Source organism: Megalops cyprinoides, chromosome 4 (genome assembly GCF_013368585.1).
Source record: "Megalops cyprinoides isolate fMegCyp1 chromosome 4, fMegCyp1.pri, whole genome shotgun sequence".
Lineage (NCBI taxonomy): Eukaryota > Metazoa > Chordata > Actinopteri > Elopiformes > Megalopidae > Megalops > Megalops cyprinoides.
In genome coordinates, this window is record NC_050586.1 from 15,755,837 (window position 1) to 15,898,257 (window position 142,421).

At 45.9% G+C, this 142,421-nt stretch overlaps 7 protein-coding genes across 13 annotated transcripts in view; 3 read left to right on the forward strand and 4 right to left on the reverse strand.

The window, feature by feature from the left end:
• Positions 1-856: 856 nt before the first annotated feature.
• Positions 857-18,724, reverse strand: LOC118776223 (RNA-binding protein EWS-like). Of its 5 annotated transcripts, none has more exons than XM_036526348.1 (18): positions 18,695-18,724; positions 13,996-14,032; positions 13,746-13,797; positions 12,964-13,093; positions 12,057-12,071; positions 10,947-11,142; positions 10,155-10,313; positions 9,301-9,602; positions 8,302-8,500; positions 6,081-6,118; positions 5,272-5,304; positions 5,054-5,169; positions 4,722-4,851; positions 3,669-3,785; positions 3,040-3,166; positions 2,861-2,958; positions 2,215-2,470; positions 857-1,261 (listed from the first exon to the last, which is right to left on the reverse strand). In XM_036526348.1, the coding sequence occupies exons 1-18, from the start codon at positions 18,708-18,710 to the stop codon at positions 1,222-1,224; spliced, it is 2,061 nt and encodes a 686-aa protein (XP_036382241.1). In that variant the 5' UTR covers positions 18,711-18,724; the 3' UTR covers positions 857-1,221. The 5 variants fall into 5 exon arrangements, with proteins under 5 accessions (XP_036382241.1, XP_036382238.1, XP_036382240.1 ...); XM_036526345.1 differs by having other exon boundaries at positions 9,286-9,602; XM_036526347.1 differs by lacking the exon at positions 12,057-12,071 and having other exon boundaries at positions 9,286-9,602.
• A 690-nt stretch (positions 18,725-19,414) lies between these two features.
• Positions 19,415-22,531, forward strand: rhbdd3 (rhomboid domain containing 3). The gene is made up of 5 exons (XM_036527989.1): positions 19,415-19,580; positions 19,793-20,182; positions 20,308-20,434; positions 21,033-21,296; positions 22,130-22,531. The coding sequence occupies exons 1-5, from the start codon at positions 19,418-19,420 to the stop codon at positions 22,296-22,298; spliced, it is 1,113 nt and encodes a 370-aa protein (XP_036383882.1). The 5' UTR covers positions 19,415-19,417; the 3' UTR covers positions 22,299-22,531.
• A 655-nt stretch (positions 22,532-23,186) lies between these two features.
• On the reverse strand, positions 23,187-85,205 carry emid1 (EMI domain containing 1). 3 transcript variants are annotated; one of them, XM_036527010.1, is made up of 17 exons: positions 84,361-85,205; positions 75,542-75,655; positions 74,942-75,045; positions 39,637-39,726; positions 39,218-39,279; positions 38,881-39,010; positions 36,843-36,887; positions 36,580-36,687; positions 33,526-33,654; positions 30,187-30,285; positions 29,904-29,956; positions 29,640-29,702; positions 29,505-29,549; positions 29,113-29,157; positions 28,888-28,899; positions 25,514-25,598; positions 23,187-24,663 (listed from the first exon to the last, which is right to left on the reverse strand). In XM_036527010.1, the coding sequence occupies exons 1-17, from the start codon at positions 84,543-84,545 to the stop codon at positions 24,527-24,529; spliced, it is 1,506 nt and encodes a 501-aa protein (XP_036382903.1). In that variant the 5' UTR covers positions 84,546-85,205; the 3' UTR covers positions 23,187-24,526. The 3 variants fall into 3 exon arrangements, 2 of the variants coding, with proteins under 2 accessions (XP_036382903.1, XP_036382904.1); XR_005004925.1 differs by having other exon boundaries at positions 24,595-24,663; positions 25,264-25,598; XM_036527011.1 differs by lacking the exon at positions 28,888-28,899.
• A 5,521-nt stretch (positions 85,206-90,726) lies between these two features.
• atp6v0a2b (ATPase H+ transporting V0 subunit a2b) lies at positions 90,727-107,352 on the reverse strand. Its single transcript, XM_036526401.1, has 20 exons — positions 106,327-107,352; positions 104,988-105,066; positions 103,985-104,082; positions 103,550-103,687; positions 102,197-102,294; positions 101,641-101,767; positions 101,391-101,473; positions 101,183-101,276; positions 99,760-99,972; positions 98,874-99,024; positions 98,475-98,614; positions 97,531-97,688; positions 97,312-97,402; positions 96,256-96,374; positions 95,367-95,577; positions 94,804-94,923; positions 94,206-94,325; positions 93,726-93,843; positions 92,855-93,026; positions 90,727-92,250 (listed from the first exon to the last, which is right to left on the reverse strand). The coding sequence occupies exons 1-20, from the start codon at positions 106,441-106,443 to the stop codon at positions 92,148-92,150; spliced, it is 2,550 nt and encodes an 849-aa protein (XP_036382294.1). The 5' UTR covers positions 106,444-107,352; the 3' UTR covers positions 90,727-92,147.
• An 835-nt stretch (positions 107,353-108,187) lies between these two features.
• On the reverse strand, positions 108,188-117,295 carry tctn2 (tectonic family member 2). The gene is made up of 18 exons (XM_036527795.1): positions 117,126-117,295; positions 116,756-116,869; positions 116,497-116,570; positions 116,198-116,390; positions 115,859-115,959; positions 115,257-115,456; positions 114,861-114,981; positions 114,503-114,659; positions 113,586-113,604; positions 112,836-112,984; positions 112,424-112,498; positions 112,050-112,148; positions 111,712-111,829; positions 110,713-110,816; positions 110,172-110,319; positions 109,515-109,658; positions 109,120-109,208; positions 108,188-108,743 (listed from the first exon to the last, which is right to left on the reverse strand). The coding sequence occupies exons 1-18, from the start codon at positions 117,220-117,222 to the stop codon at positions 108,622-108,624; spliced, it is 2,124 nt and encodes a 707-aa protein (XP_036383688.1). The 5' UTR covers positions 117,223-117,295; the 3' UTR covers positions 108,188-108,621.
• Positions 117,296-118,018: 723 nt separating this feature from the next.
• On the forward strand, positions 118,019-133,927 carry si:ch211-225b11.4 (thyroid adenoma-associated protein homolog). Its single transcript, XM_036527283.1, has 30 exons — positions 118,019-118,240; positions 118,469-118,649; positions 118,835-118,921; positions 119,165-119,341; positions 119,586-119,711; positions 119,826-119,946; positions 120,118-120,260; positions 120,469-120,553; positions 120,641-120,777; positions 120,871-121,068; positions 121,260-121,983; positions 122,609-122,761; positions 123,122-123,231; positions 123,339-123,499; positions 123,731-123,900; positions 124,239-124,415; positions 124,894-125,042; positions 126,357-126,494; positions 126,639-126,743; positions 126,841-127,041; positions 127,558-127,708; positions 128,314-128,563; positions 128,660-128,896; positions 128,990-129,194; positions 129,582-129,788; positions 130,879-131,117; positions 131,670-131,840; positions 132,414-132,680; positions 132,891-133,093; positions 133,525-133,927. The coding sequence occupies exons 1-30, from the start codon at positions 118,107-118,109 to the stop codon at positions 133,776-133,778; spliced, it is 5,661 nt and encodes a 1,886-aa protein (XP_036383176.1). The 5' UTR covers positions 118,019-118,106; the 3' UTR covers positions 133,779-133,927.
• A 6,462-nt stretch (positions 133,928-140,389) lies between these two features.
• pik3ip1 (phosphoinositide-3-kinase interacting protein 1) overlaps positions 140,390-142,421 on the forward strand; it is a 7,906-nt gene continuing 5,874 nt past the window's right edge. The window contains exons 1-3 of the mRNA XM_036527965.1: positions 140,390-140,728; positions 141,204-141,332; positions 142,069-142,185. Coding sequence (XP_036383858.1) covers positions 140,665-140,728; positions 141,204-141,332; positions 142,069-142,185 — 310 coding nt within the window. The 5' untranslated portion in view covers positions 140,390-140,664. The remainder of the gene's footprint in view (positions 140,729-141,203; positions 141,333-142,068; positions 142,186-142,421) is intronic.

Genomic DNA, 142,421 nt, shown 5'->3' on the forward strand with positions numbered 1-142,421 from the left:
AACAGGATGCCACCTGATGTTAATCCATCCAAACCGCATAACTTTTTAACATGCACTTTGATGAGCATTTGTGCAGACAGAAAAAATCCTGCATAACCAGTCCAACAAGTGCGTCAAATTAAGAGACCAAAGGAACCAAGCAATTAGTGGAACTTTCTATAAGGTCCTTGAACCTTAAATGTTTTTCAAATCATCCATGCCTCATGTGCAGGTAAAACAACTGCTCCACTATAACTACCACAGTTCTTTGGCAAGCTGCAGTTAGTGTTGATATCCCAAGTTACTGTGACATGCTGCCACCTAGTGGGCATGGGCAGGACACACAGGCTACAGTAGCCCCACAAAAGTATAACACAGCAACTGCAGACAAAGCTTTCAGCATTTTAAAAATCAAGCTATTCAGTCCATTTTTAATCATGAAACGATTTACCTGTATATTTCTACACGCCTCTACATTTAAAATGACCTTCAACATTGTCTCCACATTATTTAGGCCATCTGGTTTTAGTCCACAGCTGGACACACAGTAATTTTTACTGGCCAGAGTCAACAAGTCCAGATTTAACTTTGGAGGCCTGAGTCATTCAGGATTTGGTACTATAACTATTACTGGTACTGAATGATGGAAAATCTGAGATGATTACTTTTTTCCAGAGAGAAAATTACAGCCAGTATTTTTATAGCAATCTTACATCATTCCCACAACAGCAGTCTGTATGATTAGAGACCAGCAGATTTCCTTTGGTAGCAAAGAATTACCATGGCTCTATTAGGGGACACCAGGTGTTTTAGTGAAATCAATGACTTTTGGACAAAAAAAAAAAAAAAATTAAAGACACAGCAAATCCTTCCTTCCTGAAGTTTAGTTTTTATTTTCAACACTGTCCAGGTGAATGGAGTAAAGTATTGGGAAGAGGGAGCAATACAGTTAAAAAACAATATTTAATCATTTGTCACAAGGCTTAACAACACCTTCCACAACCAATCTGTACACCAAAGATCATGCGTGTGCAACATGTTCACTTGGGCTTCACCTGAACCAAAACATCAAATAAAGTACAAAATAAAAAATCCACTGAAAACTACTTCCCTAAACTGAATAATGAAAAGTATGCACCAAATATTCCCATTACCGTTTATAAATATGGAATTGAAATTTTAAAATATTCTTTAAAAAATAAATCCTGTCCTAAATGGGAATTTATGCAAACGTGCTGTACTTTAATAGGGTCTGTCTCGGCGTTCCTGGCGGTGGTCTCCCCTGTGGGTGAAAAGGGAAGAAAAAGAGGAAATGATTATCCTTCTGCCTGGTGCACAGAGCTCTGAAGACCAGTGTCTGTCTCTAAGCTTCTTTGAGCGCTCATACCATTTCGGAAGGATGTTAGGTAAATCAGATTGCTCATATTCTTATCCACAGCAGATCTGGCATCTCTCTACAAATGACTTGCATTAAGTACTGGGCTTCAGCTTTCCCTGCACTACATTGTTTGGACAGCTCACAAACACAGCTCACAACCACCAATAATGAACGGGCCACCAAGAATGAAATGCCAATAAACTTCAATGAGTCACTTCAGTTCAGGGTGTCTGCAGTGTTTTAGAGACTGCATGCACGGCAATGTGGGGTGGTAATAAAGCGTCTCACCTGCAAGTTAGCCAGTTTGGTTTAGATCTATATATACTTTTGGGGCTGAGAAACCAATCCTAAAAAATCCAGGGCAAGTAGGGCTGGCAGTATTCCATTGAAATGTTTTCTTAAATTTCTATGCTTTACATTGTTTTCCAGCTCTCGTATTGCAACATTCATCGTCATTTACACAATGGCACAGTCAGGTCCCTTTGATTGATGGTAGGGAAAAAAGACCCAAGCTCTGTTCACCAAAATGGTTGAATTGTCTCAAATGAATACTTAAAGGATCTGGATTTTTGGGGTGAGATGAGGGAAACTAAAAACCTGAAAATTCTAAAACAATGTTAACTTTCTTGTTGCCATTGGTGTTCTCTGCACATGTGAAGCTAAGCTACTAAATGTTCAGATACCAGGGGTTTTGTACAGGGCATCAGAACCAGCTAGAGTTCATTCTAAATTTACAAGTTTATTGATGATCTTTTTTTCCTTTGGGTGTCTGGAGTTTTGTGACATTGACTTTTTAAATTCAATGTTTACCAACATATCAAGTGCTGCCAAGGCTAAGCACGACGAACAAGACTCACTTCATCTCCATCATCTTGCCAGGGGGCCCCATGCCTCTCCTGGCTCCTCTGCCACCCATCTGGTCCATAGGAGGGCCTCCCCGGCTTCCTCCTCTGAATCCCCCTCTGTCCATCCCGCGGCCCCCTCGGAATCCGCCGCCGCGGTCACCTCCCCGCCCGCCGCGGAAGGCGCCTGGCCCCCCTGGGCCGCCGAGACCGCCGCGGTCCATCCCTCTGCCCCCACGCATGCCCGGGCCTCCCCTGCCACGGTCACCACCTGCAAGCACAGGCCTGTCAGAACAGGAAGCCCCCAGGCAGGTACACCTACTGGCTCACACAGCATAGGAATGCAAGGCATCTGCAGTTGGCACTTCTGTATTCAGGTAAACACCACCACCTTCAAACCCAGAATCAGGTGCTCTTTTAATTGCATCTTTTCATTGCACAACACGAATACATTCATATATAGTGGAACTGAATCTTATGCAACAAAAAGAGGTTTTCAAAAGGAGCCCTGCTCTGACCTTTCTAGAAAGGCCACACCCTGTTTACATTTAGTTTAGGGAGGTGACACACAGCCAGATTGAAATAAGCCTTCTCATATCCTAAAGATCCGTTCCACTCCGCTGAGAAAAAGGAATGCTGCAGTGATCTCTGAGGCAGTCACCTGATGGAGAGAACGGCGGGGGCCCAAATCCCTCCGGCTTGGGCGCTTTGCACTGGTTACACTCCATCCTCCAGGCGAAGTTCTGGTTACCGCAGCTCCTGTGGAACCAAATCAGTCCCCATCAGCACCAGTGTAGAGCCTAGCGTGGGGTGTGAGGGATGGTGGGGACAGACACTCACGGGTTGGGGCACTGCCAGTCTCCCGCCCTCTGCTGCATGTTGCCCCCTGAAGGCCCCCCTCTGCCGATTCCACGAGGGCCCCCCCTGGGGATGAAGCCTCCTCGCTCTCCTCCACGGCCCATCATACCTGTTAACGTGCGACAGTGGCGGCCATTTCAGAGACCAGGGCTGCATTTTAACCCAGTCAACATGTTCAATCCCCACCCCCTAACACCTGCTACCTCTAGATTTCTTGTGTAGTATTGTGATGCATTTTGATTCTGTGTTTTAGGGACTGTTGCACTGTAGTAAACTTGTGCAATCTGACAGAAGCCAAGTAAACTTGTGGTAGACCTCAAAGTCGCTCTGGATAAGAGCATCTGCTAAAAGCAAGTAATGTAATGTAACGTAACATGGCACGACAAGGGGAACATTAAGGTTTTGGCTCCCAATGAGTTAGGAGCAGACCAAACTACATGCTGAGTATACCTGCCAAACCTTGTATACATGCTCCTGTCAAACACATGATGGGTAACTCAAGCAAGTCCCTTTCACTGCTCCTCAATACCACTCCAAAGATGCTTATTTTGATGGGTACATGAATGGCAGGCAGTCCTCTCGAGCTGGTGTGAATGTGAGGAGATGCATACCCCCACGAGCCATCATGCCCCTGCCGTCCCGCATGGGCATGCCCCCGCGCATCATGCCCATCATGGGCTTACGGCGAGCCATGGACACCTTCAGCTTCTTCCCCTGGAAGTCCTTACCTGGGGAGGGAGGCCACATTATTTTTTATCTCAAATCTTAATGATACAAAGACAAACATCTAGGTGTTCAAAAAAGTCAACAAATGACAATTGGTTTTGACTGCCTATTTGCCGTTTCAATTTGTAGCATTTGTGCACCACCAGTCAAACTGGTGGCCAATGGCTAAACATTATGACTAATGTTCACTGGTAAGAGGGTTGCTCTCATTTCATGTTCTCATTGTTTTCGCTTTTCTTGTTCAGACATTGACATGGTTGTGAGGACAAAGTGCAAACCACAAATGAAACATTTTAATCAAAATGTAACTAACAATCAGAACTTCCCTGCTCACACTACAAACTGCCATATATAAAATTAGTTTGTTGCAGAATTCAAACAAAACAATTTTCAATCTCATTATGAAAACCACTGAAAACTGAGATTAAGAGATTAGTCTGACCAAAACACCAAGAGAACTAAGGTTGCTAGTAATTCATCTGTTCTTATAACCATGTGTATGGTTACTTTATACCTAAGATCACTGTGTCTCTTCAAAGTACACATGCCTTTATCAATACCCCTACCTCTCAGAAAAACAAGAGATGACACAAACAAAGAGAATATGCGGTTACCAAGTGGTTGCCACAAAAAAGGACAACCTTCTCACATCCTCATTTAACCACTGTGTCTCACCATTCACCACTCGGATGGTTCTGTATTCCTTAATTACCAACCAGTGCCCGGCACAGAGGCTCTGTTCTGGGGATACACTAGCTCAGACGCAAATCACTCAACATGTTAAACCAATCCGCTATTAATCCTCTCCAATCTCCTTCTGACTACCACATAAATACCAGCACGTGCTGGGTTCCAAAAGGAAAGAAAGCCAGTCAGTGTTTACAGATTTAACTGTCGAACAAATGAAACACAAACGTATCAGAGAGGGCAAGGCGTACCATCAAACCACTCGACTGCGGCTTTGGCACAGGGGGGCTCTTCATAGGACAGAGTGGCATCACCCTTGGGTTTCCCCGTCTCCTTGTCTGTGTAGATGTTGATGGCGGGCTGGCCTAGCCTTTTGTTCATCTGGGAAGCAAACGCAATTCTTTTACTCATCTGTTCATTTATTCCTTCACCTCACAGAACACAAGCCTAACGCTCTATCCCAGCTCTGACAGACGATGGCAATCGCCCGAGTGCCTTTCACAATGAAAACAACTGCAAGCTTATGCACAGTGTCTACCCATCAGGAGACACATGCGCATTTTAAATGCAAAGGTGTACCCACTCGAATTGTTCCGCAATGCTTGAAAAAGTCTGCAAGATCCTCTAGTGTCGCATTCTCAGTCAGGCCAGTGATGTAAATGGTGCTGTTTTCAGAGTCGTCCTGTTCTTCAGGGTGCACTGCGGACAGAAAGGCTGCATTACTATACAGGCAGGCGATGCGAGATGCAGTGTAAAGTGAACGCTGAACCCGCCACGCAGGTCGAAGTCTGTGCTGCTTACCCATTTCACGCTCCGGTCCGTCATTCATGGGTCCTGTTGTTCATCAAACGGGAGGGAGGGAAGAGCAGAGTCAGTGCTTTCTGCGTCAGCCTGATACCTCACTAATCTTAATGCTACAGAATATGTATGTTCACCCAGGCACACTTTGAAGACATTTCGAAAATAGAACCATTTGAAGCTGACATACTCCAGGGAATTTAAGTAGATGGTAAATGACTCAGTATAAAAGACCCAATTGAGTGTGCCATCAGAAAAAGTGGCGCCAAAACCACTGAAAACCCTAAAGGCTAGGGGTAGATGGTCAATGAGTTCTTAAAGAGACCCCATTACATAAGTGTCATTAGGAAAAAAGACCGCAACACCAGAGAAAACCCAGAGTACTAGGGGTAGATGGTAAATTATTTGTTTTAAAAAGGACCCCATTGAATGATTTGTGTCATAACCTCAGAAACTCAGAATACCAGAGTTTTAACTTTAAAACCATTCTTCAAAAGCCTGTACACATGAGACACTAAGTGATTTTGGGGGGGTCAAGCCAACTTTCCACTTTGAAATAGTGTACACTGCATTTTATTTTTTTACCTTGGTTGTGACTGATTTACTCAAGAATAAATACCCAGAGTGACTGTATGTTTTTACCATTCTCTTTGAAGTTTAACTGGAACCCCTTATTAGTACCCAACTTAATAGCCGGCAGTACACTTAAGACTATGAAATACTGTACACCAATGCAAGTGCATGAATACTCATAGAGGTTAATCTAGTGTATGGTCTTATTTTACTAGCCAGTGTAATACTCATTAACTTACCACCAGGCTTAATGAAGCCACCTCTGTCTCCAGCGATGCTGGGGAAATAAACGGAGATATGAAGGCGATTTCCCTTTAAAGAGCCACTTCCGTATCTCGAGCCCAGCCAGCTCGCTTGTTGGGGGGATGGGGGGGTGGACACAGTTCTGGCTACCTCTCTCAACAACCCCAAATGACAGTTCTTATACAGGGGATTGGGATCTTACACATGGAGGTGGTGACAGTATTATGACTTGGCCGTGGCTTTTTCCCTTTTCCTCATACAAGTCATTCTTCAAAACTGGGTGGTGGCTGGGCATTGTAGGATTTAAGTAAGGGGAGGGGTTTCAATCTTTATTACCTATAGGGGAAAAATCCCCAGCATTTCATACAACAGAAAAGGCAGGATTATTCCAGATGCATTTCTCCCACGACCTGCTGCTGACAGTGACACACTGTCCAATTTGTTTCATGCACATACAATGAAATGGTGATACTAACCAACCCAGCCCCCTTTACTGCTTTTAACAGAAGCAAGATGAAAGAGACAGTGTTCACTTAAAGAAATGCATCAGGTATAATCAATTACAAAGAAAGCTGAAACATTTCAGCTTTAAAAAATGAATACACACCAAGTACACGATTTTACAAAAAGATTTTTTGCTGAAGTTACACAATTCTAATACAAAAATACTATGTACCACATTACAATTTCCAAGAAGGTACAAAAGTTACATTGTTGTTCAAAAGAGATAGTTTTCACATTTCACACGACTTCTTTCCGTTTATATGTAGACATGATTCTCTGTTTAAGTCCCCACTGTTCATTATGCTGCCGGCTCAGTACTGAGTACAGGTACTTTTAAAGTATTGATGTGTTTACATGGCTCTCACTTTGTAACCTGTAGCATATAAATGCGACAAAGCATGTTAAAAAAGGTGTTCAGAAATAACGTCACAAAACATATGCAATCATTTCAAAACCACATTTGAATGTCCTTACCTGTGCAGAAATAAAGGTGAAAGCATAGCACTGATTTTTTTTTTTTTTTTTGCCCCGTGAAAGACCGTTTCTTAAAGTACATGAACCCCTTTTGCTAAAACCACCACCACTGGGAAGAAACTATTTCTACACTGTTGCAAATGACTCTCTTTCAGCAAGCCCAAATGCGGTCTGTTTTGGAGATGGTGAATGGTTGGCTGAACAACATGCTCGGGAGAGAAATTCAGTGCTGCATTTAGCTCAAATACAATGGTGTTTTAAGTGTGAAGTGACTATGCTTCCACCTTTTCAACAATGTATTCAACAACATTTCCCAAACTCGGGACAAAGGTGAACCCCTTGAGAAGGACCGTACAGACCTCACAATGCATCCTTTAAAAGTATTTTGTATTACTCATATCCCTACCTATTAAAATATGAAAGACACACTCATAAATATACCAACAATATGTGAAGGGTAAAACAGAATCTACCTTAGACCTTCAGGGGTTCCACCTGGTTTATTTTCCATTTCGCGAGGTATACAGAAATTCCTTCAACACATGCAGGATGCTACAGCAATTCTTGATAAAATTCCCCTGACCACAGAGCTGAGAGCATTCAGGATTCAGCTGACTTACCGTTCGCATGTTACCGTTACCATAGCTACAGAACTAAACCAGGTCTAAAAAGCTTTGTGCATGACACCAGCATGTTTAAGGGTGACAACAACGCTGATACATTTAAGATTTTTTTTTTTCCCCACCCCTGGAATAGGTATTCAGTCCTGACTGTATTGCCGATAGCATCCTACACACCGGGCTGGCAAAGACCTGGGGCAAACAAACACCACGTGGTACGGTGACTTGTGGAGTTTGCTCCTCATTCATCCGAACAGTCCTGAATTTAAAGCATGAATGAACACACCCACTATAGAATCAAGCGATCAAGTGCTGCTCAAATTGAAGGAATTCTCTCAGAAGATGCTTGCTCCAGCTCTTTGGCCAATTAAAACCCTTATTACCATCTTACCTTTGGCCATACTGCAGCAGGGCTGAAAGCACCACATTTTTATTAGGGAAGGCACTGGGCACTGACAATGGGAAAACGGGAGGGTATAATAAAAGGCACATTTCTGATTTTAGCTCAGAGAGCAGCCTTAAGGTTGGGGTCGCTTTCAGCCCTGTGCGACTTGGCCGCTGCACCTGTATGTGAGGGGAGAGAGGCAGGGTGAGCAGTGAGGAGAGGAGGAGCACTTACCCCATGCCTCCGCGACTCATGCCCCCGCGCACCATTCCTCCTCCGCGCATCATCCCGCCCCTGTCAAAGCCGCCCCTGCCTCGGCCCCGGCTGTCCAGCCCGCCCATGCCGCGGCTCTCCCCCGGGCCAGAGTAGCCGCCCGGCTCCGGGCCGGAGTAGCCGGCGCTCATGCTGCTGGGGCGTTCCTGCCTATAACCACCTGCAGGAGAGGAAGCGGCATGAGCAAAAGACAAGGCGGGGCCCTTTCCCATTACAGATGGACTCCGGTAAAACCTATACATCTCAATATTTAATAAAGGATAAAGCATCTAGTATACATGATCGGGAAACTTGTAAACAATTATAAATTCATTCATCTTTGCTGAAGAAAAGGAGAACTGTACGTCAGAGAAGAAATGGGGGTGGGGTATCAGAAGTGAGTGTGTGGAGATGGAGGGGAAAAAAATGCTCTCTTCTGTAATGGGTGTGACAGGGGAGAAAAAAAAAAAAAAAAAAAAAATCACCTATTGGACCTGTTCTAGCAAAAACAGATTGAAGCAATTATCAGCTAGTGGTTAGTCTTAAAATCTTCTGTTTTAACACACTGCTGCTTTGTTAGGTGTTTAAAAGACCATATCTGATATCTTTTTATTCAAAATACTATAATGACCAGCAATGTTTACCCTTGTCAGCAACCTTTGCATTTCAAGTTTTTTTTTTTTTTTTGAATGCAGTCAGTCCTGGCTGACATGACTTCCTTGGTCTACTTTGACTAAGAACCTGCACATTATTTCCAAACCAGCTAAGTTCTAATATTTTCACCAGAAAAATTAAATATCAAGAGTCTCTTGAAACCACTAGTCATCACCTATCACCAACAAAAGCCATTCATCTCTCTCATGGCACATAAAGGAGTACATATATCAAAAACAAGCATAAACTGGCAGATTGTGGTTGACATGCTATACAAGTAAGAGAAAGAAATATAAGAAGAATGAGATCTACCCTGATTGTACTGACTGGGCGGGTTGTAACTGCTCTGCTGGCCGTAGCTGCTGCCACCGCCGCCCTGCTGGCCGTACTGACTGGGAGGGGGCTGGCCGTAGGAGCTGGAGGGGGGAGGGTAGCTGGAGGGTGGGGGCTGCTGCTGCTGCTGCGGTGGCTGCTGCTGCTGCTGCTGGTAGCTCCCCTGCTGGCTGTAGGAGCTCTGCTGACTGTAACCGCCCTGCTGTCCCTGGTAGCCGCTCTGCTGCTGGGAGTAGCCTCCCGGCTGGGAGTAGCTGTTCTGGTCGTAGTTGGAGGGCTGGCTGCTGGTGCTGTAGCTGCAGCAATAAGACCAAATGAAGAAGGTTCAGAGGAGCCCGATACAGGGAACTAGCAGTCGAGGAGAGGGGAGGAAAAAAGGAAAATGTTAAGATGGAGGTTGTGGTTTCTTGAGATGTGCTTGAACCTGTTAGAGAGAATGCCTTAAGATCTCCTGTTGAAGACTTGGAAATGAGGGTTTCCACTTATTCAATTCAAATCGTACAGGAAAAACCAATCATGCACAAGGGACGGGTTAAGCTTTTTAAGCGAAGGGCCCTTCTGCTGTGAATGGATTACTTTGTTCTGTGAAGATCAGGGTTCATAGGAAACATGTGCTTTAACTGCAATCCCTCCTTCAGGCAAGTGCAGTGAACAGACACCAAGAAAAGGTCAAGCAGAACTGATTTCACAGACAAGGAGGGGAGGGGAAAAAAAGAAATGAAAATACGGAGCATTTGTCGTGTCTGGCCGGCCGTGAAGTTGTGAGTAGACCCTGATGTGAATGGCAGGCTGCTGTGGGTCTACCTTACCTGGAATACCAGGGGCTAAGCTTGCATGGCAATATTTACCTGGAAGTGGGGTAGGAAGCCTGGGCATTGCCTGACTGCAGTGGGTATGAGCCAGGCACCTGGGAGTACCCGTAATTATTCTGGCTGTAGCCCTGGCTATAGGCGGCTGGGTTACCCTGGGCAGGGGGGGTGTCCGGGGGCTTGGTCAGTTCCTGTGCTCTAAAAGTTAAATCGGCAGTCAGGTTACAGGCTCCTTCCACCAAGTAATAAATGAAATCAAGAGAAACGAAAGGATGTAAAGTCACTGATTAGAGAGACGCTGCATTACAGTTTACACAGGTGCCTTTCTGTGGCATCCCCCCCCCAAATTAACACTAAACGCAAAACACAGCTGCAAGTCAGGGAGATGTGCCTCTGGCCCAGAGCAGAGGGAAGCACTGCTGTTAGTGACAGCTACTCAGGTAGACATCAATCAACGCTTTCATTTCACAAAGGAGACACAGCGGTACGAGAGATGGTCTCCAAGGCTGGTGACAACCTGCCTAGACTTGTTGGGTAGGGTTTGGAGGAAGTATCATAAGGAGAAATCAGTCTCTAGCACAAAGCTACAAAAAAAGTGAGGATTCATGGTGGCACTGCCAAAAAAAATGCTCTTCAAACTCATGCCCACTTATGATGCAAGTTGAGACTAAAACCAATAAAAAAAGAAATGGATACATCCAATGAATTGAAACATTGGATTGTCTGAGGAACATGAAACCAAGCCTGGCATCCCTGGCTATGCCTCATGCAAGAGAAATGGTGAAACTTAGGGAGTAGATGGGCAGGTAAAGTGAGAGTATTGGAGCTTACCTGGGGGGTGCGGCCGAGGCAGGCTGCTGTCCATAGCCAGAGTAGGCTGGCTGGGCTCCATATCCAGGCTGAGCACCATAGGAGGCCTGGCTGGTGCTGGTGGCTGAAGCCGAAGCGTTGTCGTAGCTGCTGGCTCCGTAGCCCTGGGCAGGCTGGCTGTAACCCTGGGGGGCCGCAGGGGCAGCACTGTACCCCGCTGGTTAGACAGGAACCATGGGATCGAATATCAGAGTGGGGCCAAAAACCTCACAGGGTGCCAGTCAACCAGCACATGCCAATGCTTAAAAGTGGAGATGGTGGAAAGCATGGAGTGGACGTCTTTTCCCCTTTACAGTCCAAAAAGACATCTAACAAACTTAAGATAAATATTGCAGTTAAACTGCAAAGTACTGATCAAGTGAATCCATTACATCATTCTTCATCACTGCAAATCTAGTACTTGTGCGGTCACACAAGCTGACTCATTCCATCATGGTCTTTACCATGCAACAAAATACAAATTCTGTTACCTGCTTCAAGGCTGTGTTTTTAGGGAATGACAAAGACTGTGGTCAATACTATTAAACAGGAAGTCATATAAAGTGACCACAATACCACAAGGAAACTGGATGCATAAACAATTACATCATATTAATGTGGGCTTTGAAAAGGTAAAAAAGAGTTCTATATATGTACAACCAAACTCAACATCATTTATATAAATCAGTCACACTGGAAGAGTAGTTCAAGTCACTGTGTCACATGTCACATTGCAGTTGAGGCCTCTCTTCAAACTTTTGTACATTTTCTACCAAGCAGTCACATGACCCAATGACCCGCAGCTGCAATGACCGGACAGCCACTGCTGAAACATGGACTTGATTGCCAACCTCATATGTGGTATTGTTTCAAAGCGTAATAGCACAGAAAAGGCAAAAATGCACTTCCTAGTTAACTCAGGAAGACTGCTTTTTTTTTGGCCAGACCACAAAAAACACAGCCACAGGCAACTGGCCATTTTACCACTGAGGTCATCACAATGTAGTAGTTTGTTGGGTAAAATGTCAGGCACAAGTTTAAGATGCTGTGAAATGGAAAGAGGGGCATGCAGAAACACAATGTTGCCCAAACCTGTAGTGGTCCCTTCTGTATAGGGATGGCGGTAACAGAAGAGCAAGAGGGCAAATTAAAGTTCGACGTTCAAAAAACAAACTGCAACGGAAGTGTGTGATACAATTCTTTGGGGCAATAAGTCAGCATGTCACCTATTTGGCACAATTTTATACAGCAACTACACAGTCATTACAGGTATTGAGGTGGCAGTGGAAGCGCTGGGCTGACCACGAAAGGTATCGCTTAGCACGGCCTTCGAGATATTTGCAGCAAGCAAAGACTGATCACATTTATATGCCAGCCATAATTAAATTTTAGAATTCTGAAACTGAATATTTGAAATTAGGCATTTATATCCAAAAAACTTTCACTCAATTGTAGTTAGCAAGCAGATGGGTGTTTGGAATAAAATGAGTCAGCAGACATTGCAATGAAAACACTGGGACAGAAGTGCATTAAATTCCTATTCAAATTTCAAACAAGAGCAAAATGTTGATCTACCCCTATACTTGGAACAAAAGAATCACTAGCATCACTAGACAATAAATCCAAGATGGTCATCTCTATACAACAATATTTGCTGACATCAGCAATTCATCTTGGCTTGCTAGTCACATGCACCGTGAATATGCAATTCCATAGTTAATGTACACGTCAGTATGCATTGCAAATAAGTTAATAGGCATAGATTGAGAATAATGTATACATGGCTGATTCTCAAGTATTACAAGGAAAAATAATCCAACTTGTTTTCAGAATCAATGCACTCAAATATTGTTCTATTCTAGGGTTTCTTCAAAATAAGCCATTTAAATGTGAATGGTTAGAACATACATAATTCTTCAATATTCTGAATAACAGAACACACGTGTAAAGGTAAACATGGCCATTGCCTTGTCTTGAACCCACTGTTTGCGAGACTCACCGGCTGGTGGCTGTCCATAAGAGGACCCATACGCTGGCTGTGCATACCCGCCTGCAGACGACCCTGTCTGTGAGTAAGAGGAGTCAGCAGGCTGCCCATATGAGCCATAACCTTGCTGACCATATGGTTGCTGCAACAGAGTGAACACACTAAGATGTAAATCAAAATCAGAGCATATATATCCAATATCAAAAATGTAACCTCACAGCCACCATTCCTTCTCCCTTTGCACTTTAGTGATTCTGTCAGCATCACTGCACTCTTCACAGTGAATGAAACTGTTTGCAGTGAAATACAACAAATCCAGACACTAGAAAAAGGGGTGCAAGCTTTCAGAACAACTTGGCCCGGGTAAAGGCTAGCTGTGTCGTTAATCCAGTGGGTGATGTGCTTGCATGACACACAAACCCAGTCTGAAGTAACCCTGACCAAGATTAACAGAAATCTTTAACCATAATTGTCAACTGCATGGTAGTTAATGAAGGGGCTGCTCATTTTCATGAAAGGCTACAAAGAACTCCAGATGACTGCCTAAAACACCCCACCAGAATTTATCTGGATATGAAACACATGGTTTTCTGTCACTCTCATCTGTGTAAGGAAATAAAGCATCAACCCAGAGGGAGAGGCAGCATTCTGTCTGAATTCACTTCAGACATTAGGTCAATCTGAATTGCTAGTTCACACCGAAGCCACAATTTAAGGATTTAACAAATCAAAGTGTGATCAGCTTTAGTCACAGAGGTACGTCTTGGGCTAGGATGCTGCGTGGGACAACTCACCTGCGTAGTCTGTCCATAGGCTTGGGAAGGCTGGGCTGAATAGGAGCCATACCTATGGAGAAAAGGGCCACCTATTCACTGACGATCATCTCTAATCACTGTTTTAATTGCTACTGTAGTGGGATGCACATGTGACCTGATATATTTTAGCATTTAAATACAGCAAAACCCTCTTCTAGAAAATAATGTACAGAGATTATATTAGCTTTTACATGAACTCTAGAGAGTTGATGATGACTCCGTAACTTACCCTTGCTGGGCCCCAGCCTGGTTGTAGGAGCTATAATCTAAAAGAAAAGAAAAAAACAAATACTGCCACTTACTTATGAAGTAAGGATCTTAATGATTAGAGTTATGGTAGTATTCATGAAATTTTTAATTGTAATAAGGACATTAAGGTAATTGTTTTGAATTCAAGGCTGAGATGTATGTGTGTATGTGTGCATGTGTGTATGTAGATGGTGTGTCTCTCTATACATTCATATGTATGTGTGTATACTTTTTTTTTGGGGACTGATTTGTAGATAAGTAAATGGGCATGAGCATAGGGGTGAAAGTATGGAATTCTGTATTGAATTATATGTGTTAATGTATATATGTATCTGTATGTGTATAAATGTGTGTATGTATATGTATGTATATATGTGTACATACATATAAATAAATATGTATATTACTTAGGCATTTAAGTATATGATGCATACGTGTATGGTTATCCTTCGCTACGCCCTTTAAAGTATCAAGTATCAGTCAATCTTTTTGGATCCTTTTTTTTTTAATTTTCGTTTTCCGTTCTGTGCTCTTTTCTGTTTTGTATTACTGGTACTCTCTTATGATTTGATTATGACAAACATTATATAAAAAAGCAACATAACTGTTTGCGTGTGTGCTGAGACACTAGCTGATTTAGTCTCCATTAACTTAAATTTTCCTACAACAAACTGTTTCGCAACTGCAAAGAAGAGATAATTCATGTGGAACTTGATACTTAAGGTGGAGCCAAAGACTACACATTTTTATCTGACACACTGGTTCAAACAGTAGGGATTTAGTAGGGATTAATTTTCACTCTGCCAATTATCCAAATTCACAGGGGCATCATATGATTAAGGAGGAAAATTTTTTTGGAATAAGCACTGACTGCGTAATAGCATAATTCTACATGTAGGCAACTGAGCATTCCACCTTAATTATCCCCTCAGCATATGGCCAGAACTAAGCAGGAGATTATAAGATATCTCTGCTCAAGGGCAAAACTGGTAAATCTGAGAAGGGAACCACATGGAGTGAAAGTAATTAAATGAGCGTCAGCTCTCTAGGGTGATTAAACACATATATAATGGGTGTTTCAAATGGACCAACAACCAACCAATGTACAAGATAATGGATTCATATGAGATTTTGAACAAATGTATCTAAAAGTATATGACTCAGAACACAAATGTTACGGATGCCCTTCAAAATCTGGTTTTGTGAAAAGGAATTTGCATCACATCAACTGTACCCAAACTTCTGCAAGGTTGTAGTTTCCACTGCAACAAATTACCATTCTGTCATCTCTGGAATTGATCTAGATCATACCACAAAACACTGAATTTGGAGTGCTGTCTGGTGACATTCTTAAAAAAAAAAAATCTAGATTTAGCACTCATATGCATGTGTGAAATTCATAAGAGCAACTCTTAATGTCATTTGCAAACCACACCCAATGTACACTAGAACAAATACCGATGTCAGGTTTCTGCCTTCCTTGTCAACGTTTGTTGGCTGCCATCTGGACTCTTTCAACATGTTCAATTAGAATAATTATGAATAAAAAAAATATGCATATCACAAAGCAATAGAGCAGGGGTGGCCAACCCTCTCCTGGAGAGCCACATGTCCTGCATGTTTTAGATCTCTCCCTGCTCCAACACAGCTGATTCAAATGATCAACTCATTATGAACTCCTGAAGCTGCTGAATAACAAACTAAGGACATGTGGCTCTCCAGGAGAGGGTTGGCCACCCCTGCAATAGAGCTCACTAGTACAAGCAGACGAGAAATTTCTCTGCATACAGCAATACATACAACTGGCTACCAACATAGGCAGAAAAGAAGAAATCACTAGTTCTACCTAGCTAGCAAGCTGGCTATGAGGGGGAAAAACTACATAGCTAGCAATGCCATCTTACTATGTCCAGCCAGTGGCTGACAACAAGGGTGGCTCATGACCAGTGGAAAGCTTTACAAGGCTAGCAAAACTGCAGCACATGTTGTGTGCGTCTCACCAATTCCTGTAAAAACAATGTGTTCCATGTGTGCTAAGATATATGCATATCAATCAGATATCAAGGTTTATGACAAGTTAACTGGTGGCAGACTGCCTTCCAACCTGTTGAATGGCTATTGCATTTGTGATAGCAACTTGCTACTTAGCTCACAGAGCATCAGTTTTTCATCAGTCTACCATCCACCTGCATGGCTGTCTAACTGGTGTACACAATCCTGTCATCACTTCCTGTTGAAAAGTACTATCAGTCTAATTGGGCTGGCTATGAAAGCACTGCCCTAGCTTCTGTTGCCAAATAGGGTCACTGACTTAGCAGCAAACTGTTTAACGTGCAAATGCAATCCCGACCAGTGCTGAGCATCAAAAAGGGGGGCGAACATCCACTGCATGGGGGAGAAGCTATAGTTTCAATTAACAACTAAACACTCCTCAATTAAATCCGTAGAGCTATTCACCAAAGTGTGGCACTAGACAAAACTGATGGGAGACTGTTTCCAATGTTGCTGTCTGATCAACAGAAAACTAGCTCGCTTATGGTCTTCTAAATTTATCCTTCTGTGGAATCATGCATGACCTGGTAGTCAATTAACACCACCCTCCAATGAGAGACTAATGCCTGCATTAAGTACTTGCACTGAATTATTTACCTCTTCTGACTTGATGATTATTCCCACCCACACCTTATTTTTGGGGGCATAATTTGCTATATTTCTATTATGCTAACTGCACAAACATGCATGCTGTGCATGAAACCCTGAGGTTGAACTGAATTAAATGCAACAACTATATACATTAAACTTCTCCATTTCGCAGACTGACTCTCAAACATTTTTTTGGAGACAGAACAATTATTCAGGCCAATATCCATAGAACTCTGTGCACTTATGTGCTACTTTCAAAGGTAAGAACATTCACCAGACCAAGCCCTGGATTCTTGGAGCATTGGGCTCCACTTGGAAGCCATTAGCAGTACTCCACACACACTTAAGAGGCAAGTGCCATAATACCACAGAACCTACAGTATAGCAACAAAGTGCAGTCAGGGTTCTACAGCACTACAATACAGGAAAAACAAAGCAATCGCGTTACTTAGCAACAGATATTAGCTGTACTGGTGGTAGTGCCTACACAGGGCACAAGCCTATGTTCTCTGTATGTAACTATGCTACACAATACAGTTTTAAATCCAAGTAATCCTTGTAGAAACTGCTGCATTCCAACCACTGGCAGCTTTCAAAAGAAACAAAAGCACCATCCAGGGCCATTTCTAAAAAGGACATTTGGAATGCCACGTCTAGACGCAGGAAGCAACTGCATAAGAGAGAACAACGCGTTGCACATCCAGCGTATTGACCTCACCTGACAACCATCAATGACAATGCCAAGTCAAGGTCTGTGCAAATACGGACAAGCAACTGTTGGGTGCTGATGTCGAAAACACTTCGGTCCATCCATGTCATGTAGTTAGCAATGAACCACATACCTGATGCTTCAGTATTTTAATAAACGATAGTTAACAGTTTGACTGGCGTTAAATATATCTCCAGTAAAGCAACGTGTTGCAAATTGTTACGGCATTTATAAATCTTACTACGCAGGCTAACAACCAAACATTGCGCGCACATTCATACCTACGTATTTCCAAAACGACGAGCTGCCCAGTACGTGGAACAAAATAAAAAAAATCAGGAAAATGGATGGCAGCCCTCAAATGTTCACCTACCTAGCAAGCTGGTTGGTTCTAATCCTGGAGTTAACGGTATAACATACATGTAGTGAAACGCAACACGAATTCCACGCACATTCCCTAACGTTATTCTGCGTGGCAAGAGTTAACTTGGTGAGATAGCAATTCAATTCAGCTGCTGTAGTGCAAGTTTGGCTAGCTCGCTGATATTGGCCTTCTGCTCTGAATATACCGCTTACACCTTAACGTTTCACTTTACGATGCAAGCTATCCAGATGCTGTTGCTTAACAGTTAGCCATCTTACATTGCTACTCTGCTAGCAAGCCATCTGGCTAGCTGTTGTGTGGCTGGCTAATTATCTGGGTAGGCGCACAACCGCTATGGAGTTAACATGGTCAGCCAGTAAGCCTCGCTAATGGCTGGACGACTACTGCAACGTAACTCGGCCAGTGATTTTAGAAAGCCAACGTTATCGTACAACCAGTCACATATCAATTATGACAAGATTACTAGGAAGCTAGTCGACTATCCTAAATCTCATCCATACCGATTTATTGGTTGGAACACGTTGGTAGCTCACACGAAAGCGAGCGCATTAGCTAAGGTTAACAACGAAAAACACAAGAACGGAACGAACTAGCATGCTAGCTACATCCTTCCTGATAGCTAACCGTTATGTATTTAATCCTCATCTAACAGGGACAGTACTAGCTAACTGTGTGCAGCCACCATGAAATTATCATCGTAAAACAAACAAATTCATATAAAAACGGGAAAACGGTAAGTTAGCTAGCCACTTGCCCCCTCCCCCAATTCAAACACATTTTTGTGTTAAATCACACTAAACGGTAACATATCCAGAAGATGGAAGAACAGCACAAAGTGAAATACACTACGCACAAAATCAGGAAACCCTTTCTTTCGCATATGCGTATAACTGTGGGGAATTATGGCGAATTAAATAAAAGCGGCTGTCCGGCCGTCCTCACCAGCTGCTGACGCCATTTCGCGAGTCCTCAGTCTGCGACCTCAAAGAGCGCACGCGCAGACTTTGGAGTCGGGAACCTACCAACTGTTTCTATGTGAAAAAGATAGATATACCGATTACAGTATTTTGTTTCCTCAATTAAAAAAGTATTTTGCCTAAAATATCATTTGATTTTTTACAAATGTATCCGTACGATGAATTTATAGTGGTAAAAAAGTTTTATTTTCTCACGAATGTAGAATGAACTCTCCTTCGATGACGTAATCAAAAAACAGGAAGCGTCTAGAAGTGGTAACTATTGGGAAAAAGACGTTAAGATGATATTGACGGGCTGTAACAAATAGCTATCTGGTCCATAGAAAATAAATATTTACTAATTCGGATCTGCATTTCAAAGAAGTCAACCCGTAAAAAGGGAGTACATTTATTCATGATTGTATGCACATTTTGACTTCTGAATATATTCTAACCAGCTGGACATTTTTTTTGCTACAACGGAATGACGCTTGCTATCAAAGTTTGAAAGAATTTTGTATCGATCCCTTAAAGCGTTGGTTCCACTTTTGTTCACCTGAGACACTTACATCATACGCTTGCACCCACCAGGAGGAAGTTATTGAATTGGCGGTGTTAATTACGGACGAGTGGCAAGCTACCAAATTTACCGTCTTTGCAAGCGATTGTTGACATTCATCTATTCAACTATGAGAGTTCCATTTCGTAAATGCTCAACTTCCTAGTCTCAATGTGGTTTTGGCTAGGACCCAATCGTTCTGGGTTTCCACTTGGAACTACATTTTTATTAACCCTTATTCTGTCAGTGTGGCTCGGAGGCATCCAAGGCAGTCTCTGTCTTGGTCCGGATGGAGTTTTCCCAGGACTTCAAGGTGAGCGAGTAATTCACCTGGAGGCAAAGAAAAAAAAAATCCCTGAATTGAGCAGTATGAGTATTTATGATTGTTTTTACCGCACGTCATGGTGGGTAGGTAATATACTAGGAGTAACTCACCTGAATCTAATCGAAAGAAAACCAGAAACCACAGCAGGAAGTAGCTATTACAGTAATATAGGTTATGTTTCTCTATCCTCTCTCTCACAGTTTACCGCCTGGCACTTTACGCCCTTAGTCATGAGGAACTGCAATCCCTTGTTTGTAGCGCCGCCCTGCTGTTATGGCTTGGACTGCGCCAGGAGCAACACATGGGGACAGTGGCTTTCCTGGCCCTCTCCCTGCTCTCCACAGCTCTCCCGGTCCTGTTGTATATCTTCTTCCTCTCTCTGGGTGGAGAACAGCCCAGCCGGATTTGTGGTTACTCTGCCACCCACCTTGCTATGTTGACAGCTCAGTGTGGGCGCATAAAGCAGAGGCGACTCCTTCGTTGGGTACCTGTGTGGTCACTGCCTTGGTTGCTCTTGGTTGTTGACCTTGTTCTGTTACCCAACACATCCATCCTACTGCATGTGTGTGCCATCTGCGTGGGCCACTGCTGTATCCTTTTTTGACTTCTCTCATTTGAGAATAGCATTTAATCATTTACATTTCCTTTGATGCTGTTTTTTGTTACTAACATGCCATTTTGTGAGAAAGCTTTAAGCCCTAACATTTGGTCTCAGATAGCCCAGCTATGATCAGGAGGCTGCAGAAGGCAGAAAAGTTAGCAGTTTGGGGTGCCTTGCCAACATGGGCTTTCATTCCCTCCTCTTCCAGAGACTGGTTACCCACCAGCATCACCACACAGAGGTACAGACAGTGCTAAGAAGACAGGCAACACCAGAAATGGATGAAGCATAAATTGCACAGAATAGCACAAAGTCTCAGATTCATTATATCAGCTGCTACCAAGACGTCAGGTGTCAAGACACTAATTTGCACCTCACATGTGAGATACTTTCACGTTTGACATTTGATTGCAAGCCTTTAGCTCTCTCTTGTATTATCTAGGTGCAAAATGATTTTTGAAAAATTAATTTGGTTTAACAATGGCTAAACCTATTTTGTTACTGTTATGAGTCTGCTGTTGCTGTAAGATTACTTCCTTCCTAGACTGCAGTTATTACAGAACGTGTTTGCAAATCCACCTCCTCAGAAGAGGGCTGGTGGTGAAATGCCCTCAAGTCATATTAGCTCCAGTATGTACACAATAAGCAACAGAGTCACAGTCAGTATCTGTGCTGATATGTGAAAGTTCCTGTTGTCGTCTGAAGGAAACAGCAGGAGGGTACAGATTGTCAATAGCACTTTGACCAGAGACTCCAATGTGAAATCACTTCCCCTTGGTCTGTAATGAGGAGAATAGTCTGAGACGCAGGGTTTTGAATGCATTTCCTTTGTATTGCAGGGCGAGAGTATTTCCTGATTCTTCATCATCTGGTCGGACAGTGTCATCCCACAGGCCTCCCTGGGAGGACTCTCATCCTGTACCCCTACAGCCCTGGTCTCCCCCTGTGCATGATTGGCTGGTGGAGGGGGCTGTATCTGCCTCAGAAGTTCAACTATTGGACGAGGAACTGCTGAGGGCAGGGATATTGGCATCACTGCAGGATGTCTCAGAAGGACCAGGTGACAAAGTGGAGGTGCCTAAATCTTCAGTGTCTTCGTTACGGTGAGTAAGAGGCCTGGGGCCATGGTACTCCTGCCTTCAAGGGAACCATCTCCTTGTATTGGTTTAATAGCTTCTCATCTACTACTCTGTTTAACCTGCTGCACAATTAATCTTAATTACCTGCCAAGGTCAGTCGACTTTACATAAAATCTTTCTTCTGTATTGTGACTGTTTCAACTAAAACATTTTAGAAGATTATCTCCTAATAACAATGCAAGTGATAATTTTCTTTGCTGTCTGTGGGCCAAAAGTAATGGTTTCAAAAGTATGATGGGTAATATATGCAGCCTCAAAACAATAAGTTAGTGAAGGCTCAGATTAGTACATTGAGCAATCAAGGGTGAGATGTTATGTACCAAAATAACAAAAGATGCAATGAGGCAGATGGAGGTGCACATAACAAAAATAGGTCTTGCGATATGCAAAAGATATATCCAAATATAAAATAAAATATGGAAAAATTCAATATGGAGTTTGTATCATGTAACTCACTAATACCAGATTTGACACAATGACATCTCTCATTGCATTCCTGCAAACATTGATTGAATAAAAATAATTCAGCCATAAATTTAGACCTAGAATTTGAGTGTCTCTCGGCAGCCATTTTGTTTCACATAGTAAAACCATTTATGAATAACTGTAAAAGAAAAATGCCCAATAATTAAAACATGTCAATAAGTTGGATTGGTCCAGGTGGAGATCCCTTTTAAGTGCTTTACAAAAAATATATATAAATATTGTTGAAAATCCAGTATGGCTTTAGAGGTAGAGGTTCAGTGAATAGAGCATTTGCCCATTGGGAACAAGTGCATGTTTGTTTTCTCAAACAGGCTACAGCAGCTGGAGAAAATGGGATTTCCCACAGAGAAAGCAGTGGTAGCACTGGCAGCCACCGGGAAGCTAGATGGCGCCATCTCCCTGCTGATTGATGATAGGGTTGGAGAGGAGGCTGTGGTGACGTCCAAGGGGAAGAGCCCATCGCAACCACAGTGTACCTGAGCGCATTCCCAGACACTCTGGCTCCTCTGCCATTCCAGAAAACTGGGACCTGCCTCTTGTTAACACCATGGATGTGTTTGTGACTTGCTCAACACTGGAGCAGAATTCTGGCCGGGTGAACCCAGAAGGAGATGCTTAATGCGGGTCTGGAAGAATTCTGTGGCAGCACACTATGAAGGGTTGCTGTGTTGATCCAGTGGTGGCTCAAGACAAACAGAAGAGAGACATGGGCAACCCTTTAGTCTTATTTAAAGCTCTGATATCAAATGGTGAATGACATACACCTAGTGTTTATGAAACAATGTGCGCAGTCCTATGCCATTTATATTATTTTTATCTGTACCTGAAAATACATATTTGGAAAAGAACACATGTTTGTGCTGTCTAATTACATGAAAGGGCATACATTTAGAGTAACAGTAAGTTATTAAAGCTATTGTGTTTACCATACATGTCTTTCTGCTGTTTTAGACATATGACTCGGTTCAGAGAAGGAACTGGTGGCTGCATTTCAGTGTTATGTTGCCACTTCTAAACTGCTTACACAGTGTAACCTGTGACATCAGCTGCGGACAGTTGGCTGGACCACACAGCTCTTTTGTTTGTCTTTAGCATGATATCGCATGGTCAGAACTGAACACCTGCTGTATCATTCACATTATTATGAAGATTTAGCCTAATTTGAAGTAATTTTTTGTATCATTAGTTGAGAAGTTCATAATGTGGACGGTGATAAAAAAGAGACTTCTGATCATGTACAAAAAAACAAAAAACGGTTCTTTATTAACCAACAATCTGAAAGATCTGCAGAGCACGAGAACAAGACAGTTGCACACAATTTTAAAGAAGTAAAAACTAGAATACATGAGATGTTACATAAATCGCCTTTACAACAAGCAGAAACAGCTGCTAATGATTATCTTAAATAATTCACATAACAATACTTTTTAATACAAGAAAGAACAATCAAAAACATTTTACTTCTGGAGAGTACTCAGAATCTATAATATATGACTGTAATAGTGGTACGAAGTTACACCAAAGGAAATGTATTCAAGTTACATGTACAGTTTTCTACTCCTCATGGGTTGGCATTGGTTTATTTGAGGCTGGTGAAAAGAAAGATATCCCTGATGGAGCCAGGTTTTATACTGACATCCCGAAGCAATATGATTTTATTCACAGAAAGAGGGCCTGTCTGTCTGTCTGTGCATGTGAAACCTCTGAGTGCACAGTCCCCTTCCAGGCTGGCCCCATAGAGCGGGGTTATAATGATTCCCACACTGCAGGGACCACTGTGTAGACCTGGTTTGGAAAGATTGTGATTGGAAGCCACAGAAATGACTGCAGGACACTGTGCAAACACGGGTTTGCCACAGACAGGACAGAAAGAGGATGGAAGCACCCAAGCTTTTAGCCGTTTCTGCCCAATTGCAGAGGGTACGGTTTCGGGTAAGCATGCGGGACTCAGGCAAACTGCAGCATGCATGAGTTTCACATGAGAAAGCAGACCCCATCCCTCCAAACTGGGCAGGGAGTATGTGTCCCTTCCATTGCAGTCTAAAATGGGGGGGTATCAATAAAACAAAAGTAAAAAGCATGAAGGTCTTCTGTTATTTCCTGCAGACTCTCCATGTTCACTTTAATTAAATAAGCAATAATCTCTGAGATTCCCGACACTGCCGAGCCCCATTATGACCACTCCAAGCAGACTTTTTTTCTTGGTCATTTATTTTTTCCTTCTATCATTGAGTATTTTTGTTATGTCCCCTTATTGTCCTCAGACCGTTTACAGTTGAAAAGCACCATTTTTAGCAGTCATTTCATTTCCTTTTTTTTTTTTACACTTTTTTTTGTTTGTTTTCTGCCATTCCTACTCCTTCAGCTGTTCCTCTGGCGTTTTCACAGAGAAGCCCGTTATTGTGGCAGATGGTGGAGAGGTGAGCTGGGTGGATGAAGGGAGTGAGTGAGGAAGAAGGGGGTGACACTGGGGTTGAGCGGCGGAGGTGAGGTGTCTCCGGAGCACCAGTGTGTCTTCCCTGAGGTGTCCTCCTCTCGTGCTGTGGTGGGGGGCGGGTCACCACCTGGTGTCCGTCGCCAGGGGTGGGTGTAACAAATGGAGTCTGGATCAGCGGGTGGGTGTCAGGGAGGAGGGGGGTCAGGGTCCTGACCTTGGAAGATCCACCCCCCCGAGCATTTTCCCCTTTGAGCTCTGGTGGGCTCTGGGGCTACTTGCCCTGCTCCTTGGTGTCCTGGGAGAGCGGAAGGGGGATGACCCGGTGCGGAAGGACGCCTGCCCGCTTGTCCCGGTAGAAGCCAGGAGACGCAGTGCCAAATGGGCCGTCCCCTGACCCTAGGTCAGGCTCTGTTGGAGAAATAAGAGTTGGGGCTGTGCTGGAACTTCAACCCGAGAGAGGAACTGGGGAATAACGTGGAGTGTGCAGCAGACTGGGTCCAGGAGTCAGAACTCTCCCAGAACATACGTGACTGCAGAACCAATGTGCCCACTTGCAATCACACTTGCAAAATGCTGTAATGCCACTTGAGGCAACAACACATTCAGTGCAGAAAGCTGGGGTTTTTTTGCATGCCAGCCAAAAGTTAACCTGTCCTATAGCTTTAAGGTAATATAAGAAGTATGTGTTATTCACATTATTATTTGAAACATTTGTTACTTGGTGCAAACAATTCAATAAGAATGTGGTCAGTAATATAACTGAGATTTTACATGGCAAAGCATTGGCTCACAAGTTGGTGAGAAGCTGTGAGAAGCTGAGAAGGCTGTTGGAGGGCCCACTGGCCCCTGGGCCATAGACAAAGCACAGAAGAGCCAAGGACACCATCTTTACCACTTTGTACACGGGTTTGTTCAGCTCATACAACCAAAGGCTAAGGTCACCTCAGTTGACCCAGGAAGTAATGGCAAGGAAGGGCAGAGAGCAGGACCTGAGGAGAGTGGGGTTACCTGGCCAGATGATGGCTTCCAGCAGCGTCACCCTGCGAGCCAGAAGCTCCAGGTCAGCCTGCATGTCTCGGAACATCTGCAAGCTAACGTCCTATCAGAAATCGAGAACAGTGACAAGGGGGAGGGAGGAGCAGCATGCCCCTGGTCCTAGGGCCGCCAAGTGCCCTCCCCCCTGCCTGGGGAGTAGGGGGCGAAAAACCCCGCCCCGCCTGACCCCTGCCTAAACCTGCACGCTGCCCCCCCTACTCACCATGAATACCGATCATAGTCTCGAGGATTAAAACCCTCTCGGCTAAGATCTTCAGCGCCTCTCGGATTTGGTGTATCCCGTCCCCCTGTGAAAATAGATACAGCCGTCAAGGTATGGGGCACAGCCAAAGAAGCGCTCGCCAAGGTGCACCCTCTCTGTCTCCCCTCCGTTCTGGCAGTTAGAGGGTTAAAACCAGCCCGGGCCCCACCCTGACCCACCCGTTTCCCTCCCTCCCCCTCTGTCTCTCTCTGGCCATGCTGCAAGACCAGGCCGGGCAAACGGCATGCACATCACAGACCGCTCAAGGCTCAGGAGGAAACAACACTGAAATCAAATGCAATGTCACACCATCTGCATCCCCTCTCAAAGAGTAACGGTCTCATATCAGGGCAGGCAACTGGAGAGAATCAGGCTGGGCAGCTACACGACCAGCAGGCTTTTTGGTTTTACTGAGTTGGAGAATCCTTCACTTGTCTCCCAAAGCAGGTGTGAGATTTGCCAGATTCCATAACTATCATTTGTTGTTATGTAGTTATGCAACCTTGTGACAGAGGACTGTGAAGTTGTGTCTTTGTTTTCAAGATTGTGACATCATTAATGTTATATGTAAAATATATTAATTCTTGCATTATCTTATCTCTTCAGATTAGATAGAGGTCTTCAAACAGTGTGATTGTAGGATGCTGAGAGTGCTAGACTCCCAATAATAGGCCTTGCTCACGATAGCTGCTCAACTGTCTCTAACAAAGGGATGTGCACAAAACAAAGCCAATAATGTTGATCTGACATAAGTGTGTTCTCATTCTTTTCAGAAAGATCTGCTCTATTGAATTATTTAATATGGATACAAGCCTGTATTTGTATTGTGATCTTCAGCAGATCACATTTTGTGACTTAAGAATCTCTTCTAATTAAGTGGCTTTTTGCCTTTATGAACCATTCCCTTTGATTTCAAAGGACAAAATGAGTCAAATGTCACAGCGCAATAACCATTCAGACAATAAGACCAGTTAGAAAGGTGACCAGGGAGGTTAATGGTTAGAGAGCAGAAGGAGTCTGCTAATATTTGAGACTGTGGTGCGTGACATGGTTGACCACACTTTCAAACACCAGGGGCCGCTAATGTTCAATAAATGAATACATGGATACACTGTGCATCACCCCTGAGTCTCCTCCTAATGGAAGTTCAGACGATCACTGCAGGTGCAGCAGTTAATGTTAGGATTAGGATTCGAGTGGGAAGTAGGAACTGGGTTACAGATAAGGATTTGTGTTGAGAATCAGAACTTGGAGGAGACTAAGGAGAAAAGTAAGGGTTTCCTCAGTGGGATCTGTATCCCGTTTTTTTTTTCTTTTCTTTTTTTTTCACTAGCGGCTGCTGTTTCAAAGTGTAACCAGGGTATTTGCGGACCACTGAAAGATCCACAAGGTGTGTCCTGCAGACCAATAGCTGCCCACAGTGGCAGGAGCAGGGCTGGCTTTTCCCCATCCCCTGGAGAAGAAGACAGTATTATTCAAAAAAGAGGGTAGTGAGGGGTCAGTTACAGAGACAACAGAACAAGTGAGGCCAGTACAAAGCATTTAAGCTTCAAATCTGAGCAAAGATATCAGTAATAGATAAGCTCTATCTGTTTATTTTTAAATACATGCTATTCCACTATTGGCCAGCTGAATGGAACATTTCTTGATTTTAAATGATCAATTGGTCATTGACACTGTTATCTGAACTGGAATCTGCATCTGTAAAGTGCTGTAAAACTCGGTGTTTCACCTATTGTACAGTGAAACATGCTTGAGTTAATATGAATTTTGAATACAGACTAAACAGGCTCTCTTAGATCTTTTTTTGCTGTCAAGATTGCTTTCGCTTTTACATTTATGAGAGGAATGCTTTCAGTGCTTTATTTCTGCAATTCATTTAATTGAATGTCATCTACTGAAGTCTTATCTGCAGCCGTGAAATTATGAAAATCTGAAACAATGACAGGTTGTAAAAAACACCAAACTTTACAAAGCTTAGAGGAAAGTGAAAATCTTTTTTGAAATCAAACTGGCACTTGACCCAATTGTCTCTGTTACTGACATATACAGGCCCAGTTAATTACTATGCAAGCTACAGTGAGTCTGCAGCAAAAACATTCCAAGCAGCACAGTGGTTTATGATGGAACCATGCAGCCGTGCATTGTGGGACACTGGAGGATAGCTGTATCCATTCACATATGCACCCCTCCCCACCCAAGACCCCACCACCAACCTGCCACCACTGTCCCCACAATAAATACACATGAAGCATTTGGCATATAGGTTCCACACGAGTCAAAGGGGGATGGCCAACAGCAATGTGGAGCTCTATAATCTCATCTCTGACCATGGTTTATGATGTTTACTGACAATACCAAGTTCTTCCAATGGGTGGTGCCATTTCTGCTTATGTCAGTGGGAATTTAGCACTGGGTAAAGGCTACTTACATGCACCATCAAATAGGTCAAATATACAATTAAACAGCTACACATATTTAGTTATTTTGAAAATTGATAAACACCCACAGCCAAGTAAAAAATGTTTTTTTTTTTTGTATGTTTTTTACATGGAATTATTTTTGACCCCCACCTGTTATATTACAATCATCTACAGTATATATATGAATGTGTCTGAGTGAATGTGTATACAAGTAGGCGTATATGAATGTTTGTGGAAGTATATGCCAAGTGCAGAGGCTGGGAATGTGACTGTGAATGGTAGCCATGGAGACAGCTGCTTGCAGAGGGAGCCAGACAGCTTTAGGGTCAGACAGGACAGTGGTTTTTTAGGGCAGCAGTCAACAGCGGCCCTAAGGACCAACAATCATCACAACAAAAACATTGACACCAACAAGTATACAACAACATTCATACTTTTGGAATCTCAAATTCAGACATTACCACAAGACTGCAATTTCATGCAAGTACGAAACAATGATTCAGAGTATCATCAATGATTTTTTTATACAGCAAATTGCTTCAAAAAGCTGTCCAGACTCAGCAATTTCAGAGGACAATGCTGAGTTTCAAGGACAACAGACAGTGGTGGAGTTTCCAGAGGAGATTTTTGGCTGACCTTCAACTGTACCTTCAGAGATGCATCTTCATATTAATTTATGTAAGGCAAACAGGAGCCAAGATCCTATTTTCATCCACATAAGTCTGGAAAGTCTTTAGCCATTTAAATTTCCTATGGATGCTCCAATAATATTATCTGGACCTAGCCCTATCTTTCCAATGCAAAATGCTTCAATCACCAACATGAAAATTTTAAACACGATACAGGATGCTGGACATATGGACATGACAATAATCAGGCACTGTGGAGACATTAGCATTGAAGTTTCCTTACGTCCATTATTTTCTAGCGCATAAGAAAGAAGCGAAAGAAAAAACTCATGAATACAGACAAACTCATTGTATAATGAAGAGACAATTGGAGTGTACTCAGAGCTGACTGGGATTCCCCTCTTATGTTTTGGGGTGATGGGTCCCCCCTGCACTCCGTAGGTGTGTGATGTCATAAATCGTAGTTTTGACAGAAAAGGCGCCTGGGGCTCCGCTCAGGCAGGCTTACCGGCAGTCCTTTCTCCCCTGGCTCCCCTTTTGGTCCTGGTTCACCCTGGGAGACACAGAGTAGAGTGAGGCAACTGTACACTAAGCAGGCTGTAGCACACATGCACATTTTATAACGTACACAAACTGAATATTGACAGCACATCCAATGGTATTTTCAGGAACACTACAGTGTCTCTCTGTACGTGGAGTTTGAGGTGATATGTAATAAAATCAGACCTCGACTTACATTCATGCAAAATTTGAGATCCTTCTACATTTCGACAAAGTCAAATCCCTCATGATGCAATCAACCACAGTCCAGTTACAACCCAGGTGTTCGGTGATACAGTTGGTCTGGTTCCAGTGCAGACCTTGCCCAGACTCCTGAAGTGTCAGAGACGGTTAACTTACCGGCTCTCCTCTGAATCCCCTCTCTCCTGGATATCCCAGAGGACCCTGCAAAGTCAAAGTTGCGTTTAAGGGAACTGCTCAGGCGCTGGCACAGGGCTGCAGGGAGACTGTCTGTGATCAGCCGACGGTACTTACTCTCTCCCCTCGCTCCCCTTTGGGGCCCACTGGGCCCCGGATCCCAGGAGCTCCGGGTTTTCCCTGCAGACAGAGACACAGTCACACAGGGTGCTGTGGTTCCAGGGTGCACCGTGGCAAAGAACCGTCCTGTGGCTGTCATACCGCATTGCGCTTAACCCTCTGTTATAAAATGTCTTATGTCCAAATATGCAGACTCCCCTGTTCAGCCCACTTTCCCCTTCCCACTATACCCCCCACTTACCCCAACCTTCCCAAACTTACATTCAGTCCTGGTGGGCCAGGTGGTCCCACTGGGCCTGCGGGACCTGGTGGACCTGGATGACCAGAGACAAAATAATGAAGGCATGGTCTTAAATCTCCATTTTTGGTTCATTTTTCTTCCTGTGGACCCTGCAATAACTAATGATGAAAAGAAGGTACAGTCCATCAATCTGTCTAGCTTCAAAACTCATGTAAAGGGTTCCTCTACACCGAATAAGAATGAAAAACTGAATGCTGATAGATACCAGCAGAACTAGACAGAAAAACAGACGGACAGACTAACCGACAGGTCCGGGGGGTCCGGGGGGCCCCTGTGGCCCTTTCACAGGAACCCCTTGTGAGTCCAGGAAGGTGTTGGAAAGGAGGGGGTCTCTACCCTGACCTAATTGGGGAAGGAAACACACTAAGTCAGAACATTGTAATAGGAATAAGAAACTGCAACAAATGCGCACTACTCAATTTCACCACCAGATGACACCATTTTCAACAAAACATTCAGCTGACATTATATTCCACAGCTACAAAAAGTTCAAAATAATTAATTATACATTTTTGTCTACATTCCTCCCCTAAAGCGGATGTCGACCGGAATCAAAAAGATGGAACTCAAACAGAAATATCAGCCAAGAGCTACTTATATTAGAATATATACATTTCATATACAATATATACATTGTATATGAAATATACATTGAGCAACATCAAAAGATGAGAATATTGAATATTGATATAGAGTTACTCATTACTGTATGAACGGTGTTGTGTTTAAAGTTCCCCACTCCACTTTACATTCTTACTTTCATTTATATTTTTAAAGTGATCTACATTGCAGCACATTTCGTGCCTACTTTCGCACGGCTTTGTACTGTCTGTCGATAAAGCCCGTTTGATCTCAACGGCAAACGAGTGAGGGGTAGAGAGAGAGAGAGAGGGGAGAAAGGGGAAGTGCGCAGGGCTCGTTCGGGTTGGGCTGACAGGGAGCTCTGTCTAAAATATGACGCCCAGCTGATGGAGCGTCTCTGAGGGAAGAGGAGGGAGATAAAGCCTGTCAGCAGGACACATCCTCCAGCTGCCAAACTCCTCCTGATCCTTGCCCCATGCTGCTAACTATAGCCCTTGAGGAAAGATGACATTTAGCCGCTGTCTCTCTCTCTCTCTCCCTCTTTCTCTCAGCCTCTGGAACACTCTCCCTCCTTAACACTCACTCTCTCTTCTTTGCCATCTCTCTCCCCCTCTGTCTACAATACTCCCCCTCTCCAGATTACTCTCTGCAACAAAGGCTCTCTCTTTCTGCATCTGTGCTGTTGCAGTGTTATCTCTGCTGTACTCTCCCTCACACTCCATGGGACCCACAGTGTTGGAGCAGGATCCAGGATAGTGGCGGGGGTGCAGAACAAGAATAGGAGCAGGGGCAGGAGTAGGGGCATGGGGCAGGAACAGGAGCCATTTGGGACAGGGGCAGAGACTAGGGCCAGGGGTACAGGGCAGGAGTTGGGGCAGGGACAGGAGCCAGGGCAGGGGCAGGGGCTGGGGTGGGGACACAGGGTGGGAGTTTAGGCAGGAACAGAAGAGGAGGCCCAGGGGTAAAAGGGAAAAAACAGGATTTGGAGCAGGACACCGAGGTATGGGATGCGTTAACAGAGATCCTGGAACTTCCGAGATGCAGTGCCACTCCTGGTTGGGAGCTGGAGACTGACAGAACAGAGTAGTGAAGTGCACCAGCCTTCACAAGTGCTGCTTTGTTCACTCATAACGATTCACTTCCAGCAGACCCAAGCTGCAGTGTGGGCAGCTACAGCTCTGAGACAGAAATGCATTATTTTAGGGCCCACATTTTAATGTTCGGTCAATTGTTCCTGAATTCCACCCAAGTATGTCATTTATGTTTCTGGGGACACAGATGACAATCACCAACTCATTTACCATAAGTTACTTTTTAAACTCAAGAGCTATAAGTGGACTGTTGCATACAGGCACTCATGAGCATGCCCATTTCCAGACTCTACAACACTCACATTCCCACTTGCTGCCATTCTTAAAACTCCCACAGACAGTACATCCCCCCCCCCCCAAGAAAAAGGCCCACGTGTACAGGTTTGCCAGAGCTGGATTCCCAGCCGCCCCTCCTCGTCCTGTAACTCTTCCTCTCTGCAGGTGAGGTGGGGGGGGGGGGGGGGGGGGGGGGTCAACCCTGCCTCGCCACGGGAAACACTCATCCCCAGACGGGAAGGGCAATGTTTTCCACAGGAAGCTGGGTGCAGACCCCTAATTCAGCTGCATAACTTTCAAGTTGAAAGAGTTCAGGGTTTCTGAGTCAGGAGTTCAATGGCATCTCCTTCCCACACCCTGACCCCCCCGCCCCCGCCTGCCTGCACTCCCTCTCCCTGTCACCAAAACACCTGCAGGCGCTGTCTGCTTTCTCCTCTCAGAGGTGTCCACTCCTAGCCCAGACACCAAAAACCAAAGCCTACCCACTAAACCACCCCACCCCACCCCAATCCCCGCTCCCCAGGCCTGGATGAGCCCTCGCACCCCTCTGCAGCTGTTGGGGCTCGGCACATCTGGAAGCGTTTGAGTGACGTCAGCGGCCCTATCGACGGACAGGTCCTTTCCCAGCATGTGAAGTGTCAGTCTAGCCTTTGTTCCTCCACCAAGCATGAGACCTTCATCTCCCTCCATGCAGGAGGGAGAGGGGTGGGAATGATCCTCGCAAAGAAAAAAAATAATAAAATAAGCTGACTGAGAACATCAGATTTCTCCATTCCATTTCTCTTCCTGAGGCTCCTGGATTGAGTTCACGGTTAGAAAGGAGACCTGACTCTGTTCTACTTGCACAGCAGGGCTTATTGAGCCACCTCCTTACTCCGTGCGCACACAGATAAAAACATCGAACTGCCCTCAACAAAACCAGCACTGTAGTCGTCCCCCGCAGAGAAAAATATTCTTTTCAATTTTCTTTTCGGTGGAACAACATTTTTGCGGTAGTCGCACACAGTGGCGTGAGGGTTTTTAGTTACTTTATTAACACGGTGATGAGGATTCGTATTGATTTACTTTTCCTGCTTTACATAGTAACTGCTGTTCGCCAGCGGGGCTTCGGCCCACCCCTGCCAAAGCAGTGACATCAGGGAGACCACCCAGTTGACAGGCATGGTCCATAAGCCCTCAGGCCCATGTCCCTCCAAAGCCTTTGTCTGTGGGTCCATCCCAGGAGGTGCCCACTCATGACTCAGTGAGACATGAGGTCATTTCCTGCTCTTTGTCCCGGACCAAGAGACCACCTATTGTGAGGAGATGGTCTGACAGGGATGGACGCTCCCTCAGGATTAGCACCGCTGGGGATGGTCTCCTTTCTCGCAGTGTAAACATCTGCTGAGCTGCTGTTGCGCGGCACTGTAGAGAGGACCTTTCTTCATGGGGGGGCAGGCAGGTGACGAGTCATGACCTGAGGCTTAATTACTGGCTTTTCTTGTGCAACTATATAGACCCAATAAATGGATACGAGTACGTTTTCATACTTGGGCTTGGACAGAGGAAATACACACATCGACCATGACAGATCATGGTTGCCAGATATGTTTTACTATGGATGTACAATGACATCCATGGCTGGCTGTCCTACCTCGGTCTGGAGGCAATCCAAAGTCTGGAATACGGGCACTGGCGGGGGCTGGGGGTCCTGGGGGCCCGGGGGGGCCAGGAAGGCCTGGTAGACCTCTCTCCCCTGGGAGACCTGGCGGACCCTGGGGTCCTGTAGGAGATAATCAACAAGTCACAAATTACACCAATGCTAATAGGTTACATATTACAATCCTTGATTGGACACCATGATCTGGAACAGTAATTAAAACAAGCACAACGAAGATATATGTGATGCTATTTAACAATGACACAATTCTGACCACATAATACAATAAATCATGTAACAAACACAGCAGCTGTACCAACAAACATAACCGTATAACACAATAATAAACTGATTTCTTTTTTTTTTTGTTCTTTGCTTTTTGCAGACTGACAACTGTAGAACAGCCCAGTGCTATTCAATAAAGCGAGGTGCAGTCTAAACAGAACGGACGAAGTCTCAGGTTTCGCAGCGTGTGGTGCGCCAGGCTTTAACAAGGCAGAGATGGAAAACCCAGATGGGAGGGGGCTGGAAGGGGCGGGGGGGGGGGGGGGGGGGGGGGTGGCACCTCCCAAATATTAGAGAAGAATCAGGGAGAGGGAGAGAGAAAGAGCAGCGCTGTGTATTTGGTTTCGCTTCTTGGCAGCTCTCTGGGGCTCGCTAATATCAATAGCGCGTGAGGGGAGGAGGCTGAGAGACTCCCGTTCTGGTGTAATTAACAGGAGGAGAGAGCTTAATGGCCGCGAGCTCAAAGGGAGAGCTGGGAAAGCTCAAATAAACACTGCTCAACGGTGAGGGGCATTAGCGGCACTGGCGTGCAGTAAATTAAATGTAGCCTGCATCCTCCCTGTGACGGGGGCTGTGATTTACGCGCGACGCTGCACACCAGGCCCCGGCCTGTTCGCTCGCGGCGAAACCCCTTCCCTTCCTGTCAGCCGCTAATTTCAATTAAAAACTTAACGCAGCGCAGCAGTCGGGGGAGCTCCGCTGGAGGTGGGGCGCCATGCGGAGGAGCCCAAACAAACCGCTTCACCCCGACCGCTGACATCATTGTTTACGCTCCTCTGAGGTAATGCTATCCACAGCAGATCCCCCCCCCCCAGATCTATTTCTATCCATCTTCCTTTCTATGCAACAACAATTTGAAGTGGTGGTGTAATGCAAATGAACCATGTCAAGCACTTATACTTGGCAAAATCCAAGTATAATCCACGACGCCAAAATGTATCTCTTGATTTGATACAGGGCTAACACATTATTATAATGCATTTTTTCACTAACTTGAGAATGTTGTCAGAATCAGAATCAGACTTTATTGGCTAAGTATGCTTTTACACATAGGAGGAACTTGACTCTGGTTCCAATGTCTCTTGTAGTGCTTTCATACAACGTCAAGGTGACAACAACAAATACCATCCAACAGTAGTTCTACAACAGTAGTGGAGGACTGGAATGGATTAAGGATGAAATGAATGAAGTATATAAAAATAAATATGAACAGATACAGAGGCTGTGGGTATGTACAACAATTAGTTATAGACAACTATTGCACTGTATTATATACAGCTATTGCACAATGAGCATGAGATAAAGTGTACCTGAGTGCAGGCTATGGATATGTACAACTATAGTTGTACAACTATCACACTGTGAGCATGCAGAACAGAAATACGTTTGGAAGGTCTCTAGGTTAACAGTTCAAGAGTGTGTGTGTGTGAGTGTGTTCTGTTCTCGCTGGATGTCCGGTTGTGCCTTATCCTCTGTCCTGAGTCTCCAGGTCAGCAGGCTGGGAAGGGAGCGGCAGGCCAGCGTATTTTTACCCAGGTAAAAGAAAGGTGACGCAGTGGGCAGGACATGGGGTCCTGGGGCAGCTGCCGGCCAGTGAGCACAGTGCCGACGGGGGGAGAGCCCTGGCTTCCTGGCTCAGGAAACACACGTCCCTTCACTGGGCTGACTCAGGGAAAAAACAGCACAACTGGGGAGCAATCTCCCAGCTCTTCCCCGAATTTTCGGCCGCATCCCTGCGGAAAGTCACGGCCCTCAGAGCGCGACTCAGCCTCCCGTGCCTTTATGAGTTTTCTTTTACAGTAATGTCCGCTTTTGTTACCCCCTCCCTTCACCAACGCTCTTTGGTTGGATGTTTGGCCACATAAAATAGAAGCTGTTTGACTTCGGTTTCAAATATGGCTTATTGGAAGTTTGCGCAAGATCAAATACATTTTTTGTTTGCTTTTCTGTTACAAACATAGGAAGAAAAAAAATGAGCATCTGAAGGAAACAGCCTTTGGGATATGCGGTCTGCTCCATGAATACATATGTAATAATAGATTTTCGGAAAAAAAATCAATAAAGTTGCATACATATGGAAGAAATAAGGCCTTGGGCCGTGTATACATAGCTCATGTTCACTTCAGATTGGATTCACATGGCCGTTCTCAGAAAGTGGTTGTAATTTACTTTGCTCAAAATCTCATTTACCCAGCAGCAGGAACAGAGCAGGGGTCAGGGAGTAGTAGGGGTCACTCCACGTTCTGTTACAATGAGGTATCGCTGCCTGCAGCAATAATACCAAGTTATGACGGCTTGGGGATTTTGTATTTTCTCTCGGTTTGCATCCAAAATTGGGGAATTAAAGCTGGGTTCATCCACTTCTCTTTCTTTAACTTTCCCCTGATGTATGGAAAGGCAGCTTGAAACCTTGCTGTAGTTTTCTGGTAGGAAAATGTGTCTTGTATGTCCAGTATATAATATTCATGGGTGTGTGTATGGCCATGCCATACTATAGAATCCTCCCATGCTGTTTCTTTATAGGATACTGTGGTTCAGTTTCCGGTGCTAAATTTGGCCTGTCCTTCCCACCAGACGAACAGACATTCGGGAAATGACACACACCTTTTGTTTAGGCTGGTTATCGCTCTGTAAATGTCTGTGACACACACACAGTCTGTATTGCTCAGACGACATGCACGCAAAACAGAGAAAAAAGTGATGTAGCACATGGAACCCTCATCGGGAAAGGTGGTCCAGCTGAGTGGAAACAAGATTGTTTACCTGCTGGTCCTGGAATTCCCCTTGATCCTGGTGCACCCGAGGGGCCCCTCATCCCGGTGTCACCCTTTGGCCCGCTGGGACCTGGAAGACCCCTGGAACCAGCCTTGCCTGGAGGGAGAGCAAAACTGGGTCACAATCCAGTCACAGTCAAGTCAAAGCTGGTTTTCATATCAGTCTATGCTCTGACCAAAGAATGCAATAATGCCAGTGGCTGCGGAGCCAACAAGCCCACCCAATGTACTGAAATGCCCCCACCAGCTCACCATCTCTCCCAGGGGTACCGTCTTTCCCCCTCTCACCCTGTGGACCTGCACAAGAAATAAACACTTTTAGAAAGTAGGACCTGGGGAGCCCTTCCTATTTACAAGCCAAAAGAGTGAGTAAGACACTGGACCGAGTGTTTTCAAGAAGATGAGGTCAGAAGAAACCTGTGCCCAATGCCCTGTAAAAATGCCAGCAATCATTTCAGACCGCTTAAATTCTGCTCAGTATTAGGAATCACTGACAGGTTTGCACTATAACGTTAATGAAGGCCAGCCTACAGGAAATAATCCCTTAACAATCTATTACAGACTAAATTCAAGCGCACTGTTACTTGTAAAATCAAGTCGGTGTATCTCAGCACCAGCTGTCTCAACAGAGAAAAATAGTGTTTTCCAATTTGACCTGTCTGCTTTAATTGCTGCCTTTAAGTCGTATAATGGCAGTGGCTTTGGTGGCAGTCGTCATTTTGACTACACATCAAGGGAAAAGCACAGGTTAAGCATAATGACACCCGCCCCTCTTCTTGCAGTCCTGAATTCAGAAACTGGCTTCGGCCTACAACGCAGGAACCACATCTGCTCCACACTGCTCCACTTTGGAGGGTGTCCGACTCCAGCATGTCCTCCCTGCAGCCGCGGGCCAAATGAGCAGGCTTGATTTGGAGAACGCAAAGGAGACAGGCCCAGAAGGATTATCTGTCTAATAGAACTGCATGCGTAGCATTTTTCATGCTAGCCGGCGAACAGCCTGATATCCATTGTTGCGGGTAGCGTTGGCAAGGCTGGCTTTGAGGGGGCTGACCATCTCACAGTCTTATTACATCTCTCAGAATCGCCTTGCAGCAGCACGGAACACTGTTTTTTTTTTTTTGGCCAACTTGGAGACAGATGCCTCCCATATTGTTTGAGATACCCTCGCCAGCTGCTGCAGCTGGGAGTGATGTGGTTGTCTGAGCACAGCTGATTTACACACAAGGCGAGGTCTGGACACCATCGCAGTATCAGGATGGCCGGTTCCAGGCAGCTGCGGAATCGCCGTCCCATATAGCATGTCTATAGAGAGGAGCCGCCGTTAAAAGCAAACCCCCGAAATGAATTGGAACACAGGCTTGGTCATCAAAATGAAATCACTAGATTAGAGATTCAATCTGCAAGCTTTTTAAGGCCAAAGCCTTGCCACTGTGTCATTTGCCTCAGCATGTGTGGAGCCTCTCTACAGACCCCTCACAGGTCCACACCCCGCTCTCTCACACCATCAGCGTCCTGCTGGGTCTCGGCCCGTTCATCTCCGCGAATAGAACCTCCAGTGCTTGAGCAACTCGGTTTCCGTGGCAACCTTTGCTGACAAAGACATCATCAGCTGACCACACTGATCCAAGACCTGTAAAGCACACCAGTTCTGTTCTTCTTTTCTCAGCTGCTCAATGAAAACCCACACACACAGTGAACTTTGTCTCATCTCACTGCAAAGACATTCAACCAGTTGTGCACGCACCAGTGGATATGCATCATGTGCACGTACAAAAAAGCACGTACAGACATTTCCATGCTTCACAACACTAGGGTTGCACAATTAATGTGGGAGTACCCTTTGGTCATGCACATTTGAATGGATGTAAAAGATATGCTATTGAATGTGCCCAACACAAAGCAGAGGGCCCTAATTTTAGCTAAAGCCTGGCTTGGGCTCAGCTCCAGGGAAGGAAGACTTTCATGCCGAGAAGTGTTAACTTTCCAGAAACCCACACAACTCTGCCTGTCTGCCAGTTGGGCAGAGAGAAAGGCTGAAAGGGACTGAAAGAGAGAGGGAGAGGCTGAGAGGGAAAGTACGGTACAGACAGGGTTAGGGATAGAACAGATACTCGGCAGTTTGAGACGGCTAGCACATGGAGACAGACAGGGAGGTGTGAGGTTTTTTATGTTTGCTGTGACCGAAACATGTTTCACTATCACACTTAAAATAATGTGTATATGTGCTGTGTTGACTTCAAACCTGCAAGCAGTGTTATTTGAGTGACTCAGGCAAAGATATACCTACCCACAGGCCCCTGGACTCCAGGTGCACCTCTCGCAGGTGGCACTCCAATTAAAGAGGACTCCCCTGTAGTTCCTCCCTTGCCCTGTAGGTGGCGATGAGAAGTAGAGGCAGGAGCAGTCAGAAGCTGGACCTGGAAGACCCAAGAGAAACACATAGAATTAGAGGTGAGAGAAAGCTTAATACTGCAGAAAATGTAATTAATACTGAAAAAGGAAACTCATATTCAGCATCATAGAACACAATAGCTGACAATAGCTCTGATGTTTCAGTTCTCTGATAAATGGGAGCCTCTTGTTCTGCACAGTTGTATGGTGCACACTATATGAGACAGGGGTACCTTCGCCTCCAGGGAGCTGAGCCTGTTCGTCAGCGCTGTGATCCGACTGCAGTTCAAGCAGCCTGCAGCAGCAAAGAAAGAGACATACCAATGTGGTGGGATATGGCAAATAAAAAAGCAATGCACAACGTTTTCTAAAACTGTGTGTCACCTATGAAAAGGAACACAATAGTTACCATGAGAGCCCACACATTTATATTTAAATGGTTTAATTTAAATGTTAATACAAATAGGTAGACAGGGGACAGGACCATGTTATTACAGTGGCAGTAGACAATACTGGGTGTCAGTATTGTTGGTTTTTGTGTGTGGTGTGCACAGTGGAGGGAGTTTGGAGGAGAGCGGAGCACTAGTAGGGGATTGCAGAAGCACTGTAAAAACATTAGAGGAGTGTAGAATCAGAGGCATGCAGGTCTTACTGGAGAGCTGGTCCACAGGGCGGGCAGGTGGGCGCCGCAGAGTCGCCTGTTTCCTCACGGCCTCCTGGGCCACAAGGTGGCTCCCCGACTCTGAGGAGGAAGAGGAGGGAGAGTCAGACATAGGAGAAACACCACAAGGCTCCACCAGTTGGATTTTTCCCAACGGCCTTTCGCTAGATCCCTGCACACTTTCCGACGGGCCAGTCGTGTTTTTGCGGCCAGGACAAACTCAAAAGGCAAACGGAGACAGGCGCCCCGCACAGCATCGAGGCAAGAATGTATCAAGCAGTGGTTATTTTTCAAAAACACAAAGCACAAGTCCTCCCATCTCTTCTCACTCGCCCCATTCCTTCAGGAGCAGCGGGGGTTGAGGCAATCTCTTTCCAAAAAATTTATTAAGATTATTCAAATGATTTTGCTTGATTTTATTTTTGAGGCACGCTGCTGCGCTTCATTCCCCGGCATCCTGGGAGAGTTCCGCTCTGAAAACCCCCGACAATACACTCCCCCAGACCCAGAGGGGCCTCTCTCCGCCAGGTAACCCCAGGGGCGAATGTGGGAAGAGGACCGGGCCCAGAGGGGCATGGGCCGAGGAAGAGGGAGAGAGAGACGGCGCTGGGCAGGGCTTTGTCTGCTCTTACCCATGTGAAACACACAGTGCACGGTCCATTTTGTTATGCCGCATTCTTATTCATAAACAGCTCCGTTTTGTATCAAATTTGAATGAGACAAAAGCAGATTGTGCCAGAGAACTTTTTTGGGTGATATTACAAAAACTGTATAAACCTGATGCTTGTGCGAAAGGGGGTTAGGAGACAAACAATGGCTTCCTTGTATTGTGAGAATGGGCATGGCCATGTATTTTTTTTCATCCGCCTTCATTTTATGAAGTGTGGGAGTTGTTGCACTGGCTTTGGGTATTTAGAAGCTGCAAAGTTTCCGGGTATAGCTTTTGCCTGCTTGTTTAAATGAGCTCCTTTCTCCATGCTGGTCTGAGTATAGCCAAACCAGCTGCCTGTCACAGGAGCAAGACTGGGGTCAAGGATTCGAGACTGACAATGCAATGAAACGATCCAGTGTTCCCAGCGCAGCAATGTGCAGCCTGTGAAATTACGAACAGTAATGAGCAGTAAAGACAGGTTTCAGGCTTCCATATATGTGCAAACACTCTTGCGCATTCAACACACACATACACTCATAAACATACCCACAGATTAATAAACATGTCAGCTGAAATGTTGACAAATATGTAAACACCTCAAGACAAGGCACATACACATGCATGCACAAGGTGGCTTTAATTGCTGTGTGAATGCTACTAAATAGAGATTACAGGAAACAGGCACAAAACTTCAGCCACAAGCCTGATATCATGCAGGAGACAAATCACAACCATAAGGCAGAGATGCACTGACAATGTCACCAGACTACTCTTCCTTACGATTGTGTTTAATCGAGCAATAGGACTGTGACTACTGGCCTCCCAATGAATAGAATGCATTAGAGCTTATTCCAAAGGGTCCAATCAGATAGAAACTAGAACTCATATGAGATCCAGAGCTGGCCTGCAAGGCTCAGACCTGGATCAGAGACACAGACAGGTGGAGCGTGTTTGGCTGATAGATGGCGAAAGGGTGAACTGGGGGGGGTGGGGTGGGGTGGGGGGGGGGGGGCGGCTTTGAGCAAGAGAGAGATCGCATGGTCGAGCGCACATGGAGAGTATTTCTGCCTCTCCTCCCAACTCCATGTTCAGTTGAGGTCCTCAAGCATTTTGCTCCTCTCTTTGAGGCCTAACCCCCTTTTTGATCATTGTTTATTTGCTCGGCAGGAGGCCTCCCCAGGCCAGATTCGCGGTAGATTCCGAAGGAAGACAATGAGAGGGGGGAGAAAGAGCACGCAAGAATGCTGAAACACAACAGCATGTGCCGCGCAGCGCCTAACAAGCGGGTGGAAAAAAAAAAGTGAAAAAGCCTCCCGGGTTCACATGTGTTCCGTCTCAGCTCAGGCCTGCAACCTGCAGCAGAGATTGAATGGAAGTTTCCTACAGGGCCCGGCACATATTGATAGCCGTGTCCGATTTCAAATGGTCTTTGGATTTAAAATACCCCTATTGCTACGCTCAACCCCCCCCCCCTAAACCCACCCCCACTCCTACCACCTCCTTTCTTTAGATTACAGCTCTCAAGCACCGAAATCCCCCCCCAGCCCCTTTGAGGCACAGTGCATAGAACTTTCTGCCTTCTCTGGCATCAAGACAGACCTCTTTTTTGCCTCTCTTCAGTTTAGTTCCATTTTGCCAGTCCTTGGTTTATTTCCATGCGCCTGTCTGTCTCCTTCTCTCTCTCTCAGGTGGTCCCCTACGGAGTGTCGACCCAGGGTTCGAGAGATAACAAGATAACGCGAGCATGCTCGGGTGCCTTCCCAGGCGACAGCTGGTGTGTGGGGGTTATGGGAGTGCCGAGGCCATGGTGTGAATTGGCTGGAACAACCGCCCTAATGGCACAGCAGACGAATCCTGCGGACCGACACGTCCCTCGCTGTCCTCCCACCCGCCTAATTGCCCCGTCCCGGGGTCGTCCAAACATGTGACAGGGGAGCTCCTGATCCCTGCTCATACTCTGAGAAAATGACAAATTAGTCCACTTAATTAGAGGAGTTCCTTCGAAGGCTTTTCTTGGGGGGGGGGGGGGGGGGGGGTGGTCTTGAAGGAGCGTCTGTACTGGCCGTGTTTACACTTTGAGAATTTGGAGTAACGGGGAATTTTCCACTGTTTACAAACAGCGAGCAGAGTCATTTCCTCTCCGCCACAACGCTCTCCAGAAAGATGCCGTGAGAAGAGCGGGGCCCCCGTTGCCCGTCGTGACAGGTCACCTCCAGCCCCGTCACCGAGCTGGCCAGATGTCAGAGCCAGTGCGCGTACGATGCAGGCCAGTGTCACAACACAGATCTGTCAACCTTGTCCTTTTGTGCGGGCGTCCCGTGAACTGTCGTTGTCGTCTGCTGTAATGAAGTGTTCGCACGTTTATCTCGTTAAACACGACCCGTTCCTTAAAGGCAGGAGGAACAAACACAGGTCTGCAAAGTGGATGTGAAATCTAAACAAAGTAGGTCACTGCTACGGAAACAGTGAGATTGCGGGATTTAGCCTTTTTAGTGTTCGGGCTTTTGGGGGCCTGGGGGCTGGGCAGTCCAGATGAGGCCCTCTTTGCGGGCGATCTCTACCCATCCCGAGGGGGTGCCCGATGTCCCCCTCCTGCCTCACTGGCTGCGCACCAGCTCCTCACCATTCCTCCCCCGCGTAAGAGGCTCTCGCAGCCCCACTGACAGCCTACTCCGAAAGCCAAACACCATCCCGCACCGTGACTGAGGTTACCCAAACAAGCCCTCCCCCAGCGAGGAGCCCCACATCACAGCCCCAGGGTCCTTTAGGGGGTGGGAGGGCTGCCGGCAGAGTTTCACAAAGTTAGAGGGGCTGGGAACCATCACAATCCTTGGGCTGGCTGCGCAAACAGCCTGCGCAGACGCAGCTGAGCTCAGCCGGCCGTAGGAGGAGGTGGGGGGGGGGGTTCCTCTCACAGGCTCGTATTGTTCCCCCTTTCTCCTTGAAGCATTATTAATGGGCCAAGGTCAAACCTTCACTGATACTCTCACAATGAAAATAAACCAGATCCCTGCAGCAGGAACCTCGGCCACATGGGTACACGCTTTGACTGATTCATACTGTTTCTTTTGAGCTCATTAGTTTCCCCTTTTATATAAAGATATACAGTCCTGTTGTTTCTCCTGTGGTAGAACCTCCATCCCCCCCCTCATGCATGGAGTTATTGTAACACGCCGTACTGTTCATTGTTCTGAGAGTCGCAATCATGGGTGGGTCATTATGCGTGAGCTCGATCTCATTTCACCACAGGTTGGACTCCAGCACGAATATCAAATTGGCCATTGGCACTCTGCTCCCGATCACTGTGTTCTGAGTCTCATTTCACCAGGTATTCCAGCTGAGATTTCACATTTCAGACGGGCGATGTGAGGAACAGCAGTAGCCGCAAACACACGAGGGAGGAGTCTGCCCAGTCAAAATGCTGCATTCGGCATTTTTGTGCCATGAGGTAACATGCCACGACATGCCAGACAGGGGACACATGGGGTCCAAGAGGTACCAACGGGCTCTATTTGGGAAAACCGACTCTATATGGCCACAGAATCAGCTTTGCAAGGTGAATTTCCTGCTGAGGCAAGTCACTTCCTACTCGCTCCTCAACAACTCACATGGCTTACATCTCTCAAGCTGTGATGGTAACAACAGGCCCGTGACTCCCGCAGCCCATGATTCCAGGGCCAAGAAAAATCTACTCAGCGGCCCCGAGTTCATTGTGGCTCCCCGGGATTCCGTTTGCTTTCATTGGGTGACTGGGTGTTGGGAAGGGGCTGATTGCTTCAGACTTCATCATTTGCTTTTTCCCATGTGATGCCCTCCAGCCGCCCCTACAACGGACCACGTTCCGTTCTCACATCCGAGTGCCAGACACCCTCCCGCTTTTCGGAGTCATCCTTCTGCTTGAAGGGCCTGTAATTTGGTGAGATGAGGGAGAGCCCTCGGCCACACTGGACTCCCACCAGAACCCACAGCCGAACAAGCTTGGAGGAGCGAGAGTCCCTCTCCACTTCACAAGCTGCAATTGCCGCAAACCCATGGAAACATCTGATTGGATAGGCACCAATACGCCCAGTGGCAACCACTCAAAAAGCTGGGAAACCTGTGTTACAGGAGACTGGGGCGGCCGCTTGGGGCTCCAGCCTTCTACTGGAACACCTCACTTCATTACTCAGGGCTGTCTCTCGGGGTCAGACCAGGCCACACTCCTCCCCCCTTCCTCCTCTCTGCAGATTCTTACAGTGCACTGATCAGGCAGACATGCAGGAAAGAGCCAGGAGGGATCTTTTCATTGGTTCCCCCATGTTAATTGTTGCTGGAACAATGTGCAATCTGTGCTTTAAATTTCAAGCACTCACATTCACATTCATATTCAAAGGGAACATTGTGCAGGATCTGCTAGGATCACTCAGCAGGGATTGGGAAAAGTGTGTAAAAAGTTCAATAGCAGTGACTGGTTATATCTCCCAATGGCAATTTATTAAGATATGGCAAACAGACGATGAGAGTTCTTACACAAAGTGACTTCACTGGAGCACTGATGTGTGGTATTAAGGGCTGGGTGAAACTCAGCCCTGCTGCATAGCAGTGGTACACTGCACCTTCAACAGTACCTGCATAGATGGCGAACATATGGAGAGCAGGTTGATGCTAATATCAGGAGGGAGCATTTGAGGCCATTTCGGCAGCGCGTCAGCAACTGTCTCCTCTCAGGGAAGCCCCGTTAGCTCACCTTACAGTCCAGATGTGCATCTAGAGACAGGCCTCTAATCTGCACAGGAAGGGTTTTTACTTTTCCCCTCCCCCCTGTGCAGACAGCCCCTCCTCCTACTGGCTGCTCCTCCCCTTCCCCGCAGCCTGGATGATCGGTGGGGCTGGGTCTGGGTCCCAGACGGCTCCACGGGGCCTGGCTCGCCCCCCCAGCCACTCCCCCCCCCCACCACCCCACCCCCGACTCACTTTAATTACAAAGCAGGACAGCTGCAGTGTGGTGTCTGGACACAGACAGATGCTCTGCCAGGGACCCGGGGGCGGCCCTCACCAGACGGGCCCTCTGCAAAGCCGCCGGTCGGACACTCCTCTCACGGCGCACGCTGCCCCGCCCACCTTCGCCCCCTGCTCCTGGGATCTCACGCCTTGCCAGGATTGGCTCCAGAGGTAGCCCTCTGCGGCCCAGCTGATGGATGGGGCGGCTGAGAAGTGCCCCAAGACACAGCCATAAATACTGATGACCGCAGTAAATACAGAAACGAGGAGTTCTGTTTCACAAGGTCTTTCTCTGTCTTTTCTCTCCTCTGTTCCGCTGCCCAGTTTAAGTCACATCAGTATCTGCAGCTTAATTGTGTCTGGAATAGGGAGTACCGAATGTGGGTGTGACTGAAGAACAGACTACAAAAATGATTAATATGGTGAACTGCGTTGTTTTAAATGGCAGTAAAAGGCAGCTAAGTGTCAAAAGATATTCTTTGAATACACTCCCTCATAAAGAAGACAGCACTACCGCTGTGTGACAAAATGGAAACACTTTCCTTGGTCCGTGCAAACAAATAACTTTGTGGTCTGCAAAAAGTGGCTAAAATTAGCGCTAGCACATCTGGGGAAGTGAAAAATGCAGGTTTTTCAGACGGCAGTCGGAACAAGCTGCACCACAAAGCCCCTCCTCAGTTTTTAAATATTTCCTTGGGCTGAGAGTAGCAGATGTCAAATAAAAGTGGCTGACGTGCGGGCTTACCGCTCTAGCTTTTATTAAGAGAGACAAAAACACCCCGAGAGCCGGCCGTAAATGCCGCCTCTTTCATCTCTGCGGCTCGTGACCCTGGCTGACCCCCTGCGTGTGCACGAAGGCCGCGCTGTCCTCTCTGTCCTCTCCGTCCGCTCTGTCCACTCGTTCCGTGACACTGGGCCCGGGTTCTGGAGGCAGTCTGGTTGCTTTCCTTCTCTTAACTACTTGCTTCCCACCCTCTCCTTCTTTTTTTTTTTCACAAAAGCCCCTGTCGTCTGTGGGCGGGCTCGTTAAAACAGGAGCGGGGCACCAAACTGCGGTCGAGCTCTAATGGTGTTGTTTGTGTGGGGGTGAGGGAACGTCTTAAAGTTCCCACATGACACAGCCCTCACAGTCAGCAGCAATTAAAACTCTCAGCTATTAAAGTCCTCATATTCTTCTGCTATTAAAACCTTCATGGGCTCTTTTTATGAAAAACTGCTTTCTGAACCAGACAGCTGTGTTTATCTATCTGCTAGGAGCTGGTTAATCATAGAGACAATCAAAGCACTTCTGCAGTCATACTGTGCACTATAAATGTGATCATATGCGACTGAATTAACAATATTGAAATATTCCTGAGGACCGCTATTGTTAAAGTATTTAATCCGGAAAAGTGGTGTTCACCATATTTCCGCTGACATGCATAAATGAATGGAGAGTCATTGACCGCAGAGCTGACTTCATGCAGTGTTTGTTTCTGGACCCTGCGAATCTTTGAGCAGAGAAACAGCGGAGCCAGAAACACAGACCTCCAGTGGGTCAGCCCCCCAGGGCCCAGTGAGCTCGGACCCCAGGAGATAAAGAGGCCTCTCCTTGGGTCAGCGCAGGGAGACGCTGCGGAGACAGTCCAAACACAGAGAGTGTTCCAGCGGGATCTTAATTGGGCAGACAGCGAACAAAGCAACACGTCTGGTCCCGAGACAGTCCTGTCGCGGTTAACAAATCTCTGGCTTGCACCCCCCGCACACCTCGAGCAGACAAGCCGATGAAGGATACTCTAACCCTGGCGCGGGCCCGTTTCGCGCAGCGTGCCTGGCTCCCGCCGAGCGCTCTGCAAAAACAAGCAGCTGGGGTTCTTGGCCCGCCCTCGCCGGCCTCTCCCTGCCCATTACCGCGCTGGACTCCCGACAGCGGCGGTGACATGCGCTGCCCGCGAGCGCGGCAGAGTCGTGAGTAACTCGATTCAGCTGTTTCCCCCATCAGTCCCGCTCATTCGGGGCGGACGTGCGAGGGAGGCTGAGTAACCCTGCACGTGGAGGTGAGGTTATAATGCAATTCATGTGTCAGTTTGAGCGGTGACTCATTGAGTCTGCTGAAGGGACACGATCTTTCACCCCCTCTTCCAGCGGGCAGGGGAAACACACAGGGAAAGGTTGGCTGTGCGGAGCAGCGCACGTCAACGCATTTAAGAGCTGGCCCGTGAATGCCGTGAGTGAATACATGCGCGAGAGGCTCTCCGTCTTCCCACCACTAACAACAACAGATCCCCCCCCCGAGGGGTCTGGTATCCACGGCAACGGAATAAACAACCGGTGCGAATCCCCTGCCAGCATCTACATCGCTCAAGCATGGCAGGGGTTGATATAGCCAGCCATTTCAGCTCCCTTAACAGTGATCTTATGCTTCAAGAACAGAGCATAAAGCCGCCTTAATCTGCTCTCCATAAATGAATACAGAATGTCCACGAGGTGTACTGGCGGAGCGGGAAATTTCTCTTGGCTTGTCTGATTTCACTGGGAAGCCGTTTCTTAAGACTACGGTACATGTCTCACCACTCCTGGCTTGCCACCCCTCTGTTTTGCTTGGTCCCACATCCTACTCGGCGGATCGGAGCTCTCCTGTAACGTACAAACCCCCGTCCTCAACCGTCTGGCTGAGCCGCTTTCGCCAATTTTGATCTTCCATGGAATTTCCCAGGAATTCTTGTTCATTTTTTGTGAAGCAGAAAGGAGAGCTCAGACTGTTCTTTTTTTCCGGAAAAGTCCTACAGCTGTGGAGGGGTTGAGCAGAGCACCTCTGACACTTGACAGGAGCCCAGCACCGAATGACAAACTGAACATGTACATTTTCTCTGACAATAGGAAGGAGAGCTGGGAATTTCAAATTACTCAGAACATTGTTATGAGTAACATGAAACAATGAACTCTGTAAGAACTCAAAATATTTTTTTTTTGTTTCAGAAGTCCAATCCTTCAACCAATCATTATATTCATATTGTTTTTTTGTTCTCTCAAGAGGAAACCATTTATTTATTTTTTTACTTTACAGGTAACTATAAGGTGTTCCCTTACATCATCTCTCTGTTTTTAATCAAGCACATACTACACAAGCACATCTCATTTCACAAGTAATTTCCCCTCTGCTGCAAAAGTGCTCTCACTATTCCTGTAAGTTATATCTACTATGGCTTGAATTGTTTGCATGAAATGCACACTGTGAAGTGCTCTGCGACAATTCTATTGTGAAGAGCAATGTATCAAATAAAACTTGATTGGCGGCGGGGAGACGTCTGAGATCAGAATTTATAGGCATGTCAACACTTGTACCCGAGAGCCTGGGTATAAATGCAAAAGCAACTGTAACCATAAATCCTGTGCTGACGGTCGCGTCAGAGAAGGCTTTATCAGCTGCAGTGGAAAGCAGTACAGAGAAACAAGGAATCAGGTAAGACCTCGGGCCTTCCTTCCTCCAAGCTAGCTGTGGGCGTGGCCTGCAGGGGTGACGCCTCTGTGCACATTAAACTTTGACGCAAATGCCAATCAGCTAATGCCTTTGTAATCCTTCAGGAACCATACTTTACTATCAGCCCCAGTGACTTGTGCCTGCGGTTCGTAGTGTGTGATGCACTCGTATCTCTAGCAGCTAGCTTGTACCTTGTCTGGAAAACTATTGAAACTTGGCCATGCAGCACTTTTAATAACGTTGACTCCTTATATGGCTTTTTGCTTGCGAACAAAACTGGATTTGGACAAAAGCATCTGCCAAATGAATAAATTTAAATGTATGTGTCTTATAAGGGGGCAGTGGATTCTATAGCTGGCATGTTCCTTTCTGCAACATCTGTGATGTTGGTTGATTGAGGCCTTCATATAACAGCACTTAATTTGCCCAGCAGCAGAGAGAATAATCTGAATCTTTTGTTAATGTTTCCTAATTCACTCTACTCATAAAATCCTGCACTCGTACTGCAATGCAGGTTTGAAATGTTGTGCTCTCTCTCCACATGCACACATGGTTTCCCCAATTACATTAAATATTTTGGGAGATAAATCTTGTCAAATTTACACGTGTTGCTCGCTAGATCTGGCCCTCTGTACCTGTAGACCACTGAGCTGGAACCAGTTTCCAAACCCTTGATAAACTGCAGAGAGAACCAACCTCCCACCCCTCAGTCTTTCTTTCCAGCAGTGTCTTAGCACTCTCCCATAGACCATATGTCTATACAGATACATACACACACCAACCCACACACACATACACACTGACACACATGCGTGCACGTACACACAGGCAAGGCATTCTGCCAGAGTCAACACCACCCCCCTCATCCCCGACTGTCATTAGTGCTGAGACTCCAGCTCACTGACTCATTGTTTTGACATGAGCACTGTGACAAATCCGCATGATCAATCTTCTCACAGACGCGCAACACAAGCAGGCATACAGTCCTTGAGTCTGACATCAGGTTTCCTCTCCAGCCCGTCTGCCTCGCCACAGCACCACTAACCTTCACAGTGTCTCTATTACAGGCTGTGCTGGAGCACACAGTATCTCTCACTCTCTCTCTCTCTCTCACACACACACACACACACACACACACACATATGCACACGCATACACTTGCACATATGCACATAAACACACACACACACATACATACAGGCATGTACACATGCATGCAGGCAGACACGTATGCATACAGGTAGGCAAGTAAGCAGTCACACACTCACACACACTTACACACACACGCACTCACACTCACACACACACACACACACACACACACACACACACACACACACACACGCACACACACACACACACACACACACATAAATCTCCAGGCTCCCATTACTCCAGCCTCAATGCTGGAGCACTCACTCTCAGCGGGGTACCTCATAACTCTGCCTGGCTCGGACAGCCTCCTCTCCGATTCGCTGCAGAGTTCAGGGGAAACTGTCGCTCACTGGAGGGGTGAGGAGGCTAAAAGTGCATCCCCACCCAGGGGTTCCTGAGCTCGCAGCTCCTCAGGAAAACCCCATATATCCTGTTGTTTCTCACCAGGATAAAACCATATGCAGAAGTTCCACTGGAATCAAGCATACCTGTTCGCCAGTCAGCTTCACAAATAAATGGCCGTTATTTAGTAGGCTACAGTGAAGTAGTTTGCTGGGTCCTACAATATCCAGTATTCTCACAGGCAGAGACCCTACACAAATGCTCACTCCACCCCCACCTACCTTCCCCTTAGATAGTAAGTTCCTAAGATGTTTACACAACAGCTGCATTGCATTTTAAGAATTGCCATTAAAGAGACATGACAGGTATGGTAACACTGCGGGACTGTAAATGCAGAGTGAGGTAGTCGTGGCCCTGTCAATCATGCCATGAGTTCGTTGCATAAAGCGCCAGCGCCATGGCGACCGCACCGGAGTTCCAGTGGCTGGGGAAGCAATAAGTGATTCCTGCAGGGACAAAGCAGGGGTCAGCCGTGTGGGGTTCATATCCTGGAACATTTGCCCCTGCATCCCCCCAAGTGGACACACACACACACACTCTCACACACACACACACACACACACTCATGCACACATATACACACGGAGGAACGCCGTGAGGTGGCGTTGGGGTGGGTGGGGGGACGGGACTTAGCTGCTTGTATAATCCCTGACTGAATAGCTTCTTGTGTGCTGCACATTCCTCCATGTCTTTTAAAGTCTTTTTAGGGATTAGAACGCACTTACTTACAGAGGCCAGGGGGCCGGAATGAAAGCTGATTTGGGCCAGGGGGTTCGGGCCTTTTTAAAGGAGGACGCCGGCTGCCGGCGGGATTCGGCCCCGCGCTCCCTCCAGCAGGAGACGCCGCACAAGGGACCGGGAACATGGCACCGGAGCGGAAGTGGAACGGGATTAATGCCCTGGTGGTCGGCGCGGCGGTTACGGGTTGGGACACGGCCGTGACTGGAGACCATGGAGTAACCGGGTCACGGGGCTGCAAGAGGGGCGTCTGGGGGCTTATTTTAACTCCAATAAATGGAACATTCAACTCTACTTAGCACCCTTGACGGATGACATGCTGCAAAGGCTGCTAGCACAGCGGTTCGATTTTCAAAGCAATCGTGACAAGAGCCGTTCTTTGCTCGTGTGTTTTGAGGGCTTTTTTGACTTTTTGTGCAGTTATGTCATCCGTAGAGGAAAGCCATGCACGGGAGTTGCATACCAAATGCTGCATACTGACAGATCACATATCATGTATGGTACATAAGTACATTGTCTTCATCTTTGTCTCTAAAAAGCCTTAAATTGAACGATACCATATGAATATATGTTTCTGTACTTATGTGAGTGATGGATGTTGTTTAATGGTGAGGTTTGAAAGGACGCGATATATGAAACCATACCCCAGGGCGGTCAAAAGAGACATGAAAGACTGCAGTCACCAATATGCCGTGAAGCTTGACTGATGTGTGTGTGCATGTGTGGTGTGTGTGTATATGTGTGTGTGTGTGTGTGTGTGTGTGTAGTCCTTCCAATCCTTTCTGGTCCAAACTCAGAAATAATCAGAACCGTAGCACCTCAGAAAGGACATCAATATTGAGGGTTTTACAGAAGACTTCTATCACTAGGAAGCTCCCTGATACAGAATTTTCCAAAGTGAGTCCTTTCCTCTAATTTGACATCTAACCCTTCCCACACAAGCTCATAGTGACACTGCACTTCTGTGTATTGGGATGCACCAGTTGGTGGTGCCAACTGCAGTCATAGTTCCCAGGTCCAGTTATTTCCAATCCACAACTAACTGGGAGGTAAAAACAAAACCAACAATATTATTAAGCTTGCTTGACTCATAATTGATTTCAAATGAATCAATGGCATCATCTGATGTAGTATCCTGGCCAGCACATCTGCATAAGACCTTTGAGCGAAGACTCCTTGAGTAACATGGCGAGGCTTGACTTTTGAACTTTACTGAACTAATTCAGCATGCCCCTAGCCTTCAGTACGACAAAGACCTCTTTCACATAAATAAACAAAAATTAGTATTGCCTCTTTACATATTTGGTAACTCACTTTAGACCATGACAGAGGACAGATGTCCATAATTCTACATATAATGCTACATTTGAGCATTACAGCATACTAAGAATTAAGAAGTCAGAGGCAAACCATAAGGCAGAATCCCTTAATATCAGTATAAAAATAATTGTCTAAACGATCATCGATGAAATGACATGCAAATGAATAATATCCAAACAATATTCTCACCTTGAGTGGACACCAAAACTTAAGTATGCAACCTACCAACAAAATTATCTATTACATTATTCGTATACATGTATACAGTGGTTACAAGAGGGACCATATGCATCCTCCTATTTGAGCATTTTTCCATCAGGTGCTCCCAATTATCTTGGGGGAGCTGCAGTCAGTCAGTCAGTCAATTAGTGGGTGAATGAAGGAGACACACTACTGTTTCTAGGGCTGCTCAATTGCAGTCAATAAACCTGCTTGCTCTCAGGCCTTTCATACTGCACAAAGGATGCCGTTTCCCACATACAGGAATTCTAGGAGAATTGTAAGAATGCAAGGACAAGCAGACTGCACTTGCAGAACCCTGCCCCCTGCCACTCCGCTTCAGCGCCAATGTGATTCTGTACGTACGCTCTGAAGAGCACTTCTCGCCCCGTCTTCACACACCCCTCAAGCAAACAGCAAAGGCACGGTGCTCCGCTGTGGTCACGTGAAACGAACCTGTCCCTCCCGAAGGCGCTGATTGCAGCCGGCGAGGGGGGGGACAAAAGGGAGCATTGTCTGTGTTGGCTCTCACCTCAGACAACAGCAGGCCTGTCAGACCTGTCCTTGATGGAGGAGGAGGAAGGTGGCATAGCGGGAAGTTCGGAGAAGCACAAAGGGGTCCCGCTGAGGGACCAGAGCAGGGCCATTGTCTGGTTTATCTAATCGCAATGCGATCTGCTCTCATCTCTGCTCCACACCCCCCCCTAATCGCTGAGTCTGTCTTTTATGTTGTTTGCACAGGTGTAATTACCTTCCATCCCATCACCCCCCCCCCCCCCCCCCCACACACACACCTTCTTCCTCTGACCCCCCACGACCCGAACTGCTTCTTTAAGACACGTGGGGCCTTTATCTAGTTTTGTTCCAATGACAAGAAAAAAAAGACCCCCCCCCCCTCACCAAGTAGTGGAGGCACTGTTTGTGTTTTGCACCATTTGAGATAAGTGCACTTGCTTTCCTCAGGGCACAAAGACCGCCAGCACTGATAAGCAAGACAGTCCGAGCATGACCGAGCAGCGTCAGAACTGCTCTCACAGTGCCCGTGTGCGATGCGTTTGGCCTCCGGGCGTGTCAGTGCTCCGGGCTGCAGCATGCTCAGCAGCTGAGCGCCGCACCGGAGTGCGTAAAATGCATTTGGGGGAGCAGTTAAGTGGTTGGAAACACTTGTGGTTTACTCAGCGGAAAAACTGGAGAACGAATGCGGCGACCGACTCCTCATCCAAGGAAGGAAAATTAAAGTTTTTGAGAGCACCAGAGCGCTGTTTCATCTCCGCTCAAGTTACAGCAATGCCAACGCAACGGCCACTCTTGAATGTACCCCCTGCTTTATTTTTTACTGCTCCTTAAAAAATGGTAGTTTTTTTTAAAGGGCAGTTTATTGAGCGTGTGATGGCCGCAATTGGGAATTGTATCTGGGGCAGGGGCGTCTTGGTTTACTCGGGCCTGCCTGAGGCCGCTGCAGCGGGTGGCTGGCTCTGGAAGATGAGCCCCCAGAGAGGGCCGCATTTCCTCGCTCTCTCCAAAGTATGCTCGTGGAGATCCTGCTCCGCTGATAAAGGAGATCCTGCTCCCCCCCCACCACCCCCCACCCCAGGTCACAGCGCAGCCTAACGGGATGATGGATTACACACTGAGCATGACACATGGCTGCTTTCAGCTTTCAGCCTTCAGCCCCCTCTCAGCACTAACCTGGGCAGCATCCGCCACAGCCTATCTGATAGACCATGAGAGAGAGGCAGAAACAGAGAGATATAGACAAAGAGAGACAGCGAGCAATAGGGAGAGAGAAACACAGAAAAAAAGAAAGAGACAGAAGGACAGAGAGACAGAGAGAGAAAGAGAGAGAGAGACGCAGAAAGACAGAGAGAAAGTTAGAGGTCTATGGTTTTCAGTGAAGGTTAGCGAATGGATTTGGGGAACTGAGGAAAGAGGATGATGAGAAGATATTAAAAACAGGAAAAGAAATAAAACACGACATCTGATGAAACGCCTTGATAAAATCAGCAAAAAACCCACTTGTCATGACTGCTTGCCCAAAACCAAAAAAAACAAAAAAACAAACGGCTAATGTGATCACAGAGCAGGGTCAGCTGGGGTCATCTGGCTTCAGAGAACCCCAGTGGGTGGGGGTGGGGGGGGAGGATCCAGGACACGGTGGTGGATTTGGCCCAAACCTTGGGACAACATTACAATTTAACACACAAACGTCACCCCTCCCTGCCCCCCAGGACATCCCTCCTCCCTCATCCTCGTCCAAAAGTCTTACCCAAGAGCACTGCAAGCCTCACACCTCATCCCAAATCAAGAACCTCTACAGGTCAAGGGATCAGCGTACACTCTGTGTTTGTTTAAGCCTTTGGCGCAACTGAGAGAGTCTCAACACAAAGTTTTTGTACAACACCCCAAGCATCAGTCAATTTCGGAGCCTTTAGTTTTACAATTAAGGAGTCTTCCCGCAAAACATTTATTGTTTTTGGCGCACAGCAATGCTTCATCAAAGGGCACATGACAAGCACGTTGTGATTGTGTTCAGTTCAGTATTGAGCACAAGGGGAAGGCCTCATGGGAACCCACACTCTTCATAGGGTACAGTTAAATCTTTCACACAAACAACAATCATCCAACATCATCCAACATCAACTTGAGGTGAACTTTTTCCAAGGGCATGCCTAACTAAATAAGGGGCTGATTTTCCCCCCCGTCTGAGTCACAGACAGCCACGGAGCGGCACGACCGGAACCCCGCTGAGTAACAGGACGGCCGCGAGGGGAGCCCGCAAAGGCTTGGCGGGATCCGCGGCCGGGCGGTGCATCGTGACATGCAGAGCGGCGTCGTAAAACAGCCAGCCAGCTATCTGTGTTTCCTCCGCTGGTCCCTGGCAGGAGGAGAGCTCAGCTGGAGGAGCACCAGAGGGGCCTCTTGGCCGGGACTCAGGCCGCGTTCCCCGACGCACCGGGTGGTTAATGGAGAGTATCCCCCTGACCCGAGTCCAGCCCCTGGCACTGACGCCAGGGCTGAGGGATGGATCGCTCCCGGGTGACACGTCCTCCGAGATGCGGGGGAATGGAAGGGGGGATGTGGGAGGCTCGCAGGTGGGCGTTCTGCCCCCCCCCCCGCGATGCGATCAATACTGCCAGGACGAGAGTGTGCGAAATGTGCATGTGCGTGTGTGTGTGGGTGTGTGTGTGTGTGAGTATGAGTGAAAGAGAGGGAGCATGTGTGTGGGAGTGTATATATGGGTGTGTGCGTTTATTTGTGCATGTGTCTGTGTGGTTTTGTATGTGTGAGAAAGAGTGTGTGTGCCTGAGTATGCCCTTTTTTCGGAGTTTGATTATGGTCCTGTATATTTTTTTAAATTTATGTATGTGTCTGGGTGGTTGTGTGTGTGTGTGTGTGTGTGTGTGTGTGTGTGTGCGTGCGTGCGTGTGCGTGTGGAGGGGAGAGCTGAGTGATGTGGTATTATAGATTTCAGTAGTCACCAAGCTCTATTAACAATGACCCTGATCAAAACAAAAAGGAATTAGGAGGAAAGAGTAGACACTGGTAAAATCCGCCTGAGGGGGAAGACACCACACACAATGCTCAACCCCCTGCCACTCTCCCTCCCTCCCCTCTCTCTCTTCTCTCTTTCTTTCTTTGTCTTAAGCACCACGGGCCTATCCGCACAGAGTGAAAAGACTGAATTTGCTGCATAGTTAGGCTGGGGGGGGTGGGGGCGGTTGGTTTGGCAAGACCCTCGTAATCCACCATTGAGACATGAGACGTTACCTTGAGGCTTCTTGACTACTTCTACCCCTATCATGGTGACAAGGTTGAATGATTGCCCCTATCTCTACTGACTCGACTCCTGTGGATATCAAAGGAGGACACGCTGCTTAGTGACAGCTTTGACCAAGCTCTGTGGTATCTGTCTGTCTGTCTGTTCACTCTTAAGATAAAGATGACATTCCTGCCATTCAGTTCACGCTTCCACAGGTCCAATGTCTCCTCTACTTTATAGACTCATCTTCAAAAATCTCTAAAAAAAGTAACTGCAGATGAAAATGTTTATTTAAAGCATGTTAGGCCCAGTCAGTGAAGAAGAGCGCTTCAAACAATTATATAGTCATGCTTTTTAAAAGTATACCTTTTAAAAGTTACTGCCACAAGGTCAACAAGAGACTGGGAACCCTCTTGTCCACAGCCTAGTGTAGACAGCCCCACACTAGCCATCTTTCCAAAACGCCCACGTACCCGCGGTGAGAAAGCCCCGTGGGGGCCAATGCGAGCCATCATTCAGCCTATTCTCTGATTACTCCCCTCACTCCACGGCCCCTCTCCACTCAGACATTTTCCACATGCCTCCCCTACCGTCCTCCGTCAGCACGCCCGTCCTCCAAGGGTGAATTCAAACACATTCCCTCTTGGGTTTTGGGGGGGGGGTGCTTTCATCCAAGGCCGGACGAGGAGGAAGAGAACGTCAAAAAAAAAAAAGAAAGAAAAAGGGCACACAAGGGGCGTTATTTTTGCGTGGCGATAACAATCACGAGACGTGTCCTTCAGACGGTTTCCTGAAGAAGCTCAAGGACGTCGCACGTGATGACAGGCGCTGTCTCAACGCCGAGTGCGGCGTGCAGGCGTGTCCCCTGGGCGCGGCGCATCACAGCCCTCGCTCTGGACGAGACCGGATCTGCCAGACAAACCGACCCGTCTTTGGAGAAGACTGTGTCCTTGGGTGGTGACACATTGGTCTTCAGCGCAAATTCCCATCAGAACTGCGCTGCCTACAAGCCACTTGGGCTTGGTTAAACAAAAAAAAACAAAAAAAAAAAACAAAACAAAAAGAACAAGATGGAAACTGACTCCGAAAGTCAGAGACTTCTCAGATCCTCCACTTAGTGCTCTTGGAATCCTCTAATGTCTGTGCACCGGGTCTCTGGCAGGTGTCCCCACTTACTGTGGCATCTTGGGCCAGCCGCAAAGGAAGCGGGGCAGGCCGGGAGAGGAGACAGTGATTTATCTGGTGTTCGTCACACCTCGCTGACCCCAAACCCTTGGCCTCCATCCCCAGTGGGGCACCTTTGACCCCCCCATCCTCCCACCTGATTGACCCCACAGACATCAGTCGCTGGGCCGCACTGAGACTCTTAAAACTTTCAGCTCCCCTGATTTACGCCCCCCCACACCCCCCTCCCAAAGCTCCCCTCTCAGTGAAAAGGCCCATGGGAGTCTTAAGGGAGGATGAGCCGCTGTCCAAGGGAGGGGGTGAGGCTGGGGGGGTTATGGGGACTGAGGCAGGGATGCACAGATAAAGTTTTGAGATGAACAGGTGGAAAATATTCCAGCTATGTTCTAGGTGGCCTTCTGGGCTTCAAATAGGGCTGTAAATTAACTAAGACAATTATTCAATTTTTGATGAATCTGACAATATGGCATACACAGATATGGAAGAACTCAGTGTTGCCCCAGCATCAGCAAAACTATGTGAACTTATCAGTCATACTATATGAAGTATATTATGATACTCTTTCATATACTGGAGAAAAAAATCCCATTGTAATGAATATATTATATTACATATACCATCAGCAACTTTTTTCAATATATGCATAGTTTTCTCTTCATATCAATAAAGTATAATTTATTTTAACTGAAATACATTACATCCTTATAGTTTGGATTTTATATTGTAACAAATTTATTTATTCTACATTTTCATTAGTGTATAAATGAGCATGCACTTGGTGTCTTAACCTGATGTTAGATGAATAATATTACAGGTAATTACGTTCATTACAGATCAATTTGGTCCATCAAACCAATTACCACAAACCTCTGCTGCATTTTAAATGAGGCATGACTTAAGAAGCAAAAAAAGCACTACAAATCTGAGCAGTAACTTCTTTCTATGGTTCAATTAAGTTCAAGCGTGGAATTAAAACCAGAAGTCCCCCTGTGGCCCGAGGGAAAACAAAAAAACAAGCTCAATGCTTCTTTCAAACAGCGAAATTAGCAGAGAAGTGATTTAATGGTCACACAGGACATGGCCTAGATCTAGCGTGTGATTTGCCTGAGGACTAAAGAGCTGGCACATTAGCTTTTTCTCCCACACACAATCATGGCTACTCCTATATTTGGGGGCTTGTGTTTCTGCCTCCTCCTAATCCACCGCTAAAAAGGCAGAAAAGTGTTATGGAGAGAGCACAGATACCTCCATGACCTTCCATAAAAATAAAGATGCATTATATCTCTACCTCTCTCCCTGGCTCTCACATGCACATGCATACACACACACACACACACACACACACACACACATACACACACCGGCTCACACACACAAAACATCCCCCCACACCTACACACACACAAACACACACACACACACACACACACACACATACACACACCTGCACACACACAAAACATCCCCCCACACCCACACACACACACACACACACACACACACACGCCTGGACACACATACACAGGCAAAACACATACAGCGTTGGATTTCTAGGAGGGTATTAGTGGGGAATTTGTCTGGCTCATGGCTGTTTTTTTCACTTAGTTCAGTTTATTTTTTTATTCCCAAGATTGCATCTTCTGTTAACATTCCCAGCGGGGATAATGGCTTTCCCCATCACTGATAATACTGGCGTGACATTCTAATTGAGGAAGCAGAGCGAGTAACACTGAAGTGTTTTTCAAACATGGCAGAGTGGTGACTTTCGAATTAGAAAGCACATGATGATTGGTTTCATGCCAAAAAAAGCCAGCAGCAGAGAAACAGCCTCAATCGGCTTCATAACAGGGCACGCGACAGCTCAACACAGCAGCACAAATGCCCATAAGAACCATTCACCATCACTTGAAATCCATTCACACACATATGCATAATGAGATAGAGTGTCAGAGGCTTACAGTGAAACCACAAAGCAGAGACCCAGATCAGGATTAACAGCATCTTCAAAATGGGTTGTTCTCCCCACTTCAAAACATTAATTAACGTTACATATATGCCAACATTTCACTATAAAAAGAACCAATAAAAATCTGCCACATCTTAAACTGCACCTCATCAAACTGCATCATAACAACACCTTATACTGTATATACCCTATATATTGTAGAAGTATCTGAGCTGTGGCAACTCAAGAGAGATACACATGACTGGGTATTAAAAACTGTCAGCTCCATTTTTATTGTCCTCCTGTCCCATACTTGTAGGCCAAAGGCATGCCCAAAATGGCTAGCTAACAAATAATACAAGGTGCGAGGGAAAAAAACAGACTTGTGTTAAACACCTGAGAGCGAAAATGCAAAATCCTTGTGTTGGTTGAAGACCTAACACAGGAACTACCACGCTGGAGCTGTTTCTTGTGCCACACAGCTGCATGGGTTATTTTCGCCATTGCGCTAGGGTATTTTAAGGTAGAGGTTAAGGGAAAAAATACACAAACCCAATAACTGGTACAGGTGCACCGCAACAAAAGGTACAACAGAAGAAAAAAAGAATGCAGCCGCATGCTGTTTAAATGCTCCCAAGTGATTTATTGCAAACAAAGACCTTGTAGGCCATTGTTCTTTGTCGCAATAAATCACTTTGGAGCGTTTAAGCAGTGTGTGGCTGCATTCTTTTCTCTCCTCATTCAAGTGTGAGCAAACATCTCTAATTTTGCTTAAACCTTGCTCAAACCTGCTAGATAGTGAAGGTATTTGGTTTTGCAATGGGAAGGCAACGGGTTAAAGATCTCTTGAATGTCACGTTTCTGATGTTTCAGTGGTTGCTGGGTAATGTACTTTGGAGCAAATCGGAGAGCACAGTTTGGTTTGTTGGTCCTCTTTCAGTTTTTCTTTCATTGGAGCACACATCCGCAGTCTGTCAGTTTATAATAACACTCTTCCCAGAGCAATATGAGTGTAGACAATTTCAAAGCCCTGATTGCAATCACAATTTATAAAAAAGTTTCAAAAGTGATTCAACCCGAGCCAAAATCCATAGTTTGCGTTGACCTAATCATTTTTTGCAAACCTTGGAAATACTGTTGAAGTCAGAAACGTCCACTAGAACTGTTTTAGAGGGTCTTACGTCTTTGTCCTTGTCATCATTATCAGTTTTTGCAATTAAATCATTACTTAAATGTGGTTGTTCTGTTTATAAAAGTAACATGTTTTCTATATTTAATTTTAGTATCTTTGTGATGGCACAATATAGCTCAAACGCACACTCACACACTTACACAAATATAGATATGTTATGACACCACTAGACACAAAGAAAATCCATTCACACATGTATGCATAACAAACTAGAACCTCTAGGGCTTACAATGGCAAGACAAAACAGAGGCCTGAATCAAGATTGAAGAACATTTTCAAACTCAGCTGTTCTCTCCACTTCAAAACAGTTTACAGTAATTATTGTTACATGCACGTCAACATTTCATTGTCACCATATCTTCAAATAAAATATTACTTAGATGAGGCTGTTCTGTGGACAACAAATAACACATTTTCTATATTTTATTTAGTATCTTTGTAATGGCGCAAAACACACACACACACACACACACGTTATGAAAGTAGTACACACTGACACACTACTGCATCAGTGAGGTAGGGAGGGCCGTACTTTGCAAGACTAAGGCAGTCCTGTGGGTGTGTAAAAACGAGGTCTGAGCTGCCTTTGTTTTTCTTCTCTTTCTTATAAAGCGAGGAATGAGGGGAGGGGGAAATTTGGAGTGGAGCAGGAATGGGAGTCGAGCCTCACTCCTCGCACCCCCAGGAGAGGAATGGGGGCGCTGCAGGCAGATAAGAGCCAGGGATGGAGGGAAACACACACAATTGATCAAAAACAAGGAGGACAGCAGAGAGGAACGGAGGAAAGGGAGGTGAGACAAGAGAGGGGGAGAGTGGAAGAAAGAGAGAGAGAGAGAGATGGGGGGACCAAAGAGTGAGAGAGGGGAAGCAAGGGAGAGGGTCGCAGGAAAGAAAATAAAAGGGAGAGGAGCAGAGAAAGACGCTGATAGGGATAGAGATGACTGCAAAGAAACAGATCCAAAGAAGGAAAGAGGTAGGAGTAATCAGAACGTTGGGGGAAGGAGAGGGAAAACTGAAGTAGTGTAGAAGGAAAGGGAGGCTTGGGAGAAACGGGACAAGTGAAGAGAGTAGGAATAAGGGAGAGTGGTGGTGGAGAAGAGGGACAGAAGAGGGCATAGAGGAAAACCACCAGGAAGGGAGAGGTGCAGAGAAGACTGCAGAATAATGCCAAAGCTTTCTGGACAGATATTCCAGTATGCTCAAATGCGTCTGTGAATCACTTCTGTTTTTTACACTTACAGGGGTACTGTGGCACACCAGTGAAGTCGCTGCATTAGGGAACATGGCTAACAGACTCCAGGGACTATACGAGGGGGGCCGAAAATGGGCAAAATATTGCACTTGTTTCACCGTTGGTCTTCATATATCCTGCCCAGGGACTGCAGATGCAAACGAGTTGTTAGCTACGTGTTGTATAATATGTACCTGATGCGACACACCACACATACATTTACATTTATGTAACAACTCTAAGGAATGTACACAAAAGCATAAAACAGAAAGATCAATGAACGGTAAAGAGACGGCAACATCCTGGTCTTTTTCTTTTCACGCACATGCATTGATTTTAAATATCCCCCCGTTCTTACTCAGACATTTGCTGAGAGCACAATGATACTTTGTTTCTAGATGAAAACCACCCGCAAGAGAAGAGAATAGTGTTTAGGACAAACAGGCGAGGAAGGCTTTTGAGAGTGTGTTAAATGCACAGAAAAGTGTCTGTGAGTGTGCGACGCACAAGTGCAAAGTGTCAGAGACAATGGGTGAGGAATGAGTTAGGGCTCCCTCCTGGAACAAGGGCCACCATTCTCCAGCAGCAAAAAAACCCCTCTCTCCGCCCTCCGCCCTTTCACCCCTCACCCTACCCGCGCGGTCCAATCAATGTGACCCTTTGTGAGAAGCAGAATTTTCTGAAGGGGGCCACTGGGGCACCAAGGAGCCGGCACAACCGTCCATCTCAACGCCTCTTCATCAAGCCGGGCGAGCGGACCACACATTGGACAAAAACCCCGCCCCACATCAACATGGCCTCACAGACCTCATAGAGGGCTAGACTATGGCGTCCTGTGCAAAGGTGGGCGACAGATCAATGGGATAAACCTCAGCCTTGAAATTATACAGTCTTTTGTGTGACAGGGATTCTGAGAGTGGTCCAGGTCTCCTCAAAGCCGCAACAACCTCGGAACCTGGTGTAGTGCAACAATTAGTGGTAAGTCAGGGCAGCATGTAGGTAGACACTGTGGCCCTCTGAGAGCAGGGATGGGAAATGTCTCTAGTAAACGTCTGTTATCTTCTCACAGATTATGTTTACACGTACCCTGAGCATTATGAAGTTGTACACTCTGTGGTGCGTTGTTACTGCAGGGTAAGGGAAGAGGACTCATTTCTCTGACAGACAAAGCCCTTGTCTGGTTTAAGGATTTCTCAAAGCCACTACTTCCTGTTCTCGTTTGTCATCTACACCACACTCTTTCCGCTCTATCTCAGATACAACTTCCGGACATCTAGACGCCAAAGCGGCAGCCGTGCAAACATCTAAATAACTGAGGGAAAAGGCTCAAGCCAATGGCAGGCCTCTTGCCATTTCTCTAAAACAGAGGAGTGCCAGAGGTGAAACAGAGGGTAATCGACGATTCTCCGGTTATGGTAATATAGATTCATTTTCAACTGCCTTTATATTCCTCCCCTGGCTGTCGAAGAGACGCAGTCCTGACTGACAACCTTCACGTGGCCGGGGTAACCACAGTCCCCGTGGGTGACCGCGCACGCAGAAACCCAGCAGGCCCCAAACGTCACGGCCCCACACCGGCAAGCCTTTCACCGGCAGCCAAAGGAAAGCGAGAGGAGGAGGCCAAACACAACAGGCCCTGCTTTACTTCTGCAGGTGGCTCTGTGCAGGGGGGGGGGGGGGGGGTCAATCTGGGAGTCATTATTAACATGCACCGAGGTTCCCACAAAGCCCTTTTCCAGGACCAGATTTCACACTTTTTAAAGACAGGGCAACAGGGACTGGTGGTTTATATAAATGGCTTGGATAAATAGCTTAGAGATAGAGTGAGGGGGCTTATCAAATGGAAGGGAAAGAGGCAAGTGATTGTTCATTTTTTTCAGATTTAGCACGGCTTGGGAGTTTAAGCACTTTGGTCATAGAATGGCAAAATGCTGGTGATGTCATTCTCAGTACATTTTCAGTTTACACAGCCTTAATCAAGTATCAAGTCACAGTATCAAGATCATAATTATGATCGCTGTCATAATCATCATAATTACAATCATCCTTATCATAATGGTTTTATTCCCACTTCTACACAGTCCACACGGGCACTTCAGCCTCATTCCTCTCGGCAGGATCCAGTCGGTAACATTGACCAAGGCCTCGTCTTCGTCGCGTCTTCACTGCCACACCCGTCTCTCCGACACCAGACAAAGGTTGTCTTTCTTGCCTTTCCCACAATGTACCTTTTTCACAAGGGGAGGGGAGGGGAGAGCTTAATGTGGCGTTGCAAGGGAACACCTTACTGTTCCCCTGCCAAAAGCTGCACAATGACAGGCCTGACAATGAGCGAAAAAAAGGGCCTTCAGAAAACCCATCTCTCTTTCTGCGCGGCTACCTGGCAGCACTTAGGGAAACGTGTCGCCTTGGAGTGCCGCCAGCCTTTCACTCACGCTGCTCTGCTCCTGATTCTACTGTCAGCTCCAACAATGGGACAGCAGATACGGCCCGAAAGAGAGTCCTTTCAAAGACCTGCTGGGTTTTCTTTGGCTTTTAAGAATCCCGGGTCACTGTCCACCTGGCCGCCCCTCAATTTGATCATTTTACGCGGGTGTTTCTTTCAAATCCTCATTAAAATTTTTATATTACAACTATTAAAAACATCAAGGGAGACACTTGGAAAAATGGGTTGATAATCTTACTGCTGTTTTTTTCCTTTTGGAAATATAAAAAAAGTCCTGTTGGCAGCATGCTTTTGTCAAGGCCAAGCCTTTAAAAAAAGTAATAACAAGTTGGATTTATCTGATTTGTCTGAAAACATGCTGCAAACCTTTCTAATCAAGATCCAGTGATTACATGGTTATAGCAGCGATCTTGGGTTTGGTAATGTAGTCCTGCTTTATGTGTCTATACCAGCTCTGCCAGTGGTGAGAGGGTCAAAAGCCGCTGTGTGGCATTCTGAATACAGTCCCGCTGGCTTTTTAAACACAAGCAGCGTCCACATTGTCCCCTTTGTCTGCATTCCCGTTTCCAGCGTTCTCCACAATCATCGGGCAGACAAAAGGGCAGCAATAACATTAGCAACGCAGTAATGACATCACCCGCTGCTGGCAAAACCCCTTCCCTGCAGCCAATAAAAACATCAGGTACGGGGCCTAAACACAAGCACAGCCCTTGCCAAGCAGATTCATCGTCTTGTGCTGCTGGCATTCTGACCAAGGCCCGCGTCCAGACCTGCCTCCCCCTTAACTCAGCCCCCCCCCCCACTTCTTCCTTAGTCACAGCTCATCCTCCATAAAACTGATTTACTGTGTACTCCATCTCTGGGACTAAGCTCTAATAACAGAGAGCGTGCGTGTGTGGTGTCAAAGCTGGGCCGATCTTCGCACACTGAAATAAACCTCTCTGGGTGGCGCCCGCCTGCGCCCCCCCACGCCCCCCCAACCCCCCAGCCCCCCAGCCGGGGCCTGTCAGCTTCGCTTTTGCCTCTGCGAGACTGTAAATGAAAAGGCAGGCCATAAACACCTGGGGGGGTAGGAACAGAGTGGCTGCTATCAGTGTTTGTTTATTTTCTTAACAGGCGGACAGAGGGCGCTTTTCTGCTCAGAGGAAGGCGGGGTTCCAACCATAACAGCACGGCCATTTCCCCCCCTCCTCGATGGCTCCCTCGCGGCCGCCGGGATCCGAGCCCGGTCCGAGGTGTCGGGTACGTCCCGCGGCTCAGGAGCTCGCCCTGCGCGATTGTGACCGCTCGGCGCGCGGCCCTGCCTCGACGGGACCGAGGCACAACGCAGACGCGGCGCCGAGCGACGCAAAGCCCAGACGAACGCCAGGTTTCAGCTGGCTGCAGCGGACCACGCCAACCGCCAGCACTCTCAGCTCACAACTGCTCCAGCCACGGAGAGACACCTTCCAGCTAAGAGGAAAGAGGCAACGCTTGGATTTCAGCTTTCCATAATTGCATCTGCGTGTGTGTGCGTGTGTGTGACTGTGTGTGTGCATGCGAGCATTTGTGTGTGTGTGTGTGTGTTTTTTTCCCCTTACAGGTACATTATACTCTGTGAGCCAACACTTATCAAATTATGTGAAACTCATATGGAACAACATCCAAGTCATCAATAAAATCTAATTTCAACCGTCTGGCTAAGATGCACGTTATAACAAGCTGGAGGTATGAGTAACTTACTTGACAAAATCTTCCTCTCAGAATGTGTGTTTGCGCAACAAAATGTAATTTCTTTATTCATACCAGCACATGTATAAAGCACAGTATATTATCCTACTAAAGGTGAGTTATGACAGAGGAGATGTATTTGCTCACTCTTAAATGATGTGTTTCAACACGCTCTATTAAAACACAGCCAACATTGCAATACTGAGGGAGCCTGGATCTGTGAGGTGTGATTAGAGTTGAACTCTTATTAGTGACGGGGCAGGAGCTCCATATAACACTCACCAACACGCATACCCAAGCTCTAAAACACACACGCACACACACACACACACACATGTTGTATCACACAATTACACTCTCTCTAACAGACACTTACTCTCCCTCTGAAACAGCCTCATTCCCTCTCACACGCAACCACACATCCTGATCCATTCATAAACCTTTCATTAGCCTTGCTCCTGTGGGAGCCACTGCAAACAGACACTGACCAGAACACCACCAGGCATGAGTGAATTAACTAATTAATTAGTAATGGAGCAGCCCAGGCCAGCTCTGGCGGAGGAGGCTGGAGTCACGACTGGTCATTTTTTCCCGGCTGCCTTCACTCTGCTTGTCACGGAGCCAGCACGCTCCCTCTGCGGAGTGGCTTGTGCATGTCATGAACACTCAGCTCTGGGCTCGACTACCTGACCTGGTTTCATTAACCCAACAGGGAGCCATTGTCCTCCTGTAATTTATGTTTTGATTCTGCTCGGTGCACAAAGCGTGTCTCTAATTAAAGGGAGTGTGTGTGTGTGTGTGTGTGTGTGTGTGTGTGTGTGTGTGCGTGTGTGCGTGTGTGTGTGTGTGTGTGTGAGTAGTCCTTCCAATCCTTTCTGGTCCAAACCCAGAAATAATCAGAACCATCCAGTTTCCTAGTCCCTTTCCAGCACTAGACCTTCTCCACGCCAATGAGAGTTAGACCCAAAAATCTCACAGGACATTTAACTCTCAACGCCTCTGTGGCCATAAAAGGCCATGTTCCCATGGCTGGGGCATCCTTATCGCTGCCTAACAGGTTAAGCCCCGGAGGGGAGTGGAGAGCGGAGCACTTTTACCACCATATAACGATTTTGGGTTTGGGCTGGATCACAAAGGGAGAAGTAACGACAATTTTGTAAATTAGGGTGACATAAGTGACAATAAATGATGTCATAGCCACATGCTGTTGTTTTGTGGCTGTTAGTTCCTTGGTTGAGGGGACAGCCTGCCTGCTTCCTCAGATCAGGACCAGCCTGCGCCCCATGCAGTCCAAACCTGAACAATTCGGCACAGGTGAGGACAGGAGGGCCGGATCCCGCGAGGAACCTGAGCGAGGCACAGACGGCCGTGACGGCTAAAGCTGCCGCCACACGGAGCACCGGCAGGTCCGCACACGGCTTTCATTAGCGCTCTGCCTCCCCCTGCATCTGTGTTTCGCGGGAGGGGAGGTTTTAATTAGATTTCATACAGATTAATAGCTACAGCTGCCTGGGGCTCCAATAAAATAATAAAGGGATAAGCTGGAAAAGCTCGCAGCGCTGTGGTTTGAGAGGCTGCCAGGCCTGACGCAGCGCGCCGCGCAGGGCTACGAGGGGGAAGGAAGAGCTGGGGTCTGTGAAACAGATCCACGCAGCACAGGCCTCGGGGACTCCAGCACCGGGCCAGGTGAACTCATCAGGGCCGGTCATTACCACCTCCTGGGGCAACCACTGCTCAATCAATGCTCCCTTTGTGTCAGCACTGGATTGGGTCACACAGATCATCACTTGTAACCCCTGCAGGTAGCGACTGGCCTTCTGACACGCCACTCACACTATACTTGGATTATATCAGATTGGACTTCTCTACTGCCCTTGAATGAGGATGTACCTGTAGAAAATAAGACCACAGGTAACAGTGTAACAACAGTACTGTAGCAAAGAGCCACATCTTCAGAAACAAAGCTTTTCAGTTTTCCAGTTTTCGGCAACACTCTTGCTTCTACTCTAAGCAGCGGCACCTACCAAAAGCAAACTTTCAAAACAGCAGGACAGGGATTACCCTAAAACAGAGGTGATAATAATTTTGTGTCACATAGCCTGGACACTAAGCTGGGAAATGTTCACTGTTAGGAGTCCAATGATTTTTTTTACTTAATCTGAGCAATTTGAAAATGTTTGTTTTGGTTGGAAAGGCAGAGCACAGAAAATTACAGATGCTGTCGTACATAATTAGCGGCTCTGTGATATTATGGCATTGCAACAGGACCAGGTGAGATTTTACTGCTAGGAGCACAGCTTACAAAGCACAAAACTTCACTTCTGAGGTTGATTGCTGATTAAAAGACAGTTTGACTGTTGATGGTTGATCCAGGGTACTTAAGGGATTCAACCACTTCAACCGTTTCTCCCACTGTTATTGTTGGATTCTGGAAAGTTGCAACGGTTGGAAAGACTACCAGCATCTCTTTTGTTTTGGGTAATACAAGTTCTAAAAATGCACTGCCGCAGCATTCTGAGAAGTGAGAAATTGAGATCAAAGCATAAGCAGCAAATGATTCATTACTGCTACGGAGAGCCAGGATGGCAGCTTGCACAGGATATTTGAAAACGAATATGCAGATATAAAGGTTTTGACAGTCATTAGTATACAAAACAGGCTGTGGTGCTGTTGTTAGTGATATCAAACAGAGACCTTTTGACAGTCTAAAGTCTTTTGAAAAAGTCATGAATTAAAAGGGAGGGAGCATAAAGACTTTGTAGTTTCGCAATAATAACGAGCTATTGAACCGCATTCAAATCCGAGTTAAAATATTCAGATGGGATTCTAGCGTAGTGTACTGATGCTCAGTACTGATGCACACAGCTGCACCCTCTGTCCTTCTGTGCTGGGCCACTCATTAAATGGAGTACCATGTAAAGATGACTGCAACAAAGAATACAACGCACTTCATATGCTGTGAGGAGATGTGAGCGCCACAGGTCTGTGGCGATCCAGCTATTGATTGCGCTTTGTGAGGACTCGGCATGATAGTGGTCCTCCATGGCGTAGGAATAGTAGCTGACCTAAGCGATTTTTGGCGGAGTGTGTTTGCAATGGTCAGCATTACAGGTTATTTCCAGTTTCTTGGTAGGTTTGAAGTGCAGTTTAACAGGGCCACAAAGTTTCTGGTATTCATTCCCCCAGGATCCCTTTAAAAGCTACAGCGAGCTGTTTAGATGCTTAGTCGTTTGATTGTATGAGTTCAGCCCTTGGGGAATGGAGACATAAAATGTGCTGGGCTCAGGTCCTGGTGGACAGACGATTTGCATCTCTGGCTGAATCAATGATTCAGTGGTCAACACTCTTATAAAATGTCTACCTGAGCTGCACTGATCATTTTTAAAGAGCCTCTGAGAACGGGAGCAGAGAATAAAGCAGGATGTTCGTGGGGTTGTGTGTATGTGTGTGGGTTGTTGGTAGCTGTTTGGAAGAATTGTTTTAAAAAATAAAAAGGAATAAGGGGTCCCAAGTTCCTCTCAGCATGACCCCCCATTTCCCCCCTGTTTTCTCACCGGCCACTCCTTATCCATCCTCTTTAACCCCCATTGATTCACTTTGCTTCACCTCGCCTTGCTGCCCTGTGTCAACCCATGGCCTGGTGCAGGTTTATAAGGCCTGCATACAAGGTTCAGGCACTGTTAAACGGCAGGGTGAAGGAAATGCCTCAGGTTTATAGGGGAAATAGGACCGGAGCAGCGGTGGGGAGGGGGGAGAGGGCCTGCGCACAGCCCCGCTATTCACACCCACAGCCCTGCCGGTTTTCACCTGGCCCAGTGGGTCCACTTTCCTCGCTGACTGATTGGGCCCGAGGAGAGAAACGGGTTCTTAATTAACCCCGCCAAGGAGCCGGGTGGGAGGCCAGGGAACGGAAAAGGCAAATAACGCCCCCCCCCCTTAAACAAACCTACATGCCAAGATGAAAATTTCACTCCTCGCATAAAAAAGAACCTGGGGGTCTGGGAGAAATGTGCTATAAAATGCCTTTAACAGCTTCAATGGCCCCTCTGTTTTAATAAGGCAATCCAAGCACATTAGCAAAGGCAAGCACAGGGGCTTCGTCCTCCTCTGTCGGTTCGGCTAATCGACAAAGCCTCTGACTGACAAATCAGGTCTCGCTGCGGCCGCAGTCAGCGAGTGCTTGGACAAATCTACCTCCGGCAGGAGGGAGGTCTGAGAGGGAGAGAGAGAGAGAACGAGAGAGAGGGGGGAAAAGAGGGCTCCGACTACAGTCTCATCTGGGTCCCTCAGCTGCTTTCAATTTCGGGCTCGGCACTTGTGCGGCCGTCGCTCGCCATTTACAGAGCAATGAATCTCAGCTGCTGCTTCTGCTGCTCCGGCCCTGGCCGCGCCACGGCGAGGCCCCGGGCCCACTGGCTTGTTTGCCGACGGCTTTATGGCCTGTTAATGCAAAAGAGGGGGGCCCCCGGCCCCTGGCCGCCCAAAGGCGCAGTTCGCCCTGTGGATAGAAGCGACTGTCCCTTCGAATGCCATCCATGGCAGCTCGGGGGTTACTTCCGTGACTCCTGCACATTCCTCTCCTTTTTATCTGAACGGCATCTGAAGAGGCTTCCCGTTTTCGAGAGGGGCGGGCGTCACGCGCAGAAAGCCCTGCCGCCCCTCCCCCAGGGGGCTCGACCTTCACACATCTCTCCATTAAAACTCCTAATCAGACTAAACAGCTGCATCCTTTACTATGCAAATCCCAAACTTCCCCCCCCACCCCCTCAACACCCGTCACCCACACGCTCCCGCTCTCCATTGCTAATGGCAAGCCTAAACGCAGCTATGTTTAAAGTGCCGGGCTTAGCGTGTAGGCCTCTGATAAGCCGCGCTGAGCTGTGAAAACACAGATTACATTTCTGCGGCTTACAGCCGACGTTGCGCCTCTGCCTCCTGGCCACGCAGTAATTGCTGCCTGAACCGCAGCCTCCGCTTGGCTGCGAAAAGAGCTTGATGGAGACCCTCCGGCGCTCCAATCTGACAGCCGTGCTAATTCACTAAACCTCTCGTACAATATTTATAGTGCCTAAGCGCTCGCCTCCAATAAGTTGTGCCTTCCCCCCCCCCCAACCCCCTATCCAAAGCCACCCATTAAGTTGTGAATGCTACCCAATTTCACCTCCGAGGCCTACAGAGGAGTGTTTGATGCAGTTCTCTCTTCTCTGAGACCCTGCCCTCCTCGCCGCAGAGACTTCGTGACTGGATGAGCTGCGCCGAGAATTTTTTCCAACGCAAGCAAAAAGGAAAAAGGAAACGGTATGCAACCATTTGAAATTTCAGGGCTTCAGAGAGCTGGGCTGGGCTCTCCCAGAGAGACCTCTGTTGTGCGTATCTCTGTACCTAGTGCAGAGAGACGCTCCCATCAAATACAAGCGCTCTGTTTGGAAAACAGAGCGATCCAGGCATACATTAAATCCCTGCATTCTGGCAGTCTATGAAAGTGGCTCCATCTGCAAATACTTAGGCCTCAATCAGAGATAAAGTTCTTTGTGCTCCAGGTTCTCCGGTAAGACAATCCCACCAAACCTTATAGAAAACAATTAGAACACAATAATTACAGCACAGCTATGGAATTTCAGTAGAAGAAGTAGGGGGGGAGGGGGCAGGGTGGTGGTAATGGTGGAGGGGGTGTTATCTTACCCTGAATTCCCTGCTAGTGCGTTTCCCTGTTATCAGCTTAAATGTGATGTAATGTTTTTGCTGGGGGGGGGAAGCACATGTACTGGAGCCAACAGAAACCAAAGGCCAACATTGAGCTGGGCCTCAGGGAGACTTGCAGGTGCCAGCAGGGCTTGCGCCATACTGCTCCGTTATCCATTCATCTTCTTTATCTCTTGCACCCTGGGTCCTTTTTTAATATAAGTCCTCTGAAAACTAAACAGGGCCCTCCTTACCTCTATCCGTACTCTGTCTCTGATTGCGAGTAAGTGAGGACATCAGTAGGCCCCCTCAGCGCAGAGAGCAGCCTCGTTTTCTGGGGGAGGCCCAGCACTCAGAGGGGGATTTAGGGACATCTGGAGAACAAGGGCGCTTGTCGACAGGGGTGGGCGGCCGAACGGGCTATCAGATACGGGGCGCCATTTGAAAGCTGGTGCACCGAGGATGAGGCGAACTCGGTGGAATTTGCATAAGGATTTCTCTCGCGATTAAGGTGAGGGACCCCAGGGGCCGCTCGTCCTAGAGAGGATAGCTTAAGGCCTGCTGAGCCCTGCTGAAGCCCATCCCTGCATGTTTGAACCCCACGGCCTGAGCGCCCAAGGGGCAAAGGCCTCAGCCTTTCAATCCATCACAAATGGGAGATTCGTGCGGTGTGTAGGCGCCTCTGTGTGCGCGACCACATGCGGTCGTTCATCAACCTACGGACGCGGATCAAACAGGATCCCGCCTGCTCCGAGGCGCACGCAACCCCCCGGCAATCGCATCCAGCCAGAGACCCGGAGCGCCCTCCGAAAGGCCTGCGCAGCATTGAGTCTAACATCTGCTGTGCGTTTCAAACAAACAAGGAAATGAAAGTCAATAGAATAAATCCATAGAAAATGTACTGCGGAGGACTCCCCTCTCAGCTCATCAATCACCCTGAGCGCAGGGAGGAGCCTGCGCTTTCTCTGCCTTACTGAGGCAGCAGTTCACTCACTAAAGCCTTTAAAGGGGCGCTGAAAATCCAGTGATATATTTGCCTGTCCCGCACCGTGGGACTTCCTTTTTTTTGTCACGGGTTCGACCGACCTTGATCGAACAGAGAGATCCCAGCCGCAACAGATTTAGCCAACGCCACTGAAAGGCCCGTATAATGCACAACAGCCCTGGAAGTCAGACATGGCCACAGGGGTGCAGTGTGCAGTAAATCAGTGTGCTGCACTTTTTCCAGCGCGTCTACAAGGGGGCAGACGGCGACCGGGAGGGCCTCGCGGGTCCTGCGAGCGTGAGGATGTCTGAGACTCACTGGAGCTCCACGCTGGTCCTTAAAAACCCAGACGATGGAGTTTCCTGGTGCTGGCTGGTGCAGCACATGAGGATTTAAGACTCCCCCTTCTTCCCTGCCCCCCCCCCGCTTCCCACCACCACAGTCTACCCACAAGCCTCTCTCTCCCCCCCGGCACAGGTGATGCAGTAAACCCATAATGATCCTGACCTCTCTCTTGTACCCACCTTTCTCAGGCCGTCAGTACACATGGAACACTCTGCCAGACACAGGCACTAGTGCAGAAGCTAAGAGTGAGGTACTGGTGTGTGGGGGAGGGGGCAAGAGGTGGGGGAGCCATTATGAATGCCCCAGCTCTGGTCAATTGCACAGAGGAAAGTGATCTAACACATGCACAACACCACGCAAGGGCAGCAGTTCTTTAGATAAAGAGCTGTAATTGCACCGCTGTCCCCTCCATAGCCTTACCATTCCCCTGACTTGATTCATCCTTAAATGAAATAAGAAGGCTGGGGGGGAAATGGAGTTATATGTTGGCGGGGTTCACTCTTCACACAACATGAGAAGAACAAAGGCGTTCTTAGGACTGGATGATATCCACAGTCAAGTACAGAGCAATCTGAAGGCAGCATCTGTCACTTCTACTCAGCTCTGCCTGTGATCTTACCCAGCAAGAACAGCGCGCTGATAAACGGCTAATCTTCCCCACAAAGTCCTCTATAATGACAGGAGTCGGGGGGGGCTCTGCCAGGCACAGCTTAATTATAATAAGATAATTCTCGGTTTTCATTTCTGCGTGTCTGGTGTGTGTGTGTGTGTGTGTGTATGTGTGTGTGTGTGTGTGTGTGTGTGTGTGTGTGTGTGTCTGCGTGCGTGTAGTGCAGAGTGCAGAGTGTGGAAGTGGTTTGCAAGGGGGATGACCTCAGTAAAAAAAAGAGCCAAATGAGGTGTCACTTGACCACACAGGAGGCCCCCTTGGGAGGGCTTTAATTGCACCCCACCTGAGGGCAAACACAGCCTCCAGGCTTTATCATTCCAACTCCACACACATGGTAACAGTCCCCTTTTAAAAGCACTGGGAACAGCACCCTAATCTCAGCAGCAGTTATTGCAATCCCTGCGTGTCATAAAGACCAAAGATTTATGGCTACGCCCAAACTCTCGTCCCCAATATAAACCACCACTTCATTCCAGACGTGGTGGAGTGGGAGAGGCGTGTGCAGGGGAAGTTGTTAGCAGCTGGGTGTGATGGGAGAGCTAAAAAAGGGAGACCCGCAGCTACTGTATTTCACTGGTAGCCGCGGGAGTGCGGTGGAGGGGTCTTCAGTTTTCTCTGCAGACCAAAACTGTTTACAAGACATATAAAGATGAGAATAGGGATGATGAGAAACAGGGCAAAGAGGGGGAAGGGGCAGAAGAGGATCATGGGAGAGAGCGGGAAAGGAAAGGAGCTCTACTTTAGAAGTAGAAAGAGTGATACATAAGAACAGAGAAGGAGAGGTTGGAGAGTGAAAGACATGGAGAAAGACAAAAGAGAAAGGGGAAGGGAGGGGAGAGAGGAAAAGACAAGAGGGCTCTGAGAAGAGAGAGGGAGAGGGACGGGGGAAGCCAGAGCACTCCTGGCAGCATGCCTCCTCACTCCTCAGCGCAGGCCTCGGCCGCGGCTCACATAGCGCCTCCCAGCTGAGGGCCTGGCTCTCACTCACACGCTTCCCGGGGGAAGGGGAACATCTCTGCCTATAGGAAATCTTCTGGATTTATTTACAACCTTTGTTTTATGGCCTCTTGTGTTTTCTCTCAAGACTTCATATGCTCTTTCTTATTGTTCAAATATTTTATTCCGTCCAACTCAGCAGGGTGTGGTGGGGGTGGGGGCGGGGGAGACTTCCTCTGATCTGGTACAGAATGAACCCAGCTTGGCCGCCGCTGTGCCTTACCTTCCTCGCAGTGGGGACCGCGGTAGCCCGGGCAGCACTTCCATTCCAGCGCGGTGACCGTCCGGTAGGCCACCTTATAGGACGGGCGCACCACAGTGCGGTAGCTGGAACACACAGAGTGATGGAAGCCTCAAACACATCAAGAGGCCACTTTGCATCTGTACACAATTGTGTATGAGTGTGTGTGTGTGTGTGTGTGTGTGTGTGTGTGCATCAGTCAGTTTGTGCAAATGCATGTCTGTTTGCATTTGTATGTATGTGTGTATGTGCGTGTATGTATGCATGAGTTAGTGTAAACCAGAATGATGGGGAGCAGTGTGGCATAGTCATGCAATGATGAGCATGACTTGTAACCCAAATGTTATTGCTTCTCTGACAGAGCTGCTCTTCCATCCTTGGGTAAGGTACTTAACCAGAACTGCCTTGGTAAACATCCAGCAATATAAATGGATAACATGAAAAAACTGCTATGACCACCACTCTAGACAAAATGTAATGTAATGTAATGGTAGGTCTGTAATGTGAATCTCAGTGTCACTGTCCACATCTCCATGGTGACGGCTGGTACACAAAGGTTTGGGAATGGCAGTTTAGGCTCACCTGCCACCAGAGCAGCCCTGAGGCCAGCGGCAGTTCTGGTAAACGCGCTGGAGGACTGTCCCATTCTGGACCTGGCAGGTCACTGTCTTTGTCACGGAGTGGGGACACCAGTTCCTGACGGAGAGAGAAAGGAAGAAAGAGAGAAATTAAATTGTTTTGGGCCCCTACAACACCTTCCTTTGTCAAGAAACCAAATCCTAAAACGCAGAGGACTCATAACAAATAGATACTTGAGAGACCACAGCCTGGCTATCAAAGCCAAACCATATAAAAAACTAGGTTACTAAAGAAAAACTGTATTGTGGTCAGTATAATCTTGGAGACGCTGAAACAGAGGTCCACTTCCTGTCCAAAAAGCATAATGTTCACATACTTAAGGAAAACATACCCAAAGCACTGGGCCAAACTTTGAAAATCCCTGACAATTTAAAAAACACAAAGTACTGGGATAAAAGACAGGGCTATGAGAACAGAGTGTGCAAGGAATGAGGAGAGATACACAACTATGCTAGATCATGCGGCTAAAACGACTACCTTTTTCCATTGCTGAGTCAACACTGGCTTCAGTTTTCTAAATGGGATTCATTATTGCAGTAATGGGGAACAGAAGTGAAGTTTAGGGAAAAGTAGTAGCTGGCCATGTGAGCGAACCACAGAAACGGACCTATCAAATCTGCCCCGTGCAGTGAGCAGGGCAGGAGAACACCCTGCTCCCTGCCTTGGACAACCAGGAGAGAACAACCTGAGCCAAACATCCCCATACACCTGCATTGCAGACAGCGTGCCACAGGTGGCCACGACATTATCTGATTAAAGGCACGCAGGGACACAAAGAGAAATTACCTTAGCTCTAATGCCTCGCCCGCCGTCTAGACTGGTTTTGATTCGCTCCGGGTTCTGCTTTCTTTTGAAATTCTTCTGCGGTGTTTACTCAAGTTAAATCGGCCGTGAGACTCGCTGGAGAGCATTGTAACGCCGTGTTTACGTTGTGGTTTCGCCCCTATCAATACACATCCGCTGCCTTTTTTCCGCCCCCCTTTCCCCCAGCTGCACGCGGGCAGGGTGGAGAGTCCCTGGGGGGTTTTCTCCCACTGCGAGACCCGGTTGTTTTTTTTTTTTTGAAAGGGTTACGTTTAGCTGCCAGCCAAATCTGTCTTTTTTCAGGCCTTATCAAAGCCTGGTGAATATATGAAGACTATGCAGGAGGAGAGAGAACAGCGCAACAAAACTTCCCATAGTTTTCTGTCTAGTTTCAAATTAGTGCAAGTTAACTCGTGGTAATGCTTGAACGGTGCTGTGATCACACTCACTGCTGGAAGTCACTGTGGATAAGAGCTTCTATTAAATGAATGTAATGTAAAGTAATGTGAAAAGCTCCGGCCGACAAAGGGATAACCGTGCGTGGGAAGAGAAGCACGGGCCAGCGCGGGTGGATCTGCCACTCCGAGATGCCTGGCTTGAGTGGCTCTCAGGCCGGGCTTGTTGAAACAAAGCCAGGCCACATAGGCCCCCACCACAGTGCACAGATATATGGGCCTCATTAAGAGAAGGCCACAGGGTGGTTTTACATGTGGGATGATTGTTGGGGAAAAAAAAACATGTCTAATGAGCAAAAAAATCTTCAAAGAAACAACCCTATTTACAGCAATCGTCATGTAAGCTGTCCCACATACATTTTAATAGGGACATAAAAGCCACTGGAGACCCGAAATGAAGAACAGGGTATTGTTTATATAAGAAAAACAAGCTCACAACAAAGCTCAGCCCTGAGACGCATCTTGAGATACTTAAGGCCAAACGATAGCAGGCTGAGGAGAATTACTGACTGGATTTAGTCCCCATGCATTCTCACACAAAACAGACAAGACAAAGTCCCATTCATATCAGCCTTTTAGATATATTTTGTAACTGTACATTATCCTGTCAGCTAAAATAAATCAAGGAAACATGGAGCAGTACTTAAAGAAATGAAATGTATGGTGTACATAAGGAGGCAATTAGCAAGAACACGTGTTAGCAGTCTTTTATTAATACCAAAGTGAAGTAATACACTGATTAGCTTCATATGGCCAGAGCAATGTCAGAATCGCTCTGTCGAGAGGGTGCAACATGGAAAACAATTACCACAGATCAACCTGTTAAGTGGACAGGAACCAAAGCAGACCATGTGTGTGTGTGTGTGTGCATGTGCATGTGCGTGTGTGCGTGTGCGTGCATGTGTATGTGTGTGTGTGTGTGTGTGTGTGTGTGGGTGCATATGCGTGTGTGTGTGTGCGTGTGTGTGTGTGTGTGTGTGTGCGTATGTGCATATGCGTGTGTGTGTGTGTGTGTGTGTGCGTATGTGCATATGCGTGTGTGTGTGTGTGTGTGTGTGTGCGCGCGCACGCTGGACGGTGCCAGGGGTCTGAGGTGAGCACCTGGCACACGGCTCGCTGTAGCCCTCGCCTGGCTAACGACTCCCACATGTCTGGGACTCACACAGGGAACCGGAGCAGGGATATGTGGTCAAAGAACCCGGTTGAAAAAATGTGAGCAATTTCCGAACGGCAGAGGGCTTCAGATTCATATGAGGGTTCCACATTTTCCAGCAGAGAGGGGGAAGGGGCACCGCTCACTGCAGACCTGAGGGGATCAGAGTGACCAGTGGCTGCATGCCCGATAACCAAGCACCCCCCCACCCCCCCCGGCACCTGGCTGCTGCCTCTGTCATGCACCACTGCCCTGATTAATATCACTACACTCTTTTTGTAATTTGACGCTCACAGTGAAACGTGATGCTTCAGCTCTCTCCTCGACATACACACAGAATATATACTTATGTCATTTGCACAATGCCTAATACATAAGCTAAGGTCTGCCCTGGTATAGATTTCTGTTTCTAAGATGCAGCACCTCCTGCCTTGCTCACAGCATCAGCGTGCAGACATCCAGGGTCATTACAAACACAAAAGCTATTGAGACACTCAAGCCTGCTGAGAAGACCCCACCTCCCTTGGCCGTGTCTCTGCGGGCAGCCTTGTCACTGAAGCCTCTCATCCTGGCACGGGCCCTGAGAGGGAGAATACCCACAATGGCTGGGTTCTGGCTCAGGACCAACACTGCCAGGCTTGGAACAGACTACCTCTACCACCCCTCCTCCAGTAGACCTCATTGCCCCCCCTGGCCTGGCTCCTGCATTGTGGGGTAATTCACACCGACCTGCAACAAGCCCTCCCACCTCCCCGCCTGCCCTGGGTGGGCAGCCAGCCAGGCAACAGTCCCTGGACAGGAGTGGAGGGGAGCAACAGACCTGCCTCCCCACCCTGGCCTCCAGAACCAGAAGATAAACATCTTGAAAACCTCAGGCCTCAGTCATAGTTCCCAGGCAGTGATGGTGACCAGAGCTGGGGGGGAGAGGCTTTCACAGCTCAGAATGTCAAAAGAGGGTGGGGGTTAATTTTTCTGCTTTCCTTCATCGCAGTCTAACACCTCTTCTTCCTCCGTTTGCTCAAAATGAAGGAAGGTAATCCATGTGGTTACTCCCATGGGGAGCTGGCACACTTTAGCTGAGTATGTTCCAGTTAAAAAACTGCAAGGCTTTCTGCAGATCTGTGCAAAGAGACCTCATACCTCCAACCTTATTAAATTATTATGCTTTAATCTACAAGCCAGTATGCTGCATTTGATCAATCAGTGGTCAAACCAAAACTTTAATTTTTAAAATTTAATGGTTATACCCGGCCATAACACCAGATATAATCATATTTTTTAATACAGGAATTGACCAGACACTCTAACACACAAGTGATCTGATCCCGGCTTCTTTCCAGCTGTGATCGATCCTTGGCCCTGGGAGACAGTGGCAGTGACAGCAACAGAAAAAGTAAACTTGCTGGTTAAGATCAATGACTTTCTTGCAGGTATCCTCCTGCAGCTCCTGACCATCTGAGTCCTTAACCTAACTCCTGACAGGAAGCATTGCAACCTGTAAGGCACGATTGCTCATGAACGTGTCAAAGCAAACATAATGTCTGCTGACTATTGTTATTTTGACACTGCACTGATGTTTGCCACAGTACCACATCAATGCTGCCAGGACATCCTGCATTGGTTGGGGCTGGGTGACATCTCCCCTCCCAGCACAGAGCTTCAACTGTGTGCGGAGGGAAGCAGGTGCTCAGCTATCTCCCCTCGATCACTACACGTGGCGTCCACACCCTCTCCGGTCCAAGTGTCCTTGGAGGACGAGGTGTGAAAACCAACAGCCCCACCAAGCTTTACGGGCGATGACATCAGAGTGGCCCCTCTGCGGGTATCACGTCTCTCCTCAAACACTTCTTCCAGTCGCAACGCATCGGGCCAAAACCGAATAAATCAGCACGTACCAAAGTGTCACTGAACTAAAACGGTCGCAGCCGGAGCTTTAAAATCAAAAGAGGATTGCAAAGATCACACGTTTGGCCCACGTGTTGAACATCAAAAAACAGAGGCCAAGACAGTAAAACGGAGGGGAAACAAAGGCATACAGCACCAAGATTAATAATGCTCAGAGATCATGAAACTGTCAACATTGAGACTTCAAAGAGCGCTGGTGTCCCCTAGCCCCTGCCCAGACTGGATTCATATAGCCACATCCTCTTTGCAGATGCTTCCTTGTTCATAAACATTAAAAAATCACAGCAGAGTCCTCATGCAGCTATAACTGCAGTCGTTGGAATTGGAAAGAGCCGCATTTGTTGCAACCCCTACATAATGGAGCAGAGAACAACGAGGTTACTGAATAACGTCCAGACATACAGGTGCACCCCCTCTGAGCTCCCTGCTTGAGCCAGTTTGCCTTTCAATAACTCTCTGCCTTCAGGGCACTATTTAAAAAGCAATCCTCCGCTGTACCATATAGGGTGGGGGGACTTTTCAAAAAATGAAATTCAGGGAGATAAAAATCAGAGAATTCCTCCAGATTGCTGGCTGTGGGAAAAAATGTTTCAGGGAACAAATGACAAAAGGCAGATGTGGCAGAGGGCCAGGGGAGAACGTGGAGGTCGTATTGTCGTGGGGGTCACATGAGGAGGCTAGCCCAAACTTCCAAAATGGGACGAAAAGGGGATGTCACATGTGGGTTCTCTAGAAAGAGGACAGAGGGAGTAAAGGAATGAGAAACGTGGGTGACAGACAAAAAGTAACAATACATTTTGACATAGGCACGGGCAGATAGGGACTGAACTGGAAAACGAGGAAAACAAAAAATGCCAGATGGAGAGAGGAGGATGCCAAAGAAAATGGATTTGTAACTTAAGAAATCAAAATTAAAGCCTTACATGAAAAAATCTGATATCTTACTTCACATTTTCTATTCATGGAAATTAAAATAGGAACAGATAATGAGGGGGCCTGCCAAGAGGTAGCTTCAGGTAAAGAAAGGATGGTGAAAAAGATGGAGAGAGTAGTGAATGAAAGATGTTTTCTCTCTCCCCTGTTTCTCAGTATTGAAGCTGGACTTGCTGGAGAGCTGACAATGGAAGAATAATGAGGGGCATTAGGGGTGGTCTATTGTGCCTTAGCTTTTCAGCCATGTTCAAAGGACATGTCATGGGCTATGCTAAAGGGGAGGAGGGGGGCACCCTTTTAAACAGACCCGGCCAAAGGGCTCCTTCTGGAGGAAAAGGTCCCACTCGGGTTCATTGAAAACAGAAAAGAATTACCTATACATCATCTTAACACTGACGGAGGCAATGAAGAGTTTACTAAGTGCTTTTAACACATTTTTACTATGGTGCCAAGTTGACCTACTCCCTGTGTGAAAAAGCAAAGGCAGCATGCATGTGTGTTAGTGTTTGTAGGTGCAATGCGTGTGTATTTGCCAATGCATAGATTTGTGTCTGTATCTACAAGTACATCAATGATCAGATGAGTAGAAATATAAAAAAGAAAACTAAAAAATGAAAAAAAAAAAACTGAACACTGCCTGCTAAAACACATTAAATATATTTTGATATTTCTTATATATGTTTCTTATACACATATTTTGGAATTCATTTACTGGTGCTAAATTAACTTTTTCATAAGATGTGTCCACAGTGAATGAATACACTGAATTTAAAACGTATAGTGACTGGCCTTGAGTGGTGTTGACCCTTCCACAGAGAGAGGGCCAAGCGTTTCCTGGTATTAAATTTGACTGAGCTCTGAAATGGATGACCCTCTTCTGGGTCTCCACTGGAGAGGTGAGGCAGGCGGGGTGAGAGGGGAGAGGCTGGGGATGTGGTTATGGGGCGCAGTTAACGAGGAATTCGGGTGAGAGGTTAACGACCCCGGGACTGAGTGTCGCAGCCCGGCTCAGGCTACCCCTCACTGTTGGAAATGGTGTGGGGCAGAGCAGGAAATAGCTGCTGTCTTAACCCCCAGCACCACTCGGCTCAAATAGCCCTCATTAAGTCCAAGTTAAACTCCCATGGTCTGCTAACAAGGGAAAACGTACGTCAAAGTGCTTGCAAATGTTAACCCTATCCATTATGGCAAGGTAAGGTTAATCCTGGTGTGATAGGTTTAGCCAGCAAATTTCCTTCTACATGACACCAGCACATAGATAGAATCTCTGCAGTGTCTCCTCTGTTTTGGTAACAACAAGTATGAGTGTAATATTCATACAAAAAAGCAACACCCCTGTACATATCCTTGTTGCTTGGATGCTAACAGGTTATATTTCTTCTTTAGCATCTAATTATCTACTTCTACTGTAGCTGTATGGCTCAGTCATGTGTTTTTACATCCATTGCTACTGCTTCGAGGAGTAGCATTGTGTGTTGATGAAACATTACAACGCGTTCACTTACTCCTAGAAATGTCAGTTGCTTATTCCTGCTGCTGCCCTCCATTCTTTGATTGTGTGTTTCTAAATCTGTTTAAAGTGCTCACCCATTTGGCAGCCACTGCAGTAAAGTCACAGACAGGCTGAGTTAATTCCCTGTACTGAAGCTAATATTCACACAGCAAAAGGTCTGTAAAATTTCAGCTCCTCTTGTTTTCTGGCTCGGAAAGGAAAGGCAGAATGATGGCGTAGACCACCTGACCCCGACCCAAATTCTGTCAGCGTCCCACCGTGAACCCAAGCCAACTCGGCACTTCTTCTCCCAATACGAACGTCAGCAGAATAAACTCGGCGCTTCCTGCAAACAAGTCCAAATGCAGCAGGCCCAGCTGCCAGTGTTTAGTAAACATGTCTGCTGGCCGTGGCGCGAGAGTCACGGAGGGGGTGGACGAGCAGAGCAGCCGTCTGAGGCCTGGCCTCTCAGGGCCACCTGCAGCCCTCTGCGAGACCCGATTGATGACCATGTCTCATGCGTCAGGGCAGCGCTCGAGTTCAAGCGCAAATATTTAGGCTAGAGATACCTGATCACTTATGCAGCATCCCTCCATGACAAAACACGCCATACTGAGGGAAGTGGATGCATTTTTTCTCTCTCCGCTTAATCTGAGGTCCTGCTCAAAACAGCCCTCATTACCAATTGCACTGCCACACAGGGAAAACTCTGAAGAAACAAGGAATTGGGGCTGGGTAAAGAATAGGACACCTCGTAAACAGCGTTCTTGAAAAGGTCAACGAAGTTAGTTAATTCAGGATCCCTAAACACAAATATTGAGAACAAGGGAAACAGCAGGCTTCCTCCATGCCCAACATCTTTCAGGTCTGCTAATAAAAATGCTTCTGTCATATGTGCCTTGCCCTTCAGGTTCTAGTGGACACAGTGACCGCTTCGAATTTGCAAGCGGATTTAAGCGCTGTATTTATGGAGGCAGGTCAGTGGCAAAGCGGTGCTTCACCCTCTGCTCCTCAGCTCGTAACGCCGCTCCCTGACAGCTGAGAAGCCACAGATGGCGAAAGCACTACAGACCAGAGCGTGCTGCTCTTGCGCTCGTCAAAAGACTGATGGCCACACAGAAACACAATCGGGAAGTCGGGTCACAGCGAGGATGGGAGAATGCGGTCCACCGCACGAAACAGGAAGAGGACATAAGAGTGTCAAGGGCACAATGAGATCGGGTAGACGGATAGGAATTGCACTGCAGGGTGGTGAGGAAGACAGATACAAGCGCACTGGCTCGGGGAGATAGCCTACTCCTCCCTTTCTCTGCTCTATCAATTAAATCGCTTGCAAAGTGGGCATACGCTGACGTCTCACGTTATAAAGAAAAATAAGCAAAAGCAAGTCAAAATAAGCAAAACCTGGATAAACACAATTTCAATAGCTATGTTTAAATTCGAATTGTTCGATAGTGATAACACAGTCCTATCATGTACACAGATTAAATAAAAACACGCTAAAATGTTTCTTAATTGCCCCTATTATCTTGCGGCGACGTGCTCGCTCTCATGCCGCTGGTGTGTGCGGGCTGTCAACCCACTTCGCTGTTAGTCTCGCTGACAATACTTGGAGACAACGGGCTCGTAGCCACCAACATGCGATGAACTTTGGCACTGCGGGGGCACTTTTGCGGGTCAGACTCTAAAGAGCAAAAGTATTCCGTATTTTTACGCAACATTAAACTCTAACCTAGTAGTGTTGACTCCGTCCCTGATGGTCCTTTTCGATCGGAGGATAAGGTGAGACAAAGACGAAAACATAGCAAAAGTTTAATATGGTCTGTATAGAAATCTATCTGTGCACACATTTTCTATTGCTGGAGGTCCGTTGCCTATTAATAAAATACACATGCAATTTTAAAGGTCAAAACAAATTCCATGCTTAAATTTTATCTCCAGTTACTGTTATGAATACTACATAAATTAATCCAAGTTAAGTATAACACATCTTTATTATGTTCAAATAACAATTACTTACCTTCTTTGATAAAGACTGCTTGAGGATCCAGATGGCTCTTTGTTGAGTTGTGTCCCGGTCGGATACTTATAGAGTCCGGTTCCCCAGGTCCCTTTTGCGCCGGAGGTAAGCCACAGAACCAGCACAATCCAACGGAAACTTTTTCGGCAGAGCGCGGTCAAGCCGTCCCCCTGACACGCTCCCATTTCCGCGGCGTCAATGGCAGACCAGCTGCCCAAGAAAATTTCCCCCAAAAGCGTGTTCCAGTGGGAATTGGGATGAGCTGTGTTTGATTTAGTGCAAGGTCGAGGAGAGACTAGTAATCAAAGCACAGGTCTGGAGTTCATTGAGCGGAAGCGCATCCCATTAATCATACAATAATAAATAAATACGCTGATAAATTCCACTAACAGTCAATTCAGATGTGTTTCGCTTCTATCAGAACTCGGCTGAATTCTGAAAGACTCGCTGAGAAAAATTCTATTCTCAGAATAAGAACTACTGAAGTAAGACAGGACAGCCCGTGATGCAGCGAAGTAAACTCCAACCATTCCTCTCCTTACTTTCTCCGAGTCACCTCGCGTGCCCAAACAGTGGGCAGTGTTCTGACTAAGCGGGCTATATTCACCACAGTGACTGGCCGGTCCCCCAATCTCTTCTCTCTCTCTCTCTCTCTCTCTCTCTCTCTCTCTCTCTCTCTCTCTCTCTCTCTCTCTCTCCGCCTGCGACTGCCTATTTCAAGTAGAGACGCACACAATGAATAAAAAACGTGTTATATAGTCTTCCCGAGTCTTCTGAGAGCACAGCCCGCCGTGTCTTGCTTTTGTTACCCTCCCATTCTCCGTTTCACCCTTTCACCGAGGAGAAGGCATTCTTACGGCGCTGGCGGCACAGCACTAACGTCCGTTTGCTGTTAACACTAAACTGACCTTAGACGGCCGATCTCCCGGCCAGTTTTTGTTGCGGCACTCTGTTGTAACAATATTCCAGCCGGTACATGATTTTGAAACAGCTGGGCTGATAGATGAAAGCTGGAAAGCATGAAAAGAAATCGATGTCTGTCAGAGAAATGAACATTCCGTCCCTGATGGTGATGAACAGTGAAAATGCATGTATGCAAATAATTTGGTCCCCACTAATATGTATTCTCAGACACATGGGCAAGGTTTGGTCTTCCCAAGACTGTCACCTAATTTTAGACACTTTATGTAAGAGCTTATTGCTAAGCGTAGGCTCCCTGTACACAGAACGTTATAGTTCAGTGAATTGAGCAACCAGACACCCGCATCCACAGTTAATTTCTCTTGTGTATTGCAGCTCTGCTAGGCTGTGTTATTACAAGATCAGGTGCCTGTAACGGGAGTCTTCTCCAGCTCTCACTCCCTCAATTTCACAGTGCAAGCTTGCAGTTCTCATCAAGCTCCTTGCCATGTGGGTGCCATCCAACGTAAGCCCAGAGCAGACCTCCACGTTACAAATGTCTGGGCAGCAGCCAGGCAGGCCATGGAGAAACTGGGTTTCCTTTAACCTCTCCTGCGCTCTGTGAAGTAAGGAGGTGCAGAACCTCAGATTATACAGCTTTTAGCCGCAAAGCTTTATATGGCTCCTGACAACACACCTTGTACAAAAGCTGGGAGACACAACCAGTGCAGCATCTGTGGGCGAGCACAACCCTGTTTGTTAACACTGTTGAACACCAACAAAAGATAGCATTCACGAAAGATGCCATCACAACTCAAAATAAGAACAATTATTTTACTTTCATTAGAAGCAGAATTCCTTTAGAATTCCAATAATGAAGCATGACTGAACTGTATGTACACAGGGTGTATTAGTTGAGGTTGCTTAGATAAGAAGAGAAATGAAGGGAATGAACTATTAAAAACATCCCAAGTACGTTTTTGGAAAGAACGTGAAGGATCTTAAAAATAACAGATTATCATCCAGTGCACCACCTGAACAATCCTGTGTTGTTCTATATTATCCAAAAATCAAGACAAAAGAGCAGAGGCTGGGTGCAGTCCAGGTGCGGTATATACTGTATGAGGAGTCACCTGCAAGTTCTTGATATTATGGAATGCACACTTGAAAGATGGTCTGATGGACTGATATCCTGTCTGGGTGGGCGGGTGAGTGGGTTGGGTGGAGAGACTTAAATATCTGTGTGTATGCTAAGGTGTCAGGGCCCCGTCATTGCCCACCTGCCACAAGGTCTGTGTTTATTTGATTGGCACAGAGCGAGAGGCAGTGTGCCATAGAAAAACTGCGGAACGGGCACGGCCCATTCTGCTCTGGGAGCTGTGTCTGTGCCATTCCAACTGAGGCCCACCTGTTCCCAATCACACCAAACGGAAACAACTTAAGAAAGCCAGGGGGACGAGTGATGCATCCATTTTTTTCGGGGCACCCCTGGAGTTCAGCCGGTTGCCGCACAACTGATGCCAAGCAGGAACTGGGAGTTTAGGGTTAACCTAAATCCCTGCAGTGTTGCGCATCTGAAAATAATCTTCATCCCTAAAGGAGGCTGGGGGGGGGGGTGCATTTGCATTGAAGCGGGTTTGGGCTCTTGTAGCTCTTTTTTTCTCCCCCTTTCTCCACTCCCTACCCTGCGCAATCAAACATAAAGAACTCTTTTCTCCTATTGTCTCATTGCAGTTGTGCAGTCGGCAGTTCCTTTGAGCAATTTGCTGCACAATCATCAAAAACCCTAAGACCTTTCTTTCCCCCTATTCTGCTGAGTAGAAATGCAGAGATTTTATAACCCCTCTGCCCTCCCCGTACACTCATAAAAACACCCCCCCCCCCTCCTCTAAGGTACTGCCTCCTTTGTGACGGGGTTTCTAGTGTCAGCCATGGGTCTGTTCTGGCATGCCCATACATCGCCCTGCTGCCATGTCTGGGATCAGTGGTTTGGTTCAGGGCCCTAAAGCAGAGGCATTCTCTCTGAGTGGCAGGGGCTTGAGTGGAACAGCTTCGCGTCACCCTGCTGGAGTTGGAGAGCTTGTCTGTTGGACACCAGCTTCCTAGTTACGCTGAAATGTCTTCACGCTTCTGCCTGCCCCTATCTTTCGGTGGTCGAGATGTCACTCAAACACCGCTGAAGCAAGACGGGCTCTGAATACCTGGGCCACCACTGTGTGAAAATATATATTTACTCACTTCAACTGGTACAAAGGTGGAGAACAAAGGCGAAGCTTAACTGTTAGCTTTGCCCCAGTTAAAAAGAAAAAAAAGGTCTAGAGTGGAAAAGTACTTGTATCAGTACTCGCTTTGGTCAATGCTTCACGGTTAGTTTCCACAAGAACTTAAGTTTTCCATGTGCAATGGATATAATGCATACAGAGTGGCCATATGCATGACATTTAAAATGGATTATGTTTGAAACATGCGGATTGTATATGAAAATAATAGTGTAAGTGTAAAACCCTTTGTATAATAAATTAGGAGATAGGGCAAATATGTAAAGAAAAAACATGGAGAACAAATTGAAATAACAGACAGATAGATGATAGAAATTATTCATATATCTGTATTTTGTGTTTGGAATATATAACAGAAGGTCTGCACAGTCAGGCAGGAATGTCCTATGATTGAGTACCAGAGTATCGAAGCAAATGTATTAGGTCTATGCTGCGAAGAAATAGCATTAAAAAGAAATATTACCTGGAGAAGAAAGGTAAAGATTTTCATTAAATTAATGCAAAGCAGACGTTGTGTCTGTGGACCCTAGACATTCTCTCTCCCTCTCTGTCTCCCTTGCTGACTCTCCCGGGGTGACATGAGTGCAGATGCCAGGTATTATACGTGTCACAAGGAATAAAGCAGACAGAGGCCTAATAAAGAGATCTGTCTTCAGAGATTAAAAATAGCAGGGGCTGGGGTTATAGGGAGGCTGGAACTGCCCTGAGATCTCCTGGCACTTCTCCAGAGGCAAAGGTTTGAACCGAAATCCCTCTACAAGACATTCTTACCTCAGCTGGAATCAATACTGTTTTGCTTCCACCTATTGTCTGACATGTGGTATGACAACTGAGGCCAGCCTTTAATGATCCTTGTTGAGAAGTGGGGAAGTGTAAGCAATCATCCTGAACGTTCTCTAACAGCAATAATCTACCTTAAAAAAGAAACCGAGCAAAAAAATGCACAGCCAAGATGAACTAGGTTTGCTGGAAAAATATTTTGTGGGTCAGACAACAAAAAGGCAAAGGAGAAGTCAAAAAAGAGTGAACCTGTTCAATGTTATATCTGTGTTACATTACACCCACCAGAATTGTTGAGACATTATAGTATGAGACATAGCAATTTCGGGCATGGAGACTTTAGTTATGATGCCTTCAAGATCCTGGTTCTCTGAGAGGGGAGAGGGATTTTAGCATGTAAAGTCATTTGTCACAGTACAAATACAGAAAAACATGTCATGTTCTATTTTTCATCACTAAGCTTGGTAAAAGATCAAAACACCCCAGTGAATTTTCATAGTTCATTAGTGAAAGTACCAGAACAGACTCTTTTAAGACTATTCTCTTATTGCCTGTCTGAAATGGGAAGATAAAAGGGAAGAGTATCCAGTGACATAATAATAGGGTGTGAACGTAAAAACATTTTACTTCATTGTATATATATTACAGTAATCTAAGATAAAAGCGAGGGGAATAAACACAGAGACAGCCAAAAATACTTACTGACAGACTTAACCACCTAATAGTGATACAAAAACATGTACATGTCTGCACATACACAATATAAAAAGCAGTTTATATTTTATTACTTTTTTATATATCATAAAATTCCTACCTCAGTACTTCCACCCAAAACTCCTGTTTTGCAGTGAACACTTTTTGACATTCAAGGGGCAGTTGCTCTGACAACCTGATCTCAAAACCAGACTTATAGAAAAAAGTCTGCAAATTTCAAGTAGTAACGTCAGGGTGGTAATTCTTCTCAATAACTTGAGGACAAAGGGGACATGAAATCATCCTCAGCCTGAGAAAAGCTGTTGTCCTTGTGGTTACTCTCATGCATATTGTTTTCGATTAATGGCGTTTTGCTTCCAGACTATAAAGATGTGAGCGGAGGCTGGGTCAGGTGTGTGATGTACCAGGAGAATACCTGGACTGTCAATCAAGGCAAGCACAATGCAAATCCATGAATGACCTTGCACACCTCCCCATTCTCTGGACAATGAAGGATGAAATCACAAACCACATTTCAAAACTAGTTAAACAGTGAATGTTCAACACATGTACAAATTAAGCTCCCACTTTCATTGCTGTTGTAAATTCGTACTATGTCCCAATTTGGATAATTTTCTATGACTTTTCAAGGGCAGTGGGATACTCAACCACTTTCCATGACTTTTTATGATTTTCCTGGACAAAGATATTTTCAAGGACTGTGGGAACACTGGCTCTCTCATTAGCTGAGGTAGTGGGAATAACACCTTCACACACATGGCCAAAATATAATCTCGCCAGCAGGAGTGCAACATTTATTTTGCATCATTATTAGAATTACCAAATTACTTGCGTCATTACTACAAATGCCTGAAAATCCTGCTCTAACCATTACTGTCTTCTCTTACTCTGTTCATTATGTCATCCATTCAACAGCTGCTCCTGCAGCTCCGCCCCCTGCTGGTTAGCATTCACCATGATGCCTGGACCATTGCTACACTGTAGAACCTGCCCTGTCCACTGCCTGGCATGGAAGATCTCTTTAGTACAATTTAAGTGTTCATGGTTCCAAATACTATCATACAGGATTACACAATAAACCCTGAATTGCTGACAAATTTGAGAATTGAACTAAAATTATTTTATGAATGATATGTACACACACACACACAAAGTATTACTATTTAACGTGACGTGTGCCCAGTTTACTCAGCTGAACTATGTTACTCCATGGATTTTACAGGCAGATGTAGGCTACTGATTTAAAGTCCAGAGGGCACTTTACTTTGCGGGTAGTTTCAGAAATGTTACCTTGAGGGGAGCTCTGGGGTTGATGTGTTTTACTTTTACTACCAATCCAGTAAATCCCTGACTTTTTGCACCATTAAACCAGTCTTAACTATGGTCAGAACATACATGAGTAATTTTAATATCTATTAAAAAGTAGACATACTCATTTACAACCAAGTTCATCAGCTTTATTAAATTACATTAATGTGAATTTTGAAAATGTGATAATTATAAAATAAGTACTCAGGCTCAAAACACACACAGGAATGTAAGGAAAAGATGAATGGAGTGTCAGTCACTCATGAATGAGAAAATCATACATTTTCATCTTTTGTGTTACTTAACACATAAAAGGTCATTCTAATAATACATTTATTAATCATTATAAATAAAATTAAAACCTAACTTGACCCATCAATGGGAATTCACCAATTGGTCAAAAATTCCCAAAGAGCAAATGTCTCCCCCTAGTGGAACATAATCTGCAGCTCACTTGGTACTAGTCTACTGTACCTTGTTCTCTGCAATTGCAACAAATGTTCTCTAAAGTTGGCAATTTGTCACATTTCCAAAGTTCTCAACACTGTTGTCACTTGGATCAACTTAAATTCAGAGTTTAATATTACCCCCTCCACATCCCTTTTTGTCATTACAGTGAACTTTGACCTTGGATATATGAACATAAGCTGTGACCCAATTCCTTACTGACAATTCACCTGGTGAATGACAAATCAGCTCTCTGGGAAAGTGTAAAAAAGTGATTAGGCCCTCTTCGAATAGACAGGTTTGTATTTTATGATTCACATGTGATCCAATGTGTCTATTCAATCCTGCCCTAGATCTCCACAAACGTCTTTGTGTCTTAGATTATGTTACCTATTGCCGTCTGTTAAATGGCGTAACTGAGGTTGCTGAAAATCCATTCAACACCGACCACAATAGAGAATTCAGAGTCACAGCGTCATCAGTGTTATTTGCGATAACTCTACACTTCTGCCTGGAGCTAAAAGCCACAGAGACACAAATCTACCACTTCGCAACAAATGCCACCCCTTTGTTGTCGTTTTGTTTTTCCGACAGGTCACTTTGAGCCCAGCGTTTACGGTGCAACAGCACACCCACGCTGGCCGCGACAGCTGTGTCGGGGGAGCGCGCTTAACGCGGAGGCGGTGAGTGGAGGCGATCCGGGGCACGGTACGGCGTCTGAAGGCGCGGTCCGCGGCAGGCTGTCCTCAGCTCTGCCCGCGTGCTGACCTCCCCTGCGGAGCGTGGAATGCTGAGAGGAGGCGTCCCGCAGAGGAGTCCGAGCGGTAGGCCACGTGTGGTCAGAGATACATTCGGCATCGAACGCGTTAACACACATACATTCAGCTCGCGGCCACAGTCCCAGATCCGGCTGGTGACGCTACCATCTGCTCTGGCGTCCTTGACGTGCAGACTGCGACACAGGGCTGTATTCACAGAATCTAAATGGGGGTTTCCTGGCCTTCATGTAAAGCACTACAACACCTCTCAGTCAACTCATCCAAACCTATAAGCAAAGCATGAATGAGAGTAATTTTTTTTAACATACAGAATACAAGGGAAAAAAAATCTAAATCATACAAAGCGCTCTCCAGTTAACAGCCATTCAATCTCTAAGGTTTGGAATACAGTATACAAGTGAATTTAGAACAATCCTTGATATGCTAATATTTGGTTGCATTTATGTAAGGCGGTTCAGTGCAACAAATTGTTGTAATAAAAAAAAATGAATCAGAATGACAGAATTGTACAGCAATGAGGCTCAATGCCATTCCATTCCTCTGTCACATTGTCCGTTATAGGTCACGCCAAGTGTCCTATTCACAGCAAACCATCGTGCTCGAAGCTGGAGGGCAGGAGTGAGAAGGCGAAGGGAACGAACTTCTCGCCGTTCCCGCTGTAGAACTTGTTCTGGAACTCCACCCTGTTGAGAAAAAAAGAACAAGCCATCTGAGACCACAAAGTATTGAGTGTGAGGGCTGCCAATGTGAGTAGGAAAACTTGCTATACTCCTGTCACTACAGAACCATTGCTTGTGTTAAAAAAAAAACAAAAAAAAAAAACACACCAAGGGTTTAGAGGAGAGCACGCCAAAGCTCTAAACCTCAAATAATCATTTCTTAGTATTATGTCTATTTACATATGTTTTAGTCTTAAGCTAAAGGCAATTTTCCACTTTGCGTGGACAACAATATTTTTATTCATTCACTATTTGACCTTAACATCAGGTGGCTTGTTTTAGTAACGGTATCTCTTGTTTGCAGGGGAAAGGTGTGGTTCCTTTGAATATTGCCACTCCAGTGTCATACCACTCTGGATTTATTAGTTTCATCTTAATGTGACCAATCTCAAACTCCAATCTGTTTTCCATGTGCTTCAAACTGAATGCAATACCATATCTTCCTTTTAAGTTACATCTCTGAAGTGTTAAAGTTAACTGTCTCCCTCCCTCTTTCTCTGCGTTTGGAAATGTGCGCTCTGTGATTGGCTGTCCGCTGGATGCGACGTCTGCCGGCGTGACGACTGACCAGTGCAGCCTGAGCGCATGGAGGAAGGCAGACAGGCCCTCCATCACCAGGAGTATGGACACAGTGAGGACGGCGAACAGGCCGAACACGGGCACCAGGAAGATGATCCCGACCCTGGTGGCCACTCGCAGGCCCACCCGCATCACCATGGCCCACAGCACCTCTGACAGCTCTGGAACATGAATGGACAGACAAGAGGACGAATCAGAACTCCGGCATCTTCCAAACTCGCATCATATTAAAGAATCCTCTCCCTCTGCAGTTTGTTTCAGGACTCATACTACGTAGAATATCCGCACACAGTAACCCAGCTGGCAATCTCTTGATAATCTTTTGACACAACTGAATGTGAAGCACCTCCCTAAAAAGTACCAAGGGTTGCTCTATAAAAACTCTGGGGAAATGTCAAAATGAACACTTTCGCTGGGGTAAACATTCAAATACTGACTTTTCACAAAAACAGCTGTAATTCACGTGCCATGTCCTAACAATATTTACAAACTCAATAATAAAAATATTAGCCCAATTTGTTACCTAGCCAAATACTTCAAAATCACTCCATCAAATATCTGAACATGGTGCAAAAAGTAAAAATTTTTGTAACTTACCATTTACCATCAACAAGAAGAAAAAGACAGTACATGATTGGACTAGTTAAGTAATTCAGTTTTCAGAGTTTTGAGCAAATACCAGAATACATGCAGCCCTTCAGAAGAAGACAAGGAGTTTAAAACAGCAGCTTTAAGGTGCCACAAAATGAAATCAGGATTGAGTTTATCTTCTTGAACCGTGAACGCTTATTCAATCTTGTGTTCTCCCCTGATAGCAGAGAGGATTCCTGTAAACGGTGGCCGTCGCATTAGGTACTCACGGGCGTGCGCCAGGCTGAGCGCCCACAGTCGCAGGTAGGAGGCAGTGTTGGAGATGCAGCCCAGGCAGTACTCAATGGTGTGGATTGACTGGTGCAGGAACACGTCAGCAAAGTCGAACTGTGGCACAACACAGAGACGCCACGTCAGTCTTCAATTTGCACTGACCCAGGGAGAGTTAGCCGCTAGGCTTTTTCACCTCATCTTGTCAGGGTCAACAGGTTAAAAACCCCTCAAAACCCTTTCTGTGCCTGATTATTGTAAATGAAGCACAGCAGAACAGGCCAAGATCAAAATACCAAAGGTGTTTTCCCAATTTTCATGTTTCAGTATCTGTGTAGAGGACTGTGGCTCAGGACTTTAACTACTCTTCAAGAAGGAAATGCTGTATGAGTATGAGATGGTGTATGTGCTATGAGCTATGGGTAGGAGTTAGCAGAACACTGAGGAATTGTGGGTAAGTGCCGTGGTTGCGCTGGCACCTCTTCGGCCTGGCTCTCCCGGCTGGGGGAGTGGTCTCTGTGGCTCACTCCTTCCTCCATGTCGTGCGCCCGCATCAGAGACAGCTCTTCCTCACTGCTGCGTCGCACTCGCTCATAACCCTGCGGAGAACAGAGCTCTGAGTGACACAGCTGAAGTGCATGCGCACACACACACACACACACACACACACACACAGCTGAAACACACACACACACACACAGCTAAAACACACACACACACACGTGACAGCACATCTCTCTCCCACACACACACACAGACACACACACACACACACACATTGCTGAAACACACACACACACACACACACGACAGCACATCTCACACACACACACACACAGACACACACAGAGACACACACACTGCTGAAACACACACACACATACACACACACACACACACACACACACACAACACACAAACACACTGCTGAAACACACAAACGTGACAGCACATCTCTCACACACACACACACACACACACACACACACACACGACAGCACATCTCTCACACACACAGCTTGAAACACAAACACGCAGGGGTGCACGAACACACACACACACACACACACTCCTCACCCTGTATGTGCCCAGGCTGCCTCCCCCGTGGTGCAGCCAGTACAGGTAGACTGGTTTCCCCAACAGGAGGACAGGCACAGACAGCACAGCTATCACTACCAGGAACACCTGCAACCCTGTCTGTGTGAGGACACAGAAACACAGGGTCAGAGCACATAGCAGCACTCAGGGCACACCCACACTGTGGCTGCACGACAAATATCTGGCTGCCTGGATTAAATAACCACAATGAGAACCTGTATACTTTGATATTGACTTTGTGATGCCCCGCCGCTCAAACATCAATAAAATCAACTGCAGGCGTAATGCAGCTTAAATGGATATCGAGTTATGTGTTGCAAACAACTGCCCATTTGTGAGTGACAAGTTTTGATGATGAAATGTAATACCTTACGGATACAGTATATCCGCATTACACCGGCATGCCGGTGAGAGAGTGATGAGCAAGGGCTGAAGTCCCGCAGGATTTGAACATGAATGTCAAACATTACTATAACATCACAGTTACGCTGTTGTGACACATTCGATCGTTAGTGTGAGCAGGTCTGCGGCTCATGACCCACCTGGCCGGGGAACAGGGGCTGCACGGCATCCCCCTGCATGAGGAACATGTTGATGAAGTGGATGAGGATGCTGGGGGCCTCGCTGGAGTCCCGCACTGTGAACGCCAGCCACTTGTAGACGATCATGAAGACCAGGTACCCGAAGAGACAGAGCAGGAAGAGCAGCTCTGGCAGGAACACCAGGTAGAGGTTGAACTTCTTTCTGAAGTGCCTGGGAACGCGGAAGCAGACAGGCTTAAGGGATCTGACGCCTTTAGGGCCTGTGATGAGACTGCTTCTGTGCATTTCATCAACCCATTTACATTTACATTTATTCATTTGGCAGATGCTTTTATCCAAAGCGACTTACAAGTGAGGTAGAGTACACCGCAAGCAATAAACAGTATGTTCCATTTCCAATAGTATGTTATGTTTTATTCCTGGTATCGGTTGCTTCTACACACTGCATTATGTGAAGTACCCTGTAACGATTCCATTGTGAACACTGTCATTTAAAGCTAGATTTGACCGTACTGACATACAGACGAAATGTTTAAATTACACTGTATTACACACACAGGCTGGTGTTGCAGACAGTCCTGTTTTTCCTTTCATCAAGTGCTCATTTATAGACAGCACTCACATTCAAAGCCTGGTTTAAGCAGTGGTGGCACTGCTGTGGCCCTCATAAGGGGCAAAACACAACTGACATTTTCAGCAATGGAAGCGGAATTCCTCAGATCAAAAGGTAGGCCATTATCCACCACTGATGCCAAGAGGCCCAGGTTATTATCCTTCCATTACTAGAATTGGTATCCAGGGACTGGTGTTTCATGCCACTCCTTTGGGCTATGGGCAGGAAAAGTATTTTTCCCATTTTTATTTGGGCTGAGACAGACTGGTCACTCACAGATGGTTGAAGACGCCAAGAATGACTCCGAAACTCATGTGAATGATGCCCAGGATAACGGACATCTTCATCTTGTAAGAGTTGAGGAAAGTCAGACGATTTGACGCCATGTTCCAAATCTACAGAGTGGAGGAAGAATGTTACAACAACACTGTTACAACAGACTTTATGCTTTCTGGCAGCCACACTGAATGTAAATATAAGGCAGGTGCAGCACAGAAAGATGACAACTTCACAAAACAGTCGGGCAGTGAGTAAACAAAAATCTTTCATCTCTAAAAGACAAGATAATTAACGAGTGGACAGAGAGGGCTGCAAACTTCTTTTCCATTCTATGGAAGACGTATAGAAAATGAATTGATCATTTTATCCATGAAACTGAAGCATTTCTTTCCTTCTATTGAATCACAGCTTATTTTTCCAGCAAGACAGAGAACCGCATAAGGGAGCTTGCTACCAATTTTCAAGCAATTAGTTGATGAAATAATTTTATTTCTCTTTTCACAGCTGAAAGCATTTGAAACTACTCATCTTCCTCTTGGGACTTTTCAAGAGCTCTGAAACAGCAGTTCTGACACAAGACTGTGATAGCTAGCTAAATGGGTAATTCATAGTATTATGATGCTGTCTGTAAGCCGCTCAAATCTTACATTTTAACTTTAATATACACAGGATCAGTTATTGTCAGTAGTTTCCAAAAGTTACCCAGATAAAACTAGTAAGCTACTGGGCAAGTCAAAGCCAAACCTGCTATTGCCAACAAGCAAGCCAGCATCAGCAGCGCCTACCAGACTGGAAGGCAAATTGGAAGGCAAATTGCATCAGAGCTGCATTTAAGCACACAGCATTCAGTGAATCAAAGCATGTCCACAAAGCAACCATAACTATCCCACATGGCTACCAAGCGAACGTGGTCAGTGAATACACAATAAATCTGCAATTCACAAACCTGTTCAGCGCTTCATAAGGGCCCTCATACTGCTCATACGGATGCACATCAATTGAAGAGAAATGATGGAAACCTTCGTTAATTCAAGAGATACCGAAGCCACTCACCGGGTCTATGCCTAGGGGATAGGGTCCTTTGAAGACCCCAGTGACGTTAGGATCAAGGGTAAGCAAGGCGTTTGTGCGCAGGGTTTCGTCCCTTTAAAAAAGCATAATAAAACACAGAGAGGATAAGCTGTCCTGCAACAGCAACAAACAAAATCCTAAAACGGTAAACGTGGAGGGACCCTCTCCCCGCCCCTGCCCTCACTGCGCATGCCCACTCACGTCCAGTGATTCTCCGTGAACATGGCCTTGACGCTCCAGCCAGAGCCGAAAATGTTGAGTGACTTGGAGAAGCAGTCGTTGTAGATGAGGCCCGTGTAGACCGAGAAGAGGCCCATCATCAGGATGATGTAGCGCCCCTCGAAGAACGTGTTCCAGATCTGAGAGAACGGAAGCACGCCTGAGACTCAGACACCGCCCAAAAACAACACCCCGCAAACCGCACTCCAGGCCAAGAGAGGAAAAACTACGCTAACTGAACACGATGAGACACTGCAGAACCGCCTTCTTCATATGATCCATTGTAATATTTAATTGTTGTGTACATTACAATTTCCTCATTCCCTTTTGGTTTTGTTTATATCTGCATTTGCTTCATAATGTGTTTTCACTACACCATGCACATTAAAACAAAAACAAAAACAAAAACACCTACTGCCATGAAAATGACGTTTGACATTATCAAAAAGTTACACAGGAGGGGAGATGCTGCTGTTATTGTTTACTACAAGCAGTTGCCTAGCAATTAGGACCACATGCTCCATGCTGGAGTCATTTAAGCTCAAATGAAATGAATACAGCCAGCATAAAGTTGGACTATTAAAACCATTTACCAGTGTTTCCTACTACAACGGACAACTGTAACCTTTTGCCTATAATTGGCTACTGTGCTGTTTTAAGTCTGACACAATGCACTGACCGAGGAAGCCATGGTGACTCGTGGATTTATGATAAATGTATTGGTGGCAATTGTTTCAGAGCCAATACCTCGTAACTTTTTTTTTTGCTTTAAAATAAGGATTAATAATGCGGTAACCACATCACCACAGCTACTGAGTTTTCTGTTCTTCAAGGAAGCTCATGTCTTTTATGGGGAAGTTGGTCTGTCAACGGAATGCATCTCAGTGGGAGAGGGGAGACACACGGAGCACGCTTGCTCCTCTCACCTCGTTCCTGGTGCGTTTCAGCTTGCGGTTGTTCTCGCACAGCACCATCCACAGGGCGAACAGAGCCATGATCACACCGTGGCCGAGGTCCCCGAACATCACAGCAAACAGGAAGGGGAAGGTAATGATGGTGTAAGGAGCTACCCGGCAGCCGAGGGGAAAACCAGAGAGGTTAGGTTAGCTCAGCACGAGTAAGTTACAGGATGTAATGTCACTTCTGCCCTACATCAAAATACTGAAGCAGCCACAAACACAGATAGAGTAGTAATCTAAAAACACAAATTAAGGTACCTTGCAATAGGAATGTATGATTTGTACACAACAAAAGCAAAAAAAAAAAAATTTCTTATTACTACGAAGACTTGGGAGAGTCAGAAAGCATGCCCAGTCGGGTCTCACCTGGGTTGACCTCTCTGTAGTTCCCCACTCCGTACGCTTCCACAATGTTCTGGAAGCCTGAGGTAAACTTGTTGGTTCTTATGAGTGTGGGTGGAGTGTCGTTGGTCGGGATACGATTCACAAAGGAAGGGACAGTGGCTCCGCTTTTCCTCTGTGAGGGAATAAGATGTCAGACTGTGATGGGCCCTGATGATGGTAATGCTTCAACACAGTTTTCACAGCAACCTTGATTAGGCTCATTTTCAGCATAATCAAATGATTACATTACATTATTGTCATACTCAGAGTGACTTACACTAACAGTAGGTTAAAATTTGGTAGCTGGATATTTACTGAGGCAACTGTGGGTTAAGGGTACAACAGCAGCGGCCTAACAGGGAACTGAACCAGAAACATTTAACGAGCCCTGCTCCTTACCACTACACCACACTGCTGTCCCTTAATGATAACCAGCACTGGGAGGCCTGAGAACAGCAGGCTGGCAGCAGTTACTATAGTGCTCTTGCAGAAGGCAAAATAAAATGCAGCAGCCCATGACTTACAGCCAGGCCAGTCTGGGTCCTCCACCCTGCTAACCAGGCGAGCCCTCCGCTCCACTGGGTTATTGGGTTATCGACGCAGCTAAAACCGCTAGAGTAAGCTCACTAATTCAAAGATCAATGGCATTCCCTTTCCCGCCAATTACTATGACCCAGTTTCGAGAGTAGTGCTGTGCATTTCCGGACTTGGATTGTCAGGTTTGCACTCGTTTCCACAGGCAGTTCTTCATCGATCAGTCGTCGACAAAGTGGCCGTTTCGCAGGAGACCTGGCAGATGAGGGAACTCGAAGAACCATATCCAAGCCCTGCAAGCATGCCGGATCCCTGACAGCTGGCGCTCACTCACCGAGCCCTCCTCCAGCGCCCTCCGGAGAGCAGGCAGGTCATTGACAGGACACCAAACCTCGGCGATGAGGCACTTGTTGGTGACGTCAAAGCTGCACAGATTCAAAATGTGGTAGATGGCCTTCATCTTCTTCACCTGGATCACCCAGGTATAGACAGACTCTGAGGCCTTGTTCAGCACCTGCTTCAGATAGTCCTCAGTCCTGTGGAGAACCTGTCACCAGAGAGGTAGGAGTTACACACTATGAATAAAACAGGCAAGACATGATTCAAGAGCATTCTCTAGTACATTCACATCGTTCTCCACTCAAACGCACACAGATAACAGCAAATCTTATGCAAGCAAATTGCCATCTAACCATTCAAACCATGTACACAGAGATTTTGCAGGAACATATTAAGTACATTTTTTCTCAACTGGGAGGGAAAAGATCATAAACTTCGATTATGAAATTCTTCCATAGACGTTGAGGAGGTTACAGAGGAAGAAAAATCAAAGATTGCTGGAGGAAACATGCATAGGCTTGTGTGTCTGCCTGTGTGTGTGCCTGTGAGAAAATGCCCACAGCTCAGACCTCATGTAGATCATGTGCTGGGAGAGAGATTAACGCAATTCTTCTTCTAAGGTAGAATATCCAAGAAGGCCGCCTCTGTGATCTGTTGCAGTCGATGAAGCACAAGCGAGTCAAATGACTATCACACAGACACCGCAATTTTGCATCTGGGCGAGAACCCGGGCCCTCAGGGTCCTGAGAACATCGTCTTCAAATTCCTGTCACCCCCGCGTGCCCCCTCCAGCAACACATACACACACACACACACGCCCCCGTAAGTCACGCTCCTGTGGGTCGCCATCCAAACTCACCCCCCCCCCCCCCCTTCCTCCCTGCAGCCAGGAGAACAAGGTCTGCTCTGTGAGAGAGAGATCGCTTCTCAGCACAGCGCTGAAGCAAGCCTCATTCCTCCTGCATTTCCTCCCCCTCCTTCTCTGCACTTGCCCCATCCTAAACCGCCTCGGCTCAAACACTCAATGCAACCGCTGCTGTGGTGGAAAGGGGAAAAAAAATGATCTGATTGCTAAATCTGTTACCTCACAGCAGCAGCAGTTAGCACTTGATACACTACTGTTTTAACTGCCCAGTACTGGTTAGAGAGTATCTTATATTGTCGCTCCACCCCATTCCAGCATTCAGCTGCATGGCTGGAGCTTTTAAGGTATTTAGAATATAAGTCATTTCAATGATGCAACATGGCGTGTTGTCACTGTGTCAGCTGACACACATCCAAAGAAAAACACCTATTCAGCAGTCATCTGGCTAATGCCTTTGCACAAGAGATAGATAAACAGGAAACTCCAGAAAGGGTGATGCATTAGGCAAATGATGGTTGCATATCACAGCTCACATGGACCAGGCCAGACTTACAGTGTGTAGGTCCTGGATGCGGGTCTTGAGGCCTTCAACCACATCCTTCCTCTCCTCATTGCTGTTGGGGTAGGGGTAGAGATGACAGTGATAGCTAGATGGAGAAAAAAGGAGAAGTGACAGCGAGTCAAACTGTTGATTTATCATAGATGTCATGATATGATACTGAGAGGCTTCAGAGCCTAAAATCAGAATCAGCCTTCATTACCAGTCACAAATCTTCTTCACTTTCTGTCCGATCTGGTCCCCCCAGTAAGAAATCAGGAACACCACGCTTTTTGTGAGTTCACCCTGCGGTCGAAGCAAAGGGAGACTTGTAGAAGGCACTGGGGCTGAGATAAGAGAACACACTTCCCATACTTCTGGGACACCCGGGGGCCACATACAGGAGGACGAGCAGCCCAAAGCGACTCAGGGACAGCACAGGGAGCCTTGTGTGGCCTTTGTGGTGTACTCACAGTGTCCGGATCCTCCAGGGACTCGTCGATCTCAGAGTAGCTGAGGATGGTGTAGCCCTTACACACCCTCCACAGCATGCGCTCAAAGGCCTCGATCTTCACCCGCTGGATCAGGCCAGAGACAAAACTACAGCGGAAAGCCAGGAGAGAAGAAATGCTGTTAAAGGCTACCCTAATCTTCTGCATCTCCACTCACTGGTTCACAGGTTTCATTCTGACAACTTCCAGTGATCACACAGAGTTTGGCTGCTACCTCAGCTCTTTGCACATGGTTTACGAAATATTGTTTAATCTTAAGAATGCAGCTACAGTGGAACAGTTCTGCACCAAGTGAGGACAGTCTGAAGGTGGAATTGTTTTGTTTGCAGATTGAGAACATAGTCAGTCTCACTCAATGCAAAGCCCCAGTCTGACCCACTTTACATGTGTGCAAATACCACCTGAAAGGAGTCTCTCAGCATTAGGGTTGAGCGTATATTCAGTCAGTAGGTAGGTTGGGGTTGTGTGTGTCTGTGTCACAAAAAAATGGATGGCTTGGCTGCCCTGAGCTACACACCCAAGTTTGGCTCCCAGCCGCTGCATGCTGGTGTAGTCCATCATTGTGTCCTTTTCCAGAAAGGGAAACTCCTCATACTGGGCCTGCAAGGGCTCACGCTGGTAGGCAGAAACAAGGCAGCTATTAAAACAATACCCCCCCTCCATCCATCCATTCTCACCATCCACACAGCCAGACAGAAGCCCCAAGTGATCAGAAACCTCCTTCAGCGCCAACGACAGTGATGCAAACTATGGCTGGGCAGTATAGCCATCGCGATACATCGAATAGCTATTTTTAGCGCAATAACAGCTATCCCCGGCATGTGCCGTTAGGTGCTCCCGCATCAGGTATGACTAAAGGGAAAAAATATGGGAAAAAAACCTAACACCACATGCCTGGGATAGCTGTCGTTGGGCTAAAAATAGCTATTCGATGTATCGCAACGGCTATACCACCCAGCCCTAACGCAAACCAGCCTGCTTCTCAATGGAGAACGGTTCCTTTAATTCTCTTCAGAATAACAAACCAAAATACACTCCCCTTAACCCATCACTTCAGGCACCAAGTTATTGTTGGCACGAACACACGCGATTCGACTTTGTTCACAGAAAAGTAGTTCTTGGGGAGGGATCCTGCTATGATAGAGGTGTGCTTGGACCATGTACTGCCTTGGGAACCTGCAGTCACCAGACTCTCTACTCTCTGCCAGAGCATGCAACCACAGCACACTGTGCTGTTCAGGAATCTGAGGCTGTGAATCAACAAGGCCAAATGCACTCAGGCGCACAGATCCACAGACTGACCTCCCAGCACATCAATTCATGAGGAGCATGTGATTCCAGGGAAGTATGAGGTAAAAACTCCTCTCAAAAGCCTATTTTGAGAATGTCAAGAACTCAGTTCAAAACTTTTTGTTTTAACAACAGGCTAAGGTCAACTGCAAAATTTTTCAGGGAGAGAAAGGGAGAAAGCTTAAGCCAATTACATTTTTTTTTTCTTTTTTTCCCCCCCCGGTGTCTGCTTCTCAATCCAGGACAGATCAGGTGACATTCTGTAAAAACCCTTCGTTAAGGCTTTTTCTGCTTGCCTCTGATTAGAGTCAGTACAACATGACTGGAGTTAACAGACGGGAGGTCACATGGGGAACTTTAAGGAGTCAAAAAAAAAAAAATCTTAAACCATCCACACCAATAAACAAATATTGTTTTCATTTACAAATGTTAGAACAAATATGTTCATGTCATTAACCCTTAGAGCTTGAAAAACTGCCAAGCATTCCTCTCTAGTGGAGCTGTAGTCCGTGTGAATGGGCCTCTCAGGGCGTTGCTGGAGGCCATTTACAGGGGGCTGCTGGCTGAAGAAGGGACGCACCTCGGCACTGCGGTGCACAAAGTTGCGGGTGATGCGCAGCATGTGAGTGTACTCGGTCAGCTCCAGCAGGTTCTTCTGCAGCTTCTCCTTGTTCCTCGTCACCTCACTCAGCTCCACCTCTAGCCTCTGCAGCTGCTCCTGTGAACCACGAGAGACCGCACAGCAATCAGTGCAGGGGTCATTTTAATGTATACTGATTGGCTCAGAGGCATCACATGGATGATCTCAACCAATCAGAGTTCAAGGTGTTAGGAATTCACTGAGTTCAATCATCGGATTGATTCTGGCTGCTTATCACATTACAATTTTGGTGCCATTTTCTAAATTCTCAGTTGGTGGACTGAGTGTAAAGATGATCATAAAAACATGTAAATGTGACTGACAAAGAGTTATGGGGCAGAGTAAGCAAACTGAAGATAAATGGACATAACTCACCATTATCACTAGTACGTGTTTGGGAAGAGGGGCGACTGGATTGACGCCCCCCTCTGGCAGTGGGATATCCGCTTTCTTGATCTCACGTAGCAGGTAGCCTGTTATAGATGCAAGGCATTCTTAGCAACAATGCATTAGAAATTTGAAGATCTACAACAATGCATTACTGAGGTACCAAGGCTTAAAACCCATGTGATATGAATTTACCACACCGGCAAACACACTCTCTACCGCCTTGAATACCTTCATGCTCAAGCTTGAGTGGCTGGCTTCAGACAGAATTCTTCAGATGATTAGCAATGAGACTGGACACTGTGATCCCTGACACCAGGGGTCAAACGGGCTCCATGCTAATCCCTTTTTTCGTTCCAGGAAGGACCTTGCATTCAACCCAGACTTTTCCCAACCAGGCTTGCACTTCACTTTTTTTCCGTAAAGATGTAATTTCTAAGCTTGGGCCTCCAATTATGCGCAAGTTTAGCTGTACTATGCCAGACTGATAAATTGGCAGAGAGGCAGAGCACGCTGCTATGGCTGTAACTACATTTCTATAAGGTGGATATATGGGAAAACTGGTCCTATCTGATCTGTTGATCACAAGAAGTCATAATGAAAACAAAACCACATGCTCTGTTACTTACTCCAAAATTAAAGTTGCTTTGACAATTGTTCAAAAATTACTTTAAGGACCACTAATTAATGCTGTGACAAAAATATGATTCAGCCCTGGAAGACAGAAGAGTCATCTAAATAAATGTAAGTTTTCTAACTGATGACAGCAGAATTGGAAGCAGCTTTACATGAGTACAAAACCATGTCCTTCTTAATATCTAAGCCCAACACTGGACTTCACTGGAAACTACTGTAAATGATTGCTCAAAACACAGAGATCTTAGTACCATCTAAACTTATGCCTCATTTTCTTCAATATATTAGAATTCCTGAAAGCCTGAAGCGCATAGTCAATGGAGATACAGCTTCCACAGAAATAGGTGGGCCTTACCCAAAATCCTCTCCATCTCCTCACACCTCTTGATTTCACTGACAAACTTGCGCTGGAAGGAGTTGACACTTGGGTTTAGCTGAAACAGAGAGGTCACATAAAACCACCATCACAAACACAGCAGGGGCTGACAAATCAATGGTGTGGAACATTACATATTGGCATTAACTTCTTTGACAGAGCCCAAAAACTATTTAACATAACAGGGAAATTAATCTGGATACATGTTGCACAGACAAGTTCTGCCAGCCTTGAAGGGCTACGCTGTGCCTCTATTTGGATTTATCTTATCCCTTCCACAGCTGGGACATAGTGTGTGACCGCAGGCATGGTTGAACTTAAAAAGAGAGTGCTCTTACTAATTTGCAGCATTTGTGCACACTGATCAATATCGCTGTCAACAGTCCTGCGAGGAACATTAACTAGCATGTTCATGCAGTAACACACAAGCACACACAGAAACATACAGAGTGGTGTGTGAGGTGACGCTGTGGTCTTGCTCAATTTTTTTCTCTTTTACACCATCTCCTCGAATGAACAGCATAGTCTTCTTCGTGTTTAAAGCATTTCGGGTTTAATTATTTCCTTGCTCCTATTTTACATGGAAGAGTCCAAGTGCTAAGCTCTATGTTTGGAGTTATTGTTTTATCACCTTGTACTTTTAAGTCGTACAAATTAACTTTCTTGTTCGTGAAACATTATTTGGAAAAACAGAGAGTCTGACGTTTGACTAGAGGTCGCTTCTTCAATTATCTAACTAACCAGTGCAACCACTGCAAATTCCAACACATTTGCCGTTGACATCACTGACTGACCTCATCTCTCCTCAATAGATGACATGCCAAATTGATCATCTAAGAAATAAAACACTGGCCAATGAACTGCTGACAATTTTTTCTTTCAATGTTTACTAATTTTTCTTCCATGCAGTTTTCATTCATATTAGCTGGTAGCCAAATGATCACAGTTTCTCCTTTAATGTTAAGAACAGCTGAGCATTGGCACAGGAAGCGGACATTTATCTTAAATTATCCACAAACACAGAATGCTCTGTAAAGAAATACAAGACAAACGTTAGGTATCAACTTAAATGACTTTAGTACAGGAGATTTTGAAAAATAAAAATAAAAAATACCCGAGCTAACAGCTTAGTGAACTACCACTTATCAAGTGATTTGCTAATCATCCAAGGCCCTTGGACAATTCCACGTTGACAGCTAAGTGTTACGACTCAATGACAGGAGGTGGTTTTCTATCCGATGCGTTTAGTTTGCAAGTCGGTTAGCTAGTTAGTCAAGCCTAACTACTACTAATAATAATACTGTAGGTGGATACTTACGTCTCTGAATTCCACCAGCCCCAGCTCTCCGAGTTCACTGATACAGTCGTAAGCAGACCCAGACTGAAGGAACAGCTGGGCCAAACACATCTCTTCACTCCGGAATAAAGAACCCATCTCGGCTGAGTTAGTTAGCTAGCTGACGCTAGCAAGATAGCTTATTCTCTCTCGTCCCCGTTTTGTTTATGACTTTAGGCTAGCTAACTAGCAAACCACTACCTTGCCGGTTCGTTACACCGGCCCGGGTAGCTAACGTTAGCTACCTGCTGTGGTAAGCGCAGTCCGTCGACACCCTGTCAATCATTAGCTAATCAGTGACACGTCTTTTCTATAAACGAAGGTAACTTGCTAGCCAGCTAGTCAACTTACTATCTAACCGACTTACTAAATACGACATATGAAACCTCCGCCGTAAATTATCTTTGTGTTGCCAGCTAGCATGTTAACTTCGCTAGCTAAACCACGGCTTTCTTGCGAATCCCATTCTAGCTAACTGACTAGCCCATACAGCTACCTAGCAGCCTAACGTTTTCAGTGCGTAATTAGCCAACAACCAAATAACAACATGTAGCTAAAACACTGTTTTATTAAGTTTTTTCACTGTTGAAAAACTGTGAGCAGCTATGACAGAAGTCGAACAGGAAGAAGTGACTAGCCTATTAGCGACTGTGCAATATACAACTTGCTAGCTAGCTAACGCTGGCTGGGAAACGAATTTCTTCTCGACCCGTAACAGCGCATATTACTCGCCGGAGAGCAAGGAAAACTACTCCTGTCATACATTACGAGTTGATGTCATCCCGCGGTGAAGTTAGTCATATCAATACAAAGATCGGTAAAAAAATCCAAGCTAGGTAGGTAACTATCTAGACTACAAGTGCTCTATACTCAGCCAGGGACTCCTTCCACGTCGTTTCAAAGATACCATCCACCGTGATCATCAAGTCGCGCATATGCAACTATGGCCAACCATAAGTTCCCCTAGTTAAATGGGCGGAGAATGTGGACTGGATCAGAGATCAACTGGGAAAGTGTAAAGCGGTTTCGTAATGAGATTGAGTGAGAGAATGTACACATACCGAGCATGACACGAAACATTTATTTCCTGTAGCAAGGGGAAATGAACCCACAACATTTAAGAACATGACTTTTATTTTAGAAAATATACTATTAAAAATATTCAAACACAAGTTACATATTTACATAATAAAATATACACGTCCCATGAAAACAACGATTTGTGTATTCTTGATCAAACATAGCCAAACACGATCAGTACAAAAACAATTGCTCCTTTACCATTAATGCTGTGTGAGCTGGATGTCACCTCCTTGAAGTGACCAGTGGTTTCCACCTGTGACATTTCCCCTATTTTACCCCCACGAGTGCCTGAACAGTGCCAGACTAATAATATTCAATTGGGCAAAAAGACGACCATGACTGTACTTTAACCTGGTATACTGGAACCTGTATTTCCTGTCATGAGAGGTGCAGGAATACATTTCAGAGTAAATGGATGATGAGAAATCTCCTGGAAAGGAAACTCCACAGTGCAGCAGATTAAAATAGTGAAAATAAGATGGATCAGAAATGCAGATATTTTACACAATTTGAATGAAAACACGTTAATCTGCACTGTGTTTTACTCAGGTAGATAACGAAAAACTATTAAAATAAAGATTATTGACAGAGGAACCTCCCTTTCCACTGAACTGAGCATACACGTACGTGTCTGTTGAAGTTGGTAGCGTGATGTCATAAGCATAAAGGCACTTCCTCCATGGACATGTATCCTGCCACAGCAACATGATATTCAGTTGAACTTCAACACATAATAACGCACAAAATAAAATTTCCCTGGTGCCTTAGAAAAAAAAAATCACATACTGTCACAGTGAAGCAAGGACATGTCCTTCCTACATTGCCCTCAGGATGTTCAGTGAGCCAAAGATTTTACATCAAAACCACACCACTCACTGCATTAATTCTGTACTGCTTGCACTTCAGTGGTAAAGTGAACCACTGAATCTGCTGGCTGATACAGATGTGACATGAAAACACTGTGTGAGAATTAGTCCGACTATGGTAGAAGAGCAAAAACATACCTGACTTTAAAGCTTACAAACTTTCACCTGGTAATACTTTTTTGACAACAGTCGATCTCAGTAAGGAAGCCATGCTCACTGTTAGTGTTACTGAAACAGGGAAGACTGACAGTAATAGAACAGCAGGTGAATATGTCTCCCTCAATCAGATGAAGAGACAGTTCTGTTATCCTGTGAGTGAATGTGAGGTTTACAGGATGGCACTGCTCCACGCCTGCCGGATCTGTCTCCATGGGGTCCCCAGCACAGAGGCAGCAATGAAGAAGAAGACCAGGATCAGGCCTTTAGCAAGGGACTGTGAGTAGGGCTCACCTGAAAGAGCACGAGGGAGGGATCAAGGCAGGAAGAAAAAGATGATTCTCTTGGATGATAAATGCTCATTGATAGATTTACCATTTGACAGATTACCATTTTGACATGCAAAAACCATCCCTGTTGCAAACCTAATTAGGAAGACAGGGAGATCGTCGATCACCTAGGCTGCTTAGGAAATCACCTAATTACAATATAGGGTTGAGATAATATTGGATGTCCAAGTTAACTTAACTTATAAATAAACAAGTACAATATAAATGTTTTTCATTAAGGGGTTAATGAATTGAAATGAGTGGTAATAATGTAATAATTACTATTTGACAGAAAGGTCTGAGTATTGCAAAACACATACTTGGCAATAATTGGATCTCACCTGTGTAGTATCTAGTGAGAGGATATGCAAGCTGGGGCCAGCAAACGTCATTCCTGTCACAGTCATATTCAGTGAAATTGATCTGAAACCTGAGGGACAGAATCACAAAATGCTACCATCACTGCGTTGACCGTAGCCCACAAATTAAACAATGCAACAAGCCAAGTCAGACCTCTCAAACACAAATCAAACTTGTTGCATGCATAACAACGAGTGGAATTTCCAAGTCTGAGAAGTTGAAAGGGGTTCAATCTAAAACACAACAAAGCACTTTTTTTTTTTTTATTTAGTGGGACCTTAAATATTACGTACATGTCTTTCATGACGGATGACAGTTTATCACAATTTTTTTTTTTTGAACAAAAAGTGGGTACGTCTACGGGGGAGTTGCTCACCTGGTTTTGGGGGGGCCAGACTGGGTGGGAATGTGGATGAAGGTGACAGCAGAGCTCAGAGCGAAGTACTGTTGAATAGTTGAATTCAGACAGGGAGCAGGGTTACCCCCTCCACACTCCATCCTCCATGTCGATGCTGCGTAACTGCAGAGGCGAGTGACACACAGCACACAAACAGAAATCCAGACAGTAATTATGATTATTATTATAATTATTGTTGTTTTCACCCCACATACACCCAGGAGAATGGCAAAACACGAGACAGTAGTACCAGTAAGACATAGTTTTTGTTAATTTATCATGAAAATGAGTTTAAAAAGTTTGATATGTTCACGCACTAATGGTAGAAGCTGTTCTGTTTTGAGTCTGGGCAGTACGAGAATTATATGATTATACGATATATGATATGTCATATATGATTGGCGCAATAATATCCTGAGGGACACAACCCGAACTACAGTATGTGTGAAGCAGCGTGTGTTGTGGGTATGCTAGAGTGACATCACCAAAACTCACTCGTCACCCGATCTAAACCTGAGGACATCTTGTCATCTGACACAGTCCATCCATCTTTTATGACCGGCCTTTACCTCTCAGGCGGCGAGGCAGGGAATGTGCGTTGGAAGTGCGAGGAGAGTTGTCACTGAGATTTCTCACCTGACCTCCATGGCTCGGATCTCCGTCTGCGGCTGGCCTCCTACCAGCCCCGTCACTGCAGTGATTACGAGGATGTTCAGGTGAGAGGGCACGCCCACACAGGTGCCAGCGGGACTCACAGCAGGACTGCTGGCGTTCAGGGGCACAACTGTGGGTCACAGACAACAGTGCATGGCAGCTGTGAGAAAGACAGCTGAAAATGTGACAGACCAGAGTGAACTCCTGTATCATGTTATGAATATAAAATTGAGGTGGACCTAATACCAAAAAATACCATACCAATGGTATTTTATGTCCTGAATTTGTATTTTTGTCACCTAAAATGTAAGACAACTCTTAACAGATCTGTAACAGGTTTCTGATTTGAGAGTATGAAAAAGATTTATTTCATTCTAAGATGTTGAACAATTCCACAGAAAATACACAAGTGTATTTTCAAGTGTATATACAAGTGTATTTTTATGGACATGGAAATGGCAGTTTTATGTTGCGATTAATGATCTGTATTCGGTTAACACATGAATGAAAAGTCAAAACTTACAGGTAATATTCACCCAGTCAGCCAGGTTGGAAAAATTGGAGTTCCCTTTCCTGGCTACATATGTTGCATTCACCAAGGCAGCCAGAGTGCTGTGCACAGTTTCTCTGAGTAAGAGAAGACAAGACCATTTTAGTCAGGAGAGGTGTGTCTGTAGGTGTAGGTGTGTCTTATGCTGTGCCAAAATCATCCCAAACTCTGAGCTGAAAAAACAGGTGATCGTACCTATCTTCATGGTTTGGACACTGAGCCTCTGACCTCATGAGTTCCTGGGCTGGAAATGGTATGGTGATCTATAATATGCTGTAAAAATTACTAGAGTTTGTTGCTAGAGTGCTTTCCTACTGCTGGGAAACTAGCAGACCTGTGGCTCCCAGATGCTGTTTCACAGTCACATTTCATGACGTTCTCATTTTTAATGCCTGGCACTGTAGGGCATTGTAACATTGCTTGTTGTCCTCACAAGCAACCAAATCATTTTAACTCTCTGTGGTACTCAGGACAGCATTTCCCTCACACTGAATCAGTGTGTCACACTGAGATTAGGACACACACACATCCTTATGACAGCAGAGCTCCAGAATCTTCATGGTGCCTCTTTGTGAGGATTCTCATTCAGAGCATTCCATGGTTATACTGATTTTCCTCTTACAACCCAGGCAAGGTAGCATGGTTCAGAAATTTAAATATAAAAATAACAAAACTGGTAACAAACTGAATATGCTGTGTATAAAAATATCCTATTCAAAACTCAGTACTACATGGACATGCACACACAGCCATAGTGGGAGACCAGCAACCTGATAGTTTAGAAACATCAGAAATGTTTACAGACTGATGAGAAACGACATGCAAATCAGTATGATTCTGATTCAGTCCTATCTGCTGTAGTAAGCAATTCACCCTTGACCCTTTGAGATGAGACTCTCTAGCTATTCTTTTCTGGTTATTCTATTTCTGCAGACTGCAGTGCAATTGCTCTGGGTATTAAATACGACTCACCTGAGCTGGCTGCAACGGGCCAGGTCCTGTACACTCAGGGATAATAGGCATCCGGCGGTTGCATTCTCCCCAAACAGAACCTGCTTTGTCCCCGCAGAAGTGCAGAGGCCCTCCCCAACTGACAACGGAAAAGTTTACGGGCTGTTTAAACACAGATGTCATGCTAACAGTAATGATTACACAATGGCACATGACTGGATTATTTAAATAAAAAACCTGTTTGAAGAACTCGTTCAAAGGTTTCTCTTAAGTGTCAGACAGCAGCAGACGCCTCTCCATGGATCAAAGTTTGAGCAAGTGCCCCACAGCTGTCATTTCTACAAAGACAGCCACTGTACCTGGCTGCCAGAGACTGATGTCCATCCTCTGGATGGTTCCTGCGTCGTTATCCCCAGCACTCACAGATCCACCAATAACAGGCCGTCCTACCTGATAACCTATGGTCAAGTAGAAATCAGATCACATGGAAGAGCTGAGTGAGGAACGAGCTCGGTGAGATTACATGCTGAAGTAAAATTCAAATCCTGAATTTAGTCACAACAGTTGATGTAATTTCTCCGAATCCCCGAATCAGATAAAAACCAAGGCAAAAAAAAGCTATTGATTTTTTACAGAGAATTTGTTTTAAATATTTGGGGTGGGATCCTTTTTTGCCAGCCTAGAGAATCACAGACAATCACAGAGAGGCACATACAGAGACACAAAGACTGACCTGGGTTACCCGAGTTGGACTGAGCTGTTATATTCCCATTCACAAACGTTGCAGAGAATTTGCTTGTTAAATAGACTAAGAGAGAAATGTTAATTAGAATAAGAATGTGTAATTATACTGTACATATATATATGTGTGTGTGTATATGCGTGATGATATTTACAACAGTGTCACTAATAACTACTATAAAAACAATATTACCATTATGTTTACTCATGTTTGCACATGTAAAGAAAATTGTCCGCTTGAAGAAACAAATTAACGATGTCTATCACATAAATTTATTCTTTTATCTAAATACTCTTTCACATGTACACAATCCCCCTTGCATTCGAGGTACAGATGCAACTGTGGATTTATATGAACAATAATAAGGACACCATTGAACAGATAAATAGAAAACTATGCTTACTGCTTGGATTTAAGGTCACGTTTGCCACAGTCTGAATCACTGTGATGTCGGTGATGCCATTTCCTCTCCAGAAGAATGTGTAGTTCAGGGCTATAGTCACCCTTCCACACCCCTGGACAGCTGGCAGGGACAGAAATGGTTCGAAAGTCCTCAGTTTAAAGTGCTTATTCTTTGGACTCCATAGTGGTTGAGATGGTAACGTCATTTATAAACAATGTCCAGAAGAGAACATTGCCAGTAAGGTTTGGCTAGTTTCTTCCGGGGTATTCAGGCAGGTAGGTTGGCCAGGGTCCCCCTGTTGCTCTGCTCTTGATACCCCAGGACTTACCTGTACATGCAAATGAGCTAGACAGTTACTCAGAAGAATGAGCCTATCCTCTGACAGCGTTTGGCCCCAGTGCACTGTTGGACTTGTAGTGTGAACAACAGTTGCAATATGCATGCAAGTGTCCCAGAGCATTACATGTAGCTAGCCCTGCGATCTTACATGGATGTGCTTGTCGGTGCAATGGTGTATAATTGGGAACTACAGCAATTTGTGTAGAAAAATGGGAAAAAATGCACATCAATGTTAATGACTCCACGGAGGTTTCAGTGGTGTCTTGCAAAGCGAGAGGCTACCAGGGCATATGTAAGCAATGAGTGAGGAGAGTTATTTTTACTGTGATTGTGATAACAGGCTTGCTTTCCCTGGACTGACCTGTGGAGTTGGCCTCCACTTCTCCACTTCCTCCCTCCACTTCTTCAAACACACTGACAGTCACCACACCTGCAGTCAACCATATGCATAGAGTTTGAGGAAGAAATATTAGTTCACTAAAACAGCAGGGCATATGCAAGAATAAAATTAGGCTACAATGTGAAGCAGTTCACCTGTAAAATGTAAACAAAAAACAAAACAGATAGTGAATCATCCCATGGGTGTCAGGGCTCCGCCCCCTTAAGCCGCAGTGTTTTTGTTTTCCCTGTCCTTGTGCTTTTGTTTTCCTTGTGTTCCTGCCCCGCCCTGCTCCCCGCCGGGTCCCCGCCCACCTGATTCCCTCATTGCCTGCACCTGCCTGCCTGCTCACCTGCTTCCCACCTCCTCGTCACCCCAGCCCTATATCTTCCCTGCGTGTCTCTGTCTTGTTGCTAGTTCGTTTCAGTAAGTTTCTTCCTGTCTCGTCCCCGCTCTAGTAAAAACCTGAATTCTGATTGCCGTTTGCCAAATCCTGCCTGTCTCTCGGCTTCGTCCTTCGCCCGCCGACTTCAACCTGTCTGACACTCTTCGCCCGCCTGGTTACCGACTCTGCCCGCCCCGACTTCCGATCCTGGATCTGCCCCCGGACTGCTTCCCCGTGTTTTTGAACCCTGCCTGTCCCTGTACGACGAACTGCCCGCTGATTGTTATTAAACGCTTGGCTCCGTTTACCCAGTGGTCCGCGTTTGTGTCCCGATCCCCGTTCCTGACAATGGGTGCTACTTGCTACTACTAAAAAGCATCAATTTAACCAAATTAATCAATAAATTAATAAATTGAACATTGCAATAGAAGGTTCCAACGCAGACTGTACCAAAGTGTCTAAGTATCATAAGAACTGAATAAGAAAGCACAGAGCAGTAAAAATGAAAGGATGAATCAGAAGACAATGTGTGTCTGTGGACAGGAGCAGGATGGAGGAGCCTACCCCCCCGGCCATCGATCACACGGACACTCAGTTCAGAGGCACTGGTGAGCAGGGGAGGTCCAATTGGGCAGGACTGGAGATATGTCACACAAGACGCCTCAAAGTTCTGCAGAAAAGCCACAGGGGCACTGTCCACACACTGGCCAACCATGGATTGCTGGTGGAGGAAGAGTGTTAGAAAATGTTAGCAAAGCGTTGGCAAAAACTTGTTGTAGAGGATCTGCATGGGTTGATTCAGTACAATATCCATTTGTGTTACAAGTGATTATAAAGCTAAACACACATGTGCACACATGCACGCACAAACACACACACACACACACACACACACATATGTGCAGAGACAACAGTCTCTGACCTGGGGGATAGTGAAATACTTTTCATCAGCTGTAAAGATGGGATCGCCCTGGCGGTAGCCACCACTGGGTGCTGGTGCAGTGAGGATTGGGGCCTGGAAAGATGCACTGCGTTTGGGTGTGCTGAAGAAGACACAGGAGCACAGAAATTACAGACTGGAAAGAAAACCAGGTGAGAGCCAAGCAACATAACCAGACGTGGAATTTAATGGTAGGGACATTCAGACATATTAATCACCTTTAAGAACAATACCTGGGAATTATGGGAAATGTGGACGTAAAAATCAAGAAAGCATTCATTAGACAAGGAAATGACCAAAAGCACACAATGAGGCCAAGCAACTCTTCTGGAGCCTCTGTGCAACAACATAGCATGATTGTGTATAACTCTGTCTCACACTGTTGCCCCCTGGTAGAAGAGTCCAAGGAAAGGGCTGTTTTCAGGGGGCGAGGTGACACAAAGGAAGGGGAACCAATCAGGCGCATTGTTGGCAGACTGCACAGAACACTCGTAGTCAGGGGCGAGGGTGATGTTCCCACCAAACACTCCAGGGAAGCACTGTGACTCAAACAGCTGTAGAGCATCTAGGGAGCAGTCCTGGGAGGGGAGAGACAGAAACAGGTACACAAAATGTACATAAGACATATAAGGCTCGCAATCAAACTGATTTCAATGTGCTTTAGCCTTAAATTTGAGTAACATGCGAATGTTATTTTCATTTTCAGTATTTTCACAAAATTATGAGTTTGGAAAAAAATAAAAATATGATGTAAAAAAACTTAACACTTTCTTAAAGTCAAGGAATATGTGCATAGCAACTTGATTATCTCTGGTCGCCCTACTTGTTTTAATTAATAGATACATGAAACAAGCTTATATCAATACACCTTGATCATCAACTTTAAAGTCTTTCACATCTAGCTTCCAAATGTGTTGTTCCTCTTCCTCTTCACAGGGGGTTACAGTGACTAGAAACACAAAATGTCATGATGGCAATACCTCATCACAGCAGCACCTCACATCACAGGTTCCTGCGGTCAGGTCACAGGGACATGAGCCTAGTGGCTGGTACACTTGGTTAGGGATGATTGTTTTATTGTCTAGGAATCACAAGAGCATCCAATTAGGGAACAAATGGCCAATATTCTTACAGTTCATAAACTTTTATTAAGCACAGCACACTGAAAAGTACAAATTGCATATTAACCCTAAAGACGTGTTTAATTCATTAATCAAAAATTAAATACTGGTTGTAAGAAGTGAGATCTCTTCTTTTACTTTACTGTATACAGCAGTGGCTGGACATAAGCACCAGTTCACCCAGGAAACATGACTCACCAGACACTGGGCCTGTGGGGAGGACCAGGGCATATATTTGGGCCTGCACCAGTAGTGTGGCCACGGTCTGATTACCCTGGCAGGCTGACACTCGTAGCGTCTCCAGGACACAAAGGGGTTCTGGACAGCAGTCTGTCTCATTGCCACAGAGCTGCAAGCTGCGGTTCAAACTCAGCTCCACCTTCAGGGTGGTCTGAGGAAAAGAGCCAGCGCATAAGTTATATGTATAAAATGGTCACATAATCACTCTGAATGTTTTACTGATCGGAAACCAAGTAAATAAGAGTGAGAAATGCCACCTTTCCCAATGCTTCCCGTGTGAGAACCCACTGACCCCCGTATTCTTCTTCACAGGAGGGCGGTGGAAGACGTCCTGCAAAAACAGTGATTTCACCCTACAAGAGCTGGCTTGTACGGTTTAACTGGTTTGCCCTCTTCTGATTCAGCTACTCTGCTGTCTTGGTAAAATAAATTACGCATTTAATAGGGTGAAGCATTCGCTTTTTTAATTTGTCACAAAAAACAAACTCGAAAATAATTTTTAAATAATGGTCTTACCAGTACCGTTTAACGGTGAGACGGAGCTCAGAGTCAAATTAATATCCGAGGAGGTTCCCAGTAAGAAGGCAGTCACTCTTGGTCCAGAGGCGAATATAGATTGTGGCTGGAAAACTGAAAAATATTATAGACATGCCACTGTTGAGAAATAAAGTTTTTTTAAGCAGCTTTTTAAAAAGTTTTACTAAAGTAGCTCGCCAGTTTCAAATGAATAGGTAGCTAGTTACCAGGAGCTAAAAGATATTTGTAGCTTGAACTGTTAGATTTTAGTGGAATGACGAGGTTAGTCAACGAGGATGCTTGGAATAATTAGTATGAGATTAAACAGTTAGCTAGCCAGATAGCTACCGACATATAGACACAAACTTACCAACATCACCGTGTACATCCATCATAAAAACGATCAGTGCAATATATATACACTTCTGCAAAATAAATGCACATCGTGCAGAGAAACTGATAGCCATGATTGGCTATCTAGCAAAGGTTATATTAAAATTGGATTGCTAGCTTGTGCGTTCATGTAGCCGCCATATTCCCAAAGCGTTGTCATGATGTCTATGGCAACGAAAAACCAACCAATCTACGCCCGAGACTGTCCGCTATCTCAGGAAGGAGTATTTTGAGGCAGCTGACGTCAACTTTAGCAAAAAGGGCGACAGCGAGGCCTAGTGGTGGATTTCTACATTTCATAATTTAGTGCGGGGAATAGTAGTGTAACTGTGGCTATCCGCGTTGTGGCGTTTCCCATACCGTCTCAGCAAGACATTTCCTCACTGTAAAGCTTCGTGGGACGTATTCATGCTTAGCAGACGATGGTCAGTCAATTTCACCTCTACCAGGGCAAACAGACATCACTGGATTATCGCAACAAGAAATTACTGAAGTTACAATCACTGGGGGACCGGATCGTCACATACCATTTAAATATCATACTGATGATGAAACATTTTACGCATCCATCATTCTCACCAGACACTTCTATTCCCCAAAGCATAGAGTTGAATGCTGTATTTACAATAAGATGCACCAACAATCCTTGTATTTGTTCAGTGCCTTGTTAAGTTGAGTTAAAAGAAGTTAAGTTAAATACTGCAGAGAATCTGATATCGACAATTAACAGTGGACGATGAATTCATTTCGCTTTATATCACGTTTAAAATGTGTTGAGTTGCTTTAGGACATACGTGCAAGCAGGTGGCGCAAGAGCAGACAACCACTAAGTGTAACACAATCTCTTGGCAGGCTTCTGCCTGGCATGCGTGCTTTAATGTGGACGACAGGAGAAGTGTTGTAGGGCTAACTGGCAATCATCTGGAGGTGTTTGGTCAATCTGAACACGTGTGAAAGTATGTTTCGGGACGGGTCGGTGGAACGTCATATGGAAGCCTGCGTTATCCTTTATTTAAACGCCAAGGACAAAATACCTGACGATGTTAGAAATACACTTACCTTTGTCATCGAAAAGCTTAAAGCATGCACAAGGTAAAATAGTCACCAAGTTACTGTCTTGCTAATTTGTCAAATGTTTGTGTTTAGTTTGCTGACATATCATTTAAAATTGTTGCAAGGGTTATTCGCGATTACCGTATCGCTTGTTATCAGGCTAGATAGCTAACAAGCTAGGTAGCCACTGAGCCACATCTTAGTTTTTGGGAAGCTGGGACATTGTGTGATTGTACATGCCATTTAAAATGCTGTCTCCATGTGTAGCAACAGCGCAAAGCGGTGCAAAGAACGTTGCGTCGAGGAGGCTTCGCAGCTGCTGAAAAGGGTAAAAGACAAGCACCTGCAGGCGCTGGAGATCGAATATGTTCTTCCACTCGTACAGCTGCTCATCGCTATGCAGCTGGAAATGCAGCACATCTCCACAGCCTGCCGTAAACTGGACCAGGTACTCGCCTTTGTTGATCAATTAAAAGGCGTGCTTTATGGGGGTCTTCTTGTCTAACAAGCCAATTTAGTACAATTTACTGGTACAACAGGTACCAGTATCACGACTTTTAATACCATTAATACTAGTACCTACCCATACCAACTTAGAACCACTGTTTTATGCGTTAAACCGTGTTGTTGCAGATGATACAACAATTGTCAGACGTCAACCACTCCCTCGTTTTTGCAGAAATGCAAGTTTGTGTGAGTCACCTGGTGGATACAGATCAGGTAGATGTTGAAATTTACTAGCTTTTGATTTATCATTCATTTCAACACAAGGAGGTAACAGCTGTAACATGTCCATTCTTTAACAGATATTGACAGTAAAGGATCTTCAAACAGGTTAGTCTACAGTTTGTACTGAAGAAATTATTTTACAAATTATTGTTGACTTCGTAAGAGTTGCATGACATAATAAACAGTAATTAATTTTAAATAGGCTTAATAGATTTCTGCATAAATCTTATCTAGCTCCTGGCTGTGTTTGATCTGTTGACAGCATGCATGTTATTGGAAGATAGCTCTTTGGGGCGTGAGGTGTGGAGACGAGCCTGTCCATCCCTCCTCCACAAAGTAGCTGAAGTGTTCCCCATTGCGCTGGAACAAGAGGCATTGAAAAATGGAGAATGGTGTTACCTCGCAGTCAAGGCAAGTATCAAACCCACTGACAGGGGAACGGAGAATGTCATGCCTTTGTCAGATGTAAAAGTTCGTCCACCATTGGCAAATATTACACTGTAATAAGTAATATACACCTTCTAGACATTTGAAACTGTTTACTGTTGTGTGAACAGGTGGTGGCATAGGACAATATCCTGAGGTATCCTTTGTGTTGAACAGCGTCTGCTGTGACTTGTGGTCATGGGGCACTGAATATCCCCTGTATTTACAGGCATGCCTTCAGATATTTCAGCTGCTGCATAAGGAAGTGGCACCTCTGGTGTGGGAGGGGGACCCCAGGGACTCCAGGGCTGTGCAGAACATTGGGAAGAACTTGATGGCTATCATCCTTGGAGAGGTGTGCCCTGGGTTTGCTTGGTGTCTCACATGTGTCTTTTTGTGCAACGCAGACTTAACAAAACTACCGACTGCTACTGTGTCCTCCTCCCCATTTTTCCATGTCTGTGAATAGAGCTCCAACAGGGACACTCGCTTCCTTGCGGGCACTGCAGTCGCCATGTTGATCAACACAGCGCCGGAAGCCCAGAGTGGAGGCATGGCCACACACAGTCTGCTGCAGATCACACGCACAGGTGAGCAGTGTGCGGCCTGTAGATCCACTGGGGGGAACTTACTGGAGTCTCGTATGAAAGTGCAACTTTCTCACGCAGTAGTCAGGATTGGTTTTTTTCTTTTGAATGATGGTTTTGTTGAGTAAATGCAGCATCAGGGCGTGTAGTCATGTGTGTGGTTGCATTTCTCAGATCCGTGGCTGCTGTGTGTGGGAGGACTGAGGGTGGAGTGTACACCCAGAGGAACTGATGGTGTGGACCGGCTGGCTGTGGCCAGGGGCCTGCTGACCTGCTGCCGCAAGGACATCCTCGCCAGCAGTCTAGACCGCAAAGGGGTACGACAGAGTAATTATTTACAGTGATACATCTCTTCAGCATGAACACACACGGACTGAATGCTTTGTTTGAGAAGAAAGTCGTGTTGCAAGTCATTGGTTTTTCAATAGTCTTAATCTCCTGTCTCTGCCAGTTCTTAATAATGCTAAAGGAGTCCCTCTTACCTTCAGTCTGCACCTGCTGGATGAATTCCACTCTCTGTCACAGACTTGCCTGCTCCTGGATGGACTTTTTCCCATTGTCTCAGCCCTGTGTGAGGAGAATCTTGATTGCCACTACTATGTTTTCCAAGGTACAGTGAATCTATGCTGCTTTTGTACTCTAGATTTTTCTGTGACCAACTATGCCATAACAGCCCATTGTTTGGTTTTTTTGGCAGTGTTCGCACTGTGGCTGAAGTGCCTAAAGGATTGTCTTGGGGGGGTGTGGGAGGTCAGGGGCGCCCCCTTGCTGCAGGAGGACTCCAGCCTGCAACAGCGACTCACCCAGGTCATCTGGAACAATGCAGAGAGCCCGGTGAGCTGGCAGTGTATTGCGTTGTTTGACCGTCTTGATGTTTAACAGTAGCCTCTTTGGAGAAGATGACTTTTGCCCCTATCCCACTCGCAGGTGGAGGGCGTGACAGAGTTTGTGCACAGCTCATTCCGGTTGTTGCTGGAGATTTATGAGCTAGATTGCCAACACTTTGGGGACAAAGAGAAGCCTCTTTACCTTGCCTTACTACAGCGCATCACTTCACTTCCGTGGGAGGCCAAAGCCAAATACTTCCCTCTGTGTGCACTTCTTCCATATGTTGGTACAACCATGGTAAGCACCAGCACTCTTCAAATTGAATTAAACTCTTAACTACCAGTACATAACAATGATGTCAGTTACTAGTACTTCACTGCCGAATTCATGTGTGCTGGATGTCTCAGATTATGTCTTCAAAACTAGTTTGTGGATGCAGGTGCCAGTTGTTAAATATTGGATGCGTTGGCGGCCTTCTCTTGCACCAGGTGCTGAACCAGTTTTCAGAGCTGCCCTGTCATCTTCTGAAGTGCCTCTCGACCAATCACTTGTCCCCATGTGCCTCAGAGGTCTACAAGTCCATAATTCAGCAGCAGAAGCGCGAGCTGTGTGGGCGTGTTGCTCAGGATGCCCCGCCCTCAGAGGCGGAGCTGGCGGAGCATTGGGCCCAGCGGTGGCGGCCGATGCTTCTGGAGGCCCTGACCTCTGATGTGACCCTACTGCAGAACAATGCCTCCAGCTACCTCCTGCCCTGGACTCTGCGCACATTTCCAGGGGCCTCCGAGGTGCTGCAGGCCCCACTGGTCCCCGCCAACCCGGGACACCTCCGTGCCTGGACTTGCATCATGAGTGCGCGCAGGGCAGCGAGTGGCACCTGGCCCCTGGAAGACGACTCTTCCTCAGAGACACTCAGGCTGGCGCTTGGCTCCCTTGATGACAGCGTCCGGCTGGCAGCACTCAACCTTCTGTGCTGCAGCCCCAAGACCAGCCAGCCCCCGACACCAGGCGAGCTCTCTGCAATGAGAGACTTCATCCCTCTCAATCTCAACAGCGAGTCCTCCCCTTTCCGTCAGCACCTGCAGGCGGGGGTGAGGAGGTTTCTGGTCCGCATCCGGGACAGCTGCCTGGCACGCCTCAAAGGGAGGAAGGAGACGAATCGGGCTGTTTCCAGCCAGGAGCGGGAGGCAGACTGGGTGCTGGATCAGGGAGTAGGTGAGATGCATGGATCCTTGAAGGGGGAATCCTCCATATTAAGTATGTGATTGGTTTGGGAGGTTTGCTGACCTTAGAAAATTACTTAGGACCTTTCAGAGGAGCCTTGCTGGTTATTATATCAGGATTTTTTTTTTACTTCTTCCTGTCAGGGTTTGATCTTTGAGTTTTGGCATGCCTCCTCCTATACTTAGCTGTACGCCACTTACAGCAAGTATAAAACTGTTGTTACTGTGTATATGCATTTGTGACCCATATAAAGTCATCATTAGCTGGTAGCAGCTTCCTTTGCCCCTGCCAGGATGCCAAAGATGGTAAGCATGAGAGTGAAGCATTATCCATGTAGTCTTGTCTACAGAAGTAAAATGAATTGCCCACAGGAGGATTTTAAGTGGTTTATTTGACTAAATGGGTCCTTTTCTGTCTTGTGCAACTGGATTAATTAGGGCCCAGTGTTTTTTTCCATAAAGATCAAACCATCACAGGACCATATAAATCACCCTCATCCGCCACATGGACATTTTTAAAGTTTAGCTTCACTTTGAGCGATGCTTTGCAGAGTGGGCACACTGTTCATCCATCAGGCAGGAGGATGGATTGGCTTCACGCAGTCTCTCTTTGGCAGACTTTGTGGACTGGCTGGCCGAGCTTCCTTTTGCCTACCTCGCTCCAGGGCACAGTTACCAGAGGAAGAAAACAGTGCTTCTCCTGCTTTCAGTCTTGTTGGAGACTTGCACTGATACCTGGAGCCCTGACAAGAAGAAGGGCCAGCCTCCAGGTGAGTGGGGGGAACAGGCTACCTGCCATTTGTGTTGCCATTTTCTTCCCATGGCTGTTCCCTTATAGCACTGTTAATTCAGTTCTTATAGACGGGTATTTCAGGGTAGTGGTCTTCAACATAAGTGTTCAACAGTGCCTTTCTGTCTTTAATTGCTCTGTTTACATTTCAAGATCATCAGTTATTTCACTTCAGTCATTCAGGAAACATAACGAAATAATGATTAAACAATCATAATCCTAATTGTTTGTAATTAAGACATCCAGTGGAAATTCAGAGACCTGCTTGCACTCCAAATCTGTGATATTGTTCAACAGTGAGATGGATTTGCCTTAGTTACCAGAGCTGTTTTTTTTCCAGTGAATATGTCTGCTTTGATAAAGTGGGCAAGGCAAAAAGGACAGTGGGATTTCTTCTCCAGGTCAAAACTCCTAGTCCTTATTGGCTGTTTAGAAGACTCCACCAATGAAGTAAGTGGCCTGTTAATTGTTAACGCATAAATCTACCCATGTGATGAAAAGAAGGGTTGTCATCTCTGTGCGTGCCTGCTCACTGAAGGCATTGTGCTTTTCCGCAGATCCGTGAGCTGTCTGCCGGGCTGCTTCTGAAGTTTTTCTCCCCACGCCTCCCCGCTGATATCGCCCCTGCGCTGTTTGAGAGGGCAGGCAGGCTCTTGTGTAGCCCCCGTGTCCAGGATGCGCAGACAGGAGCTCTGATCACCAGGATCCTCCTCCAAATGTAAGGAGCGCTAGACTGCCACTGTCAGGAGCCACAACCAATCTAATGAGCCATTCACGGTAATACTGTGTTGGCTGTGTGCACATAGACATATCTGGCTAAACTGAGACACACCTGTGTAGACCCATCCAGGATACACAAACAGGAGCTTTGATTTCCAGGATCCTCCTACAAATGGATGTAGTGTTAGGCTGCTGCTGTCACTGAGTGGGCTTTGTGTTCTCTCTGAAGGTCTGAGGACATCTCTGTCATCCTGCGGCGTGAAAGCACACTGGACAGCACCAGTCTGCAAGATGGAAAGACTGTAGCTCTGGTCATGTACCTGCTTCGAGAGCTGGAGCAGCACTACCTCACAGCCAAGACCGACATGCTCCTTGCAGCCAAGACCAAGCCGATACATGGTAAGACTCAGAGAAAGATGGCACAGATGCTCTCATTGGATTACCTCCTCACTTTGTTTGGAGGAGAGGTTGCATCACTGTTATTTGGGTCAGGTGGCAGAGCAGCTCTAAAAGCTGTTCCAGCACCTGGCGAAAGAAAAGTCCATCCGCACACATCAAGTATTCAGCAACTTGAACCTGTATTCAGAAGTTATTTTTAAAAACATTTTTTGATGCATACAGAACCATTTGAATTCATTGAAGTGATTAAATCATGACGGCCAGTCACTTGCTCTGTTGAAATCAGCCGCAGTGTTGAATTGGACCATAAGGCTTCTCGTACGGTCCCGTTGATGTAGGGGTTGTGACTGCACTCCAGAGGTGTCTCCTTGACAGCTTTGATACCCTGGGCTCAGTACAGAAGGCAGCACTGGGGCCGAGTGTAACAGAGACCATCCTGGGCCTGCTGGAGAGGATTACTCTCCTCCTACTGGGTGTGCTGTATGGAGATGAGAGTGCATGTATGGACGATCAAGGTAATCTCCCTCTGGAGGGAGACGCTAATGGCTCTTTACTTAATTTGACCATGTGTCCTTCACTTTGGTAATATGGCAACAAACAGCATTTTTCCCAATATTCTCTTTGATTATGATGGATTGACAATACTATTACATTACATTTTTAGCTTTGCAGATGCTCTTTTGAAGAGTAACTTACACAGCATCCGTGTGTACAGCTGGTTGTTTACTGAAGCAATTCAGCTACCTTGCTCAAGGGTACAACATCAGTGCATTGAACTAGTAAGCCAGTGAATCAGCAACCTTTGCAAGCTCTTTGTGCTTATAACTTGATGACAGCAATAATGAACTGATCAGGCAGAAGTTGTATCACATATATTTCACTTGTATACACAGCTTTTAAGACTTCAGCCAATGGCAAGCCAGTGTCTTGCTTCTTGTAGAGCTGTGCTCATCACTCTAGATGCCAAGACCAAACCCTGTGTTTATGTTCCAGAGGCGCCACCGTCTTTTTGTGACATGGGGAACGCCATTCGCTCTGTGATCACCCAGGGCGGGGGGCATAGTGAGGGAGAGGGAGAGGACTGTGTGCTGCTGTCAGAGGAGCACAGTCTGGTCCTCACCAGCTGCTGGGTCTCTCTCAAGGTAAGGGTATTCCAGCCAATTCGGACATCTCACTCCCCCTCAGTGCTACTGTAGCTGCTTGGGCAAATATCAAATAACATTACCTTCTGAGTGTGATCCAGTAGGGATTTCAAGTGTGCCTTGTCATATTTCCAGAAAAAGCTAACCGTTGGCAAGTTTTCATATTCTCAGCCTGAAACTTGTAATCCACAGGAGGTAGCAGATTGGGGTCTAAAAGAACAAATAAGCATGGAGAAGAGCATTCATGCAATAATCAGAAATGTCTTCACATTTGTGTGTTACTAGCAAATTACACATTCACCTTTTACCTCTTGGTTATCTATCCTATCGATTGCTATTTTCATTAAAAAAGGCACTCTACACTAGCTTAGCACTTAACTTTGTATCTTACTGGCCTCTTGTAATACTTGACGATAACTACTCTTAGCATAGTGATGCACTTATTTGGAAGTCACTCTGGGTAAGAGTGTCTGCTAAATGAAGTAATGTAATGTAAATGAAGTAATGGTTGCATTGTCTTTGTAGGCAAGCTTGTGTTATGATACAGTATTTATTTAGATGTGCAATCAGTAAGAACAGACCCATTTTTCAGCATGATTCTGTAATTTTACAGAAGGTGGTATTTGCTATTTTTGATCAGGGGCTAGCAAGTTGGTTCTTGAAAGGCATAGGTTTCTTGTTTTGTGTCACCAAAGCTCCTATATAGTTTGATCTGTTACTACCCCAAATTAGTCCATGTGCATTTGCACACCTTGTATATGTATGTATATGGTCAACTGCAGTAATCGGTCCAGTGCAGTTCATACTCTATTTACTGTAATACGTGATGCAACTATGCAGTTAATAGCTTAGATGAAACAAACACCAGAAGCATCTCTGGCGCTCCAGGTCCAGCACAGCCTGTCCATTCTTAGCTGGAAGTTTATAGCTTGCTGCAAATGTTATTTATGATGCACTTTCTGGCTAGCTGTTATTATGGATCTAACATGATCATAATCATCTGTCATTACTATCGTAAATGGAAAGAGACACAATGTAACACCATTAGGTTATTATCTCAGGGTGAATTTATAACTGTCCTTGTGGTTACATTGTCAGATTAATGGAGCAGTACACTTTCGTCCACTGTGTGAAGAGCGCAGGGCTCAGGGGTTGCTATGAATGGTCCATTAAGGTTCAACTTCAACTCACGCTGCCATGAGTAAGCGTGTCTGCTCAGAAAATCAATAATGTGCATAATGTATCCTGCTCATAAACAAGTGCTCTTGATGTTGTACAACCGCCTTATTGGAGTTTTTGTTTTTCAACTGAAAGGAAATAGGGATTTTCTTAGGCTGCTTTGTTGAGAACACCTTGGCAACGCCCTGCTCCGCAGAGTCCTGCCTGACCACAGAGTATCTGAAGAGGGTGGCAAAGGTCTTCAAGGACATCCTTCTCAAGTGCCGCCATTGGGTAAAGACCGCACTCCTGCATTCCTGCATTCAGTCACAGCACCTTCACAGCAGTGGGACATTTCTACCCAAAACCTACCTCATATGCTGCCCTTGCTGGATTACACCAGCGCACATTCTGTTTCTCACCTGCCTCTGTTTACAGGGAGCTGTGGAGGGATGCTGCGTAGGCTTCACAAAGTTTTGCGCCGCGCTGCTGAGCAGTGGGAATCCAGAGCTGCAGGAGATTCCTGCTCAAATGCTGAAGCAGGTACATCCACTGTGTAGTACTGTGATGTCATAATCGCAGAGGTTCCTCGAGGCTGCTGGGCCTTTGCGGTCTCTGACACGTGTGGTTCCTTCCCCAGGGCCTTTTGGTGCTCCAATCACCACGCAGCACCTCTGTGACACGGCGGGCGGCGGGGCTGCCCATGCTCATCCTCTGTTTAGTGGCTGCAGAGGAAGCCAGTAAATCCCGCCCCCTACTGGCCCTCAGCATCAAGACCCTGCAGGAGACTGCCAGCACACCCGTGCCACAGCGCTGGGACCAGACAGTGGACCTGCCACAGGTGCGCACACACATACACACACACGTTTGCGTACCAGTGAGGAGCACTCCACCTGTGGAAGCCCCTGGAGACTGGGTCTACAGTGCAGTTTTTCTGAATGTGGGTGTTCATATCAACTGTGAATTACAGACAGTAATCTGAATCATGACTGTGGGAGGGCAGAACCCCAATGGGTTATTTATGTCAGTTACTCAGACAAAAAAGTAATGCATCACCTTTCAAGAACATTCTATTCCAGTAAAATGTAAAGACAGATCATCATTTTGTTCATTTTATTACTTTTTGTAATGTCAATAATAATTTGATATTTTTGACATTTTAATAATTTATTTTGTTTAATAATGTGTTTAAAGAGGGGTAGTGTCATCAAAAATGTCAACCAAAAGTATGAAAACTATAAAGCCCAATTTACAATTGTATGCACTATCCCACTTCATCACTCCACTTTAAAGCCTGCCGCCCTTTGACTGGAGACTGTTGACCCCCCTGTTCTGACCCACTTTCTGCTGCCTGCAGGTGTGTGCGGTCCACACGCTGCAGGCCCTGGTGCGGGGCTCTGGCCTGGGAGTGGCCATACTGCAGTATGCCTCTGCCATTACTATTCTGTCCCTGAAGCTCCTCAGCTCCCCCTGCTGGGCTATGAGGAATGCAGCACTGCAGCTGTACAGTAAGAGCCCCTCCCACCCTTACCCAAACCTCAGGAAGACATTCTCTTTTATGACACTTCATCTGTGCCACAGTAGAACTCCACACATTCCATAGATTGTGCTGCCATTTCAGTATTTTTAATGTACACTAGGTGGTGCAGTTTCTCCACCTATCCAACCAAGCTGGCAAACTTGATAGGTGGGCCACTGCAGTACTTCATATTTCCATCACGTTTCAGGTTTTCTGCAGCACAAAAGTTCTTTTTTAAGACTGAGGCATAAGTTGATAGTCAGAAGTTTCAGAGGGAATGTTTCAAAAGCTTTCAGGGTGACCCAAACCCTGTGATTCAAATTTGTCTGGACTCATCAAGACCTTATAAAAAAAACCTTGGGATATATTTAGCACACTTGCAGAACATTTTCCTTGTGCGCTCTCAACATCAAATACCTATGAGTCTAAATAGAAAACTCAACATTAATTCTGGTACCTAATTCGGCATGCATGCACGTGAAATGATGATAATAGGTAATAGGTTTTCAGAGGTTGCCGTGATGCACCATTCTTTGTGACGCACTCTTTGCGTGCTGCTGGCTGAAGCAGTCACTGTCTTTGCTGTGATGCCAGGTGCCCTGTGTTCTCGGATGCTGGGCCAGCGCCCGGGAGGAGAGGAGGGCTCGTCGCAGCACGGGATGTCACCCCAGGCCTTCTTCTCGCACTACCCCGCCCTGCAGCCCTTCCTCCTTGAGGAGCTGCGGCGGGCGGCGGCCGAGCCCCAGGGGAGCTCGGGGGCGGCCCAGCTGCGCCTGTACCCCTCCCTGTTCCCCGTCCTCACCCTCCTGGGGAAGCTGCAGCCGGGGATCCATGACGAGACACGGTGCGCTGGCCTTCGATGAGGAAGCCTATGCAGAAGCGTGACGATAAACAAGAAGGCGCTTGGTGTAAAGGCCTTTCCCCTGCCTTCTCTCCCCAGCTCCCTGCAGGCCTTCTTGGGGCCCCTGCTGCAGCTGGCAGCCAGCTCCATCCACAACGTGAGGGTGATGGCAGCCAGGGCCCTGGTCGTCATGATGCCCCCAACTGAATACACGAACACTCTGCTGGTGCTGGTGAGAGATCTGCCAGAGCCCCAAGACCCCTGCTGCCACAACCGCCTGCACGGACAGCTTCTACAGATAAGAGCCGTTCTGGCAAGGGCTCTGACTGCTGACTGGTAAGGAGAGACAAAGGACTTTCTTGTATGCGTTTGGAAAACGGGTCTGTAGCTGATATGTCTGCTCACATCTGGGCCTGCTTCACTTCACAGCACACAGGAGGAGTCATTTTCGAACCTGCTGGAGCGGTTTGAGGCCAAGCTGTGGCTTGTGACGTCGTCTCAGAGGTGTCCCGTGATCCGCTCAGCCTACCTGAGCGTAGCGGCCCTGCTGGCCAGGTTCCTCTCGCACAGTTTCCTGGACCATTTGCAAGCCCTGCTTTTATCAGAACTGCACAGCTCACCACACAGACTGCAGGTACTGGGCCCCTAGGGATGTCAAATAAGATCACATACTCTACCCTCATCCTATACATTATTAAATTATTTATAAAACTTCACTACTTCTCTGCAAATTATAGTGTTTTACAACCTGTTTAGTAACCGTCTCATAAGCTGTTTCTGTTGAGGCTTTTATTGCAGAGCAACTTTCTTGAAGGTATGATGATGATATTTTTATTTATTATTTCTTATGTGTTGTTATAGGTTTTACATTTAATGCATAATACACTAGTACAGTACATAATTACTTTACTTTCCTTGAGGTTATTGTTTTGCACGGAGAGCACCATGTGTTATGCACTTGCCCTGTCAGCACTTCAGCTATGGCTAAACAGGCAACCCGACTTGTTTGTGCTCTGTACAGATGGGCTCCGCCTCTTTCCATCAAAACTCGGTCCGCTTCCTGTGCGAGGAGGCAGTGAGGTCTGGAGACCTGCAGCGGGCACGTCAGCTTTGGCAGAACCTTCCCGGGGGCAGCCCTGACGTGCAGCTGTCATTGGTGGGATGGGTGGCAGAAGGGCGGATCTGGAGGGGGACCGGCTTGCAGCAGGTGCTGGAGACCGTTCTGCAGGTGAGATGGCAGCTGCAGTTCAAATGCGCTGAGAAATGAGTTTGGCTGGAAATGGGTTTATTTCTTTTTAAGAGAGCACAATACAAGGAAACGGTTCCAGGCAAGGTGCATTTTCGTTCTACTTCCACATGTAGAAATCGGGTTGAATGTCTTTTTCCTCTTTTTCCTTTCCCACTACAGAAGGAGTGTGTTGCTGCTTATGCCTCTGTTTTATTTACACTAATTGGGGTGGACTGAAGGACCAAGCCGAGACTGGGAATTTCCGCTCTCTTTGTGAAATTTTCCTCTCAGACATCAGACAGTCCCCTTGGAATAATAGAATAATAACTAATCAAATTCAAGACCTGACTTCATTCTCTCCATATCCTGGGACATGGCATAATTACATTAAGCATGAGGCCCAAGAGCACTTCCTGCACAAAGCCTGATAAGGGCCGTGATTTCCTCTAATGGGGCACAATAGTTCGTAAAATCTAATGTTGAATCTTAGATTTGGCTTACTCAGTGGGACCCAATTTGTTTTTGTGTTTCTGTGACCTTGATCATAGGGCAAATGCACCTTACAGCTGGGCCACACTCTCCAAAGCGCAGTGTGGTTATAAGGTGTATATGTAAACGTGAAGTACTGGAATATAAAAATGTAGCCATTATAATGTAATAGTAGTAGTAAACATCCAATAGTGTACTGGTAGTAAGAAGAATTAATGTACATATTTGCTGCCTAGTATACAGTACCAGTCAAAACGTTGGACGCACCTACTCATAGAAGGGTTTTTCTTTATTGTTACTATTTCCTATATTTTAGAGTAAAGGGTAAAGACATCTAAACTATGAAATAACACAAATAGAATTGTCCAGTGACCAAAAAAATGTTTAACAAATCAAAATATTTTAGATTCTTAAAAATAGCTAAAATATTTACATAGGCATGAACTTCACTGTTTATATTTGTCTAAGAAGCTAATTTCCAGCATTTAATGCAGATCAAAATGTCTTTGAACGCATGTTTCTTGTTATCTTAATGTTATGTGTCCAAACTTTTGACTAGTACTGTTCCTTCTCTCCATCAACATGTTTTTACTGTGAGTAGGTGAACCTGAAAACCGCTCTGCTGGAAGGGACTGTCCACTACAGGAGGACCTATTTGGCAGCATTGGTGGCAGTGATGACCCCAAATGAGGCCAGCTCCCCCCGGGGGCCCCCTCCGGCCCTGCATCCAGACTCAGAGGAGTCCGCCGAGCTGCTGCTGGGAGTTCTGGAGCGCAGGGAGGGCGGCCCTGAGCTCCTCTCCCTGGCCCTGTGCACCGTCAGCCTGCTGCTGTCCCACAGGTGGCCACCCTCAGCTCTCTCTTACCACTGCCTGTTTGCCCAGGGTATTGGTGAATTAGTGCCTTAGACCATCCCTACATTGCTGTAGTTTTTAAAGCTTTGTGACAGCTCATTACCACAAAATCACAATGAAGTGTTTTGATGACATAATAGATCAGTGTGTATGTCCTGAGAATCATGCTTTTTATTTAGGGATGGACTTGAATTCATACTTGTGTTTTTAGGCTTGGTATTTTGGATCGATTCATTTTTAGTCACGTGTCAAACCATGCACAACCATGGAAAAACATTTGATTCAATAATGAATGAGTGGTATGTTCCACTGTCCTTGACATGGGCCCATGCCTCAGGCTGAAGACATGCAGTTTGGGTGAATTCAAAACCCAGTCCTGGAATCAGTGCATCCTTAATGTTATGACAACAACCATAACAATCTAGAGATGTGGAGATGTGGAGCCGTTTCCAGATGTTGTGAGTTAAGATGTTCTCTGCGGTCAGGCAGATGAATTTCCTGTGTTACTTTCACTTTTCTTAACCGCCCCCCCCCCCAAGCTCTGACGTGCAACTGACTGAGCGCTGGTGTAGCCTGCTGGAGGTGCACAGGGCACCAGGGGCCCCCGAAACCCTGAGGCTGGCCTGCGCACGGGCCCTGTGGACCGCCGGGGCCCCCCTCATCAGCAGGTCCCTGAAGGACCACTCTCACTGCCCGACGCTGAGCCCCAGGTAGGGCCTCTTGGCCTCCCATGTACTAAGAAGCACACTCTGCCTTCTAATCCTGAAGGATTAGTATTGTGTCTGCCCTCTAAATAAGATCACTATTAATTTATGGTTCTGATATCTGCCTGAGTAAAAAAGCTTTCTGAATTCACCCAGAATTAATTAAGATCGCTTCAGTAATTTCAAAAATCAGGGCAGGGGTTTGACTTTTGGTTCATCTCTGCTGCTGTATCTTTAAGTGGTGTTTGTATTAAAGGGGAATTCCTGGTAAAGTCTGTAATATGCCTTACAGTGCAGTATGCATTATCTAAATCAGCACTTTCTTATTGCCCACCGTGACTCAAAAAAGCATTGCTCTCTTGTGCTGTGTATCATTGTGTCTCTGCCTAGCACAATGTCAAGGAATAGCTTTGCATTTTTCATTCCTTTGCATTCTGAATTACTACCCTCAGTGGTTAAATGCTTATCAAAATATTAAAGAGCAGTTGAACTGCTGCTTTGTAAATTGAATGTATCTGGTCTTAAAAGGCTCTTACTGGGTGTTGTTTGGATGAAACTGTTTTTGTGTCCACTGTGTAGGTTGCTCAGCACTGGCCTATACCTGCTTCAGGATGAGAACCAGCAGGTGAGGACAGAGGCTGCCTGCTTCGCCTCCACAGTGGGCCACATGTGGAAGGGCAAGCCAGAAGAGCCCTGCTTTCAGATGCAGGTGAACCAGGGGATGCTTTGCCTCCTGGACATGCTGCTGGAGGAATTCTGGGATAGCCGTGACACTCTGGAGGCTCTGATGTGCCACCTGCCAGAGTCTGACCTGAAGACATTGCTGGAGGAAGTTCAGAACACTGAGTAAGTCTCTCTTGGGAGCGTTTCTGAAATTGTATTCCGTATCTGTTTTGTTGTTGTAATTTGAATAGTTTAAGACATTTTTAGACATTTAAAAAAAATGTTTTGTTTGTTCATGGCAATAACGTTGGGAAGAATAAGGCGGAGTGAAATTTTATTTCTGAGACGCCAGCTACAAGCCAGGAAGAGACCTTAATACTCAATGTTTTCCAGGTGCGTCAGTCTGTACGAACAGGACGAGGCCAACGTGTTTGCCGAACCTGCTGTCATGTCAGCGTGTCTGCTCCCCTACCTGCTTCAGCTGGCTAAAAAACTCCCAGAATCCCCCTGTCTCAAGAGACGTCTAGTAAGATGGGCCGAAGAGAATGCTGAGGATGTACTGAAGAATGTCAACCTATGCAAACAGTTCCAGCCAGGTACAGATGAGAGGTCTCAGTAACAGTACAATGAATTACCACTGTATTTGATCCGATTTGTCAGAAGATTCAGATATTTCTAAAAAAGTAACGTGTACCCATGGTTTTTGTGTTGTTTTCACATGCTGTTTTACTTAGAGCATTGACCTCAGTTCTGATAGCTCTTTCTGTTTTGAGTGTTTTTTGTAGTAGCATCTGCTAAGCAAAATGTAATGTAAAAAAAAAGTAATGATAATGTGCCTATTCCCAGAGAAACAAAATTTTAGTGCCAGAGGGTTCCCAGGATACATGCTTCCCCAGACAAAAGATTGAGAATCAGTTTTCCAAATCTTAATCATAACCTCAAACATTAAATTAAAAAAGCTGGTCCAGGTCAGCACCTGGGGGTACGTCAACCCTGATGGACCCATGTAACACAGCCTGTGCTGTAGTTTCAGGAGAGCTGCTGGCCCCGTCCTGGCTGGGGCTGCTGGTGGAGGCGCGTTTCCACCGAGCACTGTGCGGGCTGTTTGCCAGGGCGGGCCTCCTCCTGCAGCTGCTGGAGACCCAGGAGGAGCTGAGGGCCCTCTGCTGCCCCCGCGTACTGCATGCTGACCTCCAGGGGGTGCACATGCTCCTCTGCAACCACGGTGTCCTGCTTCCAGAAGCCATCCGCGTGGCCCTCGGCCTGCACCAGCCCCTGTGAAAGACTCGCTCCATCTGTGGCCCGCTCCTAACACCTGGCTCCTCTCCTCTCCTTTTAATGTATACCGAGCATCAGAAGAAATGTCTTGCTGTATTTATGCATGCATGTTTTCAGAGGACTGATAGTTTTAGCTGGTTCTCTTGACAAGCCAGGATTTACTGGTTCCTAGTTTTTCTTAAGATTTTTTTTTCCTTTATATGAATGATCAATTCATTCTTTTAACAGCAGAAATATTTAATCAATGTCAATATACTGTTTTTTTCTGAAAACATACTTGTATTCATCATGATGTTTTAGAGACTCAGTATTTCTTGTTAAATGTTTTCCCAAGTGGAAAAAATGCTGACGAGATACTTCATATGAATAATTGCCATTATGTGGCAAGCTTGAATACTGAAGGCTTTCAGTGCACTGCTGTTACTGCATCAGTATCAGTGTCAAGTGCTTAGTGGGCTGGGAGTTATGTAACAAATTACTGAATTCAGTGCAGTGAGTGTGAAAATATTCCCGTAAACACTGATGCTCAGTGAGGCACAGCTTTTGATTAATTTTGATTAATTTTGATTGAGCAGGAGGGAAAATGCATTCAGACCTCAGTTAACCTATTGAACACTTCCTTCCCACAAAACCCTGATGAAAGGTTATTTTACGAAACTGGTTTTGTTGTTCGGCCTGGCATTCGTCTGGAGGTGGTTTGTGCAGGAAAGCAACTAATAGTCTATTCAAATGTAATGTTTTTAAATGAGGATTTGTTCGTAAGATTTTATGCCATCTCAATGCCTCCTGGTGTTTATACAGGTTTTCAATTTTGTTGTCCTATGAAGCGGTCCTTTGTCTTTCAGCAGGTCCTCACATGATTAATCATGTTTATTCAAATGTAAATTTTAGGCTGATCAATAAATGATTTTGTTTTTGTCATTTTCAGTTGATTACTGAAGTCATCCTAGTCTGTCTTGATGAATATGCAGATTGTGTTATGCAGAATATAAGTAATTTGCATTGGAAAGATGGGCTGACCCAGTCACAGCTTATTGAATCAGGTAGTTTCACTGCATGGCGAAGGCAAAAGCAATTCTCTTCCACTGAAAAACAAATGATAAAATACTCAGTGTGCGGCTGCTCTTGTCCGAATGCTCGGTGACCGCAAGAGAGCATCCAGATATGAATAGAAATCTGCAGCCGTGTGTCCTTCAGCGTGGGCCCAGCGCCGCGGTCCTCAGCAGCGCCGTGTGAGAACGAGCGGAACAAAGCTGCTCTGTGGGAGCGCCTACTCCCATCCGCCACAGACCGGCTCAAACTGCCTCACAGCGCAATCTGTGCCATTACCGTGCCGGTGCAGTACCGCCTGTGGCCACTGTGGGGTGCACTTGTCCACTTGCACGCTTTTCTCCCATTTTTTTTTTTTTTTTTCCACTGCTCATTTGAGGGAATTAACCACGTCCTATTAGGTTTTGTCCACAGCAGCAGTACAGGGGCTGAGGTAATGATGTAATGCTGCCAGCGGTGGAGACAGAGTGGTTGGTAAACAGCAGGGGAATACAGGATCTTATGCCCCATTAGATGCTTCGCCTTGGATAAGTGTTTATTTTCAGGCTGCATCTGGGATACCAGAGACGGATTGTGCTATAGTGCTTGCGGTCACGCCGCAACGGCCTACCCATTAAGGTGATGTTACATCACAAAGGCCCGTTCCCTACTGAGAAATGTTTTTTGATCAGAAATTATTCAAATGGATCCTGAATCTAGGAGGTGTTGCACAACTATTCTGTTCTTCGGACTGAAAGCATATATGAAATGCTCACAATATCTATTTTCCCGGTGTCATACTTTGATTAGCCAAATGAAGAAAGGCATAAAAAGCAGGAGAATGACTGTTGCATAGTGACTAAGGCATGTGTGTCACCCAGCGTTGTCCTTCTCCAGCCTGTTGCCGATAAGCATACTGCCTAACAGATGGAGTTCTCCCTCTGTTGGATTTTGGCAGGGTGGAAACAGATCCTCTGACCCTGCGTGAGTTTACCATCACCCTGGTGTGAACTCGGGAGGGAGGAGCAGTGCCCAGTAAACAGCATGGCCGGGCCAAGGAGCCTTGCTGGCTGCTGGGGAGTCTACAGGCCACACTCCAGGGCCAGGTCACCTGCCAGGTTTCCTCCAGGCCCGGCCCTCAGCCTGTTTGCCCAGACGAGCGCCACCGGGACTGTGTGTGTCTGGCTCGGGAGACAAGCCCCTGCACTGTCCCCTTCTCCGAACTCGCAGCTCCCAGCATGAGTGATCGCTTCAACCGGTGAGGAATTTCAGAAATACCTCGCTGGTTATTAACAAAAAGCGATAAACCAAAATCTGCAGTGAGAGGAGGAAGGAACAAGGCTTGTCCTATGTGGTTCAAAAAGAGTGAAGGTGGTGGGTATGGGACAGCGAGGGGTTGGAACCACAAGCTGAAAAGAAGTGCGCAGACGTTCCACTAGGTTTGACAGGCAGCCATTTCCTCACCCCACCGCCTCTATGCTGACTTTTAAATGGCACTGTACACGTGTGATACCAGGATGAAAGCATTTCCTGCTGCTGTTACCACAGCGCACCCACGTTTCACCTTCAACACACATGTTATTGTTATCAAGCAGTAACATGCAGAGCTAACCCGTGTTTTGTTTTGGTTTTTTTTCCCCCAGGGGTTACAACCCTCCTGAGTCTGTCTGGTTAAAACCATGGTAATGCATCAGTTTACCATTGTAAAAATAACTACTCTCCTAAAGGTGCCAGTGGTATGTTGAGGTTGCACATGATAATAGTGGCTTTGTTTTACTGAAGACGCAAATATTTTTTCCTGAGGCAACTGGAAATTATTGTCTCGGAGGCTGAGCCCCTTCCTGTCTGCCCAGCCTTTACAATCATATGAATGGCTTGAGCCTTGTAGCAGAATTAACGTCCAGGGTTTAGAAATTTTCCATAGACAACAATGCTGTTTGTAATTACACAGGGAGATGGCATGGTGTGCGTGTAAAGCTTATTACCTGATCAAATGAAATCTGAACAGGCTATGTATTCTCCAGCGTAATTAGCTGTCTGCTGTGACGAAAATACACAGAACAGGTCCGGCGACCTGCTCGTTGCTGCACCCGCTATTCACTGCGTGAATTCAAGGAGTGCTAAATCTCCCAGCAACAGCTGCTTGTTTTTGAAGAAAAATAAAATGAACTTCAACTTCCTGATGTAGTAGCATCTGTGAGATTCTGTTTATTACACAGTGCCACAGATGCAAGCATGCTGGGAAATCCATAACACTCCTCTCAATGCTGTCAGCTGCTGCTGATTTGAATAAAGAACAATAATACTGCACTTAATAGGTGGAGAAGAGCAGATTCTTCAAGGCAGTAGTCATTTTCAAGGCCAAAAGCCTTCCAGCTGAAAAGACATATTGTGCTGGTTAATCTCTAGAGCTAGTGTTTTTCTAGTCTTGTGAAATGTATACACTTTTTATCTAGAGATAGTAGTGCTCTAACTCAAAGGACAAAAGAATCAGTATCCGTTTGGTAGAACAAAGCAGCCAACAAAAGGATACCTAATAACAAAGGGAATTTTCTGAATTGATCTCTGGCTTTTTCACTGCCCAATAGCGATGATTCAGGAACAGACAAGCTTATCAATCCATCTGCTGCTGCATTCACCACATTCAGGAATGTCCCCTTTTTCGGTATATTTATCTCTCCACCAATATTGTGTGTGTGTGATTATATATATAAACAGAGAGGGAGAGAGAAAGAGGGGGCAAAAGAAATTGAATTAGTGTAAGTATTAAAGCAAAGTGATAGACAGCTGATGAAAAGCAGCCGTATGGACGCGTGTGCACACGTGTGTGATGTAGTGAAGTCATTCAATGCCTTGGGTCTGTTGGCCTTTCTTCAACAGTGGCCGACTAAACAATGAAAGGGGCCTCTCCTTTGAAAGGCCAGCTGTTATCAGAGAGGGGACAGCAGTTTACAGCTGCTCTTTTCCTCTAACGGTCCAGGGAAGGCCTGCTGTATCAGTGTACTGTCACATGCAGTCAACATGGGTCAATGACTGAAGAGTAGGGGGGTGTGTGGGGGGGGGGGTTGATATTGCTGACTCAGCGCTCAATACAGTTTTTGGGCTCAACACTAGGCCTGATACAGATGATACAAACAGGGTCACCTTAGGTTAAAAAAGACCATCATGTAAGGCCAAAACCAGGAGTAAAAAGTACATGCCTGTTGGCCGAAAGGTAATAATTTTAGTTGAAAATGAACAAAAACAACAGTTGCTGGGGCCTGTCTGATGGCACTGAATAGCACAACTGCTTATCATTCTGTCTTAGTAGTGTTGCTGTACTGCTCGGCAGCACAGCCAAAAAAGCTCCACATCCTCTCAACTCATTTCATACCATTTCTCACGATTGCATTGTGCTGAAGTGTGCTGGCTCAGTTTTTTCCTCTGACCCAAACTGTTGAGGGCCTGGTCCACTAACAATCATTTTTTTAGGACAAAAATGTTATGCTTTGGAGAACCCAACAGAAAAAGCAATCCCCACCCAGACCACTGGAGCCAAACAGCCACTGCACAGTGGTTAATATAGGGACACTAGATTGTCCAAAGGGGAGGGAAGAAAGCTGCAGATTATCTTAAGAACTGAAACACTGGTGACAATGTATAAATTTCCCCCAATCGACTACTCTTTGGTCAAGTAGGTCCTCCACAGTTTGAGGGCTGAAGCATAGCTGAATCAACCTGAGGCTCCTGGGCACTGGGTAAACAAAAGAAAAGCAACTGGAAGCTTGCAATGGAACACAGACAGCCCCGTGGAGGAGGGGGAGGGCTGAATAATGATGTTGGGGGTTGAAGACTTTTTTTGGAACAGCTTGAGTGCATTAGCAGAGGCCTGGATTGTGACTGGTTCTGTGCTCTGTGTTTTGAAAACTGGGAAAAATTAGGGCAGTGGGGCAAATCTGTGGGCAGTTTGTTCCACTGCGTAGTTCATACACCGTGTAGTTTATATACTGTGTAGGTCATAGTTAGAAAAATTAGGATGGACCTCAGATGGACAGGACTAGGACAATTTGTTGATTCATTCATTCCTGTCTGATTATCATTGGGAGGGAACAAAATTAAAAAGAACAACGTGGCCTCTCTGTGCTTTGCCTTAAATGACTTTTGGCATCTATTCTGCAAGTTAATCTTGTGAGCTTCTTGTAACCTAGTTGGCAAAGTCTCTATTTCAAGTAGCTGCACGTTGCCATGTCAAAGAGGACGCACCAAATGTTAAATTATATAACCAAGAAGCTATTTTAAAGATGGAAACACTAAATAAACGCTTTGATAAATCTGTAGCTTTCATGCTGGTGCTCCCTTTTGGCACATTCAGACATGCGCTGATGTTATTTTATGGTGTAGCTTTATATGTCTGTGAGAACGGTAACTGCCACTGTATTATATTTACAAAGGTAAGTGTTGTGTGTCAATGCATTGAGTGAGTGGGTTTTGAGGGGATGGATGCACAGCAAACCACAGGCCATGTTTTTGGTAACTGACCATATTAAACAGTCAAGACGACTATGCTGATGAGATCCAGTTAAGAGCTGCAAGGCTTGACCGAAAGATAAATAAATAATTAAAATAAAATGAACAGCACAAAACGTGGCCAAATTTCGGGAATTGGAGAGGGTTGGGAGCACACATGTCCATTCTTGTGGCTCATTTTAAAAGGGGTTAAAAGGAACATCCAAGCACAAGATTAAGAGTTTTGGAGAGCTGTGGATGAAGCTTAGCCAAAGAGTGCTCCCGTGTAGGCTTGTTAGCGTTGAATTGTTGATAACTTCAAGCCAAACTTCACATCTATGGAAAATTTGGGGGTGCCAGTTTAAACAGCCTCCTGTAACCTTTTCTTGCTCACTGTAAAGTAGTAACTTTTTAAGGAGTCAGTTTTGCTCTCATGTAGTGGAGAACAACACAATACCTTTACCCAAGAATTACTTGTATTTATGTCCTCTGGCCGTATGTCAAAACAACATCATGCTTGGGAACCTGTTGCCAGAATATCAGTGTTTCTTGGTATATTCTAGAATAGTAAAGAGTGCTTAGTGCTTAGAATAGTAAAATGTGCTTAACATTTCATTACCATCAACCCTCAGAACCCCTCACTATTCTTGAGGGACTCTGGGGGCTGCTTCCATGTGCTGCAAAGATACTGCTGTTTTTATTCCTGACCTAAAGACCAGTTTAGTAGTTTGCAATGACTGTAACCTATAGGAACCGTACACATTAAACTTTTTTCAAACAAATTGGGGACGTGAATTAAAGTCAACCCTAACTGCTCAATTTTAAATTACCAGCATTAAAAGTGACTGCTACAGCACTTTGCGTATTCCACGCTAACTTTACTCACACAGAGAGAGGAAAAACAACGACATTATGGCGATGACGTATTTAATTTTATTTGCCCTACCTTCTTTTGTTTCTGCCCCCATCCCCCACACTGGGAGAATGAGGTGGGAGAGATGCGGCCGAAGCTTCACGCAACAGCTGGTTGTCAATACTGCGCTAGCGCTGTGTTCCGCTTAGTCAAGCTACGGGCGTGAGATTGCCGCGAGTTAAAGGGTGCCTTTAGGACCTTGAAGATGCTGCACGCTGCCGTCGCTCTGCAGCAAAGGGGAGTTCCTTATCCCAGAGAGAGGCTGTTTACGAAGAAAGCTGATACCTCGGGAAAAACAAGGGCTTGACTGCAGTCAGAGAAAGAGCAGTGTGACTGAGATACTCAGCACAGGCTCCTCTACAACAATACCCAAATTTCTCGACCCTGTTTTTCTCGTGCATTAAGTGCTAGAAATAAGTCTTTTGTGTCTTCTTTTTTTAACGTATCTACTGCTGCGAAAATATGTTTTTATTGCACTTTGCCTTGCTGTGCGTCGCATTTGTGACATGTGCATCAAATATTCAAGGTAAGCATTGAAAATGTAAAACAATTCATCCTGATCTTGAACAGATGTTAATATAATTATGTGAAATTGTCTTCGTGTATTTGGATCAAGTGCGTTATTTAAATGCCCGATTCATTTCCGTTCACAGCGTGGGCTACAGCGTTGTATCTCTTGTTTACGTGCAGATATTCGATTCAGCAAAGTTTTTTTTTTTTAATAGGAAACCATTTCTGTTTTATGTATTATTCGATAAAGTAATGATGACATAGAATTACTCTAAATAAATAGCAAAAATAAAAAAACAAAAAGCTCTGTAAAGTTTACCCTTTCGTTGTTGGTCGGATTTGTACTGTTCCTTTCCGTTGCATGCATGATATAGCTGAAATAACAGGAATATTTCTGTAGTTTTAAACGCATTAGTATGCCTTCAGATCCTACAGCTAATTGTGTTGTAGGGTCGTACGTGTGGGTTTACGTTTTGCCATATCTTGCACAGAATGCACAAGATACAATGGGGTAGATTACCGGGGAGAACAACAGATCACCTCCACTGGAAAGAGGTGCCTGAACTGGATGAATATAACACGGGACTACAACGTAACAGCCTACACTGACGCAGAGAGAGGTAAGGATGCACTTACTCAATATGTTCCTTTCAAGTGCACGTGTGGCTGCGTGATATTAAATACTCTGTGGACCTATTTAAAGCACTTTATGTAATTTTAAAGAAACTGTCAGAATGATGGGCACATTGACTGCCCTGTTTGCCTCGACGTGACAGACGTGCTCATTAACAAACAGGAAGCCAGACCTCTTATGCTTAAAGACAGTTTTTCCTGGCTGCTATAGCCATGATTCCCAGGTATGTGTTTGTAGGTAGAGGTGAAGCAGCATAATGTTTTGGCAAGGCATGAAGTGTGAAAGGGGTGCATGCTTTCTGTCTAAATGTCAGAGGAAGGAGACCCCTATGCCAGCGATGCTTTCAGCTTGTGTCTCTACCTGGCACAGAGGAACTTTCTGGTAACATGTACACGATTACTTGCATTACAGGGTTACTGCTAACCATCTTGAGCAGTGGGAGAGCTTTCAACAGGGATAGGCTAGGAGATAAGCAAGACCTGCTAAGACACATGCATATTTCACACATATATGCAAAACATGTTTGTGTTCTGTATTTAACAAAGTTGTTTTTTTTTTTTTATCAGTTATAATGTTAATGTATTACTCATTCACCAAGGTAAAATTAATGAATAATGCTGAATTTACCTATGTATGAATGTGAAGGGCATACACTCAAGTGAGAAGTCGTGGTGCGAAAGGGGGTTATGTATTTAGGCTCCTGTGTCTGCTTGTTTTTTAAGGTGTTGGGGACCACAGCTACTGCCGTAACCCAGACTCCTCTGACAAGCCATGGTGCTATGTGGCAGACGAGGAAGGGAGGGTTCAAAGACAAGACTGTGCCATCGCCACTTGCAGAGGTATCCATTGATTAGTTACCATTGGACATGCAGCAGTATTGTGAATGGTCTGCATGAGTGTGGCACTGATTTGCACTGTTCATTAGTAAACACAACCCAATTCATTAGTAAACACAGCCCAATTGTGACAACCCAATTCTTTGTGAAAACGTAATAGCACAGCACGTCGATTAATATGCGGCTGTTTATCACCGTTCTAAATTTCCCATGGCCAGGAAGACTCGCATTATTCAATG

Excerpts from the sequence above, each read along its gene's own strand:
- emid1 (XM_036527010.1), bottom strand. The coding sequence starts at position 84,545 with ATGGGAGCGTGTCAGGGGGACGGCTTGACCGCGCTCTGCCGAAAAAGT. Across the intron at positions 33,655-36,579 it reads GGGAATTCCAGGACCAGCAG|GACCCCAGGGTCCGCCAGGT; the intron begins GTAAACAATCTT and ends TATCTCCTACAG. Across the intron at positions 24,664-25,513 it reads GACTATGATCGGTATTCATG|AGCCTGACCTAGGGTCAGGG; the intron begins GTGAGTAGGGGG and ends TTTCTCCAACAG.
- atp6v0a2b (XM_036526401.1), bottom strand. The coding sequence starts at position 106,443 with ATGGGTTCTTTATTCCGGAGTGAAGAGATGTGTTTGGCCCAGCTGTTC. Across the intron at positions 101,768-102,196 it reads CGGCTGGGAGCCAAACTTGG|TTTTGTCTCTGGCCTGATCC; the intron begins GTGTGTAGCTCA and ends TTTCCGCTGTAG. Across the intron at positions 101,474-101,640 it reads CCCTGGAGGATCCGGACACT|GGTGAACTCACAAAAAGCGT; the intron begins GTGAGTACACCA and ends CTTCGACCGCAG.
- LOC118776223 (XM_036526345.1), bottom strand. Across the intron at positions 8,501-9,285 it reads GCCCAGTCAGTACAATCAGG|GTGGTTATAGGCAGGAACGC; the intron begins GTAGATCTCATT and ends CCTCTCCTGCAG. Across the intron at positions 3,167-3,668 it reads GGGCATGATGGCTCGTGGGG|GTATGATGGGCCGTGGAGGA; the intron begins GTATGCATCTCC and ends GCACGTTAACAG.
- tctn2 (XM_036527795.1), bottom strand. The coding sequence starts at position 117,222 with ATGGCTATCAGTTTCTCTGCACGATGTGCATTTATTTTGCAGAAGTGT. Across the intron at positions 114,982-115,256 it reads TTCTACCAGGGGGCAACAGT|CACACCCAAACGCAGTGCAT; the intron begins GTGAGACAGAGT and ends TGTCTTCTTCAG. Across the intron at positions 111,830-112,049 it reads CATCAGTCTCTGGCAGCCAG|TTGGGGAGGGCCTCTGCACT; the intron begins GTACAGTGGCTG and ends TTCCGTTGTCAG.
- si:ch211-225b11.4 (XM_036527283.1), top strand. The coding sequence starts at position 118,107 with ATGTTTCGGGACGGGTCGGTGGAACGTCATATGGAAGCCTGCGTTATC. Across the intron at positions 120,554-120,640 it reads CCACTACTATGTTTTCCAAG|TGTTCGCACTGTGGCTGAAG; the intron begins GTACAGTGAATC and ends TTTTTTTGGCAG. Across the intron at positions 123,901-124,238 it reads CAAGACCAAGCCGATACATG|GGGTTGTGACTGCACTCCAG; the intron begins GTAAGACTCAGA and ends CCGTTGATGTAG.
- rhbdd3 (XM_036527989.1), top strand. The coding sequence starts at position 19,418 with ATGCTCAACTTCCTAGTCTCAATGTGGTTTTGGCTAGGACCCAATCGT. Across the intron at positions 20,183-20,307 it reads CATCTGCGTGGGCCACTGCT|ATAGCCCAGCTATGATCAGG; the intron begins GTATCCTTTTTT and ends ATTTGGTCTCAG. Across the intron at positions 20,435-21,032 it reads ACCAGCATCACCACACAGAG|GGCGAGAGTATTTCCTGATT; the intron begins GTACAGACAGTG and ends TTTGTATTGCAG.